Source organism: Odocoileus virginianus, chromosome 18, assembly GCF_023699985.2.
Source record: "Odocoileus virginianus isolate 20LAN1187 ecotype Illinois chromosome 18, Ovbor_1.2, whole genome shotgun sequence".
NCBI classification, from domain to species: domain Eukaryota; kingdom Metazoa; phylum Chordata; class Mammalia; order Artiodactyla; family Cervidae; genus Odocoileus; species Odocoileus virginianus.
Window position 1 is genome coordinate 16405278 of NC_069691.1, and position 108122 is coordinate 16513399.

The window sequence follows — 108122 nt, forward strand, 5'->3', positions numbered from 1 at the left end:
TGGAGTGGGGGCAGCAGATTGGTGACTGAGAGCTTGTGGACCTCATCTGGAGCCACAAGGTTGGGGAAAATAAACAGCAGTGAAGAACCACCAGACAGGGCTATACAGGCAGGTTATGGTGACAGCAAGCTTGAGCGGGGGCTTGTACCACAGTGGAGACCCTCAAAGAGGGCAGGGGTGTGCCCCAGAGAAGTGGGCCAAGCCCCAGCTATGATGCTGACAGCAAGGGCTTCCAGGAAAGACTGCTCACTTGCATGGGGAATTCAGTGCCTGGGCGCAAGCAGATGAGAAGGGAGAAACCGTTTCTGGGAAGCCCCTATAAACCTCCTCTATGAACAAAGCCCGCCCCAGAAAAGTGGGCCAGATCCCACCCTGGTTACAGCCCTCCTTCTCTCCCTCTTCTCCAGGTCTGCTACCACAGCCCACTTCCCACCCCAGCTCCATGCCTCCAGTCTCTTCTCTCTTTTTAACTCAGCCCCCTGACCTCATCCCAGTTTCCACTCTGGCCTGGTTTGTTGGCTTGGAACAGGGGGAGTCTGTGCTTTTACGAACCAGGCGAGAAATCTCAGCAGCTACTTTCTCACAGAAACATGAAATGGCAAACTGCTCCTATTTGGGACGTCGAGGAACAGAGTGCTTCCTAGAGATGATTGGCTTTGGTGGCATCTCTAGCACTTAACTTCTGAATCACTGAACCTCATTTTCCTCGTTGGTAAAAAGGGGACAGTCACAGCTTCCATCTCTTAGGCTGCTGTGAGGGGGACATGAGACTGTAAAGCCCCCAGCACAGTACCTACAGCCCAGCTGGTGCCCAGAACGGTCAGGCAGCCTCAGAGTACAGCCTCTGTCTTTACTCTTCACTGCCACCTCATTCCACATCCTGCCCTAAACTAGTCTCCACATGGCATGGTGATCCTCTGAAATATAATTAAATCTGTACTCTTCTGCTGCTAACTCTTCCATCATACCTCACTGTTAGCAAAAAGTCCAGCCTGAAGCTCTTCCTGCCTCTCCCCTCGCTATGGGCTGCTATCACCAAGGTCTCTAGCACTGGGGGTCCTTCTGCTGGCTGTTCCCTGCAGAGTGTTCACTCTTCCCTGACCCTCAAAGTCAAGTCCAGCTCAAATGTCATTCCTCAAAGAAGCCCTCTCTAACGGCCCCCTTCCTTCTTGGCACTAATCCTCAACCTGTAATCACCTTACTGATTTCTTGCTCATGGCCCCAGGAGAAGGCAGCTCCGTGAAGCCAAGCACTGGCTGAATGGATGAAGGAAGCATTGTTATCCAAGGAGCCTGGGCACTTTTGAGATTAAGCTGGTTTGGTGGCCTGCCCAGACCTACCCACCTGACCACCATGCTCCAAGTCCCAAACCCATCGTAAAGATAAGGCCTGGCCACCTACACATAAACAAACATCACACAGTGAGCCTGGAGGTCCAAGGTAAACATTTTTATTCTCAGTTCTGCCTTAGCTATCTCTAGTTTTGCAAGCATGAATAAATGGAATCAACAAGAATTCTCTCCCAAATTTATTTCATCAAAATTTGTCACCAAACCAGTTTCCTGTTTTCCCTAAGAGGATGTGATTTGAAAGTGATCTAACATGAGGCTTGACGATCACAGAGTATCGGGGTCCATCACCCTGCTTCTGGGCCAGTTCCACTCTCAGTTGGCAGCAAATACATAGCAGCCAGCACATCTGCCCTTCCAGAGAAGGCAAGAGCTCAGTGCAGAAGAGAATTGTGAGAGGTACAGCGAGCACCAAATCCTGAGCTGCTTCTGCCCACAGCAGGGCGGACTCAGGCAGAGGAGGTTTGCGCTCCATTCACAATCTTCCCCTCGGTGTATCTAGAAGATAAATGGGCCAGAAGAACTCGTCTTCCCCCGTCAAGGGCCTGCAGCCAGCAGAAAGGAGAACCCGGGAGCCCAGGAGCAGGAATAAATGTTCTCCGGAGTGCCCCCTCTTTCTGAAGAAAAGCCAGAAGGGCACCCTAACTCCCCGTCAGGAAACAGATAGGGGACCCGTCCTCTCAAGAAGCTCCCTGCCTTCCAGGGCCCACCTGTCTTCCTGCTCCTCAGGAGCCCCGGCCCTGCCGCTTCACAGGACAGTCTCTCGGATGACACCGATGAGGCTGTGTGGCCTCTCAGCCTCGGCTCGCCGGGGCCTCCGCTCGGCCAGGGGCCTCCCCGCGGGGACGAAGGTGCTCAGATCTCCGCAGCTCCGCAGGTGCAGCAGGCCAGGCTGTTTCCGCGAGGGCAGCACCAGGGCCCTGGAAGTGCTGGGCTGCATCGGGGCCATGATCTTTGGGAGAATAAACAGGGTGACAAGAGGTTAAACTTTACCTGATGTGGTCCGCAGACCTGCCTCCAGTATCCATCCAGGTAATGTTCAGTTTGGGGTTTCCCAGGGGTCTCAGTGGTAAAGAATCTGCCTGCCAAGCAGGAGATGCAGGTTTGATTTCTGGGTTGGGAAGATCCCCTGGAGAAGAAAATGGCAACCCACTCCAGTATTCTTGCCTGGAAGTCCCATAGAAAGAGAAGCCTGGTGGGCTACAGTGTACCATGGGGTCCCAAAGAGTTGGACATGATTTTAGTTGCCTTGGGGAAGAAAAAAGGGTGTTTTCCCAAAGTGGAACCCACTTGAAATTCCAAAGAGTCTTTTATCATACTGCTTCTTTTCTGAAGTTCCTAAGAAATTCCCCCAATTTTCTATCATTTCAACAGTAGGCCTGCCACACTTATCGACTTATCTACTGCAACTTCCTGCTTTATGTTTAACATTCTTCTTATCACCTTTTGTTCCAATTTCCCTGTGATTCTCACTGGGTCTGCAAATCACTGGAGAGGAGGGGAGCTTGTCAGAAACATAGAATCCCTGCTCCCCCCATAGCAGGAGAGTCTGGAATGGATATGGGCATCTGTATCATTAAAAGTGTATCACAAGGTGATACCGCTATTCCTGCAAATTTTATAACCACTAGTCTGGTTAAGTTTATGTCAACCTAAACCAATGTGTTTCTAATTGACCTGATAACACTTTAATAAAAAATATGATAAATCTCATAAAAATTAGAACCATTTATTGATAACTCTTAAGAGTGCTTCTACTGCTAGATCTATTTTGCAAGGTAGCACACACATAACTTCTAAATATATCATATACAGGCAAAAATGGGCAATCTCTGATCCAGTTGAGACTAATAACAGGAGAACCGTCAAATTTTTTAAATTACACAGTCGTGTCTGTATGACATATTGCTGTAAGCACCTTGGAGAAAACTCAAGTTCTTTATTACCATCTAACATCACAGAACAATCACCGGGACGACACGTCGTTTAGTTTGCACCATTCAGAGATTGATTCTAAGGTCATTAAAAGTTTAATTCCCCCAAAATATGGGACATTAAATTTTTCCAATACGCTATTATTATATTTGTCTTTAAAGCTGTTTCCTGACTAAGAAGAAAATTCTAACATTCATAGATGTCTACTATTATTACATAGTTGTCTAATATTATTATATGGTAAGTTAGGACAAGTGGTTTTGATACTGGTAAAAATGTAAATGGATATATAAAAACACATTCCAGGGACTTTCTGGCGGTCCAGTGATTAAGATTTCACCTTCCAATGCGGGGGGTGCAGGTTCATCTCTGGTCAGGGAGCTAAGATCTCACATACCTCCTTGCCAAAAAAAGCAGAACATAAACAACAGAAGCAATACTGTAACAAATTCAATAAAGACTTTAAAAATGGTCCACATCAAAAAAAAATCTTTAAAAAGAAAAACACAGTTCAGTAATACTAGAGAAGGAGAAAATGTGCAAAGCTGAGCAGAGTCAGAAATAAAAGCTACCTTCCCCTTGTCCCTGCATCCTTCTCTCCGAGGAGTGATGTGGCCTTATGACACCTGACTACTGGGGTTTAGCTCTGGAAGCCCCGGCAGGTGGCACAAAGTCTATTATAATAACCTTGTACCTGAACTTTGACCCAGTCTGTGCAGAAAGACCTAGTAAACATTTATAATGATAGAATCCTGCTGAGCTATCAGTAAAATCTATCAAAAAAGCTATCAGTGTCTGTTCTTTCTCCTCAAAGCCATCTTCCATTAAGCAAGACTTTGCTGAAGGTCCAGACCAACAGCTCCGCAGATGTTCTAGCTCTCACTGCATCAGAACTGGGCAGCTCCGAACACTTGCTTCTGTTTATCAGGCAACTGGGGCTGAACAGAAGGGAGGGGGCAGGGAGTGACATCTGGAGTAGACCAAGGACATGCAGATAGAAATCTCTCTTCTACACAGGCAACCAGTTGGGGCTGACCTCGGACCACTGATTGACCATTTTTTTAGAAAGCAAACAATAAGAGAGTCCATGGTTCATGTACCTCTTCATACAACTGCTCTCCTACTCCCCACGTTCGCTGACGGATGGCACAGAATGTGGCTTCTGTAAGAAGAGGCCAGCAGGTGGGAAAAGGAACAGAGAAGAAAGTGAGATGGGGATTTGTTCAATCTGCCTGAAAAACATACCAGGGAAAGAGCAGCTGGCAATGACCCTGAGAATCAGGCCAACTCAAGAAGTATTGGGGGGGCTTCCCTGGTGGCTCAGTGGTAAAGACCCCGCCTGCCAATGCAGGAGAAAGGGGTTCAGTCTCAGATCCAGGATGACCCCACATGGTCTGGACCCCACATGCCATGGAGCAACTAAGCCAGTGCACCACCACTCTTGAGCCTGTACTCTAGAGCCCAGGAACCACAACTACAGAAGCCCATGTGCCGAAACTACTAGAGCCCATGAGACCGAGAACTCATACTCCCCAACAAAAGAAGACACCGCAGTGAGATGCCCGAGCACGACAACTAAACAATAGCCCCGTTTGATGCAACTAGAGAAAGCCCACGCACAGCAATGAAGACCCAACACAGCCAAAAAGAAATAAATAAATTATATGAAAAAGAAGTATTTAATGGGCATATAAGACCCTCAGGCACAGCCAAGTAACGCCTGTGGGCCACTATTCACTGAGGTCTCCAACGGCCACCCTAGACACAGAGGAACAGCAAACGTCCAAAGGCAAACACTGCTTTTGAAAGAGATGAGTGAGGGAAGCTGTGACCATTCTGACTTCTCATCAGGGGCAAATCCCATTCACTCAGAAATGCAGGTGTATAGGCCACCCACTCCAACCCTTCACTTCCAGAGGAGAAAGCTGACACCCAAGTGGGATATTTACAGGTCCAGTTTTATCTTTTTACCTGAAACTTGTCTGGGGATTGCTATGTGGTTATTGATCCCTGCAAAATCCCTGTGGTTTTTATTCCTTTAAGTCTATCAGTTTAGGTAATCTTGCCAAACATTTCATGGGAATGTGACCAGAATCTTTTCAGCATTAAAATTCACGTATGTCCATCATTGTCAAAAACATGCCAGATCAAGGGAAACTTTCAACTTAGGAAATGGAATGTTGATCATACTCTGCACTCCACAGAGCCCTAGCTTTCATCCCAGGCTGCTCCCTTTCTTTTTATTTCCAGGCATCCTTCCATTTTCCAGGAAAATCGTTTTCTCTTCTCTTGGGCCAAGAAGGCTGTGGAAAAGTCACCACTCCTAAAAAGAAAGCAGATCTGCTTCTTCTTCTCCCTCCCCAGACCTCCTAACCCCTTAATACAGCCCATTCCCCTTGAAACAGTGACCATGGATTTCCCGTGCCTTGGGCAGGAAACCAGAGAAGCTGCTTCAGCTGCTATGGAAATGAGTTGTCTGACTTATGCCTGATACCAATAATAAAACTACCTGTTCTAGAAAACTGGCACTCGTAATAGCTTCCTCCATATGCTCCTCATCAGACTTCAGAACAGATTTGATGTTTTCTACAAGTTCATGGATGTCCGGGGTCATGGTGCAGGAGGACTGCTCCAGGAACCTTGCCACCAGCAGCTTGGTGTCCATATAAGACTTGTAATCTATCAAAGACCTCGGTCTGCATCTTGAAGCTCGGGATCTCAACTTTCTCCTCAAGGTCACTGCAGCCAAGTCCAGTCTTCCTTCAGTCTGAGTCGCGGCCTCACAGCTGAGCACAGGGACGGCTGTGGATAGAGACAAATAACATGTACCTGTTGGCCAAGTCCTGTGAACACATCTGTACCTGAAACAGCACAGACCATGAGACTCCACGTGGACAGCATGTGACAGGTGCAACAGTCATGCACGTCTTGCTTTTCCTCTTGCAGAAGGAAGAGGAAAGAAAGAAAAACCCAATGACTGTGACACGAGCTTGTTCCCTGAAGTGTAACTTCAATAGGACATGTCCCCCAAATATTTTATTGTGCCACATAAAAAAATAACCATCAGGGTAAACACAGCTGATAGAGAAGAGCATCCAGAATGCATATCATAATGGAACAATGGTTTCATGGGGTGATGACCAATATATGGGGATGGTTTGGATAGGCAGAAAAAACATGGTTGACCGAAGTAAGAACGTTCCAGAGGGTAGGATGAAGAAGCCACTGAAAGAGAGGGACCGAGGAGAGATGAGACTTGTGGGATGAATGGAACGCTCTGCTCACACTGACTGTACCTTTGTCCTAAACATCCTGGGGAGCACTGTCCTGACTTACAGTATCGACGTCACAGCATGGCTGGCGGTGGCACGATGGCTGACTGTTACAGAAAGACAAATCTAGTGCAGAAATCTAGATCAGCACATGTCATTCTGGAAGTCCACAGCAGGCCTGGGAAATCCACCACAGGCTCTAATTTCCACAACTACCTGCTTCAGCAAGGGTGTAAGGACTGGCAGGACATTACTGCACTGGCGGGTGGGTGCAGTGAAGTCAGGCCTGGTCACGTGTTCATAAGCCAGTCAGCAGCCTTCAGTGTACACAACACTGGAGATTTTCAGTCTATGAAGGTCTGATATGTAGCAACCTAGATATTCAAGGAAGAGAGGAGGCAGGGACTTGGAGAACAGGTTGAGGCAGGGGAGCTTTCCTTTTCCTCTGGAGAAAGGCAGGAGGAGCTCTAAACAGGGGTTGGCAGCCATCTTCCTTGGCTGCCACATACGCAATGCAGGGGACATGAGCCTTCCGGTTCCACTCGCTGCGGACGCTCATGTGTGAGGAAGACAGTCAGGCACTGCACTGTCACTCGAAGGCGACCTGGTCCCTTCCACCGCAGAGGCTCCACCAGGTAAACAGGTGTAGTCCTCACCCCTGCAGTGCTGCAGAGGGCGAGCAGGTTCTAGGAAGATGCGCAGACCCAGCTGCACAGACGGCCGAGTTCCTGCGGAAACTGCAGGTGGCCATCTTGAGTCCTCAGCTTGCCAGGTGGGCAGAGGATCCCAAGGTGAAGACAGGTCTGGGGAGCTGCCAGGGCCTGCTGGGGGGCTCAGAAGCCACTGGAAAGACAGAGTGTTCTCTCTGGCTTCCACATGGGCAGTTCAGAGCTGTGGCAAACAACACAGGCTGTCAGAGGGACGGAACCCAACTAGGGACGATGTGGGGCCCAGGGCAGAGCGGGGCCAGAGGGTTTGCAAGGCTGTATTTGCACAGAGCTTGAAGACAGCGCAGGTCACTGGTGAGAACAGGTCACCGAGAGAAGCCTGTGTTACTGGGATTACAGAAGATTTTCATTTTCTTCCTTTCTTTCCTTATTTTTTTAAATAATTTTCTACAATGAAGAAGTATTTGGAGATGTTCAGGTAGTCATATATTCAGAAAAGAGGATTCAAGATTATTTCAAGTTTTTAAAAATTTCTGATTATTAAAATTTAAAATTGTTCAAATACCATCTACACACAAACTGAAAACAGAAAGGGAGAGAGATGGCGTGTGACTCTACCCAAAGTTCCTAGAGCAAGGTCAGATTTAAATAATTCAGTCTACACATATACAATAAAAAGATAATTAGTGTCAAATTATAGAAGAAGGGGGGAAAATAACCCCCCTTTGACTTTTTCCTGGAGACAGAATATTGGTTCCCACGAGACTTGGAGCATCTAAGGAATCAGATCTAGGTTTCACTGCCTTCTTCATGTGGTACCAACACAGTATCACATGCAACCAAATGCTTGATACTCACTTGACAAGAAAAATCCCTACCAGCCTGAAAAGATGTGGTGGATATCTATCCCTAAGATGCATGCAGAATTTGTTATTTTCCCAGGACCTCTTAGCCCCCCTCCAAGCTTTGTCTCGAACCATAGAGGCTTGGATAGCCAGAGCCACTCATACACCCGTAGGCAAGAGACCACAGTGCCCTGCGGAGAGCCTGGGGGATGGCATCACCTCTCTCGGCGGAATGATGTAGCACAGGATCACTCTTGGATCTTGTCCTCAGGGGTCGGAGGGCTCTCCAGCTCCTCTCTGGGTATAGCTGGTTTGCGTTGGGAGTTGGTATGGATGCACTTTCTTCTCCAGGTGTGGTAGGAATATCCCCACCTGATTTTTTTTTTTTAAGAGAAGAAACAGAAATTATTTCACCAGCTAGAGCCTTCAAAATATTGGGCAGGAAACACCTGTGAGCCCCAACCTGCTGGACAAAGGTAGTCCAGTTAATGATATTTACTTAGGCTGTGGGCCCAGAACATTTTTATTTGGCAGCACTGTGGGAAATGCTGCCTCCCCAAACTATCCTTCCACACCTAAAACTAGCAAACAAAAAACTTTAGAACCAAGAGCAGAAAAACAAGCTATGCCCAAATGCCTGAAGGTGCTCAGGATCTTCTCCAGGGAAGCATGCTGGTGTGGCACTGGAAAGCTCCCAGCCATCTCCCCTTTCTGACTGTTCAGGCTGAGCCTGATGAGGTGGAAGGGAATACCGGTACAGGTGAGGTGTACAGGTGAGATGCTGCCCTGGGGCTGCAGGCCAAACACAGGCAGAGGAAGTGTCTGCGGGCTGGGCTGTGGAACTCCTGGGAAGCCAAGTTAGAGCTAATGGCCAATAAGCGAATCAGTCAAACCACTCTGGAACTGGATGACTGCTGCTCAGGAAAATAAAATCCCATCATTTGTGAGGCTGAGTAGTATTCTGGGAAACTTTTTTTAAGAAATGGAAGGATTAAAAACATACGTAGGAAACAGAACCCTGCTTCATAATTCTACTTAGGATGGAAGGTGAACAGAGCAGAAACCTATTCCGAATGTTGCTGCTGAAAAATCAGCTCTGTCTAAAATAGCTAAGAGTTAATCCATTATTTATCACTATCTGCAATTTTGTCCTGTGGACAATTCTCTGGGTCATTTAAAACCTCTCCAAAGAGAGAAAGCGGTAACAATGTGCCCTTAAGCTACAAGGATAAATGTAAACTGACTCTAGTATTTAATGGAGGATTGGGAATTGGCACTCAGTACATGTGAAGGCAGCATGACCTGGGTCCTGGGTTACAAATGAGCGATTCACTCTGCAATAGACGAAACTCTCTTTGTCCCTTTAAAAGAGCTCATCTTATCTTAATGGGAGAAAAAAAGAAATCTTAGATCAGAAAATAAAAGAATGCCAAATTAGGGACCTAGAGAGTGTCATACTGGGTGAATAAAGTCAGACAGAGAAGGAGAAATAGCATATGCCATCCCTTCGATGTGGAATCAAAAAAGAAATGATACAAATGAACTTCCTCACAAAACAGAAATAGACTCATTGACTTAGAAAACAAACTTACGTCATTAGCAGGGAAGGGATAGCGAGGGATTTTGGGAAGGTCATGTACATAGTGCTGTATTTAAAATGGATAACCAACAAAGACCTATTGTATAGCACATGGAACTCTGCTCAGGGTTATGTGCCAACCTGTGTGGGAGGGGGGTTTGGGGGAGAAAGGATACATGTATAAGTATGGCTGAGTCCCTTCGCTGTTCTCCTGAAACTATTAAAACATTGTTAATTGGCTGTACCCCAACACAAAATGTTTTGAGTATTAAAAAAATAGATAAAAATTTAAAAACAAAGAATGCCAAATTAAACTCTGAAATCCATTTCTGAAAATAGCCTGGTTATTCATGAAAGATTCTAACAATATCTTTATTTCTGTTCGTATATCATCTCCTACTTGTAAGCTCTAAGGAGTTGATAATGCTTTTACATTTGGAAGAAGGAATGTAGTTGAACCATCTGCTCCAAGAACATCTGACCTCCAACAAAATATCATATGGATCATTATTAATATCTACTGAATCTTGAGTCTGGGCAGCAATAATGTATTTATTACCTTGAGTCCCTGGGATGCAGATCGGTTCCAGTGGACTGGTGGCAGCTTCTGATCCTTCTGGCATTTGGAATGAAGATCCCTGCATCACAGGGGAAAAGGGTTATTTGTTGATATTTAACTCAACCACCATCTGGAGTAAAGTGAACTTCTTGCAAACATCTACAAGACATGGTCCCTCTCCCACCCTGTTCTCTGCGGCTGTTTTTCCTACTTGCCATCAATGTGCCAAAGAGAAACTCCACGGACAGTACCTGTTGCTGGTCTGTCTGGCTCACCACAGCTTCATAGGGAGGTGGGGGGTCCAGAGGACAGAACACTTCCACTCCTTTGATTCGTGCTCCATAGATATGTGGCAGTGGAATAACATCAGGACCAACCATCCTGGGAAGAGCATCTTGGCATCAGAAAGCTTGCTTTGGCTAGTTGATGGTGGTGGCTCTAGATACTGGCCTTTGACTCTGCGGCATTATCCACTGACAATGGGAAAAGCCCCTCGCCCCTCCATGCCGCAACCTCCCAGTCCAGGAGCAGGAGAATAATCAAATAAACTGCTCTCTGATGGAGTGCCCAGAATTCTTAGGCAAGGGACAACATAGAAAATGTAATACCATCATTGCTTTTAAATCCACTAGTAAAAAGCGAACAGTAATCCGTAAGAAAGAGAAAGCAAATTCGTGGTTGCCCAGGGGATTGGGGAAAGGAGAGAATGGAGGTGACAGCTTAACAGATACAGGGTCTCCATGTAGGTGATGAAAATGCTTTAGAACTAGATGGAGCTGATGGTTGCACCATATTGTGAATGTACTAAATGCCACTGAATTGTATTCTTCCAAATGGTTAATTTCATGTTACATGAATTTCATCTCAATTAAAAAAAAAAACAAAACTAAGGATTCAGGGAAACTCAATTATCTACTGTTTTTTTTTTAACATGAGTACATGACAAAAGTTTCTTGCCTGTGTTTTCCTAATGTCCAATTAATGGTAGAAACTCACTATTTATTAAATAAATATTTGAAACAATGAACACACACACAAAAGCAAACAATGTCATAGCTCAGAGAAAAAGTAGCATGCCACTGAAGGAATCAGTCTCTTCCTAAAGGTGGGCATTCAACAAACACTGATGGAGTGCTTGCTATATGCTAGGCACTGTGCCTTTTGAGATCAAAAAATAAAAACCAAAAGTGCACAAGATTTTCCTGCCAGCATTCATAGAAAATTACACAAACACACACACACATACAAGCTGTATAGATAACAAAAAACCTAAATTTGAAAATAACAGTTAAAAATACATTGAAAGTTTATACATTGTGATAAAACGTCCAGTTATAAAACATGTAAATAAGTCCTGGGGATGTAATTCAAGGCATGGTGATCAGAGTCAATAATATTGCATGGTATACTTGATAGTTGCTAAAAGAGGAGGTCTTAAAAGTTTTCATTACAAGAAACAAAAACTTGTAATTATATGCAGTGATGAATGTTAACTAAACCTACTGTGGTGATCATTTCACAATATATAAAGTATTGAATCACTATTTACAGGTCCACCTAAAACTAACATCATGTTATATGCCAATTATATCACAATTTAAAAAATACAAAAAAAAGAGAAGACCAAAAAAACCTGTACTCACACCATGAAGTGTTGGAGAATGAAAAAAAGAGACAATAGCAAAAGCTTAACATATGCTCTTGAAATGCAATAATGGACATAAACTAAAGGAGGTTGATGAAAAGACAAATTCTAGAGCCAGTTGCCTGCAGGGGAATGTCTGTTTTGTTTTTATAAAGGTGCTCTCTGCATTTATGATTGTTTTATTTGTGCCTATTTACAAAAATGCAATTGGTGGAAGAAAAAAAATTTGAAAAAGATCTGACATTCTGTCTTCCCAACAATAAAACTTCAGGAAGTCTGGGATTTAGAAGGATGACACTTCTGTAGCCTGAATGAAAAAATGAGAAAGTGCTCCCCTTTTTTCCTGCATCTTTGGGTCAGAAGCAAGACCCTCAGCCCTGTTTTACCTGAGAGGGAAGGAGAAGGTCACACGCTGACACCCCAGGCTGGGATGCATGTGGGCTCAGCGCCTAACACGGGGCATATCCCAGGAGCAGAACCTGCAGGAATGGCCACTCCCTGGCCTGGCTGGGAGGGGTCCTGGTAAAGTTGTCAAGAAAGGGATATTCTTCTTCCTTAGAGCAGGACTTGCCCATGGGTTTCACACCAACTCTCTGTTCCAGCCGAAGCCATTTAAGAATTGTAAGCACCAAGTGACTCCAGGAATCCAGACTCTTCCTGGACCTGACTGGAGACTTTCCTGACCAATGAACAAGGCGACGTGCCTTACTCACTGAGACCTATGCACTCCTGTCCTCTCCAGAGGTCCAGTCTTCAATCCTTAATTAGCATAACCCCATGAGCATCTTTCTAGCACTTACAAACCCCGGTCAGTCCCCCCTCAGCCAAGTGTCCGTGTGTTTCTTCACTGCAGAGTCCTCGCCTGGGAAGTTCATCCCCCACATTTGTCTGTTAGCTCTGATGCTGTTTCTTTCCTATTTCCAGTCCAGTGGCTGCCTGTGTGATCCTACAGAAGAGAGGGCTTGCTTAGGGCCAAGAAGTGGGAGGAACAGGCTCCACTTTTGATCTGACCTACTACAGAATCTCTTCAAGGAGGAAAACTGGGGGTGGGGGGGAGAGGGTACCACAAAATGAATGGCTTCTATGGTCGTTATTATATGACCAGAAAAGCCTCATGTAGATGGAAGATGCTGCTAGAGTTGATGCAGAAGGTAAGTTCCCTTCCTATTAAGCAACTTTTCATTTGTACACTTTTGGGTAAATAAAGATCCACAGAAGGAAATGGGTCTGCTCTCTCCTGCACCTTTTGTTCCTAAGCCCTAAGGTGCTCAGCCCAGCTGTAGAGAAGAATCACCTAGGAGCATTCCTACACTGGTATGCCCCAGGCTTTACCTCTAGAAATTCTGCCCTAGTTGCCTATGACAGGGCTGTGTATCTGGAGGCTGTCAGTGTTCCCAGGAGTTCCAAGGCCCAGCCAGGATTGAGACTGCTGCTAAAGGAAACGGATTATGGTGGCTGAAATCTACAGTGGCTGAAATCAAAATCCTGTTATATGTGGGAAAGGTGATCAAACTTTTATTGAGAATGAGTGGCTTTAGATAACTGCCACCTGATAAGGCGGGGTAAGATTAGGGGCTGGAGCTTCCTAAGTGGCGCTAGTGGTAAAGAACCCACATGCCAATGCAGGAGACAAAAGAGACACAGGTTTGAGCCCTGAATCGGGACGATCCCGTGGAGAAGGGAATGGCAACCCCACTCCAGTATTCTTGCCTGGAGAATTCCCATGGACAGAGGAGACTGGAGGGCTACAGTCCACAGGGTTGCAGAGTCGGACACGACTGAAGTGACTAAATAACAACAACAAAGATTAGGGGCTAAATGTTTCTTAAGAGTAAGACACATGCCAAGAACATTTTAAACCACGCAACTAACAATGGTAGAACATGGTCTTAGCTTTAGTTTTTAGAAAGATTTTTTTTTTTTAGCCCATTATCTCATAACAAGCTCAGGAGCCATGTGACAAGGCAGGTGAATGAAGAAACTGAGCTCCGAATGGTTAAGAGACCCACCCAGGGGTGACCTTTTTAAGAGACTCCAAAATCCGGGCTGATGCAAATTCATCCCCAAGTCTGCAGGAAACCTTTGCTGGTTCATGCCCATGAGATCTGAAGATGAACAAGAAACCCAAAAGGATCATGTAAGATATGTTCTGCTTTGATACTACAAATAGGACCTGAGAACTTATCCGAGGCTGATGAAGCAACTAATATGACCTAGGCCAAAGAATGATCCTCCTCTGTGTGCTGGGAAAGCGTGGCCCTTCCATGGAAGGGGTGTGGGAGTGGGGAGTGAGGCAGGGGCACTCAGCCCAACAGCTGAGCACAGAGTCCAGCCCCGGTGCAGCCCACCTCCACTTGAGCTTGGGTTTTGAAGCTCATTTGTAAAAGAAATGGATGGGCTGAAATGCCCAAGCCAACCTAATTCCCATGCCCTCATTTTCAGTTTTCTCTAGCGGGAAACATGCCCACAGCACAGCTAGATCCACACTGATCAAACAGGTTCGAGACTCCTTTTTGACTCCTGGCTCAAGCCAATTTCTCAGACTGGGGGACTCTCTGAGGAGATGGGGATACACAGCCCCCTTCTGTACTGACAAAGTGATTCACAAAGTAGATAACCATCTTTGGATAGAAGTCTTAACTGCAATCAGGCTTCTGTTTATGACAGTAACCTAAGAAGTCCTTTCTCAAGGAGATACCAATGCATAAAATGGTTGTTATTTATAGAAGTTAAATAAACCTCTTCTGAGAGGTCATAAAACCTTACAGGAAATGGGGAACCTCTGTTGCATGAAAATTCTTAGCATAACTGTTTGTAGAAATATTAATGCAAACATTCTTGCCTGTCTGCTTATAAGAAAGTGAAGTTGCTCGGTTGTATCCGACTCTTTGGGACCCCATGGACTGTAGTCCACCAGACTCCTCCGGCCATGGGACTTTCCAAGCAAGAGTACTGGAGTGGGTTGCCATTTCCTTCTCCAGGGGATCTTCCCAGACCCAGGGATGGAACCTGGGTCTTCTGCATTGCAGGCAGACACTTTACTGTCTGAGCCACTAGGGGAAGCCCTGCTTATAAGAAAGAAAATTATCAACTGGGTTTATACAACTAGTGCCTATGAAGTTGATTTATACTGAGAATCTAGCAAAGTCGGTCAAATTTAAAAATATCTCTGAAAGACTATGTATCTAAAAGTGAATACATTTAGCCATTTAAAAAAGAAAAGTGGGCAAGGGGCAGGGGGAGACAGGGGCATGGGATTAAGAGATACAAAGTACTATGTATAAAACTAATAAGCAATAGGATATATTGTGTAGCCCAGGGAAATATAGCCATTGTTTTGTAATAACTTTAAATGGAGTATAAGCTATAAAAATACTGAATTCAGGGATGACCCTGAGAGATGGGATGGGGAGGGAGGTGGGAGGGAGGGTCAGGATGGGGAACACATGTACACCCATGGCTGATTCATGTGAGTGTATGGCAAAACCACCACAATATTGTAAAGTAATTAGCCTCCAATTAAAATAAAAAGAAAAAAAAATACTGAATCACTATGTTGTACACCTGAAAATGGACTTCCCTGGTGGCTCGGTGGTAAAGAATTCGCCTGCCAATGCAGGAGACAAAAGACTCGGGTTAGATCCCTGGGTTGGGAAGATCCCCTGGAGGAGGAAATGGCAACCCGCTCTGGTATTCTTGCCTGGTAAATCCCATTGACAAAGGAGCCTGGCAGGCTAGTCTGAAAGTGAAGTCGCTCAGTCGTGTCCGACTCTTTGTGACCCCATGGACTGTAGCCTACCAGGCTTCTCCATCCATGGGATTTTCCAGGCAAGAATACTGGAGTGGGTTGCCATTTCCTTCTCCAAGGCAGGCTAGTCTAGAGGGTGGTAAAGAGTTGGACATGATTTAGTGACTAAACAACAATACCCAAAACTAATATAATATTGTAAGTCAACTTCAATTATAAAAAAAAATACATAAAAGGTTAAAAAAAAAAAAGTGGCTTACTTCGCTTTGTATAACTGGGAAGACCCAGAGGGATCGGGTGGAGAGGGAGGTGGGAGAGGGGACCGGGATGGGGAATACATGTAAATCCATGGCTAATTCATTTCAATGTATGACAAAAACTACTGTAATGATGTAAAGTAATTAGCCTCCAACTAATAAAAATAAATGGAAAAAAAAAAGAAAAAAAAAGTGGGCTGCACAAAGATATTAGTGGAATTTCTGAAAATGAGGGTGTTCGCCCATTGGAGTTATGAGCTAGGGCTCCGGGTATATACTTTAGATCTCAAGGGTGTTCTGCCTTACCCCCTCCCCCACGTTCCTCTCAGGAAGTTCTGGTTGGTAAAGCCCTTGATGAAAAGCTTGTCCGCCTTCTTCCAACTCAGATTTGGCCAGGGGGTGGCTTAAGACTCAGACAGGCAAGTCCAGAGATGCATCCAGATCCTCAAAGACCCACACTGATAAGCATGCCATGGAGGCGCAGAGAAGAGAAAGGAAAGAGAAGGGAAGGCTGGAGTGGGAGATCCCACAGGTCAGCACAACTTCTAAACCCACATGAGTCACTTTCCCTTTCTGCCACTGCAGGAAATTAAATCCGTCTGTCGCCTCCACTTAGGTCAACCAAGCACTCACCCACAACCTCAGAGAGCCAAGGGATTCTCCATGAAGAGGGCATTTCTCTCCCATCCCGTGAAATAGCAGGCACCTCACCGTCCTTCAGCGTGCCCTCTGCAGACAGCCTGACACTGGGCTAAGGTTTTAGCAAATGTGTCCCATGGTATATAAAGAATATGTGCTTTGTTGCTATGTCCCTCTGGCCTCCGTAATTCTTGGTTCGTTTCCAAAAAGGCTACAGAAGTCATTCTGGCCCCTGAAGTTTCAAAATCCCAGTCCACCAGGCCTGTACTACAGGGAGGCTGAGCTGTCCCCTGGGGCCATCTGGCCGCCAGCTTTGTGGTCACCTCTGCTTCCACTGAGGACGGTGAGCAGGGGAGGGTCTGCAGCAGGGTTTAGATCTGATTCTGAGGAAAAGTCAGGAAGGTAAATCATGGAAAAGAAGGTGAACAGCATCTGAGTGGGAGCTGCCACTAGTCACCTCTTTGAAAATCACATGTGGCTGTCCTAAGCACTAGAAAATGGATTTCCAAAAACCCCAAGCCTAACACCAAATTTGTTTGACAACTCTTCATATGTACCTCAGGGTTAAAAGTAGATATTCCTGGCCCTGTCACTAGCAATGGACTAGTCATTCTTATAGAATTCTATGCTTTCCTTTTAGAAGTTTTAATATAGGTGTCCTTTACATTCAGACTAAGGGCATCACTTCATACAGGAGGCCAGCCCTAATGAGCTGACTCTTCCTTCAATCTCTCCACAGCCTACCCTTCATGCCAGGTTAGGTAGCCCCGCTTCTGCATTCAAAACCTCCTTCTGAGTACTATTATGATCCTTTCAACACTCAGTTTTAATGACCTAGTCTGTGAGCTCCTTGTTAGGAGGAGGAAGTCAGTATGACTCATTTTGAATATCAAAAACCCAGTACAGTGACTAGTAAGCAGCAGAGGGTGGATTAAATGTTTGTTGAATGAATAAATTAAGTCATTTTTTTTTTAGAAAGGTACAATTATACAAGTGACTAACAACCAAATGAATGCATGTGGCATTTTGCTCTACAAACGATGATTTTAGAGATTTAAGAAACAGACAATAAAATTTTGAGCTAGAATTTGAAAAGGAACATAAACACAGTGTCTTTTTTTTTTCCTAGACCAAGGAGATGTGATTAATAATTAATCTTTTTTTAAAGGCTGGGAAGAATTTCATGATTTCAAGACCTGCTGATGGTGTTAGAATGAATATCGATTTGGCCCAAATGAGAGTGTTTCCAGGGTAACAGCAGTTCTCAATCATGTCAAATTACAGTAGTTATCTCACTGGGTGTCAGTTTTCCCAGGAAGCTAATTGAAATTGAAAAACGATATCCTTAGGTCAAGGCTCGACTTTACTTTGGTTTCATGCAATTTGTCAGACCAAAAAGGAGAGAAGAAAAAAAAAAAAAACAGAAGATCCTGGAAAATAACACAATGTCTAGATTCTGGAGAGAAGTCAGAGCTCATGCCGTGAGTTCTGACCCTTGAGCCTCAAAACTGAGAGGATGGGTAGGAGTACTAAGAGAGGATACCTGCGGCTCATCCGGGGTGTGCACGAGTAAAACGTGGCAAAATAGGAAGGGGGAGGCGCTGGTGGCACGAAGTCATCAGGGTCTGGGATGCGTCTGTGTTCCTCCACTTCTTCTGCAGAAATCTGGGATTCATCCTAATTAAACAGCATCTGTTAGTCAACAGCCTTCGCTACAAAGGCTCAGGGCGAAAGGCAACAGAAGACACAAAAAGATCTCAGGGTGGGCTCAGCAGCGTCACCGAAAGGCTGCCACCTTGTATGGACTTACGACGCAGGATCTTCTGGCTGCAAAGATCTGGAGGTAGCGAAGGGCGGCTGCCACCAAGCAGACGGTGGTGGTCAGGGCATTCAAGGCACACAGGGTGAAAAGGACTTTCTGGAACCAGGAAACAATGAGCATCTGAGTATCTCAAAACTGATGACCAGAAGGCAACATAAAAACTTTCAAAATATAATAACAACACCTGTCCTAGGAGGCCAATACTAATGTGAAAATGCATGTAAAGGACTTACACGGTGTTTGGCTCATGCTAGGTGCCAAACAAACGCTGGCTATTAATAAGACTGTCACACAACAGTGTGTACTTCTTAATTTTAGACGCTTATCCTAGAAGCTTCTTATCCCGGGTAGACATGATATTACCGTATTTCTTTTTGCATCAGAATCCTGTCTGGAAACGTCTCTTCCAGGAAGGTACTCGATTTCCCTTCTAAAGTTGGTGTCCCCAGTGATAGTGAGTCCCAGCCTCCTTGCTCCCACAGCCTCCCACCAGGACAACATGCTCCTTCACTGGCGGCCACAGATTCTATTTCAGGCACCCCTGGCAGAGCTGCCCCGGGGAACCAACTAGGACAACACAGGGAGCAGGCCAGCCCGAGTGTAAACAGAGCTTCTCTCCTCTAAACACAGGCCTCAAAATAGCAGCAAAGCCAAACCCAAAAGTTTCTGTTGCTACAGGCCTGGCTTCTTAGTGGGGCTTTCCCCAAGCAAAGTCCTGGCTCAGAAAGTTTGGGGGTGACTCAGCTACCAAATATCCAGAAGCCAAAGAAAGAAGGCCATTTTTACAGCCTCCATAAACTCCGAGAGCTGGCAGCTTCTCTTTGCTTAGAGATTCCTCTTCCCCACGAAAAATAAACCCAAAACTCAGATCTAAAAGAAGCCATCAGTGAGGGACCATCCAAAAGCTAGCATCTCCGGGTTTACCAACTGATCATGTCACTCACTGGACTAACAGACCTTAAGTCAGGACATGATTTTTTATCCATTTCTCCAGTATTTCTTTTCAGCTGGTTTCATTTGTTTTTCATATCTTTGGCTTAGTATAGTTGCACCCTATTAAACAAGAGGTAGTGTCTTGAATTTCTCCTTCATTTTTTGGCCAATACATCTCCTTAGCCTAAGCGTCTTACAACAGCAACACTCAGTAGCCCACAAGGTTCATTTAGGTCAACAAAGGAGCATCAGAACAGTGACAAATGGGCATGCACTTCAGAGGTTCTGCTTAAACTACGTCATATATGTGTAGCCACATAGTGGGATGTTATGTGTGCACATGTGTACATGTATGTGTAGATTTATACACATACACATATACATGTGTATGTATTTAGGCTCCTTTACCTTTTTTACTAGCTTATAATTCTGAACACAAATAAGCCATCTATTCATAACTTAAGAGGCAACAATACATAACCTGTGGTCCCTTTTGCTCTCAATTCTGTCTCTGGGTCACTGATAAGGAGTCACTCATATCTGCTTTTAGCAGCATTATTTGAAGGAGGTAACAGAAGAGGAATATTTCAGGGAGCTTTGCCTTCCTCAGGGTCTCTGTGGTGTGTTTACTGGCTGGGGGGTGGAATCCATTCCAGATACCTTGAGGAGAAGGTGAACAGCACTACAAGGCTGAACCGGGAAGAGTTTCAAGGCATTTTCTTTGTCTGTGCATTTGGCTGGTTGAAATTCTTCACAACAGAAGCAAATCTTGCCTTCACCTAAGTCCACCTTAAAGGGAAAAGGCAGAACAGTAATTTAATTATTAAGTAAAAATACACAGGCCACACCATTGGAGCATCAACATCACAGAATGAGTCATGGCTGGGTTCAGGGTCAGGCAATGTCTACAGCAGTCAGGATAGGTTAGGTATGCTGGGGTTAACAACCAGCCCCCAAATTTCAGTGGCTTCATCAACCAAGGTTATTTCTTGACTATGCTATATGGCCACTGCAGGTCAGCCGTGGGGTCCAAGGGTGATGGAGCATTCACTATCTGAGGACTGAGGATCACTATGCTAGAGACATGGAGAGCACCTGATGAATTGTACACTGACACTTATTAAAGCAGGGTTACAAGGTAAAAGGCAAGATGCTCAGTGAAAGTTGAATTCAGATAAACAGATCATTCCTTAGTCAGTATGCCCCAAATATTGCACAAGTTAAGTTTACAGTAAAAAAAACAAAAACTATTAGCTGTTTATTTGAAAGTCAAATTTAGCTGGGTGCCTTTAGATTTGCTACTTCTGGTCACCCTAGCTTAAATCTTCTTAGAAATGACACTCATCGCAAGAACTCAGTTTCATTTCCAAAACAAATCATATGGTTCTACTTATCCAAGAAGGCAAGAAAGTTCAGTCTACTGTGTGCCTGGAATGAGCCCAGGGTCTGTGTGGTGAACAGTAGCCCTAAACCATGTAGGCTTAAAGAGATCTCTTAGTTCACATCTTTAATATGTTCACAGATTCTTGCACAAGTTGTGTGATATCTGAAGTGATAACATCACTGATGAGTAATCTCATGTATTTTTAGAGAGATGTTTTGCAAACTTTTGGTCACTTTTCCAAGTTTCTATTGAGTCAGGTTGGGAACAAACTTATCAGCTGAACTGGGCTAATAAGACCCATAATTTGGGAGCAGAGTTGCATTTTTACTTACTCTGCAGCTTGAGCTGTTAAAGTTGGCTGTATCATTTTGGCTAAAAAGAAAGGCCACGCCTCTTTCATACTTGTTAAATTACAGAGGCAGTTTTGACTTCACTAGCTGCAAAATTTTTCAGGCATCTTTAAGAATGACTGAATTTCTACAATGTTTTAGTTCCGTTCAGTTTAGTTGCTCAGTCATGTCCAACTTTTTGCGACCCCACGGACTGCAGCACGCCAGGCTTCCCTGTCTATCACCAACTCCCAGAGCTCGCTCAAACTTATGTCCATCGAGTTGGTGATGCCATCCAACCATCTCATCCTCTGTTGTCCCCTACTCCTTCTGCCTTCAATCTTTCCCAGCATCAGGGTCTTTTCCAATGAGTCCATTCTTTGCATCAGATGGCCAAGGTATTAGAGCTTCAGTTTCAGCATCAGTCCTTCCAATGAATATTCAGGATTGATTTCCTTTAGGATGGACTGGTTGGATCTCCTTTAGTTCAAAGGACTCTCAAGAGTCTTCTCCAACACCACAGTTCAAAAGCATCAATTCTTTGGTGCTCAGCTTTCTTTATAGTCCAACTCTCACATCCATACATGACTACTGGAAAAACCATAGCTTTGACTAGATGGATCTTTGTTGGCAAAGTAATGTCTCTGCTTTTTAGTTACTTAACAGAAAAAAAAGTCTTTTTTATAATTAAGATTCTTACCGTGTAATCCTAGTGGCAAATTTCATGGTGTTTTCCAAATTAGGAGGAAACTCATGCTGGGTGCTAAGTCACATCAGCAGTGTCTGACTAACCCCACGGACTACAGCCTGCCAGGCTCCCTTGGGATTCTGCAGGCAAGCATCCTGGAGTGGGTTGCCATGCCCTCCTCCAGGATACATTCCCCACCCAGGGACAGAACCAGTTTCTGTTGCATCCCTTGCACTGGCAGGCAGGTTCTTTACCACTAGCAACACCTGGGAAGCCCAAGGAGGAAACTTAGTTCCTTCTAATGCAAGTTGACTAGGAAGCCAAGGGGAGAAATTTGTACTACTGGATTACGCGTTTTTTGGTTTGTTTTTCTTTGGGGCTGAAATCTACGTACACACACAAAATTTACATACACAAATCATAAGCATACCATTCAAGGAACTTTGAGTCATGCGTATACCTCTGTAACCCAAACCCTTAATAACATACAGAAGATCCTATCACCAGAGAAAATCCTTCATGCCCCTTCCCCATTGACCCGTGCCCACACCCTCCTAAAGGCAACCAGTGCTTGGATATTTTTTTATATTTACATTAATTTTGTCTCGGGAACTTCCCTGGTGGTCCAGTGGTTAAGACTACACACTTTCACTACAGGGGGTGTGGGTTCAATCCCTGGTCGGGGAACCAAATCTCCACATGCCGCAAAGTGCAGCAAAGAGAGAGAGAGAGAGATTAGCTTTGCTTCTTCTAGAACTCCATGGGTCCTACAACACTTTTTATTCCTTGCCCTTAAATCATATTGAAAGGGAGGCCTTACTGTATTAAACACTGATGCTGATTTTGATATAAGTTCTGCCTCTGATAAAAAAAATTACAACTAAAGTTACCTCCATGGACTCCATAATGTATCAGTTCACAGACACTTGGCTTCTGTCTTTTCCTGGTTTATCCACAGAGATTATTACCTCAGCAATGTCCCCACACCTAGATCCACAACTCCACACACAAAGGCACAAAGCTGTTTGTATTTGAATTTTTCTTTCATTGTCTCACAGTTTTGAAGGTACATCCTGCTGTCAATATCTATAAGAGATTCTTCCTTTTAAAGGAAAATTACTGTGGCCATTCACACAGGATTTCCCTCGGCAGGTGGGAACTAGTCTTTCCCCTCAGGGATGGCTGACTTTCTCTTGGCCCTCTTCCACAGTTAATAATATCCTTACACCAGGCTAAATTCAGAAGGTAAATATTACTCCCAATGGGCTTCCTCCTTGAAAGTCTCTAGCTGAGAACTTCCTCTTTTAATACTAACAGCATAATTTAGTATAACAAAGCAACAGCTAATAGAGATTATTCATTCTTCTCACATCTCCATTCTGTTCATGTACACAAGACCCTCCCTCCCCAAGCAGGAACCAAGCTCATGTTTCTCAATGGGTCACAGTGCAATTTCCATTAGTGATAGTTGTGTAAGCCTCAAGATCTTACCTAGTTTACCTCCCTCAGGTAACATTAGGTGTCATCTTACAAAGTACTCCCTTCCTACAGGAGTCCATTCTTGACCCAAGGCTTTATATTAAGAGGCAGACCAGTCCTGTGTGGGCTTTACAGATGCTTCCGTAATTCATACATCCCTGGACACCCAAATATATAGAAACCTCAGCTATCTGAAACTTTTGGGGTAAGCCAGTTTGGATGGCAAAATGTTTCCAGATAAGTGAGAATTAATCCCTTTAAATAAGAGATAGTATCTGAAAGTTAATCATTATTCAAACAACAGTGAATATCTATCACCTTGCTCAGTGAATACAGGAAAGCCCTTAGGCTCCGTACAAAATGGTTCTAGGCAACCATTCATTTTGTGTTCCTTGTTCTTCCTGTTTTTAATCCTTCTCCTGCCTTCCTAATCCCATCTCTGCACAATATTTCTGAAAATCTATTTGAACTTCTCTTCCATCTCTTAAGAATCTCCCCATTCTTAAATGAAAACCATCCATCTTTCACACTTTCTATAAGTCTGCAAATACCTTCGACAGCAACAATCATATGTGATGCCTCGTCTTAATCTGATGACATCTAACAATCCTAAAATGGACTGGTGCAATACTTTGTGCCTTAACTGTGGACATAATGTGACTTTTAACTTTGCAGATTGTTCTGTTTTTGCTGTTTGCTGCCTGTATCTGTAACTGTGTGACTGGGTTTGTTTCTAGCCACATGAAGGCTTTTAAGTTGCAAATGGTTGCTCAAAATCCTTGCCACTGCGGCAGCTTCCTCCAACTACTACTTGGGGCTCCTGGATCAGAGACCCTCAATATGAGGGTTAGGAGAATATGTTGCCTCAATGATTTAGGGACGATGTACCTTTCCCTAGACAACATAATTCTCCTAAAAGAAAAGGGGGAAATGAGAGGGTAACAGGTAGGAAGGCTGCTGCTGCTGCGAAGTCGCATCAGACTCTGTGCGACCCCATAGACGGCAGCCCACCAGGCTTTGCCGTCGATGGTAGGAAGGCTAGGGGTCTCCAAATGGAGGAAATAGGCTGCAAGTGTCAGACATCTTTTCTCTCTCTCTTAAGTGGCAGGAGGAAACAAACTACAAGCGTCAGATTTTTGGCTTCCCCGATAGCTCAGTTGGTAAAGAATCCCACTGCCATGCAGGAGACCCTGGTTCAATTCCTAGGTTGGAAAGATCCCCTGGAGAAGGGATAGGCTACCCACTCCAGTATTCTGGCCTGGTGAATTCCATGGACTTAGTTCATGGGGTCAAAAAGAGTCAGACACAACTGAGCAGCTTTAAATGTAAAAATAGAAGATCTTCTTCTTCCTCCCATCATCCATCAGTACTACAGTTCTCTACCCTAGCTGCATATTAGAATTTTCTGTAAAGTTTTCCCCAAAATGCTGGTACCACCTCTATCAATCAGGGAACTGCAACTTAAAGTAACAATGAGATCTGGACTCAGTCCCATCAGACTGGTAAAAATTAGAGTAACATGTTGTAGGTGGAGGGTTACTGGTAGAGAAGTAAGTTAAAGCCCTTTAATAAAGGAACTCTCCACACATTTTAAATTAAATATACTTATTCCCCATCTACTTCGGAAAACCATTTAGCAGTTCTTACAAAGTTAGACATACATTTACCACACAGCCCAACAATTCTACATCTGTGTGTTTACTCAAGAAAAATGAAAACAGGTTGACCAAGAAAAACTACACAGAAATGTTCACAACAGCTTTGTTCATAATACCCCCAAACTGGAAACAACCCAATTATCAGCTGAACTGATAAAACAAGTTATGGTATTTTTATAGCATGAAGTATTGCCCTGGTTAAAAAAAATAAAGAGCACCTCCCAGAGTAATGGAAATAAAAGCAAAAATAAAAAAACAGGACCTAATTAAACTTAAAAGCTTTTGCACAACGAAGGAAACTATAAGCAAGGTGAAAAGACAGCCTTCAGAATGGGAGAAAATAATAGCAAATGAAGCAACTGACAAAGAATTAATCTCAAAAATATACAAGCAGCTCCTGCAGCTCAATTCCAGAAAAATAAATGACCCAATCAAAAAATGGGCCAAAGAATTAAACAGACATTTCTCCAAAGAAGACATACAGATGGCTAACAAACACATGAAAAGATGCTCAACATCACTCATTATCAGAGAAATGCAAATCAAAACCACAATGAGGTACCATCTCACACCAGTCAGAATGGCTGCTATCCAAAAGTCTACAAACAATAAATGCTGGAGAGGGTGTGGAGAAAAGGGAACCCTCTTACACTGTTGGTGGGAATGCAAACTAGTACAGCCACTATGGAGAACAGTGTGGAGATTCCTTAAAAAAAACGGAAATAGAACTACCACATGACCTAGCAATCCCACTGCTGAGCATACACACCGAGGAAGCCAGAATTGAAAGAGACACATGTACCCCAATGTTCACCACAGCACTGTTTATAATAGCCAGGACATGGAAGCAATCTAGATGTCCATCGGCAGACGAATGGATAAGAAAGCTGTGGTACATATACACAATGAAATATTACTCAGCCATTAAAAAGAATGCATTTGAAACAGTTCTAATGAGGTGGATGAAACTGTAGCCTATTATACAGACTGAAGTAAGTCAGAAAGAAAAACACCAATATGGTATATTAATGCATATATATGGAATTTAGAAAGATGGTAATGGTGACTCTATATGCGAGACAGCAAGAGACACAGATGTGAAGAACAGTCTTTTGGACTCTGTGGGAGAAGGCAAGGGTGGGATGATTTGAGACGGCAGCGTTGAAATGTGTATATTATGTGAAGTGGACTGTCGGTCCAGGTTTGATGCATGAGACAGGGGGCTCAGCGCTGGTGCACTGGGATGACCCTAAGTGATGGGATGGGGAGGGAGGTGGGAGGGGGGGTTCAGGATGGGGAACACATGTATACCCATGGCTGATGCACATCAATGTATGGCAAAAGCCACTACAATATTGTAAAGTAATTAGCCTCCAATTAAAATAAATTAATTAACTTTTTTAAAAAAGCAAATAACTGATATGACCCCAAAACATGAATAAATCTCAAAAACATCATGCTGAGTTAAATAGGTCGGACGCAAAAAGATACACATACCACATGCCTCCACTTGTGTGAAGTTCAAGAACAGGCAAAACTAATCTATGGTGAACGAACTGAAACAGTTTGCTTATGAGAAAGTTGAAATTGGCTGAAAGGAGACAGCAAAGAACTTTCTGAAGTAATGAAAATGCTCCATATCTTGTCTGAACAGGAGTGTATTTGTCATGATGAATACACACACTGGTCAAAACTTGATGAACTGTGCACTTGAGACCTGGTCATTTAACTGTTGGCAAATTTTACCCTAATTTTTTTTAAAAAGAATAAAATCATCAAGTGGCAGAATGAGCTATAAAAAGATCAGACAAACAGAAGAACAATCCCTGTCCTGGGAGACTAGCCCACTTAGGTCAACAGCTCCCATGGGGATATGCAGAGTGGTATTCATAGCAGCATTGCTTTTAACGGCCAAAACCCAAACCACAGCAGAAAACAAGAAAACAGAGAACTGAGCTGCTCAAAGGGAAAAAAAAAGATGTTAGAGCTGTACCTCATGTAATTTTAAGTCAGAAAAACAATATACAGGTAAGTGGATACAACAGATTCCATTTTTGAAAAATAAGTCATGACAAACCTAGATAGCATATTAAAAAGCAGAGACATTACCTTGCCAACAAAGGTCCAAATAGTCAAAGCTATGATTTTTCCAGCAGTCATGTATGGATATGAGAGTTGGACCATAAAGAAGGATGAGCGCTGAAGAATCGATGCTTTTGAACTGTGGTGTTGGAGAAGACTCTTGAGAGTCCCTTGAACTGCAAGGAGATCAAACCAGTCCATCCTAAAGGAAATCAGTCTTGAATATTCATTGGAAGGACCAATGCTGAAGGTGAAGCTCCAATACTTGAGCTACCTGAAGCAAAGAGCTGACTCACTGGAAAAAATCCTGATGCTGGAAAGGATTTAAGGCAGGAGAAGGGGACGACAGGATGAGATTGTTGGATGGCATCACCGACTCAATGGACATGAGTTTGAACAAGCTCCAGGAGATGGTGAAGGACAAGGAAGCCTGGCATGCTGCGGTCCACTGGGTCACAAAGAGTTGTATATGCCTGCACGACTGAACAACAAAGCCCCAACCCAGACACATCTATGCAAGGTTACATAAGCGTGATAACATGAAAGGAAACCCCTCAGCTTATTACTGTGGATTTGGAATGACATGAGGCAAAGAGGGAAGGAAAACATCCCTTCCTCAGAAAGACCCCACTTGTCAAACAGGCTCCCTAACAAAAACCAACTACAATACAGTCCTGTTGATGAATGTTTTTATTCATAAAGACATACAAAGAAAGCATCAAATGATTAATTATGATATCCCAGAATACTGAGGTTTCAAATGATTTTTAAGTTCCATCCCACACTTTTATGGATTGTCCAATTTTTACAGTCATATAATCAGAAACAATCTCAGAGTTGGTTTTATGATAGTGGGAAATTTTTTTAATTAAAAATACACTTAAAAGCTTTAAAAAAAAAATACTGATGTCCAGGCCCCCACTTCAGGGCAACTGAGAATATCTGGGTATAGGGCCCAAGCTTGGATGTTCTTTTAAAAAAGTTCCCCAAGTGATTCTAACAGCAGTCAAGGTAGAGAACCACAGAATTTCTCAGAAAAGTCAACCGTGTGGACCTTTACACCTTGCAATTTGGCTTCTGTTTGTTCCAGAGCCCCCAGTGACCTACCACTTGGGCTAACTTCTGACCACTGCACTCGGAATCCTCTCCTCTCCTGGCTTCAACTCACTCCCTTTACTTATTATCGGTCAGGGCCCATCTCGAATACCTATGTTCCAGGTATCCTTTTCCCATCTCCCCAAGGGTCCAAGACCTTCTTCTTTTGCAGCCCCAGAACACCATGTCTCACTCTGATGGCTGGATGCAGTCTCCCTGGCTTTGCATTTGGACGTTTATTCATTCCGTCCACACACACTGATCAGACACTTGCCGCAGTGACCCCACTCCTCGTGCTATGTGATAAACTTCTAGGTCAGAAATGATGTCTGATTTTCTTTCCACTCTCTGCACTCTCTAGTATGGTGTCTTGCATAGAAGAGATGCTTTTCTCTTGTTGAATTATCTTTCAATGTATTATGACTTATCACTTCTGTCCTGCGTCTGTTCTCTTTGTCCTTTCCAATTTTCTGTGTGATTAGTGACAGGGAGACCAAGCCTTGTTTAAACATTTTTTCTGGGAACTCTGTGTACATAAAGAAGCGTGTGAGGAGGTGTTGTTGAAAACTCCCCAGAAGATGGAGAGCCAGACACTGTCCCCGGGGAGATTCCAGAACAGGAGAAGACAAGTGTATGAACACTTTTAGCCCAAAAAAGAAAAAGAGAAATGTTTCAGAGATGAACAGACAGGAATTCTGGAAGATTATCTTCTCTCGGGATCTGGGACTACTTCCTTAAAAAAGATAATCATTGAATGAGGCGTTAAAAGGCTGATCCTATTTGGATGAACAGGGAAGTAAGGGACAGGGAATGGTCAGGGGAGAGAGGCATTGTCAGGAACAGGAAAGTAGGGCAGAAACCTAGGTGGCCTGTGGGCTTGGGCTTGATCACAGTGGGAAAGAGGGAAAAGGGCAAGTCATAAGCATCTGCCTACAATGCGGGAGGCCTGGGTTCAATCCCTGGGTCGGGAAGATCCCCTGGAGAAGGAAATGGCAATCCACTCTAGTACTCTTGCCTGGAAAATCCCATGGACAGAGGAGCCTGGTAGGCTACTGTCCGTGGGGTCACAAAGAGTCAGACATGACTGAGCGACTTCACTTTCACTTTTCAAACATCAGGCAACACTGTAAGCCTGTGCTTCCAAAACTTAAGGTTATTAAGCAACAAAATGACAAAAACTTTTTTAAAACTGTGAAGGGTTGTTAAGAGCAACAAGTTTTTACTGAGTCCCCGAGGAATCTTCCCATCTGGGGAGATCATGAGCTTCCTGCAAGGATTCCATCAGAGCGTTGTAAGAAACAGGGTGGCCTTCTTCACTTGCATCCTGCTGGTTTTGACTGGGTGAGAATGCCATAGAACTGAGATTCAAATAGATGAGGTTTCCTATCACTCGTAAAGAGTCCACCTCTTTGGGGGGAGGGGACATGTCATCAGACATGCTGAATCTTAAGTTTCCTGACCTGTGCCCCCTACACTGGGAGCAGGGAGTCTTAACCATTGTATGGTCAGGGAATTCCCAGGAGTCTACCTCTTTTGCTTTTTTCCACAGGGAGATATTTGTGATGGAAAAGTCCTCTTAAAAAGTTCAGAGATGGCCAGAAATTTTACTTCTGGGCACATACTCCAGAGAATTGACCCATTTCCATGATAGCATTGTTTATAATAGCCAAAAGGTAGAAAGAATCCTAGTGTCCTCCAATGGATGAAGGGTAAACAAAACGTGACCTCTGCATACAGTGAAATATCTATTATTCAGCCTTAAAAAGAAAGGAAATTCTGACACATACTACAACATGCAGATGTATTGAGGGTGTTATACTAAGTGAAATAAACAATTACTAAAAGACAAATACTAGATGATCCCACTTATATCAGACAACCAGAGCAGTCAAATCCATAGCATCATAAAGTAGAAGAGTGGTTGGCAGAGGCCAGAGAGAAGAGGGAATGGAGAGTAGCAGTCTGAAATATATAGTGTTGGGTTTCCCTGGTGGTCAAGAACCCGCCTGCCATGCAAGGGACATGGGTTTGATCCCTAGTCCGGGAAGATTCAACATGCAGTGGGGTAACTGCGCCTGTGCGCGACAAGAGAAGCCACCGCAATGAGAAGCCCACACGCTGCAACTAGTAAGTAGCCCACTCACTACAACTTCAGAGGAGCCCCTGCCCTCTGCAACTGGAGAAAGCCCGTGTGCAGCAACGAGACCCAGTGCAGCCACAAATAAATAAATAACTAGTTCTTTAAATAAAATAAAATGTATACTGTCAGCTTTGCAAGATGGAAAGAGTTCTAAAGACTGGCTGCACAACGAAGTGAAGGTATTTAATACCAGCGAATGGTTAAGATGGTATATTTTATGCTATGTATATTTTACCACAATTAAAATTAGAAAAAAAATTGGGATAGTACAGGTTCACAACCTTTTATCTATGATTCTGAAATCCCCAAAGCTCTGGACACCAAAAATTTTGATTACAGTCTGCTGTCTCCCGATTCCACTGAGGTGTTAAAGAATAAACAGTCTATGTGTCACATTTACCTTCTAAAAATTGGAAAAACTCTGAATGCTGAAAGGCCTCCAGAAGTTTCAGATAAAGGACTGCTAACTTGAATTCTGATAATATCCATCTTTTCTCTTTAGATGAGAGCAGATAGATACTGATTGTGGACAACTGATCCATCTATTCACTGACTAATGATGCATTATATTTCTGTGGTTTGGGGGTTCTACTGGCTGATCCCTGCTTCAGAAAAACTAATCGACAATCTGAGTACAATAATGAGCAGTTAGTTCTTTATTTTGTTTTCCCACTTCCTTTTACCGACTTCAGGTCTCACTTTAGGACAGTGCGTGGTCCTGTGTCCAGCCACACACTGGCACCCAAGAATGCTGGGCAGGCCACAGTTGGCACAAGCACGAAGTGATGTTTCAAGACAGCTTACCAGATCACACCTGGGCACGCTGGACACAAACTGAGCACCCTGGCAGCCAAGAATAAACCCGGCTAAATTCAGGAGGACACACACCACAGACAGCAGTACAAAGAGATTCACCTGAAACAGCAAGAAAAGGGGCGGTTAGAGAAAAGATGACGGCCACATTCAGAGACAGATTTTTCTAAGTAAAAAGACTCATTCTTTTCCTAGAGAAAACAAACAAAAGTCAGAATCATGTTTTTAATGGACAAACTCCCCCCCACCAACTTTTTAGAATGCTTTAAATTGTGCTGAGGAATGCCACTGACCCTGAAGTCTTCTCAATTTCAAGTCCCTATATTTCTTCCTCTTTGCAAATAATAGAGTCCTGACTTTTAGCTGTACATGACATTAAGCCATAGCTATTTCCTCCCTGAGCCACTGTTATTTCTTCCAAATTTTACAGGATTATGGTAATTGGATAAATGGAGAATTCTAGAACATAAGTGGAACCCAGGAAAATCAAGGAGTTCAGAGCCATTACCAGCCAGAAATCATACTATATGTGTAAAAATAAAATGAAGGTGAGTCTTTTTTCCGTTCCAAACATCATTGGTACTAAAGAAAAGGCGTGCAACAATCTTCCAAGTACTCAGCTCCAAAGTTAAATATTATAAATACTATGCTAAATGATTAAGAACTGACAGAAATCAATCAAGAAGCCAGTATCTACTTAGCACAAATTAGAAACTACAAAGGATTTTTCAACCTGATTTTTCAAACATATTTGCAAAAGACTGAAAACCTGAAAGATTTTCAGTCTTTTGTAAATATGAAAGATTGAAACTAATGATTATCAGTTTTAAAAGCAAGCATCATTTCAGGGAGTCAATATGTCAGGACTGACTAGTAAATGAGTTAACATATGAAGTTTAGAAAAAGCTCTTTCCTTACTACTGGTATTTCAAGAAGCTTCAAAGTATCTCCCAGACCCAACTTATGAGTCAATATTTAATATTACATGATGTCCCTTTTCTTAAGAGGAATTCTTCCTTCCTCTCCAAGAGGAGTTTAAGAACTGTAAACACCAACTGACTCCAAGAATCCAGACCCTTCCTGAACCTGGCTAAAGACTCTCTCTTGACTGATTAACAAGGAGACTTGTTTTTCACCAAGTCTGGCTTCTGCTTCTCTCCTTTTTTGTTAAGTGGTAAAAGGATTATGCACCCCTGTCACCAAATCTTGGGGAAAATGCTAAAAGTGGCCTCTGTGTTGCCATTTCCCAGGCCAGATTCCTCCCTGTCTGTAAATTTGACTTGCACTGTGCTCCCATGCAAGAGCCCCCTTTTTACTGTCATCCCTGATCACGCCTAAGCTTTTTGGGAAATGAGAATTCATAATTGGCAAAAGACAGGACATGGTCTTCTTACGTGGGTTTCTTCCATGTCCTGGCAGTTGCTACTCAAAGAGACCTAACACATCTGGAATCTTCACACCCAACAACACAATTATTGTTACTATGCAGAATCTTGAACTTGCCTTTGAAATTTTTCTTTTAATGAATATTAGATGACTTGAAAAGAAAACACAGCTATAATCCTTATACCCACCAGCCCACCACTAATCTTCATAACTGAAAATTAGCAGCATCAGATACAGAATGGGTGAGAATCTATTACCCAACACTGGACCTCAAATCTCTTCATTAGAATCTTAAATCCTGCTCATCCAAAGACATCAGACTGGGAGAAAATATTTCATGCCTATATTGAATAAAGAAGCTATGTCTAGAACATACAAAGAACTCCCCAACTCAATAATAAAAAGACAAATAACTCAATTTAAGAAATCAGGCAAAAGACTTGAACAGAGATGTCACAAAAGAAGATATATGAATAGCCAAGGGGCAGATGAAAAAGTGCTCAACACCATTAGTCATCACTGAATGCAAATTAAAACCACAGTGGGATTACCTCACACCAACTAGAATGGTTAAAATTGAAGAACTGACAAGAGCAAGTGCTGGTGAGGATAAAGAGCGTGTGGACTCTCAAACACTGCCTGTCCAAGTGTCAAATCGTACCAACACTTTAGAAAACTGTACGGAAAGGGGAGGGGGAGTAACTTGCCAGTGGGGAAACCTGACAAACACTAAATTAATGAGGTGACCAAGGGTAACATTACTGATAAGTTATATTGATACCCAACATTCTTGACCTCCTCTGATAGAGATGGCACTTCACTCTGTGATCTTCCTCACCCAAATTCATAAAAACTTCAGTCGAATCACGAGAAAACATCAGACAAACCCAACTGAAATACATTCTAAAAAATACCTGACCAGTACTCTGCAAAACAGTCAAGGTCATCAAAACATGAAAGTTTTGAGAAATTGTTACAGCCAGGAGGACCCCAAGGAGATATGACATTTAAACGAAATGTGGTGTCCTGGGATGGAATCATAGACAGGAAAAGGACAGTGGGCAAAAACTAAGGAACTATGAAGAGTACAGACTTTAGTTAACAATAATATATCAATGGATTTCCCTGGTGGCTGAGACTGTAAAGAATCTACCTGCAATGCAGGAGACTAGGGTTTGATCTCTGGGTTGGAAAGATCCCCTGGAAAAGGAAATGGCAACCCACTCTAGTATTCTTGCCTGGAGAATTCCATGGGCAGAGAAACCTTGAGGTCTACAGTGCACAGGGTGACAAAGAGTTGGACACTATTGAGCGACTAGCACTTGCACTTTTCACTTTCAATATATCAATATTGGTTCATTAATTGTGCCAAATGTACCATACCAACGTAAGATATCAATAATAGAGGAAACTGGGTATGGGGTATACAGGACCATTCTGTACTATCTAGGCAATATTTCTATAAAACTGTGCTTACACAGCCGTGTCTGACTCTCTGAGGCCCCGTGGACTGTAGCCTACCAGGATCCTCTTTCCATGGAATTTTCCAGGCAAGAATACTGGAACGAGCTGCCAGGGGGTCTTCCCAACCCAAGGATCAAACACTCATCTCCTGCATCTCCTGCACTGGCAGGTGGATTCTTTACCATTAGCATCACCTGGGAAACGCTTCTGTAAAACTAAAACTATTCTAAAATAAAAAAACATACAGATGGCTAATAAACATGTGAGAAGATGCTCAACAGCACTCATCATTAGAAAAATGCGAATCAAAACCACAGTGAGGTATCATCTCACACTGGTCAGAATGGCCATAGTCAAAAAGTTTAAAAGTCTACAAACAGTAAATGCTGGCGAGGGTGTGAAGAAAAAGGAATCCTCTTACACTGCTGGTGGAAATGCAAACTGGTATAGCTGCTATGGAGAACAGTGTGGAGATTCCTTAAAAAGCTGGGGATAGAAATGCCATATGACCCAGCTTTAAAAAGCTGGCTTAAAATTCAACATTCAAAAATTAAGATCATGGCATCCGGTCCCATCACTTCATGGCAAACAGATGCGGAAACAATGGAAACAGTGACAGACTTTATTTTGTTGGGCTCCAAAATCACTGCAAATGCTGACTGCAACCATGAAATTAAAAGACACTTAGTTTTTGGAAGAAAAGCTATGACCAATCTAGACAGCATATTAAAAAGCAGAGACATGACTTTGCTGACAAAGGTCCATATAGTCAAAGCTATGGTTTTTCCAGTAGTCATGTATGGATGTGAGAGTTGGATCATAAAGAAGGCTGAGCGCTGAAAAATTGATGCTTTTGAACTGTGGTGTTGGAGAAGACTCTTGACAGTCCATTGCACTGCAAGGAGATCAAACCAGTCAATCCTAAAGGAAATCAGTCCTGAATTTTCATTGGAAGGACTGATGCTGAAACTGAAGCTCCAATACTTTGGCTACCTGATAAGGATACTTTACCAACTCATTAGAAAAGACCCTGATGCTGGGAAAGACTGAAGGCAGGAGAAGGGGATGACAAAGGACAAGATGGTTGGATGGCATCACTGACTCAATGGACATGAGTTTGAGCAAGCTCCAGGACATGGTGAAGGGCAGGAAAGTGTGGCATGCTGCAGTCCGTAGCGTCACAAAGAGTCAGACATGACTGAGCAACTGAACAACAAAGAAAGATGGTAACGACAATCCTACATGCAGGGCGACAAAGGAGACTCAGATGTAAAGAACAGACTTTTGGACTCAGTGGGAGAGGTGAGGGTGGGATGATTTGAGAGAATAGCAGTGAAACATGTACATCACCATGTGTAAAATGATAACCAGTGCAAGTTCAATGCATGAAGCAGGACACTCACAGTCGACGCTCCGGGACAACCCAGAGGAATAGGGTGGGAAGGGAGGTGGGAGGAGGGTTCAGGATGGGGGACACATGTATACCCGCAGCCGACTCATGTTGATGTACGGCAAAAATCCTCACAACATTGGAAAGTAATTACCCTCCAATTAAAATGAATAAATAAATTCTTTAAAAACTGCAAAAAATCTGAATATATACCTACAATTTAATTCCTAGGACTAGATCAAAGAAATAAATGCAATTGCCCACAAACGGACTTACAAAAGGATGTTTACATTAGCATTATTCAAACTGGGCCAAAAATGAAAAGATGAAAAGAGCTCAAATAACCAACAGAAGAATATATAAACAAATTGTGGTATTTTCAAATGATGGACTACCTCCAGCAATAAAAAGGAACAAACTGCTGATACACAAAAGCAACATGTAGTTCAAAGACATTACATTGAGTAAAACAGGCCAGATACGGTTATGATTCCACTTACATGAAGTTCAAGAACAGACAATCATGGTGAGAGAAATCAGAAGAGCAGTTGCCCTCCCAGAGGAGGTGTGATGTGAGGAGACTGATTAAGAAGATACAAGGGAACATTCTGGAGTGATAAAAATGTTTTCTCTCTTGTTTTGAACATTGGCTACATGGGTGTAGCCAACTGTCAAAACTTGGCTAATTGAATATTTATGACCTGGGGTTTATGTAAATTATACTTGATATGTATTTTTTAAATAAGGAAGAAAATTCTAAGTCCAGCTGTCAAGACACCAGGGTGAGATCATATAACGTCAGAACAACAAAGATGAGAGATGGCCCCAGGGATTTGCTCTCTAATAGATTGGCTTCCCTTCTACAGTGGAGGGGCTGCTATTGAGAAGTCAAAGTCACATCACCAGAATGGCCACCTGCAAACCCCAGAATAAAGACCTGCCCCAAGGCACACAGGCTGTGTACAAAATTGCCATGTACTCTTTCCCAAATTTATTCCTGATATGGATTTTTTATTGCTATTATTATAACTCTGGCCAAACATTGGCTAAATGGTCACCTAATCACTCTAGTGTAGATCACTGTAGCATATATCAGACATGGCGGCTGTTAGGATACCAAGCATAAGTCTTTAAGAGATTAAATCAGGCTCAACTGTATGAAATATTGGAGTTATATGGGACTCAGGATTTAAATGGACCTTCAGAATGGACCCATCTGGCTTTTACCTAGTTATAATGGTATAACTTCCAAGACTCAAATATCCACCCCATCTATCACCAGATGGTGTCCTCTCAAAGAGAAGACAGTAAAAAATCAGCTGCTAGTAAAGAACATCATAGTCAAAAGCCCACTCAGCTATACCTTGAAAGCAGAATTTCTTATACTGGTATTTTCTTCTATTGTCAACAATTCTTGCCTTTAAAAATTCATTGCATGTGATCTGGATTTCTCTCAGTGGAAGGCACCTGAATTTTCAATCAGGACCCTTGGTTCAAACTCAGGTTTTCTCCTTGCTCGCAGTGGTATCTTAGACAATCTCTATCTCTGTAAGACTTGCTTTTCTCATCTGTTAGAAAGGTCTATTGTCCTACTGGGAGGAAATACATGCAAATGATACAACCGACAAGTGCTTAATTTTCAAAATAAACAAGTAGCTCAGACAACTCAACAACAACAAAAAACCCTATTGAAAAGTGGGCAGAAGATCTAAACTGACATTTTTCCAAATAAGACATGCAGATGGCCAACATGCACATGAAAATATGCTTAACATCACTGATTATTAGAGAAATGCAAATCAATAATACAATGAAGTACCATCTCACACCAGTCAGAATAACCATTATCAAAAAGTCTACAAACCACAAATCCTGGAAAGGCTGTGGAGAAAAGGGAATCCTCCTACAGTGTTGGTGGGAATGTAAATTTGGTGCAGCCACTATGGAAAACGGCAGGGAGGTTTTTCAAAAAATAGAGTTACCATATGATCCAGCAATCCCACTTGGGGCATATTCTGGACAGAATTATAATTTGAAAAAGTACATGCATCTCTATGTTAATAGCAGCACTATTTACAATATACAAGACATGAAAACAACTTAAATGTCCATCTACAGATGAATGGATAAAGACATTGTGGTAGATATATACAATGGAATACTACTCAGTCACAAAAAAAGAAAAAAATAATGTCATCTGCAATAACATAGATGGACCTAGAGATTATCATGCTAAGTGAAGTAAGTCTGAGACAAATATCATGATAGTACTTATACATGGAATCTAAAATATGACAAAAATGAATTTACATATGAAACAGAAACAGACTCACAGACATAAAGAACAGACTTGTGGCTGCCAAGCAGGAGAGAGGGTAAAGGAGAGATGGAATGGGAGTTTGGGATTAGCAGATGCAAACCATTATATACAGAATAAATAAACAATAAGGTCCTACTGTATAACACAGGGAACTATATTCAATATCCTATGATGAACCATAATGGAAAAGAAAATGAAAAATAATGTACTTATATGTATAATTAAACCATTTTGCTCTGTACCAGAAATTAATACAACACAGTAAATCAACTATACTTCAATAAAATAAGTTTTTTTTTTAAAGTATCATCCCAGGTACTTCCCAAGATTAATGAGAGAACAACACAAAATGATGTATGTGAAAATCTTTTATATGCTGCAAAATACTAGGCAACCAGTTTTACTATTGCTCACAATAGGCATTTTGCCTTTGTGGGGAAGACTTCTTATTATAAAGTGAATTTCACAAAATGTGTTTCACTAGTTTCCAGTAGCAGCAACTTGTTCTTACACTTGTGATGCATAAATGCCCCCACGAATTTATGGCAGCTGACATGGATAGTCAGTTACTACAGTTCACCTGCAATAATCTGTAGGTGTATTATTTCCAAAACTCTTCCATAAATTCCCTCTGCAGACTGCTTTAGGAACTTACTCCACCACGCTGACCACTGACACATGTGTGTGAGGTGTCTCCTACTGGCCCCCCGGATCCTCCCTCTGCTCCCCAAGCTTCTCCCCTCCCCCCGGGGAGACTGATCTGCAGACTCTATCAGTGGGGCTCCTCTGCCCTCTGGTGTCTGGTTTGGTTCAGTCAATGGGAGCCCTGGAAGAAGACCCAAGGGAGAGAGGAGGATGAGGTTGGGGTAGTTATTCTCCTGGCCCCTTCTCTGCAGCCTCAGGCTGGCTGTGTCCCTCATGAAAAGCCACAGGTCTTCTCAAGGGCTCCTCAGCACATGATCCCAGCTTCTAGACTCTGACTACCCTTCCCCTGTCAGGACCACACCCTGCACAGATCTTCGTGAACTGGCCCTTAATGAGCTGCTCATCAGGTTATAATTTTAGCATTATAGCATTTTATCAAGACCATCTCTATAAAATTTTTCCATATATTTAACCTAATATTTTCCCTGCTCTTTAAGCCTATTTCTTATTGTTCTCACTTCAAACTGAATGTTACTTGCTCAATGAAGTGAACCCCACGGGTTACAGCCCCTGAATTCTACTGAAGCCAATTCCTCACTGTGATTTACCAACATGCGCGTGTACATGCATGCTAAGCCACTTCAGTCATGTCCGACTCTGTGCGACCCTATGGACTGTAGCCCAGCAGGCTCCTCTCAGGCTCCCGTTCATGCAAATTCTCCAGGCAGGGATACTGCAGTGGGTTGCCATGCCTTCCTCCAGGCGTTCTTCCCAACTCAGGGACCAAACTGGCATCTCTTTCAACCCCTGCATTGGCAGGTGGGTTCTTTACCACTATCGCCACCTGGGAAGTTGGGATTTACCAACAAGAAACAGAAAAGCCCAAAGTTTATGGAGAAAAGTCTTTCTAGAATTTATACTTTAGCCATGAAAGACTGAGGAACATAAGAAGTAGAGAGTTTGCCTCATTGCATCCTGTGGCTTACAAGAGGAAAATACAAAATCCAAGATCCAAAGACATGGTCCTTTCACAAGGACTGGCAACATGAGCTAAGCCTTTTATTGATTCAGTTTCATTGTTACTAACTTGAATCATATGTATTTTCTGATACTTATACACCAGGTAGCTTGCCACAAAAGGTATGTTTGTCTTTTCTTTTCTATTTTTTGGCCACCCCACACAGTATGTGGGATCTTAAATTTCCCCTCCAGGGATGGAACCTGTTCCCCTGTAATGTAAGTGTGGAGTCTTAACCACGGGACCCCCCAGGGAAGTCCTCAGAGGTATGTTTTTCAACTGAGTATTTGGAATTCACCTTAACACTGATCTCTTGCAAATGTGTCCCCAGTCCATTACAGGTCTCAATTAAGTGACCCAATAAAAGAATCAGTCTGGGGAAGCCATCCAATAAGAAACATCACCTGCAATTTGCTTATTCCAACCTGCTGAAAGTTCTTCATAATTTCCATCACATTGTCGTACAGTCGCTCAGTTGTGTCCAACTCTTTGCAACCCCATGGACTGCAGCACACCAGGCTTCCCTGTCCTTCACCATCTCCCAGAGTTTGTTCAAACTCATGTCCATTGAGTCAGTGATGCCATTCAACCATCTCATCTTCTGTCATCCGCTTCTCCTCCTGCCCTCAATCACTCCCAGCATTGGGGTCTTTTCCAATGAGTCAGTTGTTTGCATCAGGTGGCCAAAGTATTGGAGCTTCAGCTTCAGCATCAGTCCTTCCAGTGAATATTCAGGGTAGAAATCTTTAGAATTGACTGGGTTGATCTCCTTGCAGTCCAAGGGATTCTCAAGAGTCTTCTCCAACACCACGACTCTAAAGCATCAATTCTTCATCACTCAGCTTTCTTTTTGGTCCAACTCTCACATCTGTACATGACTACCGGAAAAACCATAGCTCTGACTATAAGGACCTTTGTTGGCAAAATGATGCTTCTTCTTTTCAATACACTGTCTAGGTTTGTTATAACTTTTCTCTCATAACATCATTAAATAATTATGGCTATCACAGCTTGGTATTGTTGAATCCTCTTTGATACAATGTTTTTGTCTCTAAATAGACTCACCTTTCCCTGCTGCTTAAGGAGGTTTATTTGGCTTCTTAGTTCCGTACTGCTCTAAACTCAGATTCACCTGAAAATCAACTGTGAATCTTTACATAAATAGTGTCACTAATTGTGTGAAGGTAGAATAGCTTAAAATGAATAGGTTTAAAATAGCGAATTGAACATAAGCATTTAGTTCTACTAAGTCCTGAAAACCCATTAAATTGATAATAAAGGAAATATCTTTAATGCAGAAATTCATAAGGACCGAAAGGAAAAATTTTAGAAGTTAAAAAGCCAGTGTGCAAGCATGAATTGACTCCGGGGTCCTAAGAAAACTGAATCCTACAGCAGCAATGACGAAAGCCAAAACAGAAGAATTCCTCAGTCGCCACATGTTCAAAAATGGGTGCCAGCAGATACCTCTGGATGTACAAGTGAGGCTAAAGATAGAATTGGCTGAGAGTCTAAGAAGCAATTAGAAAATGGTACAACCGCGATGGGAAACTAGAGGCAGTTTCTAATGAAGTTAAGTATCTATCATCCTATGACTGAGCAATTCCCCTTTAGGTACACACATTAACGTATATGCCCACAAAAAGACATGTACAAGAAAGTTCATAGCAATTGGTTCATAATAACCAAAAACTGGAAAACAACTCAAATGTCCAAGAATAGAAGAGCAGAGGAACAAATTTTAGCGCCCTCTTAAATGAAATAAAACCCACTGCTATGGTTTGAATGTTTGTGTTCCCCCAAACTCATAAATCGAAATCCTAGCCCCAAAGTGATGGCACTAGGAGGTGGGGGGTCTTTGGGAGGCGATTAGGTCCTAATGGGCAAGCATGAATCTACTCAGTGGTCCTGAGAAAACTGAATCTTACAACAGTGATGAGGAAAGCCAAAACAACAGAATTTATTTCTCATGAATGAGATTAGTGAATTTGTGTGTATTTTTTTATTTAAATATCAGAAGCACGCCAAATTATTTCCATCAGAAACTCCTCAAAAAGGTTTAACGCAAAAAATACTACTACTGCCTCAGTATCCTTTTCTTTTTCACACTTTCTTTCATCTTTTAATTTCCCAAGAAAACATCGCTGGTACCCATTTAGTCATGATGCCTTATTTTTCCTCGGATGATGCTGTTGAAAATAAATGAAAATCAGAATACATTGTCCAGTGGGGTACAAAAACATAGGTCATCTTAAATATTACTGAAAGAATGAACAAATCAATCAATGAATAATTGAAAGAAAATTGATTCTTATGATAAACATTATTCAGAGGTATCATAAATCCTTATCAATATTGTGGAACATACACAGACAGGCCCTGAAAGGCAGTCACCAAATTGACTATCACTGCTTGCATGAAAACGGCTACTGCTATTGCTCCTGATGGGAACTCACCACTTCCTGGGGAACAAAGATGGGAAGGGCTGGGACTCCTTTCCCATCACTTCATAGGAACAAGTCGGGGTAGTGAGTGAGTGGGTGGAAGAACTAAGTACCCAGTGCATAGAATTCAGGTTACATTTTCTCACTGAAACAAGAACATTATGTGATCTGGCTGGGAATGTGACTGACATTCTAACTTTTATGTTCTCAGAGACAAGAAGTCCCAGCTCCAAACCACTGATCAGTCACTGGTTAATAGGACGAATGTTATAGGACTTATGACAATGAACAAAAACACTTATCTGACTCTTAACATTTACAATTTTAATTCAGTTTGGAGAAGCATTTTAATACACAGATGTAGAATCAAGGGGCCCTTGTAGGGCCAAGTCATCTAAATACAACACAATGACACCAGGGGAGGATAAAAAGGAAGACACCAAACTAAAATCTTTCTGAACTAGTTTAGTAAAATGACTCTTCTGATAGACTGTTCAGCACCACGGCAACCAACAAAACACGATAAATCACAGTGACTCACAAAGCCCAGCCTCTGGGCTTAACCCTGTTTCAGGAGCGCATGCACTGACTTGGTTTGCAGCGCGCCTTTAATCAACTCAGATCCCAAGAGAACCTGCTCCCGGGCTTCACTCCCTTGACATCTTTTAAACTTCTTCCAGAAGCCTGGCAGATATATTACCAACGTCCAGACGGGCGCTCCCTGCCAACAAGCCAAACACAGGCCCGTTGCTGTGAACAGAAACAGCTGTCTCTCCTTCCTCTCGTTCCTCTCAGAGATGTTTAAGTGTCAGATTTGTTCATGTTATGGTTGTCCCAGACTCTCTTTTCATAATGTAATGACATTTATTTTGAATTCCTTTTTCAACAGGAGTGAAAGCCTTCTTCCTCTCCCAACCAGTGAAAGACACAACTTTTTATTAGTTTGGAACAGTCTTGAGGTGGGCAAAAAACAATTACAATTGAGACTTGCAAATTCCTGATAAAGATATACAAATCTCAGGACTTCCCCAACAGTCCAGTGGTTAAGACTCTGCACTGCCCACGCAGGGCGCTGGGGTTCCATCCCTGGGTGGGAAACTAAGATCTCTCATGTTGTGTGCCACGGCCAAAGGATAAATTACACACACACACACACACACACACACACACACAGGCAAATACAGTAGTTTGGTCATCTGATGCAAACAGACAACTCAGTGGAAAAGTCCCTGATTCTGGGAAAGATTGAGGGCAGAAGGAGAAGGGGGCGTCAGAGGACGAGATGGCTGGACGGCATTACCAATGCAAAGAACATGAACTTGGGCAGACTCCAGGAGATGGTGAGGGGCAGGGAAGCCTGGCATGCTGCAGTCCATGGAGTCGCAAACGGAACAACACACAAACACGAATCTCAGGGTACTTTCAAGGCTCCCAGCTCGTGAGAGGAAATTCTGCCTTTCCTGGGGTCCTCCCCGCCGCCCTGATCTCTTACAGATCCCCTGAGTCCCAGGGCTCCCTTTCAGCACAATGCCCCTCATTTCTCAGGAAAGTGACTCTTCTCATGACCTAAGCAATCAGCAGAGAAGGGGGTGAACTCATCATGCGTCTGGCTCCACAGTTCCCTGACACGATGGAGGAAGCTATCACCCTGAATTCACATGTTTCCATCAGCAATGCAGCAGGGGACTAAGAGGAAAACATCCTGATGAGAGTCTCAAGACAAAATAATCAGAGGATAATGTGACACTCTGAGATTTGCTCTTTGAACAAGGTGAAAGAGTCAGGATCATGTTCTGCTCTACCCCACAGGAGTAAGGTGGCAGAGGTAAATTTGGATTTGAAGATAAGAAAGGCAGCAGAAAGTTTTAAACAAAATTGCAGGGCTATGACTCTTGAGACATCACTTTCCTTCTCTGTTATGCTTTTCTTTCATCTGTGTCATTCTTTCCCTGCCCCGAGCCCTTTTTCCAGGTTACATTTTCCCACTGAAACAAGAACACTGTGATCTTAGCTTCTTCTTTTAAAAAAAAAAAAAGTTTTTAAGATCCAATTTTATTTTATTTTAAAAACTTCTTGGCTGCATGGCAGGTGGGATCTTAGTTCCCCAACCAGGGATCAAACCTGCACCCCCTGCATTGGAAGTTTGGAGTCTTAACCACTGGACCATCAGGGAAACCTCTACTCTTAGCTTCATAATAAGGTTCAGCAAGTTAAATTCACACTTTATGACTCCCCAGTAATGACGATCATGGCTCTAGAGAAGTTATCTAGAGACAACAGTCCTCAAAGATGGCTTCCATCAAGTCCTTCCCTCTGTACTTCACTGGCTATTCCTCATGTCAAGTGGTGAAGGCTAATATATACAATGAAATATTATCCAACTTTAAAAAGGAAGTACTGACATATACTACAGCAAGAATGAACCTTGAAAACACTATGCTAAGTGAAACAAACCAGATACAAAAGGACATGTATGATTGCACTTACATGGGGTACCTAGAGTCGTCAAATTCATAGAGATAGAAAGCAGAACAGTAATTACCCTGGAAGAATTGGAGATCTGGTTGAATGGATACAGACTTTCCATTGGGAATGATGAAAAAGTTCTGGAAATGGAGAGTACTGCTGACTGCACAGCACTGTACTGTACTTGTACAATGTACTTAATGCCGTTGAACTATACAGTTTTAAATGGCTAAAACTGCAACATTTTAAATATGTATATTTTACCAGGTTTTAAGAATCACAAAATTGTTTCAAAAAGGAAAAGAGGTGGAGTCCAATTCCCAATTCACCTTCCCTTGATCAGAAAGTAGCCACGGGAACTTGTTTGACCAAGAGAATTCAGCAGAGGTGATATTCTGGGACATCCAGGCTAGCTGGTAAGACGCCTGAGCCGTGTGGGCCTCCTGGAACACTCCTCACAGACAGGCCCTCTCGGAATCCATGCCGGGTGGCTGTTACATGAGGAGCTCACATGTTCATGCTCTAGTCGACAGCCCTTGCTGGGCTCCCGGCCATGTCTTTTATAAACATGTACTGAAATATTTAAGGAGGAGATGCTGTGAAGGCTGGGATTTAAGTGAAAACAACACAGCGGTAAGGGAGAAGAGAAATGGTTAGGGGTGTAGATGAGATGGGTTTGAACATGCGTAGCGGGCAATGAGTATGGGGTGGGGTGGTTGTATTTCCCTCAAATTAGGAGTATATTTGAAATTTTCCATAGCAAAGAGAGAAGAAAAAGGAGGAATAGGAGAAAATGAAAGAGGAGAAGGAGAGGGCAAAGGAGGAGAAGGAGAAGAAAAAGAGGAGGCGGAAAGGAGATGGGGAGTGAATGAAGATTGAAGAAGTCAACTGGACGTATCTCTTCACAAATTCAATTTCTGGAAAAAGAAAAAAAGTGGCAGAAAGAGTATTCTAGAAAACAGAGGACTAAAGAGACAGAATAGTCCCTGAAATGACTGAAACTTGACTGAGTCCCGACTTCTGGAAAAAAGAACAGGCTTACATAGAAGTATTCACTTTTGGATGATTCATCAAGCTTTACACTTAACACATATAAAAATGTGTACAAATCATATTTCAGTTGAAAACTTTTCTGATTAATAAAAACTGTATAACATTTTGGAATAATTGAGAAAATTTAAATATGGGCTGATTAATAGATGGCATTAAGAAATTTAAAATAATTTTCTTACTTATGACAATGTTACTATGGTGAGGTAGAAGAATGTCTTATTTTTAGCAGATAACTCCTAAAGCACACGGGGGTGAAGTACCACATGTCTGAAACTTCAAAAGAGTTCTATGTAAAATATTTATATATAAACATAGCAAGTAAGGCAAAATGTTAAAAGCTATTGAATCCAAGTGTAAAGTATACGAGAACTCATTATGTTATTTGCTCAACTTTTCTGTAAGTTTGAAAATTTTCATAATAAAACATTAAAAAACAATATTGAAGAGGCTTTTGCAGGTGCAAAAGTAACAAGAAGCAGAAGCATGTGCCCATCAGCTATTACTAAAGAACTTCTTTCTAAAAGAACTGAGTCATCTACCTGGGGAAACAGGGCTCCTGATGAACAGTCCCTCCAAGTCAAATCTTCTTTCTGGCATAAAAGGATTATCTGCTTCTCTCAAGCACACTTTATTTTTTTTTCCATTTATTTCTATTAGTTGGAGGCTAATTACTTTACAATATTGTAGTGGTTTTTGCCATACATTGACATGAATCAGCCATGGATTTACATGTGTTCCCCATCCCGATCCCCCTTCCCGCTCAAGCACACTTTAAAGCCTATCCACTCAGCAGCACAGAGCTCCCAGGCAACCCTCCCACCCTAAGAGACAAGCCTGCTGTGAAAACAGACCCACAAAAGCAAGGGCAGTGATTAAGAGAATGGGCTCTAGAGAGATACCACCTAAAAATGGGTATCCCAACTCTGTCACTACTAGCTATGTGACCTTGGGCAAATTGCTTAACCTCTCTGTGTCTTGGTTTCCTCAGAATGAAGATACTAGTAACATCTTATAGGATTAGTGGGTTAATATGAATACATACATCTCACTTGTGTGTTTATTATTATTATTACAAATTACTACAAACAGTAAAATACTACCAACCCAGTTCTTCAGTCATAATTAGAATGAATAATCAAGGGTCAACAGACATTCAAAAACATAACAGCCCCCAAAAAAGAAGGACCAAGATGTTCATGGAGACCCACATGGAGAAAACATGCTCACTCACAGAACAGAAAAGAAAAAGACAAAGAAATAAAAAGTGTAAGACTTTGAAAAGTTAAGAAATAAAGTGGCTCAACTCAAGAGGTCCAACATCTGATTACTGGGTGTTCTAGAAGACAGAGCAGAGCAAATGGAGGGAAGGAAATAATCAAAGAAATAATAAAGGAAACTGCTTTGTGTTGAAAAAGAAAAAGAAAGTTAAGTCGCTCAGTTGTATCCGACTCTTTGCGACCCCATGGACTGTAAGCTACCACACTCCGTCCAAGAAACATGTCTTCAAATTTTAAAAAACTCAAGAGTAAAAATAGTCCAAAAGTATGAAGGAAAAAAGACCCACATATAAATATACCTTTAGGTTATTTCAGAAGACTGCCAGAAAAATTATCAGAAACTTGGAAATGGGCAAAAGAAATTACTGGGAGTTCCATTTACCTATTCAGTTATTTGGCCATTTTACAACTCCGGAGAGGCAGAGCTTAAGTTGTAGATTCTTTTTCAGTAAGGATGGAAACAAAATCTGTCCAATGTAAGAGAAAAACCTTGAGATTTACTGCTGGATATCTACCAGTTTTCTATTTATCCCAGCAGTCTCCTCCTAACATCACCTATGAATACTGAGCTTCTCAGCTATGCTTTGAACCAATTTTCCCTTGTTATTGACACATGCACCTGAGAGTCATGGTTTTATCTTTTGAAAATTAAACTTTTTCATTTTGTACTGGCCTGACAGTCATGGTTTTATCTTTTGAAAATTAAACTTTATCAATACCAAGGTAAAGAGAAGATCCTAAAAACTTCCAGATAGAAAAAAAGAGGTTGCCTACTAAGGAACATGAAGAAGGAAATGACAACCCATTCCAGCATTCTTGTTTGGAGAATCCTATGGATGGAGGAGGCTGGTGGGCTACAGTCCATGGGGTCACAAAGAGTTGGACACGACTGAGTGACTAACAGAACAACTAAGCAACAAGAATCAGATTTAAAAGCACTGCCTTCAAATTTTGGAAGGAAAATAATTTGAACCCAAAATTCTACATGCAGCCAACCTATCATTCAAATGGGAGGGCAAAACAAAGTACATCAAGCATTCAAACTCTTAGAGAGCTCCTTTCACATTCTTCATGAAAATTTTGGTGGTTCAGTCGGTAAAGAATCCACCTGCAATGCAGGAGACCTGGGTTCAACCCCTGGGTTGGGAAGATCCCCTGGAGAAGGGCATGGCAACACACTCCAGTATTCTCACCTGGAGAATCCCCGTGGACAGAGAGGCCTGGAGGGTGCAGTTGTGGGGTCACAAAGAGTCAGTCATGAATGAGCGACTAAGCAGAGAACAGCACATTCTCTGGCAAAATGAAAAGGGAATTCAAGAAAAAAGAATGTGTGAGGCATGAGATCTGATGGCTCTAATCCAGTGATATCAAGAAAATACTGTGATGACATTTGTATAGGATATCTAGAAAACAATTAAATCCAAACTAGAATAGGAAGTTAATAGTCTTAAGAATGTCCAAAGTGGGAAATAAAACAACTAGCAGAAAGAGTATGATTAAGAAGCTAGATGAATAAAACTCAACTTAGAGTCAACGGATTTTCAAAAAAGTTCCAAGATAATTCAATGAGGAAAGAACAGGCTCTTCAACAAGTGATGCTGAGACAACTGGATATCCACCTGCAAAAGAATGAACTTGGACTACTGATACAGGATATGCAAAAGTTAATTCAAAACAGATTATGGACCTAATCATAAGCTAAAACAATATAACTCTTAGAAGAAAATACACGAATAAATCTTCATGACCATGGGCTAGAACAGGCTTCTTATTAATAGATATGACAGTATAGCAACAAAAGAACTTCATCAAAATAAAAACTTTTGTGCTTTAAAGGATGCCATCAAAAAAGCCAAAAGACAATTCACAGAATGAGAGAGAATATTTGCACATCAAGTATTTGATAAGGAACTTGCAAAGGGAAACTGGATAATTCTCTTAATTGTGATGATGCTATTATGATGAGATAGGGAGCCAATACCTCATCATAATAACATTATCACAACTAAGAGAATCATCCTGAGCCAAAGACATGCAAACAGCCAGTAAACACACGAAAATGCTCAACATCAAGTTAAAAACACAATGAAGTATCACTTAACACCCATAAAGATGGCCATAATAAACAAGACAGACAGTAATAAGTGTTAACAAAGATGTGGACAAATTGAGACCTGCATGCACTGCTGATGGAAATGTAAAATTAAAGTCATTTCAGAAAACCGGTCTTCAAAATGTTGAATGTATACTATATGCCTCAGCAATTCCACCTCAAGGTTTACAGCCAAGAGAATGAAAACATATCCACAAATAAACTTGAACACCAATGTTCACAGTGGCATTATTCATAGTAGACAGAAAGTGGAAATGTCTATCAACTGATGAATAGATAAATTAACTGTGGTTAATGATATTCTATTAATGGAATATCATTCAACAATAAAAAGGGGGGAAAAGTATTGATATATACTATAATATGATGACCCTTAAAAATACTGTGCTTAAAAATTTGCTAAGTTAAAGAACCAGTTACAAAGGATCATGTATTATATGATTCTATTTGAAATACCAAAAATAGGCAATTTTATAGAGACAGATAGTGGTTGCCTAGGGCTGGGAATATTGAGGGGAAATGAGGAGTGATTTCTAATGGGTACAGTGTTCCTCTGGGGGATAATCTGAAAATGTTCTAAAATTGATGGTGGTGGGGGTTGTGTATATCTGTGAACATGCTAACAACCATTGAAATGTACAGTTTAAATGGGTAAATGTTATGGTGTGTCAATTATATCTCCATAAGGTATTTAAAAATATAAGAGGGCTTCCTTGGTAGCTCAGTGGTAAAGAATCCACCTGCTGATGCAGGAGACATGGGTTTAATCCCTGGTCCAGGAGGATCCCACATGCCTTGAGCAGCTAAACCCACGTGCCACAGCTACTGAGCCTGTGCTCTAAAGCCTGGGAGCCGCAGCTACTGAAGCCCGCGAGCCCTACAGCCGGTAGTCCACAACAAGGGAAGCCCCCGCAATGAGAAGTCCCTGCGTTGCAACTAGAGAGCAGCCCCTGCTCCCTGCAACTGGAGAAAAGTGTGCACAGCAACGAAGACCCAACACAGCCAACAATAAATACATAAATAACACATTTTTAAAAATACAAGAAGCAGCTAGATGACCTCTGAGATTAGGTCAACAAGAAGAAAGAAAAGAATCATTTAAAAACTCTAGTAAAAACACAAATCTACATATCAGAGTCACAGTCCAAAACTGAAGCAAACTAAAATAGGACATGATACCAAGCAAACGATAGAGAATAAAAGAGAATAACAGATTTGACTTGGCGGCTCAAAACTGTTCTTAAACACAGTTTAAAATCCTTTAAACACAGGATTGAATTTCCTTCTCTCTAGATCCCATCATTTCTATTACTTCTGTGTTGCAGAAATATAGCTGATCCCTCAAACAAGCAGGACTCATGGGCATCAACAGAAAACCACTTTGTTTTTTTCCCCAATGTGGGTCGCTCCCACTTTGTAGAGCTAGTTCTTCCTGACTGCTTAGATGAAATTTGAGGCTGGGCGCATGATTCTTCTGGACAATATCAGTGACAAAAAGCCCCCCTCCAGGTACTTCGAGTCACAAAAAGTCCCATTTTGGTAATTAAAATATCCAGACCTGTGTCCCTGTCAAATGCTGAAACCGCATTTAAATTTCAGTTTCTTTCTGTCTCATCTTCTCATTGTAGGGAGCAAGCAAGCCTGCGGTGGGAACAGCAGTGGATAGAGGCAATCTTCTCGGTTTCCCTGCTTTTTGTGGCCACTTCTCCTCCTGAAGCCTGCCAGCTACAGCTCTGCCACCCTGGAGAGGAAGGAGCCAGAGCAGGCCAGGCCAAGCGGGTACACAGCTGAGGGGAAAGCAGAGTTCCCACGACTGTTCACAACTGGCCTTGGCAGGTGCTTAGAGAGGCTGCTGAATGGGGCTTCCACTGGCTCCTCCGAGATACCCACTTCGGAACCTGCAGTTCTCTTAACACATGCATCCCGCAGTGCAGGCCCAGCCTCTCTCTGCTGTGGTCCGCTCGCTCCTCTAAAGGGCTCTCTGGGGCAGGATATAAGCTCACCCCAGGCCTACTCTCTTTTACAGGGCCCCAGCCCTCTGGTCAGTTGGAAGTATGCATCGTGGGTTTGGTCTGTGAAAGTACAATTATTTCCCAACTGCAGTCTTTAACTCTCAGCCTCAAGGCACTCCAGCCCACCCTTCAAATTCCCCAGGCAGGAGTCTGACACAGGTCTAGTCAACCACTGTGAGACGCATCTCATGCTCTCCACTGCTTACCGTTAAGCACCTCTCGCCTCCCCTACACAGAGGTGGAACTCAATGCCAGAGCAATTCAATAACTTTCTCCAAACATTTGTCTCTTTAACCCTTAATCTTTTTATAGTCTGGGGGGTGGAGATCAGCTAAGGACTGCAAAACTGGTTTTCACCCAGAAACTTTGCAAGTCCTCCTTAGATAGTCTAACACACTGGAATATGGTGGGAGCTGTTGACACCAGTTGTATTTTGGCCTCAAGTGGATCTGGAAAGCAAGAATCTAACTATAACATTCTATTTCAACCATATTCATATAATGAAAACACTATAAACACTATTATCAGTTTTCACTCTTTTAGAAACAGTTTACCAAGTTTAAATATGCAAGTGGTATAATTTAGTTCTAAGAGCAAATGTTAATGCTAACTCACTGACTATATAAAGGAAATGAATGGTGTTACTATCAAGAGGAGGTAGAAGGGGGAAGAGGCAGAGCTAACTGCTAATTTCTTTATCTTATAAAAGAGAGAATCAGGGACTTCTCTGGTGGTCCAGTGGTTAAGAATCTGCCTTCCAATGCACGAGATGCAGGTTCAGTCCCTGGTCAGGGAACTAAGATCCCACATGCCGTGTGGTAACTTGGTCTATGAAAGTACAATTACTTCTCAACTGCAATAAAGTACAAACAACTGTACTTTTCACAGATGAAGCCCACGAAGCATACTTCCACTGAGCCCACGTGCCTAGAGCCCACACTCCCCAGTAAGAAAAGGCCCCGTGCACTGCGCCTAGAGAGAGCCCAAGAGTGGCCACAGAGACCCACACAGCCAAGAAAAAGAGAGAGAATCAAAAGGTACTACTCAAAGTTGATGAAGAAACAGAACTTTATGATATTATTTAAAATAATAAAGTCATCAATAGGAGAAACAAACATAATTTCAAAAATAGAAGAGATAGGTAGGAGAGAATAAGCATCACCCATGACTCACCTTTAGTGAGATGTAGATAACCTCTAGGCACAGTACAATCAGAGAGAAACTAAAATGGTCAATTTGGGGGAATGTAGTCACTCTTGGGTGCTGACTGCATTCACAAACATACACAGAGGTCTAACTATCACTTTCAATAAGAGTAAGAAGAGAAAAAAAAAAGAAAAAAAAATAAGAGTAAGAAAGCTAATGAGCTCCTCTTTTTTTAAAAGGTTTATTTTCTCTTAAAAGGCACTTAGCAAATTTTGAAAGTCATAATGTCACAGTGGTATGCTTGAAATATATATATGGTATCTGTGTGTGTATATATATGTTACATATATACATATGTTTGATACATACACATATACTGTATTATGTATACATATCACATATAAATATATTTTATAGATATAGACATAAGAGAAATAGAGAATAGTCTCAGAGAGGTGATTTGTTTATTATGCCCTCAATTATACACCTAATTATGCGACCCCTATCAGATCCAGGTCTGACTCAAATCTACCCTCTTTCCCCTTTACCAATATGCACCAATACGTGCTAATACACAATATCCATTTATAAATTATTCTTCTCTGTTCATTAAAGAGCTCTACAAGGCAACCTTTGGTATCCTCATTGAGACCCAATTCCACACAACCCTAGCCCTGTTCCCTAATTCTCTTACGTCTATATCTATAAAAACTATCAAGTAGTTCACAGAATCCACAGGGACAGGCTCAGAAATCTGGGAAGCAGCCAAGTGAACCTGGCTGCTGGGACCTCTACCAAGGTCATGCCACAGGAAAGCCAGGGCCCTGGCTGCCAGCCTTGGACGCCAGTGGCCTCTTCTGCCTGATGAAATCTAAGCTGCCCTGGCTATTCTGCATCAGCAGCTCCATCTTCCAAGTCCTGGGCAGAGGCTTCAGTGGAGAGAGGTCACGGGCTCCCACCCTGGCTCCCAGCCTTCAGGAGGGCAGGTGTCTGGCCTCAGAGGCTTCCGGCTGGGGGCAGGGTCCTGCCTCTCATCAAGACACACACAAGGGCAGATAAACCGACCCTCAAAATAGAGTTTAAATATGCAGATACCAGCAGCCAGAACCCAAAGAAAATAGGGAAGCTAAAACATCCTCCACTTCATCCACATGTCCTCTGCAGATATAAAGTGGAAAATCAGTCTCCCTCCTGTCCATTCCCACTGCACTCAATGGACGTGCCTACTCTCAACAGTTTCTTACACATCTTTTCAGGAACTTTTCATGTAACTGAAAACACATGTGCGATTACCCAGATGTTTTGAAAAAACACAAGTGGCACCATATACATTATTCCATTATTCCATATACTATTTACATTATACCATGACTTTTCATGTAACATCTATTTTAAGATGCTCCATGATTCAAAATGGTTTCCTCCCTTGCCCCAGATAGTCACAGTTCACGCAGTTGTCTGAGAGTCATATTCAGAAACTGATCCCTGTGGTCTGTCGGGTCCAGAAAGCCTGGACGCAGGATAGTCAGAAGGCCCCTCAACAACCCAGACACACACTACAGTTTGTCTGAAATACACTTGGAAACACTTCAGCACAGACAGGGTAATACCATGTACATACCGACTGGTCGAGCTACACCCTCAGGATGACCAAGAATTCATATTCCAGGATACTCAGCTGGCACTTACAAAAAAAGCCACGCTCCAGAAGCTGCTGCTTTTATCTTTACGTCCCAACAGCACCCAAGCAGCTTTGCTAAGTGAGCAGTGACGATGGAAATGGGCTGTCCAATTGATGCAATTCTTGGCTTGCTTAATGAGCGTAAAGGATGTTAAAAATAAGTCCCCATGAAATTTATGATGAGAATTAAAACCAACATCCCTTTCAGTCCCTGTGTTAGTTAATTCTGGGAGTGGCCATGCTCTTCTGACTGTATAGTAAGCAATACTGAGAACAAAAACCAGTAACTTAGCTACTTGCTCTAAGAAACACTTGCTCCTCAAAGGTAAGACTGTGAGCCAACTAAAACAGTTATCAAAACTAACAGCTTGCTCATCAAACGGCTTAGGTCATTTTGTAAAGCAAAGCCTTGATTCTTCCCAGAAAGCAGTTCCACAATTTTTTCTCATTTCTGATTGCCTCCTGGGAGAGGTGATCAGAGCAGAGAAATAACAGCTCTATTGCCCATAGATAAGCCCAAACCCAGTCTAGGTAATGTCATGATACCTAAATGCATATTTTGTTACCACAGATCATTTAATGACACACCAAACTGAGAGATCAGATCTTGGAGACTAATTTTCTCAATGAACGATGAAAAACAATGCATAATGTGCTTGCCTCACCTTACATTTTGTAGCTTCCTTGTGCATTCATGTCTCTGTTCCTCATTGAGATCCTGAGGGATGGTTGATTTCCCACTGTACAGATGAGGAAACTGAGTGGATAAGTTCCTTATCCAAAAAAAAAAAAAAAAATTCCTTATCCACACTCACTGATTGAAAGGGACAAGACTAAGCCCCAAAACTTGACCTTCTGTCACCTTCTGTCTGATATTTTTGAGTCAAGGGCAAAATTCCTTAAGCTTTTGCCACTCGGGAACGTGAAAAAAAAAGTAGACAGTCAGCAATAAGGAAATAACCTATTTAAATTATGTTATACATACACAGCACTGTTGGCCACAGAGAAATACATACTAATTTGCCAATGGAGGAGGTGATGTACTAGCACAATGAAACAAGCAATGGACTAGGAATCAAAGCTCCTAGGTTCTTTCTAATAATAGCTCATCTGTTTGGGAAGTGGACAAGTCAGTTAACTCTTGAGCCACTGGTTCATTATCTACAAAACAAGAATAATACCTGCCATAGAAATCATACAAGAAAGGTAAATGAAAGAACTTGGTAAACTCTTATGCACTATAGGCATACAAGAGAGTAGTATTAATAATTCTAAAGAGTGAGAAAAGCCCTCCATATTTATGTCTTAAAACACCAAATGTGGGGACTTCCCTGGTGGTCTAGTGGTTAAGAACCCATGTTCCAATGCAGGGGACATGAGTTTGATACCTGGTTGGAGAACTAAGATCCCACATGCCCTGGAGCAACTAGGCCCACTCAGCAACAAGAGAAGCCCAGAAGCCACAACTATAGCAGAGCCCACGTGCCACAGCGAAGATCCAACACAGCCAAGAATAAACATGTTTTTAAAAGAAGTGTGAAACAATCATAATACTTCAGTTTATGTGCAGGAGTTTATAAAAACCTGGTGAAAATGACCATCTAAAGTTGAAACACCATCAGGTAACTAAAGAGGATTTTGGACACCTAAAATATGAGAGCTAGAAGGACTCTTAAAGAGAGTGTTCTAAGTCCTTCATTTTATAGAATGGGAAATTAAGAGATTTCCCCAAGACCACCCAATAATTAGTAGTAACATGTCAGCATTAAAATACAGGTTTCTTGAACTTTCAAACCAGGGAGCTCATTCAAAATTATTAACAACCGTGAAATAGACTTCAAAGAACCAAACTGCAAAAAGCCAGAGCTTCAGAGTTCCTCTTATAAATGGACAGATTCCTAAACGGTGCCTAGGTATTCTTCCCCCCTCCTGTTCTTTATGTCATCAGGAATGAAAGGGCTACTACCTATCCTGTACCATAACCCACCTATATGTATATTTCTGACTATCTAGTGATGCCAATTTGTCAATCTCTTTTGACAAAAGGGTCTGAATGTTCCATTACTCTTCCTGTGAGGCACAATAAGATGGAAAGAAACTGGATTCCCAAATGGTTCTATCGAGAAGGACCATCTTATCAACCTACTCTACTGGGACTACTAGCTGTGGGGAAATAAAATCTCTGTATACCTTATGCATGCCATTTTTTGAGGCTCTTTGGGGAATGAGGTTTTACCCTAACTACTATAATCTTGAAATTAGAAGAGAAACTGATGGATCGTTTTCTAAAAAGAGCCAATTCACTCACTTCTCCTATTTGTAGTCTAGGGTTCAAATCAACAGGACCCGCAGTTGAGAATAAACCACATACATAACCCAAGAACATCACTGGGGCAGAATCTTCTTCATTCTTGGTGCTAGAGAATGCCTTTGATAGTCATTGAAGGTCATATTATCCCCTCTGTTCCAAACTGACAAGAAAAATAAAAATAACTATAGCTCAAATTAGCCCTTCATAAGCAACCAAAACTGCAGGCAGCATGCCTGACTGGGCTTTTCACAGTGGCGACTCATGCCAAGCATACCACCAAAGAAAAACACCGGTTACTGAGGTTGCTGCCCCACAGTGAGACCCTTCCACTCCCTCAAACAGAAACCAACGAGTCTTAATCTTTAAGTTTCAGGAGGAAGCTGCAAAGAAAAAAAGAAAAACAGAGACTGACCTCTAGTAGAACTTCAGCCTCATTATATGTTCACTGAAATGCATTAGCATGTTAGGACACAACCACCTGCGCCATGACACTTGATGATGGCCATGACCACACCTGGAGAAGCCCATCCAAGGACTGAAAAGGGGAGCTGCGTTAGTTTCAGGTCCCCTGGAACTTGTTACCCTGTTCTTGGATAACACATGGGTATTCTTTCCACTCTTTCCAGTTCCCTCCCTTTTACCTCAACTCTCCTATACATTTGGTGTCTCTCACCCAAACTGGGTTGAAAAGTTGATTTGTGAACTAGGTTCCCTCTTCTCTATCCTCTGTCCATCAATTAAAGCTTGTGTTATTCCAGTCTCAGCATGGTTTAATTACTGGCTGTGCAAATTCAATATGAAAATAACTTCCCTGGCTGAGACAGGGGCTCTCTACCTGGGATATCAGGTCCAGTCAACCCATTCTGCAACTATCTTACCAAGACAATTCCATTTTCCAACTGAGGTGCCTAGGTAAAACAGTCTTGGAGGTCATTCCCAGCACCAAATCTATGATTTCTAAAAAATCTACATTTTATTAGAATGAAAAAATGAATGATAACTAGAAAAAAATAAGACCATTCTTTTAAAAATGTTTGATCTTGACAGAAACTTTTCAAGTACTTTTCTTAGAACACCCCCAACATATACACACAAATGCATGCACATACACACACCCCCAATCCTAATTCCAGTCACAGCCAAAACAGATACAAACATTCACAAAGTATCTCCCAACATTGTATTTTGTTCTGGCATCTGAGTATTTTGTCAATAAAAGGAAGAGGACTCAGTGAATGGAAGTTTCCAACTCTGAGTTTCCATGAGAACTAGGGTTTGAAGGAACTAGGTCAAACCAGCCCTTCTTTGTTCAAACCAGTATAAACCTGATGTAATCACTGAAACAACACAAAAAGGAGCACAAATGCAAACAGCTCTCAAAAGGAAGTGCTCAAGTGTTCTAGACCAGTGTGCCCACAGCCACTCAAGCCTGAGAACAGCTTGCCACTGGAAAGCCCCTGAAGAGACCAACCAGCCCCCTCCCAAAGTCTGCCGCCAAAATACTCGCTAACCCCCCTAAAGTTAAAAGCGGGTAAACACAAAGTTCAGAGGATGAAAACAAGTGAGAAACATTTAAGACAAAAAGAGAAACTTTGAGAAGTAACCCAGGACCTAAACACTTATTGGTTGCCAGAGTAACCCCACTGTTCAAAAAGAAGTATGTCTTGAGTCCCCTGGTCCTGGGGAGAGACTCCTGTCCTCACAGGACTGACTGACCATCCACTGGGGACACAGGAGAGGTTCACCCAAGAAAAGCACTCAGGCTGCTCTCAGACCCAGGAGCAAGTACTGAGGCTGGGACCGGGTGAGGGGCATGGAGGAGGGGCCACTCATTCAGGGCGGTTCAGGAAGGTATCTCTCCCTCAAAGTGACTGCTGAGCTGAGACCCAGAAGAGGATGGTCCTAGTCTGTGAAGGACAGCCCGGCTGTGCCAGGGTCAGAAGGCACCCGTCGGTAAAGTGTGGGATGTGGCGGTGAGTAGGGCTGTAACTCGGACCAGCTCAGCTGGGGTCTGTGATGAAAACACATGGGCACTTCTGGTTTCTCTAATGAACACAGCCTCCCACTCAAATCATCCAGCCGCAGATTCCCTAAACTCACAAAGGGCGATGCTTGCGGGGCAAAAAAAGAAAAAAAAAAGTATCCCCTGGGGGGGTGGGGGCAGAGCCACCCCATGGTATCACTAGATTATCCTCTCCGTTCAGAAAAGAAAACCAGACACTGGAAAGTCAAGTGGCTTCACAGAGTGACAAAACTCTTCCATAGAAGAGCTAGGGCTCAAACTAGGAGTGGCTGATGGGCACATTGTCTTTTTTCATTTTGCTTTTTAACATAACAAAATCATTTGGCACAGGTTATAATGATATACAATTAAGATTCACACAGACTGTTTTTTTTCATTTTTTATACTGACTAAAGCTCAATGGGCTCCCCTGGTGACTCAGACGGTAAAGAATCCACCTGCAATGCAGGAGACCAAGGTTTGATTCCTGCATTGGGAAGATCCCCTGGAGAAGGGAATGGCAACCAACTCCAGTATTCTTGCCTGGAGAATTCCATGGACAGAGGAGCCTGGTGAGCTATAGTCCATGTCTAACTCGCAAAGAGTTAGACACAACTGATTAACACATACACATTATTTAACTTAAATTCAGAGTACATCATGAGAAACGCTAGGCTGGAAGACGCACAAGACGGAATCAAGATTGCCGGGAGAAATATCAATAACCTCAGATATGCAGATGACACCATCCACCCTTATGGCAGAAAGTGAAGAGGAACTAAAAAGCCTCTTGATGAAAGTGAAAGAGGAGAGTGAAAAAGTTGGCTTAAAGCTTAACATTAAGAAAACTAAGATCATGGCATCTGGTCCCATCACCTCATGGGAAATAGATGGGGAGACAGTGGAAACACTGTCAGACTTTATTTTTCTGGGCTCCAGAATCACTGCAGATGGTGACTGCAGCCATGAAATTAAAAGACGCTTACTCCTTGGAAGGAAAGTTATGACCAACCTAGATAGCATATTAAAAAGCAGAGACATTACTTTGCCAACAAAGGTCTGTCTAGTCAAGGCTATGGTTTTTCCAGTGGTCATGTATGCATGTAAGAGTTGGACTGTGAAGAAAGCTGAGCACCGAAAAATTGATGTTTTTGAACTGTCGTGTTGGAGAAGACTCTTGAGAGTCCCTTGGACTGCAAGGAGATCCAGCCAGTCCATCCTAAAGGAGATCAGTCTTGGGTGTTCATTGGAAGGACTGATGCTGAAACTGAAACCACAGTACTCTGGCCACCTCATGGGAAGAGCTGACTCATTGGAAAAGACCCTGATGCTGGGAGGGATTGGGGACAGGAGGAGCAGGGGACGACAGAGGATGAGATGGTTGGATGGCATCATCGACTCGACGGGCATGAGTTTGAGTAAGCTCCGGGAGCTGGTAATGGACAGGGAGGCCTGGCGTGCTGCGATTCATGGGGTCGCAAAGAGTCGGACACGACTGAGAGACTGAACTGAACTGAAGGCTCAAATGACCTACTGATATACTCACAAAATTTTCCTTTGCACAATTCCTGTCAATTAATTTATCTTCTTTATAAACTGATGTTAATTAACATTTCAGAATAATCACTAAATGGCCTTCTAAATACATATTCTTAACAATCAAAACATAGAAGCTCAAATGTCTTACAGACTCAACAACCAAAGGAAATATAGAAATATGACAAAAAGCTACTTAGCAATTCTGAGTGATAGGCATATGAACTCCTTGCTCAGGAAAACATAATACCTACTGATATGAACTTAATTTAATATTAAACAGAAAAAGCAGGCACATGATATGCACAAACTGGTTACAACTTTGTGACAAAGTTCATATACTTATCAACGAAAATGAGAAATATATTTTTATTGGGGTTATTTTCAGTTAAAATTGCTTGAGCTCACAGAATAAATTCACAAGGCACCTTTCCACAAGAAAAGAGTGTTAAAGAAAGAAATGTTGTAAAAGGTGGACTTTCTTAATATCTATCTAGAACAAGCAGTCACTCTCTTCACCATTTGAAATTTTAAAAGTAAAAATAGCATTAGATTAGATAGTTTTCTGATATTCATTTTTTTTCTGATTTTAATTTATTTAAATACCTGAGGTTCACTGAGCTTCAATAATGACCCAATGGAAAAGGACAGCGCAAAGACGACGCGTATAGTGAAATACTAGTATAAACACTGAACACCATCAAACATTTTTCTGCAGAGACTGTAACCTAGAGAGCGGTTGCAAAACAAACCCCAGGCACACACAGCACACGTCACAAGATTCATGCAAAGCCTCCTTTTCTCCTATCCTGCAGTCTAATATATTAAAATACTGCATCAATAATTTGTTCCTCCTGGAAATATTAGCAAAGTTTCACCAAATGGGATGTGAAATGTTATAAAATGTTGCCTGCATTGTCTTCTGGGTCTGAAAACTCTCCAGGTTTTTCAAGACACAGTACCATTATTCTCATTGTATTTTAAAAGGTGCTCCTCCTCCTTGTATGGAAGAATTTAACTAGTTTTATATTTGTTACCCATCACCTTGCAAACAATAGTCTGAAGGACAGTCTGGCTGGATTAAGTATAGTTACAGAATGAGTTTAGAAAATCATTTAACCCTATTTTGAAATGGATAGGAAGAAAATAAAAAGAGATGCTATACAGAAAAAATAATTTTTAATTATACTTCATATCAAATTGCCTAGATCCTCTACCTCATCCTTGTACGTTAGCCTCTCTGCACATTTGTCTATTTTTTATAGCATTTACTGAATCAAAAGGACACAGCAAATGAAAACAAAGGACGGGGAATACATGTAAATCCATGGCTGAGTCATGTCAATGTATGACAAAAACCACTACAATACTGTAAAGTAATTAGCCTCCACCTAATAAAAATAAATGGGAAAAAAAATAAAAGTAATAATAATAAAAAACAAAGGATGAATTGTACACTTTAAAATGGTGCATTTTATACTATGCAAGTTTTACCTCAATACCTTAAAAAAGGACAAAGTCAATAATATATGCCTCTATTGTCATGAAAATATACGTGATAAAATATAATAGACGTGATAAAGAGAGAATATAGGGAATCTAAGCAAGGAATTTCTGAGATTTTCCAATCAAAACATTATAACAATAAAAAATAATGTATTCATGATTGAAGCCGAGATTTCCTTTAAAAGAATGAGAAAGAAAAAGAATGTGGAGAACCTCCTCAAGACTGGCTAAGAGTTGATAATTGTTGAAGTTGAATGACCAGTGCAGGGAGTCCATTATATCATTCCCTCCACTCTGTGTATGATCAGAATGTTCAGAGTAAGCCGTTTCATTTGCTTTGCTTTGTGTTTGTTATATCTTTACGACAGAGCTAATCCTGGAACCTGAAACACACGTATAGCAAAATTATCATCTCACTTTACTATTATGACAACATCTGGATAATAGTGTCCATTGTTAACTGCTTTTTTTAAGGAACAAGAAAGCTTTAGCATTTCAACAATTTGTCTCTATACACTTCATAAACAGCACATTTTACAAAGGGTAAAAATTTATAAGATCAGTACATACCAGGAGTATCATAGGTCGCTTCCATGTTGTTAATCCTATGATTCCAGAGAGTATCACCTACAAGGATAAACAGTATCAGAAATCTAGTATCAGTTCCAATAACTAATCCCCAATCTCTAAAGTATATATTTTTAAAAATACATGAAACTTCAAAGGCTTCTACCTCAAACATTTAACATTCCTATTGATTACATGGGCCCTGGTAGACCATCTTGAACTATCTTTGATGTCCATGGTCCTAAAATGTTTTCACTGACTCTATGTTTTCTCTTAAGGTCAGTTAAGAACAACAAACAGAACGTAGCCTACCTTCTAATAAATGAAGGAATCAGTATTTCCCACCCAGGCTTCCGGCCCCCAGTAGCACCTAATCTGTAGCCAGAGTCAGCCTCATAAGAAGAACGTCTGGGGCTTCCCTGGTGGCTCAAGGGTAAAGAATCTGCCTGTCAATGCAGGGGGCAGGGGTTCAATTCCTGGTCCGGGAAGATCCCACACGCCATGGAACAACTAAGCCCATGCGACACAGCTGCTGAGCCTGTGCTCTAGAGCCAGTGAGCTGCAACTGCTGAAGCCCGCTCACCTGCAGCCCACGCTCCGTAAGAAAAGTCACTACAATGAGAGGCCTGCAGACCTCAACTAGAGAATAGGCCCTGTTCGCCACAACTAGAGAAAGTCCAAGTGCAGCAACAAGACCCAGTGCAGCCGTAAGTAAAGAAATAAAAGTCGTTTTTGTTTAAAAAAAAAAAAAAGAAGAAGAAGAATGCCTGGCCACAACCCTCCCTTCATTAGGTAGGTACCCATCCTTCATGCGTGCGTGCTAAGTCGCTTCAGTTGTTTCTGACTCTTTGCAACCTTAGGGACCACAGCCCTCCAGGCTCCTCTGTCCATGGGATTCTCCAGGCAAGAATACTAGAGCAGGTTGCCATTTCCTTCTCCGAGGATCTTCCCAACTCAGGGATAGAACCCACGACTCTGAAGTCTCCTGCCTTGGCAGGTGGGTTCTTTACCACTAGTGCCACCCGGGAAGCCCCATCCTTCATGGGGCAAGTCAATTCCTCAAAAGGGTAAACAAGGCCTTTCAGGATCTTCCCCTGCCTACTTCTCAAGCCTGGTTTCCACATATCCCTGCTCCACCCACCACACACCCTCCTTCCAGGCATACTTGTCTTTCCTCAGACTTGTCAGGCTCTACACATTCTAGGACTTTGTGCTTCTCTTTGCCACTGAAATCTCTCCTCTCAACTCCCCTATGCTCTCCTGCCTGAGAACTCCTATGCATTCTGCAAGGCCTCAACTCACAGTCACCTTCTCTGTCAAGCCTTATTAATCTCAACACCCCACCCTCCTAGAAGCCCTCTACACATAATTTTTCTCCCCCAAAAGTATCATATCATTTTTGTCTTGCACACTGACTGTGAACTCCTGTCTTGTCTCTCTGAATCCCCAGCTCCTGGCATAGCGCTTGTCACATGATTGGCAAGTTGAAAATGTTCTTGAACACTTATTCCACAAAGGGGGAGGGAATACAGTGAGAAATATCTCATGTTGCAGAATGATATGTCAGTAGACAACCTAAACATCCTCAGTAAAGAAGAACTAGCATTTTGCCAAAACATAACGTGGAAGCCAGCATCAGCCCTTTGAATAACACAGCTCATAAGCAGGTCAGAAAGGATGAGCAAAGTAATTATTCAGCCTAGGGACAGTGTGATGCCATCAGAACACATTTATCTTTGTGTATGCAGTAAAGTGAATCTCCTGAAGGCAGTTACGAGGATTTTCTTTCAAGTGCACTTTTTACCAAAATCACTCAAATTTACAAGAACTTTTTATTCAACACGAAGGATCACAGTGCTACTTGAAATCCAAAGCTCACAGGCCTGCCTGCAATACTCTCAATTCTCCAGTTATTGACTGAGGGCAAGCATTTCACAACAAACCAGCAGAGGACAAGTCTACCCACTTATATCGAGGACGAGAAATACATACGGGCAGACAGGGGACCGCTTCTTTGTATATATCTATGTTTAAACATACTCTCAGCAGCCTGTTTTGTGCACTATATACTTTCATCATCTTAAATTCAATAGGATATTTCCTTCCTTTAAATGATTTCTTCCAGGAAACATACTTGGTGGGGCTCCTCTAGACCAGGGGTCCCCAACCCCTGGTGAGTACTGGTCTGTGGCCTGTTAGGAACCGGGACACACAGCAGGGGGTAAGCGGCGGACCAGTGAATGAAGCTTCATCTGTATTTACAGCCACGCCCCCCTGCTTGCATTACTGCCAGAGCTCCGCCTCCTGTTAGATCAGGGGTGGCATAACAAATGTAAGGAGCATCAGTCATTCTGAAATCATCCCCTCCCCATCCGTGGGAAAAACTACCTTCCACAAAACCAGTTCCTGGTGCCCAAATCGTTGGGGACTGCTGGTCTAGTGGTACTGGGTTGCTTCTACTTACAACCTGGAACTTGAAATCCATGAGGCCTTGCCGTTCAGGTTCCTTACGTGGATTTTAAGTATACACACAAATGCACAGGGGTGTGATTCTTACAAAAAAAATCATAAAACACACTCTTCCTCCTCCTCCTCTTCTTTTTCTCTCTCAACAAATACTTCATTGGAAATCACTTCATGCTCACTGGACTAGCTGTCATTCATTTCCATTTAATGGCTACATAATATTCCTTTGTCTAGCCAGCACCTATTGTATTCAATCATCTGCATATTTATGGGTATTTACTCTTTTTTCAATTTATTGCCCTCACTAACAACGTTGCCAAAAAAAAAAAAAAAAAACAATGTTGTAGGAAACATCATGGACATATATCCTTACAAACAAGTGCTTTTTATTTCTGGTTGACTAAAGACGCTGGGAGGGATTGGGGGCAGGAGGAGAAGGGGACCACAGAGGATGAGATGGCTGGATGGCATCTCCGACTCGATGGACATGAGTTTGAGTAAATCTAGAAGTTGGAGATGGACAGGGAGGCCTGGCGTGCTGCGATTCATGGGGTCGCAAAGAGTCGGACACAACTGAGCGACTGAACTGCACTGAAAGTCCCAGTAGTATTGCTAAAGTTGAAAGGAGCGTATGTGTATAAATAAATACATGAATAAATAAAATATTTTGATAGATCGTGACAGATACCATTTCAAATGAAAGCTCTCTGGGACAAAAGAACTGAGGTTTCTTTATTCCTTTTAGGGAGAACTTAGCATATATGAGCAAACTAAATTTAAAACATAATTGTTAAAAAAGTACAAAAAGTATTTGACAAATAAGAAATATCAACAATCTCAAAATATATATGACAAAGAAACGTTAAGACCTCAGTAGGAAGAAATAAAACCTTATTGAACAATATTAAATAAAGATCTAAACAAATCAAGACCTATATCACATTCATGAGTTGGAACACAAAATACTTAAAGATATCATTTCCATTTGAATTGTTCTGCAGACTTAGCACACACCCATTTTAAATTTCAGGAGGATTTTTGCAAACAATACTTCTTGTGGATGCTTCAGGAAACTATATTCCAGTCATAGGTGGGGAGTTGTTCAGTCCTGAACCCTGCAACAAAGTCTCACGCCAGCTTCTACTCAGTCTCCCCCAAATACACTAGAGGAACTAGTAAGTTCCTAACACACTAGTAAGCCCTAACACACTAGAGGAACTCTGTGACTGGTGAGATGGAGAAGGGGAAGCAGAGGAAGTAGGACTGGCCAGGTAGAAGCCCCTGGAATATTGAACAAAAGTGTTGCAGCTGGGGATGAATCCTTTAAGAACTCAAGACTTAAGAAATGGAGGTTCACATTTTGGGGAAAGGGGTGGAATTCATGACTGGGGAGAGGGGGTGGGGATGTGAAAAGGGAGATGCAGTGTATTCAAGGCCTCCACTCTCCTCAGTGGCAGCAGCAGCTGGAGCCGCATCAGAAGGGACTCAAGAAGGGCCCTAACACTGGCCTTTCATTACACCATAATGCTATTATTTGTTCAATTGTGTTTTACACTCACTTGCAATCTCTTAAGGACTTGGATCTCTGAATATTCACTCAAGTATCACTAAAGGCTCCGAGGGGCACTCAGTTAGTTATGGCAGGAGTCAATGAGTGAATGAGTGGATAAAGAATAAATGAATGAATGAAGGTCAAAAACAGGAGATCAACTTGCTCAAAGATGACTGTGTCAGCCTAAACACATTTTTCACTCTTGTGCTTCTTAAGAGTACAGCAACAGTAAAAAGCAACTCCATTAGCATTCTTTCCGCCCAGTGCAAGATACAACATGCTCTGAATAAATAGATAAGAACCTATTTTCTAATATCAAATTATCTCTATAGTATTATAATGAGATTTATTACAATTCTGGTTTCACTCACTTGAAACCCATTCCTTGTAGCTTATAGGGAAAAGCAGAGGCCTTTCTTTTTTTCTAATATTGCAAAGAAGGATAGTGAGATACTCCAGGCAAGAATCATTGTTACCCACCATATACTGTGAATGTGCCTGAACTTTTCAGCTTAAAAATCAAATCATTAAAGTCAAAAGCATATATTAATAATTCTACTTCCCTATTCTTCTGTGTTAATCCACTAACACATGCGTACATACTCAGTCACTTCACTCACGTCTTTACAACCCCACGGACTATAGCCCACCAGGCTCTTCTGTCCATGGAATTACCTGGCAAGAATACTGGAGTGGGTTGCCATTTCCTCCTCCAGGAATCCATTAACATGCTGTAGCGCAAAAATGTTCTAAATTCTGAACTGTTCATCAAAAGTTGCTGTATCTAAATACAGAGTTAAAAAGAGTCATGTTACAGACATCCCATATTTACCTTGTAAAGAAACACACAATATTCACATCTCTTAATAACCTATCTTGCCCTATAGCTTTTACATTGGGAATTTTTTTTAATGTATATGTGCATGTATCATTCTTTATCTGCCCAGGGTAACTTAGTAAAAGATCTGACAAAGTGGACAACTGGGTATTTCTTATGTATGCTTGTTGGTTACCACAATATCCCACAGAACAAAACACAAAAACTAACTAGTCTGTTCACCTTACCTTAATTAAATATTGTCTTTATGTTTAAAAAACATTGACAGAAGTTCTAGTATGTACCAGGCCTGGTGCTAGTGCTCAGCAACAAAGCATTTTCCTAACTGTTCTCTAATTATACTTTAACAAAATCAACTCTGAGGCAAGAATCATCTCACTCACTTTTATAGATGAGTAACTGAGGCTGAGAGGCTGGACATGTGCTCAAGAACTTATGACTCTCCTGTTGTATACAATAAAAGACCAAAGAAAATGAAATTCATCTCAAAGGTTATTGTTTAAAAAACTGCTGCGATATTAAAGTAGTACTTGATGACCATGATAGAAAAAATGTATTTCCTGTTGTCTGACTGGTAGAGATTTTAGAATTTTTGTGTTAGTTTCCCCTTTGAACCATTCATTTTTTACATTTTGTCATTGTTAAACTGTTTTAAGATTAACCTTAAGGTTCACCAATGTCTGTGCCTTTATAAGGAACTGGAATCTTGCCAAAGAATCACAGAATCAAGGGAGGGGTGACCATGAGTTCAGGTCAGTGACTTCAACACAGAGACATGAATGATGATAAACGCCATTAGGGTCCCCAGAGAAGAGCAAAAAATAGTAACTAATTCTCTACCACTTGCCTGAAATATCTCCCAAGGATCATACATGTCATAGGGTCAGGAATTTTGGTTTTTGAGGGAGACAGAAAACAATGCAATTCTCTCTACTCTTTCATTAATCTAAAAGTGTGGTAGGCTGATCTCTGTAATCCCAGTGGGATCTAAGTAATATTAACTCACTATGCCTCCAAATCGGGAGCCAGGACAGCACGGACTGAACACAGACATTCAAATCCTCCCTGTGCCACCCACCTGGGTCAAACTTCAGTATATTTTTAAAGTGTCTAATCTCTTAGCTTCACGAACTTCGGGAATAATAATAGATTGAGTCATTAGTCAAGGACACCAGCAAGAAAACAGATGGTCATCGAGTGCCCCAAAATAATAAGCACATTAAAAACACTCCCTTCAAGTTGTTGAAAGTTAGGAATCTAAAGTATGGGGAGAGAGTCTTTATAGGACTTGCTAACTCTCAAACATATATTACAACACGTAAAATACGCCTTCAAGGTTCAGACAAGTGAAGGAAGCCTCCAAAGCTCAGGCTCAAGGTGACACTACTTACAGGAGTATACATGGAAAAACATTCTTGAACTTCAGTGTGTTTAACAAAATGGTCCTTACAAATGAATATGCTGCTGTTGTTGTTTAGTCCCTCAGTCACGTCCAACTCTTTGCAATCCCATGGAACACAGACCTCTGTCCATGGGATTCTCCAGGCAATAATAGTGTAGTAGGTTGCCTTCTCCTTCTCCAGGGGATCTTCCTGACCCAGGGACTGAACCCAGGTCTCCTGCATTGCAGGCAGATTCTTCACCATCTGAGCCACCGGGAAAGCCACCAGAGAAGCCTCAGATGAATACATTTGTCTCTTAATTTTGTATCAAATATATGAGCAAAACTTTTATTGAAGCCAGAAGATTTGCTGATTTAGTTGCTATAGCAGACTCAGGCATATAATAGTTATTGAAAACTTGAAATATGAGGATATCTTTCTACTGTGTTCTTATGTGGGTGTGAAGCAACCTTAGACTTAAGTTGGCACTGCCACTCAACTACCTACTTTCGTATGCCAGTCAAAATTCTGAGTGATAAATAAAACATCAGAGCCATACAATGGATTCTCCTTTGGTTATAAACAGGAATGAAGTACTGATACATGCCACAACATGGATGAACCTTGAAAATGTTATACCAAGTGAAAGAAGCCAGTCACAAATGATTCCATTTATAAGAAAGGTCCAGAATAACAAATCCATAGAGACAGAAAGTAAGTAGTTGCTTGCTGATAAGCAAGTAAGGAAGAAATGGGGTGTGACTGCTAATAGGTACAGGGTTTCTTTTGGGAACTGATGAAAACATTCTAAAATTGATAGTGGGGATAGCTGCAAAACTGTAATTTAATAAAAGTCATTGAATTGCACACTTTAAATGGGTGATTAAAGTAGATTTAAATGGAATGTGAATTATGTCTCAACAAAAGTGTTCATTAAAAAAAATTCTGCAGCCTTCAAGTCGTAATTTTTTTAAGTTTTCATAAAAACTTTAGCTGTAGTTAAATTAGTCACAATGTGCTATCAAGCCCCTTCCTGTTAACTATTAAGTCTCTTTCTTTTAGAAATACATTGTGAAACATTTAATGTTGAAATTACAATGATGGAGATTTGCCTTAAAATAATCCAGTGGGTGTTACAAAGGGGGAATGAGTCTGAGTATACAGTGATCGTGTAAGTGTTGATAACTACTAAAGTTGGGTAATGGGTCACTGGTGGAGGGTGGTCATTATACTATTCTTTGGATGTGAGTTGAAATTTAAAAATTTCACAATAAAATAGTAAAGTGGAGTGAGGTTCTTAAGACTTCCTGGTTACTTCTATGCTATCTCTCTAGTCCACTTAGATTTTCTTTTTAAAAATACAGATGTATTGAAATACAGATAAAATGATGTGATATCTGAGGTTTGTTTCACAATAACACGCGAAGTGAATCTGACAAATGGACTAGAGAGCATGCTGAAACTAATTTCCACCCTGCTTGGAAAGCCCATCCTTCTGGAGTTAACAGAACATGGAGGGAACTCCCTGGTGGTCCAGTGGCTAGAACTCCACACTTTCCCTACCAAGGTCCTGGGTTCAGTCTCTGGTTGGGCAGCTGAGATCCCACAAGTCACCCGGTGCAGGGGGAAAAGGAGGACGCATAGAGCCAGCAACAGAACTAGGAAGAGGTGGAGATAAAACAGCCCGGTGTGCAACAACTGGGTTAGGGGTATATGAAAATTCACTGTGCAGTTTTGGAATAAATTTAAATTTTTCCATAAAGAAGAGTTTAAAAAAACAAACACCTCTCACACACATAAATTCAAAAGGTATGCTATTGCTGAGACTCTTGTCCTGCAACCGCAAGAGAGTTATGGGACTTAAGGCCATTCTCAAATCCTATTCAGTTGTTCTAGACATGCAGTATCTGTCAGTTCCATTGTCACCGCAAATTCTGAAGACAACCTCAGAAACAAGCTACAAAAAATAACAGCTGCAAGTTTCATATAGAGTTGGGGGGCACAGGGTGAAAAAAGGACCCTATAGAAGAGACAGTTCCAAATCACTGATTCTTTCCCTGCTTTGGTTTGCTGGGTCCTTGGGACAAGAACATACCCAGTCAGTAGGCTCAAACCAGTAGCCTTTACCATCTGATGCATGCGTGTGTGCTAAGTTGCTTCAGTCGTGTCCGACTCTTTGCAGCCCTATGGACCATAGCCCACCAGGTTCCTCTGTCCATGATATTCTCCGGACAAGAATACTGGAGTGGTTAGTTCATCAAACCTAACCATGGCTCAACTGACATCTAAAATGCATTTACCTCTGATATAATTCACAATAGTACACTGATTTAGGGGTTTACTTTTAGGAGAGAAAAAATAGTTTTCAATAATCCTAAACTAGCTATCTTTGAGAAGACAAGAGATTATGATTTTACAAAGAGCAAATCCCTAAAATGTATGCAAGAGTCACTTCTGGCCCAGGGTATTTAGAGAAATTAAATGTACCCATCATTTGGCTGAATTTAGGCTGACAAGTGGACTAAGGAGCAAGACAGATCCAACCCCTACCTACCCTACTGAGAATATTCCTCCTTGTGAAGTTTTAAAGAACTCCCAGGAGCCTGTGGGAGAGCCCAAGGGCAGGGCTAGGAGGGGGGTTTCTTTATTACATGTTGCACAGATTGTGAATTCCAACCACCATAGCACAGGCCATACCACAAGAAAATCATCCAGCATCAAAATATTTCCAAAGGAGAACAAACTGGCATCAGTTTAAGTATAAAAACGTCAGGCCAGGCTCTACATACCCAATGTTCTTACAGCTCTTTCAAACAGTTACTTCGGGTTCAATTCATTCTCCCTATAATCTTAAAATTCTTTGGTTCCCATGTGGCTCCTTGATAAATAATCCACCTGCAAATGCAGGAGAACGCAGGAAACCCTGACTGGATCCCTGGGTGGGGAAGATTCCCTGGAGGAGGAAATGGCAACCCACTCCAGTATTCTTGCTTAGGAGATCCCAAGGACGCAGGAACCTGGTGGGCTATAGTCCATGGGGTTGCAAACAGTCGGACAGGAGTGAGCAACAATCACCACGATATTCTTAACACTGGGTCTTGAAAGTGGGCTTGTGTGGACTTGCAAGGACCACCCAATGTTTTTAAGATATCCTACATTCATTACAGATCTCAATAAGAACTATAGGCATTGCCAGGCTTTTAGATTTAATTCAGAGAAAGGCTGTTTGCTTTACATGTTCATCTTCCAATCACTTCACCATGAAGACCTGTTTCCAAGTCTCTCAATCCCCAGCAAACCTCAAGACACTGGTTGCCTTGGAAGCGGTGAAATCTTCAGGAGGCAGGGATGCTGGAGGGCAGCGGACTTGAGCCCCACATCAGCCTTCTCTTTTGGAGGCGCCAGTCCCGTAGGGCCAGGCGCTGGGCCAGGTAGACATCTCCAAGCTCATCCACATGATGGCTTCGTGTTCTCAAGAATTAAATTCTGCCTAGCAATTTGTGTGGCTCCAGGAGCCCAGTGCGGGCCTAGGGCCCTCCTTTAACGACCAAGTACACAGCGAGGTAACACACACGGTTATTACCTCTTGAACTCGTCCCCAAACACAGCGGAGTTCCTTTACACCAGACACTTCATGTTTACGTTTGCCTCAGTGCAGAATAAAACAAGTGACGTGCCCCAACCTGTCACTTCATCCATCCCACAAGTACCCCTACTGTGTGCCTGGCACTGCTGATAAACTAGTGAACAAACAGATCGAGAGCCTTGCCCTCCCGGTGCGGACGCTGTCAGGGAAGTAAACACTCGGTGGCTGAAAGAAGTTACTCATTTTCTTCCCGCTTTTTTTTTTTTTTTTTTGCCACCGACCCCCCACCCTTCCAATCTCGCCAAGGGCTGGAAATCAAGTTTATCCTACTAGTTTGACAGGAATAACAAAACCCTTTAGTCTACATGTAATAGACACCGTCCAGGTGCAACCCAATTCACCATGGAACTCCACACTCTCTTTACGTCTTTTTTTGTTTTCAGCCTCAACGGCCCCAAAACTTCAACCGGTCTGTGAGGTTCTCCTCCCCAAGCGCAGCCCTGGGGCGATCAATCACGAGGCGGTGGAGGGAACCGGCCGAAAACCCCTGCTCCCCGCGGCGAGCTGGGCGCGCGCGCGGCACTCACCGAGGAGCCAGCCCAGAACGGGCACGAGTTCTTCACCTGCGGGGAGCTGCTCAGCGACAGCGCCCCGAAGCTGAGTGCCACCATGCAGCAGCCCAGGATCAGCTGCAGCAGACCGAGCGACAAGAGCAGGCGAGCGGGCAGCAGCGCGGAGCCCGGAGCTCCGGCCGCGGCGGCGGCGGCGGCCCGGCGGGAGGAGAGCGCGGGCGGCGCGGCCAGCACCCCGGCGGCGGCGGCCCCGCAGCGAGGCCGCGCCGGGGGCTGCAGCGCAGCTCGGGGCCAGCGCGGCCGGAGTGGGGGCAGCGGCGGCTCCTGGGCGGCGGCGGCCGCGGCGCCCGGGCCCCCGGCCTGCGGCCCGCCGGAGAGCCCGGCCACCGGGCAGCAGGAGCCCGGGAGCACCACGGGCAGGGACATGGACAAGCGGGGAGGGAGCGGCCGTTGGCAGCGGGGAGAGGGCGCGGAGCGGAGCCGCCGGCGCCGCGCTCAGAGCACGCGGGCGGGCTCGGACGCGGATGGGGGCGGGAAGAAAATGCGCACGGCCCAACCACTTGCTGCCGCCGCCGCCGCCGCCGCCGCTGCCGCCCCAGCTCCCGCCGGCCGCACCCACCTGCCAGCCGGCGGGTCCGCCTCCGGCCTCCAGGGCGCGCCCCACTCCCACAGCCCGCCCCCCACACCACGCGCGCCCTGAGGCCCCGCCGCGCAGCGCCTGCACCCTCTGGGGCCCCGCCAAAGCGGCGCTCTCTCCCTGGGCTCCAGGAGAGGTGCCCTTCCCCAATTTTAAAACAGGTTCCCTCGGGTTAGGAGGGAACTGCGGTCTGGGCGCGGAGGGACCGACAGCCCTCCAAGCTGGGGCGCGGCAGGAGCGCCGCTGGAACGCTGGGGACCCTCGCCCCCTTCCGGTCCAGCCCCGAGCGCGACTCTGGCGACCTTTCATACGAAGGGAGCCCGGCTTTAAACTTTTCCCCCGCCTAGAAGAAGGCTGGCAGGAAGAGAGCTGTGGGTGACTTGGTGGGAAAAGTCTAAGCCTCGGGGTTTCGGGAAAGGAGGACGCAGAGCAAAGTCACCGTTCGCGTGGGGCTTCCCGGCGCTGGCTGCTCTGCAGACCCTCCGCCTGGGAAGTTGGGAGGTGGGGAAGGAGGGTAGGGGCGCTTTCCTGGCACCAGCGTAGGAGCGGGCAGGAGGCCAAAGTTTCCTTGGAAGTATCCCGGCATCCAGAAAGAGAACCAACGGCCTGGAGCGTTGGCAAGGGTTACACACACTCTGTGGCCGTCTCACCTTGACTCTTGAGCTGTATGAGGCATCATCTGGTAGAACATAGAGTCCCAGACTTTCAAAGAAACGGCCTCATAAAATTCTAATCTGTTTTTTGGTAATTTATAAGATATATTTAGAACTTAAGAAATGATTCGCCTTTGTAAAATTTTATTTCCTAATGGTAGGAATTCTTATGCGTTGAAAGTCTTCTTATACATAAAATGATTATAATAGATTTTTTCCAGGTTAAGAACCAGAGCACTGTCACTCTGCAGAAAGTCAGTCTCAGTATTAGGTGAGTAATACGTAAGGGGAGGGTATTTTATATCCTCCTGCGCACTAAACCAAAGGAAACGTGAATCCGTTTTTATGCTCTGCTTACAAAGGCTGTATTTATTTTGTTCATTACTTACTGCAACTCACAACGTAATACACTGCCAATGTCCATGTGTGTTTACATGCACACTTTTTGAATTATTAAAGCACCTGTGATTAATAGTCTCCAGGACTTCTTTTCCAAACTCCTCTTGGAAATAAACTTCAAATCCTGGAAAGAAAAAAAGGAGTTGTCTTTTAAAATAAACGTTTGAAGTATGTGATTTCATGCACTTTAAAACATACTCTTAAATTGCAGGTAATGTTAAATTGAAAGTTTCTCATGTGCCAGATTATACATTTTAATTTATGCACAGCTTAAAGGTATTCAATTTTTAACATTCTACATTGTGTAATGTAAAAAAGTCTAAATGAGTCTTGAGAAACTCTGTCAGCTAATAAGTTTATTCTGCAGGTCAGTCTCTGACACCCGAAACATATACTGTCGAAAATGTATTCTTTGGGTCTGTGTAGGTTGGTGCTAGAAATCAGATATCCTCCTTTCCTTTGGATGTTTAATGGCTGGAAAGGGAGAGCTCCAGGAGAGCTGGTAACGGTCTGTTTCTTGGTGTGGATGCCAGCTCCGTGGGTGAGACTCATTCTGAGAAAATTCATGGAGTTGTACTTTGTGCAGTGCTCTGTTTTTTATATTTAAATATTTTCAAATCTTTCTATGTACTTTACCCTTAATTTTTTGTCTGTTTCCCTATATAGAAACAGATGACAGTAAAGGTAACTAAAATCCATAGATAGTTTTATCCGATAGCTTCATGTATTTTTTCAGTCCACTAAACCTTTTCCTAAGCTGCTAATTAAGAGTTGTTGCACAGCAATTTTCTTTTATGTTGTTGTTATTGGCCATATTTATAGCTGTAAGATTCTTTTCCATCAACCCAAATCCATAAACTTTGCCCCAACTTTTAAGATTATGCCAAATAGCACTCTTGGGTATTTGAGCTTTGGGTTTTATAACTCAAGATTGATTCTTTGCATCCCCCCCCCCCCCCAAACAATTGGCTACAGTAAGTTCTAAGTTATACCTGATCAGGCTAAGTTATATGTTACTAAATTCTTAAAGGATGATTCAGAGCCACTGACTTCATGTTGGCTTAAAAAAAATTAAGTGAGGATTTTGGAAAACAGTCAGGCAATTCCTCAAAAGTTAAAGAATTATCATTTGACCCAATAATTCCATTCCTTGGTGTATACCCAAAAGAAGTGAAAACATATGTCCACATAAAAGTTTATACACAAATAGCATTATTCACAATAGCCCAAAAGGTAGGAGCAACCCAAGTGTGGGTGAATGGATAAATGAAATGTGGTATTATGGATAAATAGATAAACAAAATGCAGGAGAGCCATACAATGGGATATTTTCAACAATATAAAGTGGTGAAGTACTGGTTCATGCTCCAACATGAACGAACCTTCAAAACATCATGCTAAGTGAAAGAAGATAGTCCCACAAGATCATATATTATGTGATTCCATTCATATGAAATCTCGACAGCAGACAAATCCATAAAGACAGAAAGTAGATTAATGATTGCTTAGGAATTGGAATGGGGGGAGTGGTTAGAAGATTGAATGGGGGTTTATAGCTAAAAGGTCAGGTGACTTTTTGAAGTGAAAAAATCTTTTTAATTCTATTATGGTGATGATTGCACAACCTTGTGATATACTAAAAATCAATGAATTGAACACTAAATGGGGGAACTGTATCTCAATAAATATTACAGGTGAATCTATCATTATCTCTTAATAAAGCCCTTACTAAGACATATTAAGAATAATTAAAATAAAGACAAACATGTGGAAAATGTAACTAGGCATTTCGTTAATGTGGGCGAAAATGCAAGGAAACAGTGGTTGTAGTATATTGTTGGGTGGAACCCAGCTGCCAGCTTTCCTCAATATCAAAGCCAAATTACAAGGAGAAATTTACATCAACTCCTCCCTTCCACATACATCATTTTCCACTTCCCACACTCAAAGCCTTTTCTGCCTAGGAATTCAAATTCTTTCACTCAGGTTACACTGGAGACCTTTATACAAACTCCCCAGTGCTTCCCACCATCTCTCAGAAGCCCCAACCTGTCAGCTAATTAGAGTGCTAGGAGAAACATGTTCCCTGGCAGCCGGCCTCCAGTACTTACCTTTTACGAGGAGAAAGGCTTCTCTGATGAAGGCAGAGTGGAATCCAGAAGTCCTCCTTTAATTTGGTGTCTCTGGAGCAGCTTTGCTAAGTTTGGTCCATGAACCACTTGAAAAGTAGGTTGAAATGCAGGTTCATGGGCTTCCTTTACACTCACAGAACCTGACAATCTGGAGAGAACTGGCAAATTGCATTTTAACAAATTTTAAAAAAACATGAATTGATAACAATGGTAGTAGTCAGACTCAAGAATGTTTACATGGGCATTTTTATATGGGAGGGGACTAGAAGTAGCTTAACAGTTGGAAGGGATTTGGCTTGAATGCAAACTTAGATGTAAATATGTTGGAGGGAGAGGTTTTGCGGGCCCCCAGCCAGGCATTGCTTGCTGCCCAGGTAATTTTTATGCACAGGAAGGACTGAAACCACTGGGTTCTACTGGGAAGGGGACCAAATTAGGAGCCAGACATCCCAGGTTCCAGTCCCTCCTCCACACAGTGATCCTGAGCAGCTCCAAACTTCTCTAGCCTCTATTGCTTCATCTGTTTCAGGTTCAAATTTGTGATGCTTCAACTGCCTGAGGCCTACCAAGGCCTGCGATTTTGAAATTCAGCCATTCTATCACCATGATTTCTCAGGTGATCGGCATGAGAGCAGAGACCAAGAAAGGCAGGAGAACTAAGGTGCGGAATAGTTAAACTTTCAGACCCAGCACACCCGGGACAAAATGTAAAATGCTTCATTCTAAATTTTAAAGCCTGAAGTACCATGGTCTCATGTTTTTCCCTGAGGTACAATTTTGAACAAGGACTGTGTCCAGGAAATTGAGTGGCAACTTGCATTATAAAATTTACTTTGCAAAGAAAGAGCTGTGGAATTTTTTTCTAATTAAGAGAAAGAGAGGGGGAAAAAAATGGAAGAAAAGAAAGCAACTTGAGCATAGGTGGGCAAACCAGGTACTCTTGCTTTTCTGAAATAATGGTACAGGTTGGTTGTTAAGGATTTCTAATGCCACTGGCCCCAAGACAGACTTATCTATTAAACAGAAGGGCTGTGGCCATACTTTTCTCTTTGAAATTAAATACTGAAGAACTTCTTATAATGCAAATCTCACAAAATACAATTCAAGTCAATTTCTCTAAAAATTATTTATGGCTTATAATTTTCTAGGAGAAATAAGTTACACATACATATGTAATAAACTGTGTTTTATATGCATGTGTTTATGAGAGATTATGTATATTCATGTGTGTGTGTGTATGTTGTCAAATCTTGTAATCTCAGAGCTTCCTGGTTCAAGTTTCTGTAGACATTAAAGCTGTAATTCACCTTTGAGCACTTCTGAAGAAATCTCTTGAACAAATCTTTTAGTTATGCCAAATGTGAAGACTAGAAGATGTTTAGGAAAAACCTGGAGGATAACAAGAGAGGCTGTCTTTGCCTGGTGTGATCAGAGTTCTCACCCTCCACTAAGGGGCTCTTGGTCTGAAGTGCTTGTCAGACCACCAAGGGAGCTTAAAAATATATACAACTTTCCTTCATCTATTCCACTCATCCCACAACCCCCATCCCCTCTGGCAACCTCCTCTGAGTAGGTGAGGAGATTAAGAGGTACACATTCCCAGTTACAAAATAAATAAGTCACAGGGATATAGTATACAGCACAGGGAATGGAGTCAATAATATTGCAATAACTTTGTATGGTGAAATTAAAAGACGCTTACTCCTTGGAAGGAAAGTTATGGCCTTTGAAAAGCAGAGACATTACTTTGTCAACAAAGGTCTGTTTAGTCAAGGCTATGGTCTTTCCCGTGGTCATGTATGGATGTGAGAGTTGGACTATAAAGAAAGCTGAGCGTCGAAGAATTGATGTTTTTGAACTGTGGTGTTGGAGAAGACTCTTGAGAGTCCCTTGGACTGCAAGGAGATCCAACCAGTCCATCCTAAAGGAAATCAGTCCTGAATATTCATTGGAAGGACTGATGCTGAAGCTAAAACTCCAATACTTTGGCCACTTAATGCGAAGAGCTGACTCACTGGAAAAGACCCTGATGCTGGGAAAGATTGAAGGCAGGAGGAGAAGGGGACGACAGAGGATGAGATGGTTGGATGGCATCACCAACTCAATGGACATGGGTTTGGGTGAACTCTGGGAGTTGGTGATGGACAGGGAGGCCTGGCGTGCTGCAGTTCATGGGGTCGCAAAGAGTTGGACAAGACTGAACGACTGAACTGATGACAGATGGTGACAGATGATAACTCGACTGACCATGGTGATCATTTTATAATGCATAAAAATATTGAATCTCTGCTGTACACTTGAAACTAATATGTTAATTATACTTCAATAAGAAAAAAATAATTTTATATATATGTGTGTATCTATATATATAATTTCTAAGCCCCCAGTTGCCAAGATACTGATTTATAAGGTGTGTGTTTGGGTAGGGTCCATACATACTATATTTAGTAAAAGTTCCCCAGAAGTTGGTGATGCCCTCAAAAGCTATGTCTCAGAGACCAATATACCTGTATGTGTGTGTATGTGCATGTATGCGTGTACACATGTTCTTCTTTCTAGCAACTATTTACAGAAGATAAAACCTTGGGCCCCCAAAGACAGTCAGAGGATGGGTGTCCCTGCCTGTCAAACTAGAAGAGACAGCATGAGGGGGATTTGGCCCAGGCTTAGCGCAGCCCATGTGGGCTGGTCTGTTGATGTCCCTGTGTATACATTTGGGAAATGCACAGATTCTATGGATTTAAAATCTCAGCCACTGACCTACTGAAGACCACTTAGTCACCCAGGAAGAAAGAAGTAAGGTCTACCCTGCAGGAAGAGGGCATGATTGCTGCCATGAGAAGTGGTACCTGGGACAGGATCTGAGAACAGAGCAACCTGGAGCTCAAGATGCAGGAAGAGGAGCAACCCGTTCTCCCTCTGAGCCTCCGCGTAACACCAGCTACCGGTCTTCATGTTCTGCTATGACCAGGTTTGCGTGCGTTATTTCTAATACATCTCTGTGAGGTAGCTCCTTGGCTGAACTGGGCTGGAAAGGAAGAGAAAGAAGCAAAAGAAAAATGATTCACCTTTGAGCCTCTTTTGCTCATAGTCTCTATCTGTCTTTCAACAGTCCAGAGCACAAAAATAAGTTGCTCTCCATGAAATGGCATGATACTGAATCACTCTCCCACCTCTTATGATCTAACGGGCTGCTCTTGATAACAGATGTGAGTTCTGTGCATTCAACTGTGTGCTTACATACCTTGTTTTGATGATATAAATAAGTATCTTGACATATAGGGTTTCCCTGGTGGTTCATCAATAAAGAATCCACCTGCCAATGCAGGAGATGCAAGTTAGATCTCTGGGTCAAGAAGATACCCTGGAAAAGGAAATGGCAACCCACTCCAGTGTTCTTGGCTTGGGAAATCCCAGGACAGAGGACCCTGGCAGACTACAGTCTAGGAAGGTTGCAAAAAGTCAGACATGACTTAGTGACTGAATAGCAACAATAACGTCTTGACATATATCAGTCTTTTATCCCAGGCTCCTTTTTACTTTTGGGCGTTTAAATGTGCTGTTCCCTCTGCCAAAAATACTGTTCTATGCCTACCTCCTTGATGCCCAACTTACATACACACATTCTCCCAGGATACCCCTACTCATCCCTAGGTTACAGATTGGAGCTTCTTTGCTCCAAAAAGTGGTCCTTGACATCCCCACAAGGCCACCTCCCCCACAGAGGACAGGTAGAGTGAACCTGCTTGGTGCTTCATTTTGCTCTCTACTTCGCACCATATTGTGACTGCCTGATTTCTTGTCTAGATTCCTATCTAGACTCTATATGTGGGAGGGTGGGGGTGGTGCATTGGAGGTGGAGGGGTGTGGGGGAAGGCACATAATAAAAGAAACTTCAGAGACACTGGAATGCTCTACATCTTGATATGAGTGATACAGTCTTAGATATATACATGCATAAAAATTCATCAAGCTGTGCATTTAAGATTTGTGTGTATCTCTGTATTATAACAACCACCACCACCACAACAACAGGGTCAGGATACTTGAAAAAACTGCGTACTCACTCATTTTAAACTAAACATTAAACCTTAATTAAAATTTTAAAAACAATAATCTGATCCCCCAAGAGGGCTTGCCCTAGATCATTCACTCAGTAGAAGAACCAGTCTCCTGATTCCCACCTTAGAGCTGTTTCTATTATGCTACATGGAGGTATTGGGTCAGTGTCATACACATGGGGGACACAAGTTCTGTTCCATCCTGGGCAGCATGGTGACTCTGGGTTTATATAGCAATCCTCAAACCTGGACATGTTATGTGGTATGAAGACTCTTAGGACACCCCTGTTGACTCGGAGGCATTGTGGCTTGATGAAGGAGCTCTGGATGGCAAATTAGTGGCCTCTTTACTAAACCAGGGCCTTTGCGCTTTTGTTCTATCTGAAATGTTCTTCTCCCAGGTATGTCTTATCCCCTATTTAATTCACTTTTTAGAGAAATCACTCCTGACTTTCTTATCAAATGTGGCACCTCCCCACCTCCTTCATTCTCTATCATATTCCAGATTTCTTCATGGTACTTATCACCATCTGACATTTCATTGTATATTGTTTCCATGGCAATATGACAAATACAAGCTTCATGAGGCCAGGGAGTTTGTATGGAATAAGCCTATATTCTCTCCTAGAGCAGTGCCTGGTAAATATGAATCAACAAAGTTTTATTGAATAAACAAATGATCTTTGTTTTTTCTCTCACTTGCTGTGTGATCTTAGACAATTACATCACCTCCATGGGCTTCAGTCTTTTCCATTAATGGGGAGTGGGATAGTGGGTGGGTAGGGAGGTGTTTAGACTGGACTGTGTATGTTCTTTCCAGTTCTGACATATAATTCTAAATGCCAGCATGCAGAATTGCTGTCTTCTCCAAGTGCCTTGGTCTCCTTTAAAGAAGAATATTCTGATTATCAATAATCTCAATGTGAAAGTACAAAGAAAGGTGTGTTTGCATCTGTGTGTGTGTTTGTGTCTGTGTAAATGAAGCTGAAAGACAAGCCAGGGCCCCACAGCCCTGGTGTCAAGCTGCTAGCCACCCACATATCAGGTGTCCCACTCCTGGCGGCTATGTTACATGTCAGCCTCAGAACTTACCCCAGAGAGCAGGAGCTGTTCCCCTCTTGAACTCACAGGTTCTGCAGCTTAGACTGTGACTAAGAATGAGCTTGGGTATGACAGACCTCTGAGGGGACTAATGTAACTAACAAGCAAACTTGTTGGGATTGTAACTTGCTGGGATTGAGTGGGTGAGTGGAGACCTAAAGTGGCAGTGAGGTGGGGGTGGGGAGTAAAGGGCAGTGGTGCAAGGTTTTCAGTGTTCTTGGAAGTGGTGAATGGATGCAGTCTGGGGAAACCTCTGGGAACCCTAGACACCACTGACCATGGGCCTTATAAACAGAGACCCCAAGTGGCAACATGAAGTGGAAGGATGAATGCTGCACTTAACCAGAGTTAAACCTGAAACAGATCCAGGAAGCAGTGGGCTATGGTACAATCTCGCAGGATACCAAGAGTCAGAGACAGTGAGAAGACAGACAATGAATACACATATGTCTCGTGTTTGTGTAAATCTTTCAAATACACCAACAGCCATGCTGGGTACTAAATTTTCACTCTCTAAGAAGAACCTGAGGTTTGGAGATATGACTGCCTTCCTTAAAGTCAAACCGCAAAATCAAAGCAAAAACCTAGGCCTTCTGACTTCTTTTTCAGTCTCTTTCCCAGTATACCACAGCAATATTTTGGGGACAATGTTACCCATGATTCAGAAAACATGGGACAGGACCCTCAAAGAACTGAATTAAAGAAGCCATCTTCAATTCTGCCTCACCTCATTTCTAGGGACTTTTCTTTGCTTAACCATGCATTCCCAGTGAGGGCTGCCATGTTGTTGTCTGGCTCCACCCTCAACTGGAGGTTGGGTCCGGGGCAGGCACCTGATCTGAAGGGGCCCTCCCCGCACCTCCCCTTAGAACTGCAACTGGTTGGTCCATTTCAACAGAAAGACTTCATCATTGTGATTGCAAGTCAGACAAACCCATATGAAGTGTCCAAATTAAAAAGTAGGATATTCCTCTAATATTTCCTAAAAAGATGTTTAATCAAATTCAGCATCTAGTTCTCCAGCAAAAGAAGCCAGTTACAAAAAAGTCCCAGATACTATATAATTCCATTTGCATAAAATATCCAGACAAGGGAAATTTATAAAGAAAGTAGACTAGTCATTGCTTAGGGTTGGGAGGGAATGGAGACAAAGCCAAATGGTATGAGGTTTCTCTTCGAAGTGATGAAATGTTCTAAAATTGACAGGGTGATGGTTGCACATGTCTGTGAACATACTAAAAACCACTGAATGGCACATCTTAAATGGGTAAGTTACACTGTATGTGAACAATTATTTCAATCCAGTTGTTTAAAAATCCATTCCTGATTTTTAAATGGCATAACTTCTTAACATTATATCTATCGCCAATCATCATTAAGAACATTCAAAACAGTTTCATTAAATTTACAAAAAAGTTAAGAATGTCCATCCTCTACTTTCTAGCTAAGCAATGAGAAATGTTTGGAGACAAGAATAATTATGATTTCTAATATATCACCTATACCTGGACAAAGTAGGATAACCCTATCTGGAACATAAAAGAAGAAAAGAATCTATCACATTCAAATACCTTTCAAGTTAAATTTTAAAAATTATTTAAATAGCATAGGTTCCCATCAGTGTTGAACTGGATGGAAAAAAAAAATGACATTTTTGTACACAAAAATCAGGTAAGTGCAAAAAAACAAAAACAAAAAAAAATCAGGTAAGTGCAAAACCAATCAAGTGATCATCTGGGTGGGACTCCTAGATGTTGTAAGCAGGCAGAGATTCAAGTATTTGGATAAAATGAATCTAACTAGTGGTCTAAAGAAAAGTGAAAAGTGTTAGTCGCTCAGTCATGCCCCACTCTTTTCGACACCATGGACCGTAGTCCTCTAGCCTCCTCTGTCCATGCAATTCTCCTGGCAAGAATACTGGAGTGGGTTGCATTCCCTTCTCTGGGGGATCTTTCCAACTGGGACCAAACTTGGGCCCCCTGCATTGCAGGTGAGTTCTTTACCATCTGAGGCACCAGGGAAGCAGTGGTCTCTATGAGCCACATTTCCCTTTTAAGTATTGAAGTCATAGCAAAAAAAAAAATCCAACTGTTCAAGAGGGAGGGGACATATGTATACCTGTGGCTGATTCATGTTGATGTATGGCAGAAACCAACACAGTATTGTAAAGCAATTGTCCTTCAATTAAAAGTAAATAAATTTTAAAAATAAACAAAGCAGGCAACCTCACCATGACAGTGGTGTGAGTGAGAAGAAATGCCCTGGACATCTGCAGCTCCAGGCCTCACACACAGCCTTCATTTCTAGTTGTCAGTAATCATAGTTAGCTGAGACGGCATGGCATCTCACCTAATTTAAGACACCATCATTTTAAGTTTCATTGAGAAAGACTGCTGCTAAGTCGGGTCTGACTCTGTGCGACCCCATAGACAGCAGCCCACCAGGCTCAACTGCTGCTAATTAAGGTGCCTGATTGTAAGCCACATCCCAATTTCAGAGGTGTTAAAATGTGGGGGAAAAAAAAAGAAAAAAGCACGCATCTTGGAATAAGATAAAGTTTCCTTAGTGAATGAGCATCTTTTGCCCTGGATGATTAAGAATTAAATATTCTGAGCTCTCTGGAATTCTATTAGTACTTCTTAGTGAGTGTATATGTGCTCAGTCACTTCGGTCGTGTCTGACTCTTTGCAACTCTATGGACTGTAGCCCACCAGGCTCCTCTGTCATGGGATTCTCTAGGCAAGAATACTGGAGTCAGTTGCCATGCCCTCCTCCAGAATATCTTCCTGACCCAGGGATTGAACCCATGTCTCTTAGGTCTCCTGCATTGGCAGGCGGGTTCTTTACTGCTAGCGCCACCTGGGAAACCCATTCCTCAGTGAGTACCAGGTTTTAATTCTGGGAAGATTTAAAACTAAGCATTAAAAATTTTAAGGGAACCAAAACCATCGTATTAATCTTGGTTTTAGAAAGACTTGGTGTTTAGAAAGACTCTATAAAGATTTGATATCCCATATGTTTGTAATATTGAAGATACTGTAATTCTTCTCTAGGAGATATTCCCAACCTAGGAATCGAACTTGGGCCTCCTGCATTGCAGGCAGATTATTTACCATCTGAGCCACTAGGATAGAGGCTAATACTGAAGAGAATTTGATGTATTAGAGTAATAGCCTTGTAAAGTCAGTTTAAAATATTCAAGTAAATAACTAAGTTAGACTTATGGTATTACGTTGAAATCCCAGTAAGTTCATGTGCAGAACTGGAATCTCAGACTTCCTTTATTTATAAGGCTAATTTACTGCATTTATAAGAGTTGTCTTCAGAAAGACTGGTTTGTTTGGTCAAGCAATTATGGTTTAAAAGAAACTCACATTTATTAGATTGATAAATGATGTTTGAAATGTTGAAACCATTTCATTAACTGAGTTTTCAAACAGACCAAACAATATTTGAATCACTTAAAAAGTGACTGTTAACAGTTGCAAGATTATAGAGAGAACTAAACTTTCTGTAAGAACTAGAACTATAATACATTGAGAACAACTTGATTAAATCAAAAGTAAACTTCTGAAGGGTCTTTTCCACAAATAAAACCCATCCTCAATGTTACCAGAAAGCTCGTATTGACAGTCTAGAGGGGCACATGACTCCAAGTAGCCAATCAGAGATCTTACCTAGAATTTTTCAAAGGGCGGGATGGGGGGTGGCGGGAAGAGTCTCTGGTGTGAGCTTAAAGTCCAGGGTCTTGCAAGCTGCCTGTAGTCTTGTCTTGGGCTTCGTGGAGAACCCAGCCTGCATGGAAGTGGAACTGACGGACAAAGAGAAATGGAAGTAAGACCCAGAGAAAGAGTGAGAGTGAGAAGAAGGAGAAGGGTATAGAGGAAGGGAGAAAGCAAGAGAAAGTGGGGGAGGTGGTGGAATAAACTGGGAGATTGGGATTGACATATATATAGCATTATGTATAAAACAGATAATTAATGAGAACATACTGTTTAGCACAGGGAACTCTATTCAGTGATCTGTGGTGATCTAAATGGGAAGGAAATCTAAAAAAGAATGTATACATGTAACATTCACTTTACAACAGAAACTCACACCACATTGGAAAACAACTATACGCCAATAAAAAATTTTAAGAAGAAGAAGAGAGAGAGAATAGTCCTGCCCACATTCAAGTTCTAGCCGTTCTTCAGGGCCAGCTATACTCAAACTTCCTGCATTCAGGGACTTCAACACTTCCTTCAGTTACCTGAGGGACCTGATATCTTTCCAACAAAATCTTCTTTTCTGCCTACTTTGATTCAGATTTCTGCCCCTGGCAACACAAACATATTCAGTATTCAATATCCATATTCAATATTCCCAGGTGGTAAAGAATCCCCCTGCTAATGCAGGAGACATAAGAGATGAGGGTTTGATCCCTGGGTTGGGAAGATCCCCTGGAGTAGTAAATGGCAACCCACTCCAGTATTCTTGCCTGAAGAATCTCATGGACAGATGAGTCTGGTGAGCTACAGTCCTTGGGGTCACAAAAGACTCAGAGATGACTGAAACAACTTAGCATTTTCCCAGGGACCTTGACAAATTCAGGTAAGAGCTATACAGGAGGAAAACCCAGCTCACAGGAGAAGAGTTGGATTATAGTCAATACTACCAAGTTGTCAACAGTGAACAGCCTTGGGGACTTCTGCAGCAATAAAACTTGTATTTAAGCTGCTTATCATGTATGGAATATTAAACTTCCATAGTATATGAAAATTACCTCATAAGCCTAAGTGTACGAGCTAAAACAATAAAATCCCTAAAAAGAAACACAGGACTAAATCTTCCTGACCTTGAGTTAGGCAATGATTTCTTAAGTGCGAAACACTAAGTGCCAAAATGTTTGGTTATGTTTTGCTCCAAATTCCACTACAACCACTAACAAAGTGCACACATAGAATTAACCATGTCAAAATAGTTGTTTTCCTTATAGCCTCATATTCTTTAATTTTACATTTCTATGGCAAAGAATCAATAGAAAGTGTCTATTTTCTGAAAACAAGTTGAAGAGTAATCACCTTGCTTTTTTGAAGAACCATACCATGTTTGGTCTTCCCATTCCAAAAATAACAGAAAATTTTGGAGATGGTCACATGGCAAGGAACCAAGCCCTGGAATGCAAGACCTTCCTGTCTCCTGTGGAAGGCTCTTGAGTCCTTAAGTAGTTACATTCCAACATCACAAGGACGCTGAAGAGGGCAAATGCAGGGAGCAGAGTGTCAGAGGCGGCCCTGGCATTCCTCTCCAGGGAGACACCAAGTTTGGTCATGCCCTGCAGAGGTTACTGTCCCTTGCAAAAGGTGTTGCCACTGCTCTGCTCTGGGAGGTTACATGGAGGGAAATAGCGACTTTTCCAAGTTCTAATCAGCTGCACACAGTCCCCTCAAACACCCACCCACCTGTTTACTCCTCACCCTCCTCCTCACTCCATAGAACTGCAAGACAGTCCAACTTTGCTTCTTCCCCTGCTGACAAAGACGCACATGTTTTATTCCATTCTCTTTCCCACCTATTATTCTCCCCCTTAAACGCATAGGTCAAATGTCTCCCTATTTTCCTTAATTTTTAACAGCATAAAATCTAAGCTAATTACTCCCTGGGCAATTACTGCCTCTTTATCTAATTATCATTTTTATCCCTGTGTTCCTACACTTGCCACAGCTTAGACCCAATTGTGTCATTATAATCTGTATTTGTTGGTCTCTTCTCCCATTTGTGAATGAGAAATAAATAAAAGCAAGGATCCTCTAAACAAATGGGAATGGAGCAATTGGAAATCCCTGGGGGTGGGAAAAAAGCAATAAAGACCTAAACCTCACACCTTGTACAAAAATTAATCCAAAATGGATCACAGGTTTAAATGTAATATTAGAGTTACAAATCTTTCAGAAAAAAATAGAAAATCTTTGGGATCTAGATCTAGCTAAAGAATTTACTAGTTCTGACATCAATCATACAATATACAAAAGGAAACTTTGAAAATTGGACCTTATCAAAATTAAAAATATTTGCAAAAGAGTTGTTAAGAGGATGTGAAGATAAGCTACAAAGTGAGAAGATTTGCAATTGTATATCTGACAGAAGACAAGTATCTATAATACATAAGGAATTCTCAAAACTCAACAATTGAAAAGACAAGCAATCTAATTAGAAAACAAGAGGAAGACATGAGATGACATTTTCACAGAAGAGGATAGATATATACATGACTACTAAACATGTAAGAAGGACAGACAAAATGAACACAATATAAGTTATCAGGGGCTGTTCTGCAGCAGCGGAGAGGAAGGATTGGACAGAAAGTGTGAAGATACTTTAGGAAATTAGAGTCATGTATCAAAGGGGTGACATCAGCAAGATGGCAGATTTGGAGGTCCCAGACTTCATTCCCCAGAAAAAAACATGATTTAGCAGATTGGACATATTATATATATAAATATGTATATATATATATATATATATATGCATTCACAAGGGACATTTTGATACACAGTATGCACTATACACACACACACAAAATGGAATATTATTCAGCCTTAAAGAAGGAAACTCTGCTATTTCAGACATGTACAAACCTGGAGGACATTAACCATGAATGAACCTGGAGACTAAGTGAAATAAGCCAGATACAGAAAGACAAATACTGCATGATTTCATTTATATGTGGAATCTAAAATAGTCAAACTCAGACAGGCAGAGAGTAGAATGTCGGTTTCCAGGGCTGTACAACTCATCTGCTCAACTCCCTCCTGCCCACTGCCAACTTTCCCTCTTAAAGAATAAGGAGTGGGTCCCCATATTCAGGGCTTTGGTGGTAGCTCAGATGGTAAAGAGTCTGCCTGCAATGCAGAAGACCTGGGTTCAATCCCTGGGCTGGGAAGATCACCCGGGAGAAGGGAATGGCAACCCACTCCAGTATTCTCGCCTGGAGAGTTCCATGGACAGATAAGCCTGGAAGGCTACAGTCCCTGGGGTCGCAAAGGGTTGGACATGACTGAGTGACTAACACTTTGACTTTCCCTGTAGCCAAGAGCTTCGGGAAGGGGGCTGAGCACAGACCAACAGTGTGGTTTCCACACTCCTTGTGAGGGGCTCTATAAGCCCATCGCATTTGCCAGAAGCCAGTTGTGTGTTCTTTGATTAGACCCAGTATCTGTTGTAGAGGAGGCAAAGATCCCCTTTGAGAATTTCCCTTCAACTCTCGGAGGTCCCAAAGACGAGGCAATGCCTGCTGATGAGATGCCTCTGGTCTGGGCTATTTAGGATCTAGGATTGGGGCTCTTTAGATATGTTCTTCCTGTGTTGTGCTTGGTAACAAAAGAGCCTATTGCTTTGAGTGCTTCCCAATGATGGATGTGTCTAGTCATTTCCCACCCCTGTCACTCAGAGTCCCCATGGGACACACAGGATCAGGCCCATAAAAATAGCAAGTGTGCAGGGTTGAACAAAATGCCCTAGCCTGGCCCTGTGTTGAGCTTTTGTTAACAACTGCTGATCTCTAAAACACCAATTAAACCAAAATTGAAAACAAACTATTATTTCTGTCCTAGATTTTGCATGTAGGTATTTTAGTTTAAATTGATGAAGGTGATAGGAGGAAAGAAAATCTGTATTTTTTCACTCCCATAAACATATCTGCTCTAGTCCCAAATCAGAATGCTTTTATCACTTCTACTGGCAGGAAGATAACAGAGCAATTCAGAGCTTAGTAGAGGAAGTAGATTTGCCCTTGGCACAAACTTTTTTGTCAAATCAAGAGATACTGAGGCTGAGCTTTCTCAGGACTGTGGACTGTGTCCGTCACTCAGTCGTGTCCAGCTCTTTGCAACCTCATGAACTGTAGTCCGCCAGGCTTCTCTGTCCATGGAATTCTCCAGGCAAGAATACAGGAGTGGATTGCCATTCCCTTCTCCAGAGGAACTTGCCAACCCAGGGATTGGACCCTGGTCTCCTGCCTCACTTTCTCAGGAAGTGCCTTTAAATACCTAGTCAACAGAGGATTAGGGCCCAGGACCACTACAGGGGCAGGACTTTGGGTTCATGAGGGTTCACCCCACAGGGTGTGGGCAGACCCTGGCTAGCACAGTGTGCAAGAAAGACAACCAGGTCACAGACGGTGAATGGAAGGCTTTCCACATCCAGAGGAAGGGTCCAGGCAAGAAGCAGGTGTGAGTTCCATAGACAAGTCCCAGGGTCAGTCAGAAGTGTCTCTTTCTGTTGACCAGCTTTTGCTAAGAGTATTATTATGGGAATGTTACGCTAGCTGCAGTCCACTTGATAGTCACAAGTTAACCTTGATTTTCAACTTCTTCTGGTCATCTGAGAACTATACACCTGGACTGCACCCTTTTGGCCACTTCTGGAGGTTCCGTAAAGACTTTTACTTCTGTGTCACTTCTTTCTCACACAGAATACACATACAGAAACACATTCACATATATTTCCATTTTTCTCTACTTTCCTCTACATAGTATCAGTTTTTCACAACTAGGCATATCTTTAAATGTCTTTTTATGTGGTAAATTACATATAATATTGACCATTTTTAAATGTACAGCTCAGTGGAACTACGCATATTCACACTGCTGTCCAACCATCATCACCACACACCTCCATAGTTTCTGCCATCTTCCCAAACTGAACTCTATATGCATTAAATAATATCAATAATCCCCCCATTCTTCATCCCCCTGACCCTGGCAACCACAATCCTACTTTCTGTCTCTGTAAATGTGAATACTCTAGATATTTCATATAAGTAGAATCATCCAATTTGTCCTTTTGTATCTGGCTTATTTCACTGAGCATAATGTCTTCAAGGTTTATCCATGTTGTAGAATATGTCAGAATTTCTTTCATTTGTAAGTCTAACTAATGCTGCATTATATGTATACCATTCATTTTGTTTATCCATTCACCCATCAGTGAACTTTTGGGTTGCTTCCTCCTTTTGACTACTGTGAATATGGCTACTACGAACCTAGGTATACAAAGGTCTATTCAAGTCTTTGCTTTCAATTCTTTGGGACTGTATACCTAGAAGTGAGTTTGCTGGATCATAGGTGTTATCTTTTAAAAATATCTTTATGATGGAAAATTTCTAACATTCACCCAAGTGGAGAGGATATTATAAGCAGCCCATGTCCCCATCAGCCAGCTTCAACCACTACTGGCTCATGGCTGATCTTGTTGCATCCATCCTTTACCACTGGAGTACTCTAAAACAAACCCACACACCTATCATTACATTTATAAATACTTCAGAGTCTACTTCTAGCAGCTTTCTAGCAGATCTTTTTTAAGGAGTTGGAGTTTTGTTTTTTTTTATTTTTAGGGAGTAAATTTACATTCTGAGTGCTTAACTACCAAATACCAATTTGGGTAAATACTCATTGAGTACTTATCACTGTTTGGAGGTTTAAAGTGGCAGCCTTCTAAATAAATGTTTTATAAAAATTTTGAAACATACTATAAACTGGAGAAAATCAAACAAGGCACCACCATGTGACCACCACTCAGCTTCAACGACTATCAATAGCAAATGGCACTCCTTTTCAAAATGTAGGCATAAGATTGCTCAAGTGATAATCTGAAACTTCATTCCTCTGGAGAAAAGAACAGGAATTAGAATGGAGTTGGTAGCAAGAAGAATTCTTTTAATTCTGGAAAGGTTTATTACTCATTGCTTATTTTTAAATGACTAGAACTTTGCTATAAATGCTCATAAATATCAGCTCAAATTCTCAGCTACAGTGTGATTCCTGGTTTATCTGAGCTCATTTGTCTTTCCTCCCTGGCTTAAATCTAGGTGACTTTCAGATTTTTCCAGCCTAGACGGTTATTTACAGAAAGAACAAGTTGACATTTGAATAAAGGCAATGGCTAAGAAGTTATTTCTCCTTTTATCACAAGCACAGAAAATGTGCAGTCAAAAATGGAAGCTGCACACAGGTTTAACTTTTTTAAATTAGGAATTTGTATAATTTTAGAGACAGATGCATTTCCTGATTATTCTTATAAAGACCGTTATCACTAAACTTTTGTTGTCTAACAAATCATCCCCCAAATTTAGTGACTTAAAACAATAATCATCAAGATGGAGGGATTTTCTTTGTTAGATATCAAAACTTAGTATATGCCATTGATTCTAAGACACATTATCTTTGAAATTAGACTATATAGATCTAACAGTCTCTGACATTGTGGAATTACTGTTCATTAAGTGGCAGTCAGGGCATATTTGTTGTTACCTTCACAAGACTGAATGTGGTCATGGCTGTTTACATTGTCATCACCTCAGCTGAGTAGAATGTATTGTTATATGCATGTGGCTCAGATGGTAAAGAAGCTGCCTGCAATGTGGGAGACTTAGGTTTCATCCCTGGGTCAGGAAGATCCCCTGGAAAAGGGAATGGCAACCCACTCTAGTACTCTTACCTGGAGAATTCCATGGACGGAAGAGCCTGGCGGGCTACATTCCATTGGGTCATGAAGAGTCAGACATGACTGAGTGACTAACACACACACACGTGTATGTTTAGTTAATTAATCTTCAAAAAGACTGTATTTTTTGACCAAAATTCTGTATGGAAATAAGTTATTGTGTACCAAGAAAAGTGCTGAAGCAGGTCAGTTGCACTGATTACTGATATTAGTGAAAGAAATTTTCACTGTTGGAGAAATGATCTTGATTAGACAGATATGTCCTTGCAGATCTGTGTTTTATGAGACCTAAGAAACGATCACACATGATGGTGTGATCACTCACCTAGAGCCAGACACCCTAGAATGCAAAGTCAAGTGGGTCTTAGGAAGCATCAACTTCAACAATTAGTGGAGCGATGGAATTCCAGTTGAGCTATGTCAAATCCTAAAAGATGATGCTGTGAAAGTGCTGCACTCAAAATGCCAGCAAATTTGGAAAACTCAGCAGTGGCTACAGGACTGGAAAAGGTCAGTTTTCATTCCAATCCCAGAGAAAGGCAATGCCAAAGAGTGTTTAAACTACCACACAATTGCACTCATCTCACATGCTAGCAAAGTAATGCTCAAAATTCTCCAAGCCAGGCTTCAAACAGTACGTGAACCGTGAACTTCTAGATGTTCAAGCTGGATTTAGAAAAGGCAGAGGAACGAGAGATCAAACTGCCAACATCCATTGGATCATCAAGAAAGCAACAGTGTTCCAGAAAAACATCTAATTCTGCTTTATTGACTACGCCAAAGCCTTTGACTGTGTGGATCACAATAAACTGTGGAAAATTCTGAAAGAGATGGGAATACCAGACCACCTGACCTGCCTCCTGAGAAATCTGTATGCAGCTCAAGAAGCAACAGTTAGAACTGGACATGGAACAATAGACTGGTTCCAAATTGGGAAAGGAGTAAGTCAAGGCTGTATATTGTCATCCTGCTTATTTAACTTTTATGCAGAGTACATCATGAGAAATGCCAGGCTGGATGAAGCACAAGCTGGAATCAAGAATGCCGGGAGAAATATCAATAACCTCAGATATGCAGATGACATCACCCTTATGGCAGAAAGTGAAGAAGAACTAAAGAGCCTCTTAATGAAAGTGAAAGAGGAGAGCGTAAAAGTTAGCTTAAAACTCAACATTCAGAAAACTAAGATCATGGCATCCAGTCCCATTACTTTATGGCAAATAGATGGGGAAACAATGGAATCAGTGGCTGACTTTATTTTCTTGGTCTCCAAAATCACTGCAGATGGTGACTGCAGCCATGAAATTAAAAGACATTTGCTCCTTGGAAGGAAAGTTATGACCAACCTAGACAGCATATTAAAAAGCAGAGGCATTACTTTGCCAACAAAGGTCTGTCTAGTCAAAGCTATGGTTTTTCCAGTAGTCATGCATGGAGGTGAGAGTTGGACTATAAAGAAAGCTGAGTGCTGAAGAATTGATGCTTTTGAACTGTGGTGTTGGAGAAGACTCTTGAGAGTCCCCTTGGACTGCAAGGAGATCCAACCAGTCAGTCCTAAAGGAAATCAGTCCTGAATATACATTGGAAGGACTGATGCTGAAGCTGAAACTCCAGTACTTTGGCCACTTGATGCAAAGAACTGACTCCTTGGAAAAGACCCTGATGCTGGGAAAGACTGAAGGCAGGAGGAGAAAGGGATGACAGAGGATGAGATGGTTGGATGGCATCACCAACTCAATGGATATGAGTTTGAGTAAGCTCTGGGAGCTGGTGATGGACAGGGAAGCCTGGCGTGCTACAGTCCATGGGGTCACAAAGAGCTGGACACGACTGAGCGACTGAAGTGAACTGAAGAAAAGATTAGATGACATTGTGTTTTATTTTGTGACTAAAACTCATTGAAAAGAATTGCCTATTATATATTAAAAAACTTTTCAAAATGGGTGTCAGAAACTTGGCCCCCCAAATCATGTAATCAGTAGTTGAGCATTCCTTTAAGAAGTAGTGCATCAGACTGCCCTGGTGGTACAGGGGATCAGCATCCATGTGCTAACGCAGGAGACAGTTCTGATTCCTGGTCCATGATGATTCCACATGCCTCAGAGCAACTAATCCTGTGCATCACAACTACTAAGCCTTGGCTCTAGACCCCTCGGGCTTCAACTACTGAGCCCATGTGCTGCGGGTATTGAAGCTCACACGCCTAGAGCCTGTATTCCACAACAAGAGAAGGCACCGCAGTGAGAAGCCTCTGCACAGCAACGAAGAGAAACCCCCTGCTCGCTGCAACGGTAGAAAGCTCTCACGCAGCAACAAAGACCCAGTGCAACCAATAATTAATTAATTTTTAAAAATAAGTGCCACATTTTCAGTGCTCTTAATGGCTGACAGACAAACCAAAATACCACTGACTCAATAAGCTATACGTTTGTTTCTCTGAGATATAGAAGATATAGAAGGGGCAGCCTGTACACGATGGATATATAGCATCACAAAGCTACCAGGGATATAGGTTATGTTTGATCTTACTGTTCTGCCATTTCTGCACATGACTCTTGATTCATGACATAATATAGCTGCTTCAGATCCAGACATCATGTGCATATTCCAAGAATGAAGGAAAGAATGAAGAGGAAGCAAAGGGCAAGTGCCAGTTGACTTTCTAGAGGAGCACATGCTTGTTAAAGGAAGGAAGAAAAAGTCTGTAAACCCTGGGTCTCCAAGAGAGCAGCACCCCCCAGCCCCAGCTATTCACTCTCATGTATTTTTGGGCCCTGGCTGGGAACCCGGAAGGGTGCTTCATGTGGGGTCTGCTAAGGGCTATTCCGGAAGTGCTAGTACAAGGAAGGGGCCAAAAGCTTCAGTATCAGTCTCCTCTCCTCCCCCTTCTTCAGGCCACTTCTCCCCAAACCTGCTTGTCTCTCATTCTTCCTTCTTTTGGTTAGCACTTCCCTGTCAGATTCGAGAGCACTGTTCGGGCTAGCGTCAGTAGAACACAGTCTTACCCAAATCCAACATCTGGTGCTTCATAATCTCCCAGCAAATCCACTCAGAGTATGTGAATATAAGCAACTGATCTGCTCCCTCTCAGCAGGGATTGCGTATTTCATGGGATCTCTGCAACTCTCAGACCCCTCCCTGAGGAAACGGGAGTGAATGAAGAATCGTGCCCCAAGTACCTACCAGGTTCGAGGAGCCTCTTCACAGAGCACCTCAGAGGTTTGTGATTCTTGTGTGACACTTGGCATGTCAGTACACACAGCACAAGCCCTCCCATAGGACGTTCAGAATGTAACCCTACTGGTCAAACCAGGAGTGCAACCTTCACTCTCAGATCTTTGCCAACACCCAGGCCTCCCCAGGGCCCCTTTGTCCACACAAGTAGCTAGAGCTGTATGTGTGAGGCACTTTGAACACATCTCAGAATGAGACTGACTTAGTCTCTGCCTCCACAGAGCTTTGTCCTGCAAGTCTGACAGAAGGTTCAACTGTTTAAACTTAAGGTCTCTGTTTTCGTTTTTTTTAAATTTTCATTACTCCAGGTGGTAGATCCAAAAAAGATCTTGCTGTGATTTATGTCAAAGAGTGTCCTGCCTGTATTTTCCTCTAAGAGTTCTATGGTATCCAGCCTTACATTGAGGTTTTTAATTCATTTGCACTTATTTTTGTGTATAGTGTTAGGGAGTGTTCTAGTTTTATTGGTTTACATGTAGCTGTCCATCGACAGATCAAAGAATAATGAAAATATGGTACATATGTACAATGGAATATTAGCCATAAAAAGAATGAAATAATGCCATTTGCAGCAACATGGATAGACCTAGAGATTGTCATATTGAGTGAATTCTGTCAGAGAAAGACAAATGTCATATGTTATTGCTTATATGTGGAGTCTAAGATAAGGGTACAAATGAACATATCTACAAAACAGAAATAGAATTACAGATATAGAAAACAAACTTATGGCTACCAGGGGGTAGGGATAAATTGGGAGTTTGGGATTGACATATATATACTACTATATATAAAACAGATAACTAGAAAGAATCTGCTGCATAGCACAGGGAACTCTACGCAACAGTCTGTAATGGCTTATATGGGAAAAGAATCCGAGAGTATGTATATGTATAACTGGTTCACTTTGCTGTACACCAGAAACTAGCACAACACTAGAAATCAACTACACTCCAATAAATATTACCAACTCCCCCCAAAACAACAAAAAAACCCACAAAACTTAAGGTCTCTGATGTGGGGCAGTGTGTTTCAACAGACCTGGTAATCACTATTTACCTAAGCTCCTTCCTTTGACCCTCCTTTTTCTTGGACTTCTTCTCAGGGATCTCGAAGGAAAAGTAGATCAAACATCTATCTTTGTTTGTCGCATGAAAGCCAGCCACCACTCCTTCCCAACGTCATCACCTTTCCCTATTTCAAAGTGTAAGTATCCAGTCTTGGAGGCACCTTGGTATTAACCCCCTTGGTGATCTGCATGTAAACATGGAAGGCTGTTTTTCCCCAGAAGGTCACAGCAAAATTTCCAGCCCCACATTGTTTCAGAATCTTGCCTTTAAGAAGAGGCAGATTCTATTTAGTCTTCCCTTGAATCTGAATGAGACTTGTGACTACTTCAGAGAGTAGGATGCGGCAGAAATAATGATTCATGACTTGTGAAGCTCATTCGGAGAAGACAAAACTTCTTCCTGGCTCCCTCTCTTGGAGGGCTTGCCCTCAGAACTTGGCCGCCATGCTGTGAGGAAGCCCAAACCAACTCTCCTAGAGGAGCTGCATGGGACAGTTGAAGGGGAGAAAAACGGAGACTCCAGCCAACAGCTGGCATCAGCTGCCAGATGCGTGTATGAATGAACTCTCAGATGACTCCAGCCCCCAGCCTTCATGGCCCCAGATACAGTGGAGCAGAGACAGGCTGTCCCTGCTGCACTCTGTCCAAATTCCTAACCCACAGACTCCATGAACATGATCAATGGCCCTTTCCACCGCTCACTTTTAGGGTAATTTATTAGACAGCCAGAGTAACTAGGACAGGAAACCAAGCATAAAACACAAAAGCTGCTAAGGCCCTCATCTCAGCACCTGCAGACTCCCACTCGTCCTGTGTCACAGTCGCAACGCACAGAGACCAGAGAGGTAACCACAGGGATGGTTCTGCTCCCATGGCCAGCTCAGCCATGAGCGAAGCAAAGATGTGGAAAGTGGGAAGAGAACTGCAGAAGCTTAAGAATAATTGGGAATTGACTGTACAGTGTATAGAATGTCATTTACCCAACTCTGGTATTGTGTCTGCTAGAACTCTGTTTTTGGCACTGGCATTTTATAGTTGCCCCTCCCCTCCCCCCCACTTTTTTTAAGAAAGAAGAAAAGATATGTGGGCAGTGGGGGTTTGAATCATTTCATTCCCCTGGGCCTTATTACCTCCAGATTTTTACTTCCCTAGAAGGTCTCTCCTATTTGTATACATCTACTCCTTATTGCTTGGTTTGCTAAAGACCAAGAAATTGAGAATTTAGTGAGCTGAACACCCAGTAAGTAGGGGCACCATCAGTAACCCCCCAGTAGTCCCCAAATCATAATCAACATTGGTTTTTTGTGGTGGTGTTGTTTTCTGTTGATTTTTTTGCCACTCTGTGTGGCTTGTGGGATCTTAGATCTATTAGGGATTGAATCTGGGCCCTTGAAGTGAAAGTGCAGTCCTAACCACTGGACCACTGGGGAAGTCCCTCATTATCAATATTATTGTCATTATAATCTTTGATATGACGAAGTGATGCTTAATCTTATGAAAAGTAAAACTTCAAACCACTTGAGAATATTCTGCTGTTCTTATTCATTTGTAGCTATTTTACTCTAGGTCCCCAGAGTAGAACCCAAGCCAAGAACCTATGTGCAGTTAGTCTATGTGGAAGGTGACCCCAGGGAGTGAGAGTGAATGAGAGGGGAGACTAGACCTGGAAGGCAGAAAAACATTTGGGTACATTAAAAGGGTATGTTTTTGAAGTTGTTTCTTTAGATTGTGGAGTGTGATTCCATTGGCCTTCCTGAGAGGCACATGGAATTTTTCCACTGTAGGTGGTGCAGTGGTAAAGAATCCACCTGCAGGAGATGCAAGAGATGTGGGTTTGATCCTTGGATCAAGAAGACCCCCTGGAGTAGGAAATGGCAATCCACTCCAGTATTCTTGCCTGGGAAATCCCATGGACAGAGAAGCCTGGCAGGCTACAGTCCATGGGATCACAAAGAGTCAGACATGACTGAGTATCTGAACAGGATATTCAGCATTTATTGGCTAGCATTTGCTGGGCACCAACTGTGCTATGTATTTCCAAACACTGTTTAATTATCAGAACAACACCATGAGGGGGGTTTTAATGATCCCCATTTTATAGATGACAAAACTGAGGCTTAAAAGCTTAAACTGTCTGAGGCCACAGAGCTTGGCAGAGGTGGAAGCCCACCTTCCAACATCAAAATCCTTTGCCACTTTAGAACAGCTTCTCCTGTGCAAAGACGGCAGAGTTTTGTTGGTCTCTCTCAGAAGCTCTTAGAAAATGCAAAATTATCTTTTTGGCCTCAAATCAAAAACCTCTGAAGAAAAAGTCCCCAGAAGTACAGTAGGAATTGTCTGGCAAACTTATACTCAGCTGGAAGCCCAGCAGAGAAGGAATATTCTCTGAGACCCTTGATAAGCCTCTCCAGCCCATGTTATGTTTGTGAAGATGCAGCTGACAAGACGTCATAGAAACACATGGATTGCAAAACCACAGACCAATGAAAAACTGAGGATCCAAACACAAAACTGAGTTTGAGGTCTCAAGGACTCCCTGGCAGGAAGCAAGTGAAGTTCCTTGTGGTCCCTTCACTGTCCTCCTCCTTCATCAGTCAGAGTCCTATTCTTAGTTTGAGGGATCTCAGTTGTCACCGATGAGAACTCTCAACTGGCTGAATAATTACAGTGGCTCAGAATAGCACATCTGAAGTAGCGAGCCGAGCCGGCAGGCACGCTGCTACATTATGAGAAACTGGGTGGGGAGGAGGGAGATTCTGGGCATGCTGGAAGCCAGGTCACAGGGCCTTCCTTTTCACCCAGGGAAAAGGCCGGAATCACTGGTTTTGCTGTAAAAACAGTGCTTTAGGGGAGAAGTAAATTTAGAGTAGAGAGCTAGTACACAAAGGCTAAAAAAGAGCAGTCTTTATTCATTTAATGCCTTTTTTTCATTCTGTCAGATTTAAAAAATGGAAATAGCTTTGTTCTCTTGCAGTTATAAAATGAACCTATTCTCATTGTAAAAAAAAAATCAGACATATAATAAAGTATAAAAAGGAAAGTGATCCAAATCAACATGATCCTAATGTATATAGTACAGGGAACTCTTCAATATCCTGTGACAAACCACAGTAGAAAAGAATATATATATATGGGCTTCCCAGGTGGCACTAGTGGTAAAGAACCCGCCTGCCAATACAGGAGACATGAGATGCAGGTTTGATCCCTGGGTTGGGAAGATCCCCTGGAGGAGGGCATGGCACCCCACCCCAGTACTTTTGCCTGGGAAATCCCATGGACAGAAGAGACTGGCGGGCTACAGTCCATAGAGTTGCAAAGAGTCAGACACAATTGAAGAGACTTAGCATGCACACATGCATATATATATGTAAACATATATATATATGTATATCTGGGTCACTTTGCTATACAGAATAAATTACCGTAACATCGTAAATCAACTATACTTCAATAAATTTTTTTTAAAAAAAGAAAAGTAAAAATTGGCATTAATTCCATTATCCAGAGCTCAGAGATACAAACACTATTCACTTTATGGTGTGGAGTTTTGTTGCTGTTGTATGCAAACAACTGGTATTTGCTACCCAGAACTTTCCTCTCTTTCTCCAAGAAAAGTCCACCAAAATTATTTTGGCATCTGTCTCTCCCTCTAGTGCTCAGCCTGGTTAGTTAGGGATTGCCTCACTCTTGGTTCCATTATCCCTTATAGCTTCAGCTTACCACTGGAGCTCATCACCCTGGCCAAGGAATTTGGTTCAGGAGTGCTCATCTGACCCAAACCAGAGCAACCCCAGTGAAGTTCATGTCTTTTTCTGGAACACTGAAACAAAGATGCTCTCTACGTTCTACGTGAGATGGGGAAACAGAGCCCCAGGGATTGTTGGCAGCTATCTGGGGATCATGAGAGAAGCAACTCTACAGAATGCATAAGAGAGAGAAAGAGAAACCAGGTCCTCCAGAATGTCTGTCACTGAGCCCCTGGAATCCAGCCTTTTCAGTTACAGGAATCAACTGACTTCATTATTCTGTCAGCTGTGAGTTGAGTTTTCAGTTATTAGTAGCTGGGAAAAAATTCTAATCAATATCAGTTCCTTTGGACTTTGATCTTACCCCAACACTTACGGTTTTATGAAAAAAAATAGGGATTATAATATCTTTTCAGGTCAAGAAATACAGGCATATGTAATAGTGATTTCTAATGTCCTTCTTGCCATGTAAAGCTCTACTTAAATGTCATCTCAATTGGGCTTCCACTGACCCACCCCTAGTCACTCTTTATCACAACACCCTTTCCATTTTCATCATAGTTCTAACGCGACCAAGCATAAAAAAAAATTTTTATCTATTTATTCCAGGTCACCAATCATTAAAATATAAGCTCCATTAAAAAAGATACCTGTATCCCTAGATTTTACAAAGATATTCTCTCAATGAATGTATCTATTGAATGAATCACTGAATGTCTGAATAATGTTTCATGTACACACCATAGTTTATTTAAAGCAATCCCCTATTGTTGAATATTTAGGGTGTTTCCAAGTTTCTTCTCATAAAAACAATTATCTTCAAACATTAATTATTTTCTTAGTATAAATTCTTGAAGTAGAACTGTTGATCAAAGGCAAACATGTTGAAGGGTCTTGATGAATACTGTCATGCCATCCTGCAAAAAATGTATACCAGTTCTGCTCCAACAACAAAACATGAGACTAAGGCTCTACTTCATACCCCACAGAGGAAAAATATTTTTTGTCTTATTTTTCATGTGCCATGCCTTGTGCTAAGAAATTACCTGTATTATAGCATGTAACCCTCACAATCAACCTCTTGAGATAGATGCAAATTTTACACTTAGTTTACAGATGAGGAAACTGAGGCTGTAACAAAGATGTTATACAATTAGCCCAGGATCCACTAATGAGTAATTTTCAGAGAGGGATTCAAACACAGGTAGTCTGCCCAGGGGCTGATATCCTCAATTACTATGATTTATGAAATCACTGCCTTCAGAGGAATTCTACTCTCTAAGCTTTGTCAGTAAAGAAAGGAAGATGACATACACTGGTGTTAAGTTTGGGCTAATATTTCTGTAGTGCTTACACTAGGCCAGTCACTTTGGTAGTTTCTTCATTTAATTCTCACCGCCACATTTTGTAGAAGGAAATACCGCAATCCTTACTTTGTACACGAGGAGCCTGCAGCTCAGGCAACTTACCCCAGGTCCCAGAACCAGTGAATCACTGTAGCCAGATAAGCTGAGATGCCAGCCTTTCCTCTGAACTCAGGATGGATGGACGTGAGTAGCTCTACCCCAGCCTTTCAGGTTCTCTCTCACAGGACCCTCTTCGTCTCTGAGCTTAATCATCTGTGCAGCAGATGGTTAGTGTAAATGCATGAAAACTAAAGAGTTGGCCCTGCTCCCCTCTGTCACATGCATATCTATTGATGGATAAGTATTGACTAATTTATGAAATGTTAATTCATTCAGTCCTGAAGAGGAATCCAGACTGAGGGATAATTCCAGCAGCTGGGCCTAAAACCACTATCTAACTCTCTGCAAGGCCCTAGACTACATTCCATTTCTATAGAGAATATTTCAGAACGCATTTCCTCAGACCAAGGCTGCAAATGTGACCTCTACAATCATCCTGCTGACAAAGGTGGAAGAAATCCCATTTGGTCCTTATTCAGCAGAGTTCTGGGAACCAATTTTCTAAGCAACCAAAATATATTTGCCACCCTCTCCCAATCTCTATTTTTTATTCCAACACATTTCAACTGTAGTAGCCATGGAGAACAGGACTTGAAGAGAGATACTCAATGCTTTCTAAAGCCAAGTGAAATTTCTGGCCCGTCTTATAGAGGAAGTTGAAAACCACGCCAGGGAAGAGCAGACTTCCTCCTGCATGTTCAGAATGCTGGCGTCCCTTGCAGTTATGTGGATGCTGCACACCCAGCACCCATGAGGGGAGGGGAGGGAGGGTTGCAAACTCAATGTCCTCACCAGTCTTGAAGGTCATATTGGCAAATGAGGCTGGGTGGGTTCCACATTGGGCAGAAAACATGCAGCTCCCGCCTGCGACTGTCATATAATGATGTTCACCCCAAACTGCCAAATCTACCATTTTATAAAGAAAAGCCCCAAATCTTGACTTGTATATAAAATATACAGATTTTTAAATCAAAAAATGTTTCCATCACCTTGTGCAGGCCAAACAAAACATGTTTGTGAACTAGATTAGTTCCATGGCTTCCGGCGATTTGCAGACTCAGTTTCAAAGTGCTTTTTTAAAAAACTGTAAGTAGAATATAATACAACATGATCAACAAACTATTTCCAGAGATCCTATAGGAGTGGCCTCTGGAAGGAAACACTGGAAGACTGGATTCAGAAGCAGAAAACTTTGTTTTGAATCCAAACTATATGCATTTTTTATTAGCTGAAGGATTCTAAACAATTTATTCAACTCAGTTATGTATTACTTATAAAACTAGCATAGCCACACCTGCTATTCTTAATATATATAGGCTGTTGCAAAGAACAAATCCGACTGTCAACTGAGGAATTTCTCATGCAAATAAAATAATTTGTAATGTAAACTTCTGAAAGGCAAAGAATAGGTCATAGTACATAGTGTTTGTGTTTATCTGCAACCGATGCATTCAATAAATATTTTTAACTGACTTAGCTTACCAGAATTCCTGCTATAATTCAAATTTAGAGAATTAATCTCTTTCAGAGTCTACAAAATACTTTGTGTGACTCTTAAGCATAATAATTCACATAGTGACTGATGAGTGCTAAAATTATTGATCAAAGTTCCCAGACATAGTGAAATCATATGCTAATATGTAGCTCTTTGTCTGGTAGAGATGCAAATAATTTTTGTCTGGTGGAGAAAACAAAGACAAAGGTTATCAATTACTATCCTGCAGGATATTAACCAGTTATGGCATCACCGACTCAATGGACATGGGTTTGAGTAAACTCCAGGAGTTGGTGATGAACAGGGAGGCCTGGCGTGCTGCGATTCATAGGGTCGCAAAGAGTCAGACACGACTGAGCGACTGAACTGAACTGAACTGAACTGAATAATTACTTATCTATAAGTAGTTCCTCAGATGCTCTTTAAACCAATTCTAACGTCTTCCTGGTTGCCTCATTAAACAACAGTATTAAAAAACTTTGACAAGGATTCATATTATATTTGCATGAGAATGAAAATTTTATCCTTTTGAAAACTATAGTTTGATATTAGCCTGTCTTTTCTTAGCCAAACTAAGTTCTTTGATTTTCTGAACTTGTTTTACTAATGTTCTCCAGTTTATATCAGTGCTGTTAAATGCTGAAGTCTAACTGGGCACAATGTTAGAAAATCTTCTATCACTGACATGCTTTTGGACAGATATATTTCAATTTATTCATTCATTCATCCCATTTTCCAAGAAACATTTCTGGAATATATGCAGGACACTGAAGAGGATATAATGATGAGTAAAAGACACACATGCAACAAACATCCCTTTTAAGGAAGTTGAGGAGTGAGTGGGGAGTAGTTCTATACATTGATAACTAGAATATCAGAGGATACAGATGAAGGGCTATAGAAACTTACTGAAGGAGTCAGTGTTAAATTTGATTGAGGGCATCAGAGAAGGCCTGACAGAGAATGTGATGATACATTACCTGAATCTGGAAGGATGACTAGGATTTTGAAAAATGGTGAAGAAAAGAAAGGTATTCCCAGCAGAAGAAACAGATAATTCAAGGAATGTACTGGGGATGTGTCCTTCTATGAAATTGGAATATACCTGGGCTTTGAAGGAGAAACTTACCCGAAAAAGGCTGTAGGAGTCTATTGTTATAAAGCAAATGACCCTAAACTCAGTGACTACACACAGCACTTGTATAATATTTCTCATATATATGCTGATCTAAGCTGAGCTCATCTAGAATGTTTCTGCTCCACATTCCTCTCACCCTGCCCAGGAAACAGTAGGTGGTCTGAGGTGTTTCCTGGAATAGAATGGCAGAGGTTCCGGAGAGCAAGCCACATGATCAATCCAAAGCCAAGGGGTGGGGAGATAGATTCTGACTCTTTAGTGGAAGAAACTGTAAAGTCATACGACAAAGAACATAGACACAGAGAGGGGTGAAGAAGTGGAACCAGTGATGCAGAATCCAAGGGAACCTGCAGGAAACCTGAATGCCATGATAAAGATTAAACTTTGCTGCTAAGAAACTAGATCTTAACTGTTCTCATCACAAAAAAGAAACAATAATTATATAACATGAAAGGGGCTAACACCAAGGTGGTCATCCTACTGCAATATGTAAATGTATCAAATCAACAAGTTGCATGCCTTAAACTCACAGTAGTACTACATGCCAGTTATATCTCAATAAAAAATGAAAGAATTAAATGTTGTCCTAAGTAGTGGAAAGTCATCACTCTTTTTTGAAGTAGCAAGGAGACATTCTTAGGTCTATGTTAGATGATTCTGCCTGCTAGCTAGGTGGAGAATTAGAGAGTTTATAAGCAGCTGAACTAGGGTAGTGGCTGTGGGAAAAGGGACAGAGGGACAAAGTAAAAATAGTTCTTACGTAGAATAAAGTAGGTCATCTTTTGGAAGAAAAATAAGAAAATCAAAGATACCACTCAGATTTCTAAACTAATATGGGACTGACAGTATTACTAGCTACATTTACTGAACATTTATTTTGTGCCAGCTACTATTGCAAACATATTACACATATCATTTGATTAAAGTGTCACACACACACACACAAAATAAAGTGTCACACAAAATCCACAACACAGGGTTACAGTTTTCTATCCCTGTTTTAATAAATGCAAAACCTGAGCCTTAAAGATAGTTGAGCACCTTGCCTAAGGTTCTATGCTATACTTGACAAAATTGGGGTTTAAACATAAAATTATTTTGATTCCAGAATCTGAACTCGTAAGCTCTCTGGGCTGCCCAAGCAGGACAGGGATAATGAGGGAACCAGCTTTCGGGGGAACTAACATTTGATTTGGGGAAGGGACTGAATTAGCGGCTTTATATCCTGGCCCATCATACTGTTTTTGAGTAGTAACATGCTACTAGTGTATTTATTGGTGTAACACATCATTTTGATTATTTTTAAATGCTTTAAATTCGAATCACTTTGGCTCAAAGGGGCATTCATTCATTTGGAAAGATTCAGAACCCATCTTCCCACACACACACATCCATCCCCTCTCTCAAATCCTTCTGAAGCATCTTTGCTGTAATTCCCTCTTCTCAGGCTTCTCATGGGGTTTTTATGTATTCACCATTTGTTTCCCACAGATTCTTTGGTCCATCTATACTTATGGTAGTCCCTAAAAGGGTTGTTTTAGAATGGCTGAGGGGTAGAGAGAAAAGAGAGCATTCAGTACAGATTCTGGGAAGGAAGAGAAAGGAGGTTCAGAAGTTTCTAGTCCAGTTCCAGCCCTTTCCTCTTATTTTTTCCAAGTCCTCCTTCTTTCCACTCCTTTCTCTTGTCCTCAGAGACAGATCTACTATCATTAACTCAACACATCTCTCCAAGGATGATTTACATCAGTCAATGTATTTTTCCCAATCATTCCTCCTAGAGACAGACTCAAGCTCAGGATAGAGGAACCTGGTCCTCTGTGAGGTAGAACATCTGAGGACAGTGCAGAAGCAATAAAACCACGTCACACTTTTCATTGTACAAAACAAATACCAAACTACTACTATTTGCAATCACTACTAGTCTGGGGAATGTGAATTGTGTCAATTTTATACCTGTATATATACAGAGGCGGCTTAAAAAAGCTAGGATAGCGATGTGAAGAGCTGTATTTATCTCCCTCTCCATACATACATATAAATATTTTAATTGCCATTCAGCCTTTTATTTTAAACCTCATTTATTTCACTAAATGTTATTTTAAAATGTCAACCACCTTATTGTTATGGGGATTTCTCAACACTATTATTTGAATTCCTTTTATTCACTAATTTTTTAATTTACAGAATTTTGTTGTTTTCTGTCAAACCTCAACATGAATCAGCCACAGGTATCCATATATCCTCTCTTTGAAGGCTTTTGTATGTATTCTTATTTAAAACAAAATATATAGATAATACAGGCATGTGAAATGTGTACCATATAGAATCTATAAAGAGGAGTAAATGTAATTTTCCCTCTTTGGGTTCATTCAGCTTTACCACTGGATGATGAGATGAGATGTGCAGCTACAGGGGTAGCCTACAAGGTGAAGGGTGCTGTGACTGTTAATTTTGTGTCTGCTTGACTGCGCTATGGTGGCCAGATTATTTGGTCAAATGTTATTCTGATGTTTCCATGAGGGTGTTTGGGGGATGCGATTAACATCCCAATCAGTGGATTTAGAGTAAAACATTGTCCTTCATAATGTGGGTAGGCCTCAAGTCAGGCGTGAACATAGAAAAAAGCTGATCTTCCCTGAGCAAGAATTCTGCCAGTAAGCCTCCAAGTCTTCCTTGGTCTCCAGTCCACTGGCCTAGGCTACCAATTTGGGATTTACTAGGCCTCCTTGGGCTTTCCTGGTGGTCAGACAGTAAAATATTCGCCTGCAATGAGGGAGACCTGGGTTCGATCCCTGGGTTGGGAAGATCCTCTGGAGCAGGGCATGGCAACCCACTCCAGTATTCTGGCCTGGAGAATCCCATGGACAGAGGAGCCTGGCAGGCTGCAGCCCATGGGTCACAAAGAGTCGGATATGATGAAGCGACTAAGCACAGCAGAGCAGAAGCCTCCACAGTGGGAGTAGGTCCTTAAAATAAAACTCTTTGTACATACACATCCTGCTGGTTCTGTTTCTCGGGAGAAGACTAATACAGGGACATAGGCTTTCCCCCACCACTCTCCCTAGGGGATAGGTCCCTAGTTCTTCTCATGTTCCCCCATGTTTCTAAGATACCAGACAGAAAAAAAACCCTCCCCTTGGAGGCTTCAGTAGATTGATAGCCCAATCATCACCATCATACGTGCCATCAGGGTTCCTCAGGATGTGCACCACTGCCTGCTCCAGCCTGCCAACTGTCAGCCTCTGCGTTGCTTTGCCTGAAGGAAGGGGTACTTGAGGAGAGGGAGGGGGTCAGGACACCCTCTCCCCCATCAATGCAAGCATATTTGACCTGAGCAGCCCTCAGTCAGTCTTAAGTCAGCTGGTTTTAGAACAAACAGCCTGGCTCTCCCACCACCTGAGTTGGGAAAACTCTGAGGCACGTGTTTCATGCCATTCAGCAGAATTTCCTGGGTGTGTGTGGGGTGGGGGGGCGGGATTCCATTGCAGTTTACCTGCATCTCCCAATCAAACTGCTGCTGCTGCATTGCTTCAGTCGTGTCCGACTCTGTGCGACCCCAAAGATGGCAGCCCACCAGGCTCCCCCGTCCCTGGGATTCTCCAGGCAAGATCCCAAACTACCTAGGCTCAAAACCTGGTCGTTGGTTCTGTGACCCAAATAACAATCTCCCCCATCCTCCACCGCACTACTGCTGTTTCATTCACCAGACAAAGTCAAGGTTGACAGAAGCAGTGAAGTGAGGGACAGACAGGTTATGCTGTACTTTTGTAAGATGCTGCTGATGAAGCAAGACTACCATGCAGATTTGGAGAGTTTCAGAGGGTGGAAGGTGCCCCAGCGACCTCTGAGGATACAAAACATCACATAAGTCCCCCATGTTATCCTGCACACTTGTGGGAGATTTGCATTCTGCTGCACGATCTACCTTGTGCTTCAAACACCCACCCCCAACTCTGAGTAAAACAGATTTTGCAGAAAGATGGATAACTTATTTTCCTTGGGGATTCATACAGGTCATATTGCTATTTGAGAGGCAATGGCCCTGAGTGCTCTAGAATTTTATTTGTGGATTAGATCAGAAGGCAGGGCAGTTTCTACACTGCAGTTTTCAGTGCTTTCTCCAGAACTTTTACTGAATGGTCCTTGGAATTATACTACTGCCCTACAGTGAACATAGTAAGGAATAAATGAAGTCAAAGTGAAGTCACTCAGTCATGTCTGACTCTTTGTGACCCCATGGACTAGAGCCTACCAGGCTCCTATGTCCATGGAATTCTTCAGGCAAGGATACTGGAGTGGGTTGCTATTTCCTTCTCCAGATCTTCCCAACCTAGGGATCAAACCTGGGTCTTCCACATTGCAGGCAGATTCTTTACCAACTGAGCCACGAGGGAAGGCCACAGAAAGTGAAGGACCTCCTAAATCCTCTTAGCAAGAAAGTGGTCACGATTGCATGATGCAAAATGAGACCCCACAGAATAAAAAGAAAAGGGGAGGGGACAGATTTCCGGAAAACCTTCCCTCTCTTCCTGCACGTAAAGTGAACACTATCCTCACTCATGTTTGTCCTTCCTATTCTGATATTCTTTCCTCTTTCTTCATTTGCCTAGCACCTATTTTTTTCTTATTTAACCTCCATATATATGGTAGGCAGCAGTAAATCCTCCCCAGGACAAAGCTGAATATGACTTTAAAAGGGGTAGGACAAAGGAGAAAAGGAAAGATATTCCCATTTGAATGCAGAATTACAAAGAATAGCAAGGAAAGATTTTCTTATCTTCCTCAGTGATCAATGCCTTCCTCAGTGATCAATGCAAAGAAATAGAGGAAAACAATAGAATGGGAAAGACC

At 42.1% G+C, this 108122-nt stretch overlaps 1 protein-coding gene across 3 annotated transcripts; it reads right to left on the reverse strand.

Moving 5' to 3' along the window:
* Window positions 1-1434: 1434 nt before the first annotated feature.
* On the reverse strand, window positions 1435-72162 carry ENTREP1 (endosomal transmembrane epsin interactor 1). Of its 3 annotated transcripts, none has more exons than XM_070480377.1 (11): window positions 71668-72160; window positions 61260-61316; window positions 30911-31021; window positions 19912-20040; window positions 18292-18414; window positions 18040-18173; window positions 10459-10588; window positions 10208-10286; window positions 8289-8441; window positions 5794-6086; window positions 1435-2301 (listed from the first exon to the last, which is right to left on the reverse strand). In XM_070480377.1, the coding sequence occupies exons 1-11, from the start codon at window positions 72076-72078 to the stop codon at window positions 2098-2100; spliced, it is 1824 nt and encodes a 607-aa protein (XP_070336478.1). In that variant the 5' UTR covers window positions 72079-72160; the 3' UTR covers window positions 1435-2097. The 3 variants fall into 3 exon arrangements, with proteins under 3 accessions (XP_070336478.1, XP_070336479.1, XP_070336480.1); XM_070480378.1 differs by having other exon boundaries at window positions 18307-18414; window positions 71668-72159; XM_070480379.1 differs by lacking the exon at window positions 30911-31021 and having other exon boundaries at window positions 71668-72162.
* Between the last annotated feature and the right edge of the window lie 35960 nt (window positions 72163-108122).

Coding starts and splice junctions, on each gene's coding strand:
- ENTREP1 (XM_070480377.1), bottom strand. CDS start 72,078: ATGTCCCTGCCCGTGGTGCTCCCGGGCTCCTGCTGCCCGGTGGCCGGG. Junction 18,174..18,291: donor GCGTCGTAAGTCCATACAAG/GTGGCAGCCTTT, acceptor CTGTTTAATTAG/GATGAATCCCAGATTTCTGC. Junction 8,442..10,207: donor CTGCATCCCAGGGACTCAAG/GTAATAAATACA, acceptor AAAAAAAATCAG/GTGGGGATATTCCTACCACA.